Source organism: Narcine bancroftii, chromosome 1, assembly GCF_036971445.1.
Source record: "Narcine bancroftii isolate sNarBan1 chromosome 1, sNarBan1.hap1, whole genome shotgun sequence".
Taxonomy (NCBI): domain Eukaryota; kingdom Metazoa; phylum Chordata; class Chondrichthyes; order Torpediniformes; family Narcinidae; genus Narcine; species Narcine bancroftii.
This window is the reverse complement of record NC_091469.1, coordinates 17,530,766-17,674,944: the sequence shown is the minus strand read 5'-3', so window position 1 is coordinate 17,674,944 and position 144,179 is coordinate 17,530,766. Positions and strand designations below refer to the sequence as shown.

The 144,179-nt window shown below is 43.6% G+C and overlaps 1 long non-coding RNA gene across 1 annotated transcript; it reads right to left on the bottom strand.

Annotated features, from left to right (window-relative positions):
- Positions 1 to 31,261: 31,261 nt before the first annotated feature.
- On the bottom strand, positions 31,262 to 127,095 carry LOC138763626 (uncharacterized). Its single transcript, XR_011357694.1, has 4 exons — positions 126,983 to 127,095; positions 78,965 to 79,068; positions 53,705 to 53,812; positions 31,262 to 31,388 (listed from the first exon to the last, which is right to left on the bottom strand). It is a non-coding gene; the product is annotated as an uncharacterized lncRNA (long non-coding RNA).
- Positions 127,096 to 144,179: the final 17,084 nt, after the last annotated feature.

Sequence of the window (144,179 nt, the reverse complement as noted above, 5' to 3'; positions counted from 1 at the left end):
CAATTTTCTGATCTACTCTTCTGGAAGAGCCAGTGGATGCCTGAGCGTGAAATGTTTCAAGAACATCAGCCCCGAATGTAGACTCAGAGCAGAGAAAGGGCAGGATTGTCCAAAGCTTTGCATTGCTGCTAATGCCATGTGAGGAATAAGTTTGCAACTTCAAATATGAGAAGTTTACTGGGAAGTGGATAATCAGCAAGTAGTGAAACAAGTAGTTGGCAAGTCAAATGATATACTGCTGCTGCATTCTTGGGGATGTACTGTAAGCACTGATTTCTGCAATCAATTGCAAATGTTATTTCCTCAACAGCTAAATCAAAGGCCACTTATCTCTCTGCAGATAGATGTCCCTTCAAATGTCGTAAACATTTCAAAATTGATGATACTCACTATCTTTAAACTGAGAAAACTATTTGGCAGTCCAATCCATGTCAATCCCAATAGAGCAATTCCAATGTTCCTATGCCCTTATCTCTTTGAGTTTCGATAGCCATGAAATTGTTCTTTCTCACATTTCCCAGTGATTCCATTTCCACCCACCTCCACTGAGAAAAATTTTTACAGCAACCAATTAACATAGCAGCACACCTTTGGAATATGAGAAGAAACCAAGCCATCAGGCAAAATAAAAACTCACAGTCAGCAAAAGAACATACACCAAGGATCAGAATTGATGAAGAGTCCAGGAGCTTTAGGATATCCACATGTCATGCATATTACAAGTTGCATTGTATTGGCCCACAACCCACTCATGGGCCAATACAAGAAATGGCCGATGAACGCAGCAATCGAACAAGCAGCTCGTGGGATGGGAGACCCACGCCCATAGGCTGCAGTAATAGCTGTCGGTGTCGGCAGATTGCAGGTGCTTCAATCCGGGCTTGCTGATGTGAGGCAGCCAAGCAGCAGCCAGCTCCACTCAAGGCATGCCCCAGTGGTGACATGGCCAGCTACCTTTAAAAGACAGAGCTGCATCTCAGTAAACTCAGTGTCAACTACACTCCCTTCGTATGAGAGTCTCTTTCTTGTTATAACCACAAGCTATAACCACGCTATAACTGTAGCAACTCGCTATTGTTTAAATGGTGCTTTGGTCCCGATGATGGAAGATCAACCTACAGTCAACGCAGTATCATGAAGTGCTGGGCTTCTGGACATCGCAACAACGGGTGTGGTTCCAGCAGGCCGAGGCGCAGTTTGCCATTTGCTGGATGTACCACAGTCAGCACCCTCAATCAGGAGACCACAGCCTGCATCATCGACTAACTCCAGCAGCCTCCAGAGCAAGGGAAGTATGTAGCTGTCAAGGAGCTATTAACCCGCACTTTCAGGCTCTCAAAACGTGAGCGCATGGCCCGACTGCTCCACATAGATGGTTTGGGGCACAGGGCCCCTTCCACCCTCATGAGTGAAATGCTCACTCTCAACGATAGCCACACCTCCTTCCCGCTGTTCTAATAGATCTTCCTGGAGCAGCTGCCCGAAGAGATCTGGCTGCTCATCTCAGAAGAAGAATTCTATGACCCCAGGAAGGTGGCTACCTGAGCAGATGTGTTATGGGCATTGACGAGGGATGCCTATGCTATGATCAAACATGTGGCGGCACCTCATTAGCAACGCCCAGCCAGGAAGCCTGCTGATCAACCGACTGACCATCCAAGTGACGAAGCCCACTAGTGAACATTACTGTTTCTATCATAAACGGTGGGATTCTGAGGCCTTTTGATCCCACTCCCACTGTGTATTCCAGAGAAATGCCCAGGCCGGCCGTCATTGATGGCTGCGATGACTGGCCAACTGCACAGCCTCCTCCACATCCAAGACTCCCTGTCGGGCCATTTTATCTTGGTGGACACTGGGGCACAGTACAGCATCCTTCCCCCATCCAGCCTCGAGGCCTGCAGTGGGAAGGTGGGCTGAGAACTTGGAGCAGTAAACGGCTCCAACATTCGGATATTAGGCATCTGTACAACTCCCCTCAACTTTAGGGTCAGACAATTTACATGGAAGTTTGCAAGGGTGGACATACATCAACTGTTAATGGGTGCTCATTTCCTCAGCTGGTACGCGCCTGGAATTTGCAAACCCTCTTGCTCAAGGGCACTGAACTTACTGAACCCCACCTGCACTCGGTGAGTACTGCTGACAATTAATTCACTCAGGTCTTTGCAGATTTCCCCTCCATTACTACGCTTCATTTCAACTCAGCGGTGCCTAAACATGGGGTGAGACATCAGATCATTATAGAGGGTCCTCTCCTGCATGCCAGGGTATGGCATCTCCCCCCCCCCCCCCCCGAGAAACTCATCCTGGCTAGAGAAGAGTTTCGAAAGATGGAAGAATTCAGTATTGTGTGGCACTTTAATAGCCCAAGGGCCACCCCTGTCCATATGGTACAAAATGGAGTAGGAGGTTGGAGGCTGTGTGGAGACTACCGCCACATTAAAGAGGCCACCATGCCTGACAGTTATTCCCTGTCCCATATCCAGGACCTCACCGATAAACTGCAAGTGGCATGGATATTTTCTAAGGTGGACTCATCAGAGGTTATTATCAGATCCCAGTCCACCCTGGTGACATTCCCAAAACTGCCATCATAACCCCCTTTGGATTGTTTGAATTCCTCCACATGTCATTCAGGCTGAAAAACATAGCTCAGACTTTCCAGAGGTTGATGGACACAATGGGCAGGGATCTTCAGTTCGTCTATCTCTTTTTTTTTTAAACTTTATTTAAAACTTTTAAAACAATGTAAAATCAATAACAACAACAGAAAATTTTCTTAATATAATATAATTAACACCCCTCCCTCCCTTCCCCTCAGTCAGCCCCCATAAGGGGAGCCAAAAAAACATAAAACATGTACAATATTTTAAGATATTTCCAAACTCATATTCTAAATAGGATGACCACATTTTAACAAAAAAAGTAATTATCATGTAAATTGTATGTTATTTTCTCCATATATATATATATATATGGAAGTGTTCTAGAAGCCGTAGGTGATGCTGGTAGACCAGCATTGTCTTCACTCCATCCTCAACATTCATTGGAGCAACTTCATCACCAACATCGAAGTACTCGAGATGGCAGAGGCCGACAGCATCGAATCCACGCTGCTGAAGATCCAACTGCGCTGGGTAGGTCACGTCTCCAGAATGGAGGACCATCGCCTTCCCAAGATCGTGTTATATGGCAAGCTCTCCATTGGCCACCGAGACAGAGGTGCACCAAAGAAGAGGTACATGGACTGCCTAAAGAAATCTCTTGGTGCCTGCCACATTGACCACCGCCAGTGGGCTGATATCGCCTCAAACCACGCATCTTGGCACTTCACAGTCGGCGGGCAGCAACCTCCTTTGAAGAAGACCGCAGAGCCCACCTCACTGACAAAAAACAAAGGAGGAAAAACCCAACACCCAACCCCAACCAACCAATTTTCCCTTGCAACCACTGCAACCATGTCCGCCTGTCCCGCATCGGACTTGTCAGCCATAAACGAGCCTGCAGCTGACGTGGACATTACCCCTCCATTAATTTTCGTCCAAAGGCAAGCCAAAGAAAGAAAGAAAAAAAGAATATATATATATATATATATATATATATATATATATAAATATATATGTATATAAATATATATATATATATATATAAATATACATATAAATATATATATATATATATATACATATACATATATATAAATAAATATATATATATATATATATATATATAAATATACAAGATCTCTCTTCATTATGCCAGCATATTATATTAATCTCTACATGCCTTTCCAAGTAATTGCTACACATTTTCATGCCTCAGATAACACCAAATGAACAAATATAATTTGAAACTTATCCAACCCCAAACAAGTCAAAGAAACCGTGTAACCCAACAAAAAAAAAATCACTGGATCTAATGGTAATTTAATTTTAAATAATTTCTCCAAAATCAACCTAACCTTTTCCTAAAATGGTTGTACAAGACCAAACTGCATGCAAAAAGTTTCCAGTACTTAACCCACATCTAAAACAAGAATCCAAATTACTAAATTCATTTTTTTTCAATTTCTCAGGAGTCAAATATAACTGATGCAAAAAATTATAATTAACCAAACCATATCTTGCATTTGTCAATTTAGTTACGCCTTCATGACACATAACATCACAATTCTCTTGAGATATAACATAGGTTAAATCACTTTCCCATTTATTTTTAGATTTCATCAAATTCAGTTTTTCCATGCTTTCCTGTAACAATCGATACATATCTGAAATAAAACTTTTCTTTGATATAAAGGAAATCAAAGATTCAAATTTCATTAACTTACGTAAATTCATCTCTTTACCATAATTATCCCTTATCAAAGCTCTGAGTTGATAATACACAAATAAGGAATTTACCATTATATCAAATTTTTCCCTTAAATGATTAAAAGAAAGAAACTGCCCTTCCTCAAAACAGTCCTGAATCACTTTTATACCCTGAGAATACCATATATTTAAATGCTTATTAAACATTGAAATGGAATAAATTGATTTTGATATAATGGAGTTTGAATTGATAACTTACCCTTCATTCCTAGAACCTCAATTCTTTTAACCCATATCTTTAACAAATGTTTTAAAACTGGCAATATCATATCCCTGCAATAAATTCAAATTCCACTTATGTATAAACTGGTGAACATCAAATTCAGAAATACAAGCTAACTCCACCTTAGCCCAACTAGGGGGCTGATCAACATCCATCTTTCTACTAATAAACTTCAACTGTGCAGCTTTGTAGTAATTTTGAAAGTGAGGTAACTGAAGTACACCTAATGCATATTTCCATGTCAATTTCTATAAAGCTACTCAAGCTAATTTTCCCCTTCATAATAATTTCTTCACCACCTTATTCAAATCCTGAAAAAAAACCTTTGAAAGTGAACATGGTATTGACTGAAATAAATATTGAATACGATGAAAATTATTCATTTTAATACAATTTACTCGACCTATTAATGTTAATGGAAGATCTTTCCATTTAAACAAATAAATTTTAATCTTTTTCAATAAAGTTACATAATTTAACTTATATAAAGCTTAATAATTTTTACTCACAATTGCCCCATAATATTTAATTTTATCAGACCATCTTAATTTTATAATATTTTTACACTCTTTATAACCTCCTTCCAAAATTGGCAATATCTCACTCTTATCCCAATTTACTTTATGTCCAGATAACTCCCCAAATTGAACCAAACATTCTTGTAAATATTTCAAAGACTGTTTTGGATATTCTAAATAAACCAATACATCATCAGCAAATAAATTAATCTTAAATTCATCATCTGCAATTCTTATCCTTTTAATTTTATCATTCTGTTGAATTGTCTGAGCTAATAGTTCAATGGCCAATGCAAACAATGCTGGTGATAATGGACAACCTTGATGGGTTGATTGTGATAATTTAAATGGCAAGGAAGTTTGACCATTTGACACCACCCTAGCAACTGGATTTTTATATAATGCCTTAACCCAACCAATAAAAAAAGGCCTAAATTAAACTTCTCCAACATCTTAAATAGAAAATTCCATTCAGCCCTATCAAAATCTTTTTTCCGCATCAAGCACAACCACAATGGTTGGTTATGATGCTGTCTCAATGCATTGATCAATGTTATCAATCTAAGAATATTATCAGACACACTTCTATTCTTAATAAAACCTGTTTGAACTATATGTACCAACTGAGGTAAATATTTAGCAAGTCTATTCGCCAATACTTTAGCCACAATCTTATAATCCACATTTGCAACTTTTAATGTAGAGGGATTGAATAATGCAATTAAGCATAAACATGTATTGGCTTATATATAAAAAAAAATGAAAGTTGATATTGCTTTTTTGCAAGAAAGACATTTGACTGATAAAGAACATTTAAAATTGAAGAGAGAGTTGGTTGGACTCGTGCTTGCTTCTTCTTTTAATTCTAAGGCAAGGGGTGTAGTGATTTTAATCCATAAGAAATTACCATTTGAATTGGAATCATTTATGGAGATCGCTAGGAGGGTTTTGATGGTAAATTGTAAAATTTTTGCAGAACCATGGATATTGTTGAATACTTAAGCTCCTAATGTGGATGATGATCAATTTATATCTGAGGCTTATTTAACATTAAATTAGGCCAATGAAAATATTTTGATTGGAGGAGATTTGAATTGTGTTTTGGATTCTTTATTGGATAGATCCCCGAAAAGTATAAGGAAATCAAAGATGGCAACACATATGGGAGCTTTGTGGAAAGATTTGAATTTAGTTGATATTTGGAAGAGAATAAATCCAACAGAAAATGATTTTTTAAAAATTCATCGAGGCATGATTCATTTTCTAGAATAGATCTGCTTTTGATTTCGGCACATTTGCAAGGTAGAGTAGTGCAGGCTGAATATAAGAGTAGGGTCATATCTGATCTTTCTATGTTGTTTATTTCCTGTGCAAGTCCTGAAGTGAACTTAATGTAATATTATTGAAAAAACCAGAGTTTATTACTTTTGTTAAGGAACAGATTACTTTATTTTTGGCTGAGAATGTTAATTCAGTAAGTAGTAATTTTGTAAAAGCATATCTGCATGGTCAAATTATTAGTTACTCTACGAAAGTAAAAAAAAAACAGTATCTTGCAGAAAGTTTAGCGTTGGAGAAGCAAATCACTGAGTTGGAATAGGAATTTCAGAAAAAATGTTACAGAGATAAGAAAGCAGCATTAACTAAGTTAAAATTACATTATAATACTTTACAAACATATCAGTATGAGCGATTAATTCAAAGTTATTATGAGTTGGGTGAAAGGGCTCATAAGGTATAAGCTTGGCAATTAAAAATGGAACAAGTATTGAGAACTATTAATGCTGTTAAAAAGAATTCAATAGTTACTTATAAACCTCAGGAAATTAATGACCAATCTTATTCATTTTATCAGAAATTGTATACTTCTGAGGGGAAAACAGGATGTTGGTTCTATTGAATCCTTCTTATCTAAGTTAAATTTACTGGTTTTACAGGAAGAGGAGGAAAGGAACTAGAAGCTTCGTTTACAGATCTTGAGATTAAAGAAGCTATACAAGAGATATCGAATGGAAAGTCGCCAAGTGATGATGGATTTTCAGTGGAATTTTATAAAGTGCTTTATGAAGATTTATCTTCCGTATTTAGGGATGTATTGCAACAAATAACAGAGGATCAGTCATTACTGAAATCTTGTTCTAGTGGGGTAATTACATTGATTCCAAAGCAAGATAGAGATCTGTTGAATGTAGCTTCGTATCGACCAGTTCGGCTATCTCGATGACATTTTAATAGCCAGCCACACCTGCACTGAGCACACCATTCACTTAAGATTACTGTTCTCCAGGCTAAGGCCAGGCCATTGCCTGCAAAAGTAGATGCCATTTGATCCTTCCCAGACCATTGACTGTGAAGGGCCTGCAAGTGTTCGCAGGTATGGTCAATTTTTATCATTGTTTTATACCAGCAGTGGCCTTCATCATAAGCCCTTCATTCCTCCTCATGGAAGGCCACAGGAAGGACATTCAATGGACACAGGAGGCTACCAAGCAACCAAAGATGCCCTAGCTAATACCACCCTCCTTGTACACCGGAGGACAGCAGCCCCAACTGCCCTCATGGTAGACACTTCCAGCACAGAGGTTGGGGGTATACTTGAGCAAATGGTTAATGGACAGTGGTAACCGCTGGCCATTTTCAGCAAACACCTCAGGCCACCAGAGCTCAAGTACAGAGCTGTTAGTATTATACCTGGCAAATTGGCATTTCTGTTACTTACTGGAAGGCAGAAAGTTCAAAATCTACACAGACCACAAGCCATTCACTTTTACTTTCAGCAAGGTTTCAGACCCATGGTCAGCCAAGCAACAGCGTCACCTGTCCTATATAACTGAATTCTCAATAGACATTGAACTTATCGCAAGTCCAATGTGGTAGCCAATGCTCTATGTCGTCCGGTGCAAGCCCCTGCCCCAGGCATTGACTATGCAGCCCAGGCTGAAGCACAGGAAGTGGACTCTCACATACCACCATTCTGGAAGGCACTCACTGGCCTTCAATTAGAGGATGTCCAGATCGTTCCAGATAATCGTTTGCTGCTCAGTGGTGACGCGACCAGCTGTCTATAAAAGACAGAGCCGCATCTCAATAAACTCAGTGTCGACTATACTCCCTTTGTGTGAGAGTCCTCTTTCTTGATATAACCTCAAGCTATAACCACACCATACCTCGAGCTATAACCGTAGCGACCCGCTACAGCACCACTGATGAAAAAGTTACTCAAACATTTCACTCGCTGACTTCTTCTTGCAGTCAATATGCTGCTGCCTTTTGAGAGGAGCTTGTTTTCCAACTAATGCAAACCATGCAGGATATGAAGCTAAAAATCAGCTGGCAGCACCAATTGAAAAGGTTGCAGTGCAATAAATATATATGGGTTTTTTTAGTGGAATGTGGTTCCAAGCCAAATTCATATGTTGAACCTCTTCAATAATAATAAAAAATGCTGGAAATAGTCAGCAAATTGAGCAGTATCTATGAAGAGTGGATGAGAATTATTGTTTCATGCTAATGGACCTTGAACAGAATTCTCCATGGTTTGGTCTTTGTCATATTTTAGTTGCAGGAGATGACTGAGAAATCTGCTTTTGCTTAAACAGAAGTGGCAGGCTCATTGTGATAATTAATACCACCAAATCCTGAAATGAGTAAAACCATTAATTACAGTGACAGCATTTACTATCTCTGAGATGTGGGCGCAATAAATCATGGAATGGTATGGGTGACTCAATCCCAAAGCATTCAAAGCACATGAGATCATTTATCTTTGCAGCTCGTGAGAAGTTCAGCCATTTAAGGCAATCTCGCAATGGCTTATTTCAAAACTGCTTTTGGAATCTTATTTGTTTATCTGGCTTCTGAAATTGCCAAAAAAAAAGAATGGAAAGCCAGTAGCCAGCTGTCTCCACAGCAATGGCTTTCAAAGATTTATCATTCTTAAAACTAAAGCTGTTACCATTTCTAATACAAATCCAGATGGGAGAACATGAATGAAAGGAATACAATTATTTAAAGAGTCTTTCGTAATCTCAGGATGATGCATCGTCGTTCATTTATAGAGCTGAACCCTTCCATTACCATAAATGTATAGCTTCTCATATCACTTTCCACTGATTAGGTTTGAGTTCCTTCTTGCAGACATAGACACTAGGAAGGATGTAGGGCAATTCTCTCTAATGAGAAGGAGAATTTTAATGCCAACTTTTTCTTTATAACTTTTAAAGGGGAAGACGTGATTGAAAAAAAATGTTGATGTCCTTTTCAAAAACCAATTTTACGATATATTGTGAATGTTGATACTCTGTCATGAGTGCCACCACTTTTGGTTGAGTGTAATCTGTCTTTGTTTATTGCATTTGTTAGTTGCTCCATACTTGCTACCAATGAATCACAGCACAGAGCCTGTGGATGCAGTATTATTGAATGCATGTTTTATTGCAGCTATTTCCACTACAAATTAAAATTCAAGTTCAAGTTTATTTATCATCCCATTGTACCAGTACTACTCGATGCAATAACATTCTCCAGTACACAGTGTAAAAACAGTGCAAACACATTTACAGACATAACACACAAAGAGAAATGTGAGACGAAGCTATTCCTCAGCCGGGTGGATCTGCGTGGATTTCCTCTGGGTTCTCCAGTTTCCTCCCACCATTCAAAAATCATACTGAGAGTGTAGGTCAAACGGGTGTAATTGGCCAGCATGGGTTCCTGGGCCGAAAGGGCATGTTACTGTGCTGTATGTCTAAATTTAAATTTAATAGGAAATATCTGCAGGTTAGTTATTTTCAAATTCTTCTGAATGTTGATTTGATTTTATATATGTTTGGTGCTTTTGAAAATCACTTCAAGTTGTGGTAGTTGACAGAGTACAACACAAGGTATCAAAGGATGTTTTGCTGGCTTTCAGAGAATTACTGGAGAGCATGATGAGCATGGGTATAATATGTGCTGGAAGTGGCAGGAAAAACCAAGAGAACAAGGAAATGCATCAGATGGCAACACAAGATGACTACCCAATGGTAGTGGCACCATTTCATAGACTTGCAATTTTTCTTTTTAAAATATTTTTTTATTGATTTTCAGTATAATAAATTTGTACAGTACAATTATGGAATGTGCTATGGAATAAAAGAAGATAAAGAGAAACGCTATGAGAATAACCATACATGTGGGAATTCCCAAAGCACAACCATATAATAAATAATTTATATAATAAATTTAAATATATCAAAACATCTGACCCTAAGCAAGGTTGAAAGCTCATGTAAATGAAACAAAACAGCTTACACTAAAGTGGGATAACACAGGGCTAAAGTTATATAATAACACTGAACATAGAGATTATGGTAGTTGTCCATGAATGGGCCCCATAACATTTGGAATCTTATGTTTGAATCATTAATTGTGTATCTAATTTTTTTTCCAAATTTAAATGTGACATTTCATCCCTTAGCCATTGTTCATTAATAGGTGGGGTATTATTTTTCCACTTGATCAAAATAGCACTTCTGGCCAGCAGCAAAGTGAAAGATAAAGATTTAATGTACTGATGAGATTTTGTTCTCTCTCACCAGAGGCCAGAAGGCAGAAAAAGAATGAGGTTAAACAGGAAAGTCTGAAAATGCTGTGATTGTAATGCAATACATAAAAGTGCTGAAGAAACAGATGTTGCATGACCTGCTCAATTTATTCAACATTTTTGTGCATTGGAGAGAAAAAAGAATGAGATTTGGGAGAAATGCACACTGGTTTGCAATCAACACATTTTGTTGTCCAAAACTGGAAAATGAAGGGATTATTTTCCAACAATATACAGTACTACACAAAAGAGTCTGGAAAAACAACCAACTGAAAAACCTCACAAAGATAAGCGTATACAGAGCCGTTGTCATACCCACACTCCTGTTCGGCTCCGAATCATGGGTCCTCTACCGGCACCACCTACGGCTCCTAGAACGCTTCCACCAGCGTTGTCTCCGCTCCATCCTCAACATCCATTGGAGCGCTTACATCCCTAACGTCGAAGTACTCGAGATGGCAGAGGTCGACAGCATCGAGTCCACGCTGCTGAAGATCCAGCTGCGCTGGATGGGTCACGTCTCCAGAATGGAGGACCATCGCCTTCCCAAGATCGTGTTATATGGCGAGCTCTCCACTGGCCACCGTGACAGAGGTGCACCAAAGAAAAGGTACAAGGACTGCCTAAAGAAATCTCTTGGTGCCTGCCACATTGACCACCGCCAGTGGGCTGATATCACCTCAAACCGTGCATCTTGGCGCCTCACAGTTTGGCGGGCAGCAACCTCCTTTGAAGAAGACCGCAGAGCCTACCTCACTGACAAAAGGCAAAGGAGGAAAAACCCAACACCCATCCCCAACCAACCAATTTTCCCCTGCAACCGCTGCAATCGTGTCTGCCTGTCCGGCATCGGACTTGTCAGCCACAAACGAGTCTGCAGCTGACGTGGACTTTTTACCCCCTCCATAAATCTTCGTCCGCGAAGCCAAGCCAAAGAAGAGAGACAGTTGCCATAGCACCATAAGTTCTGAAGTATGAAGTTCAGAGTCTGATATTTTGGTTGCCTAATATATACTGTAAAAGATATAATAAACAATAAAACTATATGTGAACATCCATTGGAAAATGAAGAGGGGCTGTTGGAGCCTAAATCTATCCCACATAGCTGTCATGCATAACCTAACCGCAAGCAAGTTACACACATAAAATTAAAGTTAGATAACCACATATTTATACCATCTGGGCTGTGATTTGAAAAGGAGGTGGCAAACAAGAAAGGGAAATAGGAATAATACCATCATTTTTAATGCCTGGAGCCTTATCACTGACATGATAACCAACATCACCCTCTCGATGCAGATCCTTTGCAATAATAGACACTGGCTGAATGTATTTCATATCCAAGGTATACTCATGGACTTACACTGTGTGGGAACAGGCCCTTTGTCTAACATAAACTGGAAGAACTCAGCAGGTTAAGTGGCATCACTGGGAGAAAAAGAATGGTTGATATTTCATGCTGAAATTCTTCATCAAGACTGAGGAAAGTTAGTGCAGTGTAAAGAGCAGAGGAACAGGGTGGGAGCAATGAGGCAGCGACCCCACATGGAATTGGTGAACCAGGCAGAGGCGAAATATGACATACAGAGGCAGAAGCTTGAGAAGCGAGGCAGATGCCAGACAAAGAGAGATGGAGCCACATAAAACAAAGGGGTCAGGTGGAGGAAGATGCATCACACAGGGTGGAGTGGGTGATTAGATGACAAAGGCTGCTAGTGCTGGAATCTGATAAGAACAGAAGGTGAGAATGGTAAGAACTGAATGAACTGATGTGAAAGAGAGAAGAAAAATCCAATGAGGGGATGGGATGTCATGTGAAAGGGATGTTTGGGACCATGATGGTAGTGAGGGAGGATCAAATCGTTCATTCTGTCCAAGTTGTCTACCCAAGCTTGTCCCATTTGTTTTTTTTGGTGCAAATCCCTCAAAACTTTCCTATCCGTGCACCAGCCTTTTAAACATTGCTATTGTACAAAAAAAAATATTTTTTCCTTGATCATTCTAAGTGCACAAAAGACCTACACAAAACAATGTAGGTCTCACTGCTTTTAGAGGAGGCAAAGATATATTGCCAACATTTTGGACTTATGCTCTTCATCAAAGTATGAGTGTATTAAACTTGTACACAGGGAAAAAGCATCACATTATTAGCAAGGACTGTGAACCTGCATACACTCATTAAGAATGCCAAGAACTTCAACTCCGCATGGTGTTCAGTGGAATCGTCACCTCTTGGGGAATTTAGCCGTTAAAGCAATAGAGGGATCCAAATAATTTTTGTATGAAAACAAAGAATATTTATGCAAACTTTTGGAAATTTATCTCGTGAGTGGAAAAAAAGGCTTGAATATCAGCGTTTGTATATCTCTCAATGTTTGCTATCAATATGCATTGTTTGGATGCAAACTGCAGCAAATATTGTAGCAAGAGTGGTACAAAATTGTTTGTCCAATTGGAGGCCGGTGACTAGTGGAGTTCCTCAGGTTTCGGTCCTGGGTCCACTATTATTTGTTATATATATTAACGATCTGGATGTAGGGGTAGAAAATTGGATAAGCAAGTTTGCGGATGACACAAAGATTGGTGGTGTTGTGGACAGTGAGGTAGATTACCGTAGATTAAAAGGTGATTTAGGAAGGCTGGAGGTGTGGGCTGAGAAATGGCTGATGGAATTTAATACAGATAAATGTGAGGTGCTGCATTTTGGAAATACAAATTTAAATAGGTCATATACATTGAATGGTAGACAATTGAGGAGTGCAGAGCAACAAAGGGTTTTAGGAGTTATGGTAAATAGTACCCTCAAGGCTGATACTCAGGCAGATGGTGTGGTGAAGAAAGCATTTGGAATGTTGGCCTTCATAAATCGGAGTATTGAATTCAAGAGTAGGGAGGTTATGATGAAATTGTACAAGGCATTGGTGAGGCCAAATTTGGAGTACTGTGTACAGTTTTGGTCACCAAATTATAGGAAAGATATAAACAAAATAGAGAGAGTGCAGAGAAGGTTCACGAGAATGTTGACAGGATTTCAGGGTCTGAGTTACAGGGAAAGGTTGTGTAGACTGGGGCTTTTTTTAAAAGGGACAGACAGAGTAAATGTGGATAGGCTTTTTCAATTAAGAAAGGGGGAGATTCAAACTAGAGGACATGGTTTAAGATTGAAGGGGGGAAATTATAAGGGGAACATGAGGGGAAATTTCTTTACGCAGAGGGTGGTGGGGATGTGGAATGAGCTTCCGGCAGACGTGGTCAAGGCGGGATCATTGGTTACTTTTAAGGAAAGACTGGATCGTTACATGGATAGGAGGGGACTAGAGGGGTATGGACCGGGTGCTGGTCAGTGGGACTAGGAGGGTGGGGATTTGCTACGGCATGGACTAGTAGGGCCGAACTGGCCTGTTCTGTGCTGTAAGTGGTTATATGGTTATATGGTTAAGAGGTTCTATATGCAAAGTTACCAAGCACCAGCATTTTTTGGAGAGCAACATTATGTCTTCAGCCAGAGTGGAATTCTGAGTTGAAACCAGGTCCTAATTTCAATTTCGACATGTAGCAAGCTTAAGTTAGGTTTAAACAATTGTAGAGCAGAAAAATAGTGAGAAGAAGGTCCAAACAACCTATTTACAGCATTCGTGATCATCTGATCAGTTGGTGGATTTTCCTGATTGTCGGAACAATTGAATGAAGGAGTTCACATACTTTATGTAATTTGAATGTTCTAGTCTGGCTGGTGCTGAAGAATCTTTTTAAGTGCTGTAACTCCCTGTGCTTAAAGGAGTTGGAGTTTCCTTTGAATTCTGATCACAAAGTTTGTGGAAGTGAAATTAATGAATATGTCTGAAAAATAGATAAACAGATTTCTAAACAGGTTGGGTGGGATTAGAGGAAGTTAATCCTATATCAAGATTGAAGATGATTATATTAATTTAGGTGATGATTAAGATGGAAAATGACAACACGAATAATGGAAAAGATTCAAAAGGTTGAATGGCCTATTCTGCTTCTATCATTTTTGATTTTCTGATCTTAACTGAGAAGAGGGCATGCAAAACTGGACAAGATTGCTAAAGATTGGGGAGTAGGAATCTCAGGGAAAGAACTGATAGTGAACAATTCTTTTGCCTCAGTTTCAGCAGGGGGTCCATGCTTGATACATCTTTGATTTACTCAACAGATTCTGTCTAAAATCGGCAACTCACTGCCACCAATACTATTTTGTTAAAGTAGCACAAGGAGCCTTTGCTTATAACTTCTAACGTCACTGTGGCTATTTTTATGCATCCAGCATATTTTAGGTGTGACTCAGCGGGAGATAGACCGTATGGTAGACTGCCACAATCTAAGAGCAACCTTCCCGCACCTGGACAATGTCACCATCTGTAGCCATGACCAGCAGACCACAATGCCAACCTGGAGAGATATCTCAGATGGCTGAAGCACTGAACCTCACTTACAACAGGTGTGTTCAGCACCACCCGTCTCACCATCCTGAAGTGCATTGTGGTACATGGTGTCATCGGTCCCAACCCCTAACACATGCACCCTCTAATGGAACTGCCCCTCCCCCACGTGCTCATGGCCCTCCTCAAGTGCTAGGGCTCTTCTTTTATTATTCCCAGTGGGTCCCCCACTTCTCAGACAAGATCCGGCCAATGGCCCACACCATCACATTTCCCCACTCTGCTGAGGTGCAACCGGCCTTTGCCCACATCAGACAGGACATCACCAATGTCACGATGCATGCCATGGATGAGACCATCCCATTCTAGGTGGAGTGAGAAGCCTCTGATTTTGCCCTTGCTGCCATTTTCAACCAAGGGGGCAGATCCGTGGCCTTTTTCTCCATGACCCTCAGAGTTCAGACATTCCACCATCAAAAAGGAGGCCAAGGCGATCGTGGAAGCAGTCCACCATTGGCACCACTATCTGGCAGGCAGAAGGTTCACCTTTCTCACAGACCAGCGTGCAGTGGCATTCATGTTCAGCTCCACACATAAGGGCAAGATCAAAAACAATAAAATTTTGCGCTGGCAAGTTAAGTTGGCCACTTTCAGTTACCACGTCCAGTACAGGTTGGGGGAAGATCCATGACTCCCCTGATGCCCTGTCCCGGACCTGTGCCAGGGCACAGTTCAAACAATTTCAGGTGCTGCATGACACCCTATACCACCTAGATGTCATGCGCCTGTACCACTTCATTATATCCCGGAACCACTCCTTTACCATCCAAGAAGGATGACTGAGTTCTGCAGGGTCTGTGTGGAGTGCAAACTGTAATTCTTCCACCAACCAAAGACCCATGTAGTGAAGCCCTCAGCCCTTCGAGCGATTCTGCATCAACTTCAACGGTCCACTGCCTTCCACGAATAAGAACGTCTATTTCCTCTCAGTCATAGACGAATACTTCTATTTTCTCTTCGCCATCCCTTGCCCTGACACCCCCACTGCCTCCTTTATTAAGGCATTGGCGCAGATCTTCACCATGTTCGAATACCGGCATTCATCCACAGCGACCGAGGGTCCAGCTCCATAAGTGAGGAGCTGCACCAGTACCTGACGGCGTGTGGCATTGCGGCTAGTTGCACGTCTAGCTACAACCCCAGGGGCAACAGGCAGGTGGAATGTAAAAACAGGGTAATCTGGAAGGCAGTCCTCCTGGCCCTGAGGTTGAAAGGCTGGTCCATCAACTATTGGCAAGAGGCCCTCCGCAATGCACTCCATGCCATGCGGTTACTCTTGTGCATGAGTACTAATCAGACCCCTCACGAATGCCTTTTCTCCTTTCCTAGAAAATCAGTGACTGGCGTCTCCCTGACAATGGGGTTGACGTCTCTGGGACCAGTACTCCTGTGCAAATACATAAGGACCCACAAATCCAACTCCCTGGTCGAGCAGGTGAACCTCCTCCATTCAAACCCAAATTACGCCTAAGTCAGGTACCTCAATGGATGCGAGGACGCCATCTTGACCAGGGACTTGGCACTAGCAGGGACTCAGCCATCTCAACCCAGCACCCCTGGCCCATCCAGGATCTCCAGGAGCTGGCACCCTCTCTCTGCTTATCCAACGGCACCACTCCCTGTGGACCCACCCCACACTTACATACCCTTCCTGGCAGACACCATCCCGGTAACCCCAGATCCAGCTGACACTTAGGCGGCCCTGCCCATACTGACCATTGACCAGGAGCCTGCCCTGCAACTGTCCCAGAGGCACAGACGACCGCTAGAGCGCCAGAATTTGTAGATACTACCCGGTACCGAGGATACTGCCTCCCCCCAATCCAAGGACTCATTTTAAGAAGGGAGTGAATGTGGTGATACAACCACATTCTGGTCACACTCTGAGCAGTCCACTGCATGGGGAAACCACTGTACCTGCAGGTAGGCAACTTTGGAGGCTGGTCCCACCTACCCACTGTCAATCACCAGTCAGTATAAAGATTTTAGCTGACTTTGTGGCGTCATCAAAGATACTAAGACTGGTATGCACGTTTAAGCTAATTAAAGCCTGTTGTACAGTTTGTGGACTTTGCGTCAGAATTATTTGCTCAGCATCGCATACACATGGTATGTGTCCTCCCCTTTTTTGTCAGGTTATGTATCTGCCTCAGTGTCTCTTATGGCATTGGCTCCAGTGTTAGTCTCCTCCAGGCTCTCCATTTTCAAAATTTCCCAGGGGCTTTTCAATGCACCTATTTTGTCAAATGCACTCTCCCAAGTCAAATATTGCATCTGACTTCTTCACTGCAAAAATAGAACAACCCTAGCTTGGCACTTGCACAAATTTTCCCCATGCCTTGGGTTATATAGTCCCATGCCCACTACCTCATACTGTGTCAGTCCCTCCTCCAACCTGACATACAGAACCAGTCACATTGGCTTTTTCACTAATTATAAAGGCTCCAATTCCCTAACAAAGAGATAGTGTTGATAAGAGAGAATTAGAGAAGAACAATTAATGACATAATCTCCAATGATGGGAGAGAGACTGTGGGTAAAGTGAAACAAGCAAAGGAGTATTAAGCACAAAAAAACATGTTCCCGCTAGATATGTCAGTGATTATCTTTCTTTGGCTTGGCTTCGCGGACGAAGATTTATGGAGGGGGTAAAAAAAGTCCACGTCAGCTGCAGGCTCGTTTGTGGCTGACCAGTCCGATGCGGGACAGGCAGACACGATTGCAGCGGTTGCAAGGGAAAATTGGTTGGTTGGGGTTGGGTGTTGGGTTTTTCCTCCTTTGCCTTTTGTCAGTGAGGTGGGCTCTGCGGTCTTCTTCAAAGGAGGCTGCTGCCCGCCAAACTGTGAGGCGCCAAGATGCACGGTTTGAGGCGTTATCAGCCCACTGGCGGTGGTCAATGTGGCAGGCACCAAGAGATTTCTTTAGGCAGTCCTTGTACCTTTTCTTTGGTGCACCTCTGTCACGGTGGCCAGTGGAGAGCTCGCCATATAATACGATCTTGGGAAGGCGATGGTCCTCCATTCTGGAGACGTGACCCATCCAGCGCAGCTGGATCTTCAGCAGCGTGGACTCGATGCTGTCGACCTCTGCCATCTCGAGTACCTCGACGTTAGGGGTGTGAGCGCTCCAATGGATGTTGAGGATGGAGCGGAGACAACGCTGGTGGAAGCGTTCTAGGAGCCGTAGGTGGTGCCGGTAGAGGACCCATGATTCGGAGCCGAACAGGAGTGTGGGTATGACAACGGCTCTGTATACGCTTATCTTTGTGAGGTTTTTCAGTTGGTTGTTTTTCCAGACTCTTTTGTGTAGTCTTCCAAAGGCGCTATTTGCCTTGGCGAGTCTGTTGTCTATCTCATTGTCGATCCTTGCATCTGATGAAATGGTGCAGCCGAGATAGGTAAACTGGTTGACCGTTTTGAGTTTTGTGTGCCCGATGGAGATGTGGGGGGGCTGGTAGTCATGGTGGGGAGCTGGCTGATGGAGGACCTCAGTTTTCTTCAGGCTGACTTCCAGGCCAAACATTCTGGCAGTCTCCGCAAAGCAGGACGTCAAGCGCTGAAGAGCTGGCTCTGAATGGGCAACTAAAGCGGCATCATCTGCAAAGAGTAGTTCACGGACAAGTTTCTCTTGTGTCTTGGTGTGAGCTTGCAGGCGCCTCAGATTGAAGAGACTGCCATCCGTGCGGTACCGGATGTAAACAGCGTCTTCATTGTTGGGGTCTTTCATGGCTTGGTTCAGCATCATGCTGAAGAAGATTGAAAAGAGGGTTGGTGCGAGAACACAGCCTTGCTTCACGCCATTGTTAATGGAGAAGGGTTCAGAGAGCTCATTGCTGTATCTGACCCGACCTTGTTGGTTTTCGTGCAGTTGGATAATCATGTTGAGGAACTTTGGGGGACATCCGATAATACCTAGTGTCGCTGAGAATATTCTCCCAGAATCACAGTGCGGCTTTCGCGCAAACAGAGGAACCACTGACATGGTCTTTGCCCTCAGACAGCTCCAAGAAAAGTGCAGAGAACAAAACAAAGGACTCTACATCACCTTTGTTGACCTCACCAAAGCCTTCGACACCGTGAGCAGGAAAGGGCTTTGGCAAATACTAGATGTCAGTGATTATAACCTCATTGAAACTCCATATTATGAGGACAAACTTGCTGTCTCCTTGAAGTGATAATACATCACTTTCTCCTGTAAGAAACAGAAGAATGTATCAGCGAACTTCTAGCCATTTGTTTTAGTGATCTGTTTGTGAAGATTGAATGGTGGTCAATGTGTGCAAATTAAGAGTTTAATCTAAGATTCACAATGATGTTTAATGAGAAAAATCAATTTGAGGGTTTGAGTATTAAATGACTATGTTTGTTGGTGCATGATGCAGTTGCATGGAGTTGATTAGAGAATGAGATAATTGAAGATTAACTTATTTACTTTCACACCCCACATCAGAATGTTTGAGTGGATGCTGAAAATGGGTAGTCTCAAAACATTTAAGAAGAATTGAGACAAACAATTCAACGGCCATGTCTCAGAAAACTACAAATTACGTGTTGATAAATGGGAGCAGCAGAGAAATGTAGGTTGATTTGGTTAGTCAAAGGGCCTTTATCTGACCTATGTTGAGTTTATTTCTGCAATTTTCTTGAAGCAACACTGAACTCCATCACACATTTTTTCTGTTCCTGAGTATGTGGCTGGGGAGTTCCATGTTCCCTGTGCACATAAAACATCCCTTTTTTCCTCCAATTTTTCCACAAGAATCTAGTTTTTGCAAATGTTAGTGTTCCTGAACATCCATGTTCAGCTATTTTTTTTTTAAAGTATCACAGTTTGGACTGATTTTTTTTTTTCCCTTTTAGTTGCCTATTCTTTTTTTTTAATTTTTTATTTTTCACACCATAAATCACAATAGCCATGATATACACTTTTTCTTTTTCACACATTTACAGTGACTTTTTCCCCCACCCCCCCCTCTCATCCATTTTAGGTATACAATCTAGGTTGCATTAATTCAGTCAGACAATGTTGTCATTCAACAAAAATACACCAGAAATTCTACAGAGTCCATTCTTTTCTTTCCTTCTCCTTCCATCAACTTAGGTAATGTTTGTCCCCGGTAGGTTTTCGCTATTGTATTTAATGTAAGGCTCCCATACTTGTTCGAATATTTCAATATTATTTCTTAAACTATATGTTATTTTTTCTAATGGAATACATTTATTCATTTCTATATACCATTGTTGTATTTTCAAATTATCTTCCAATTTCCAGGTTGACATAATACATTTTTTTGCTACAGCTAGGGCTATCTTAACAAATCTTTTTTGTGCATCTTCCAAGTCAATTCCAAATTCTTTATTTTTTATGTTACTTAGGAGAAAGATCTCTGGATTCTTTGGTATATTGTTTTCTGTTATTTTATTTAATATCTGATTGAGATCATCCCAAAATTTTTCTACTCTCTCACATGTCCAGATTGAATGAATTGTTGTTCCCCTTTCTTTTTTACATCGAAAACATCTATCAGATACTGTTGGGTCCCATTTATTTAACTTTTGCGGTGTAATGTATAGTCTGTGTAACCAATTATATTGTATCATATGCAGCCTCGTATTTATTGTATTTCTCATCGTTCCAGAACATAATTTCTCCCATGTTTCCTTTTTTATCTTTATATTTTTGAAAGAGTTCTGACCACTTCCTAAAATCGTCATCTACCTCCTATGCCAAGGTGTGGATGACCTTGGGATGCTGATAAGCCATCAAGAACATCATGCACATTCTCTGAATTGTGTGGAAAACAAAGTGTGCATAGAAAACTAGACAGGTTAAGTTAGTGGGCAAGGGTCTGGCATATTTAGTATAATGTTAATAGGTAAGAATCTGCCAGATGTAGTAAATGTGAAAGGAAAAAAGAAAATTGTACTTGTTTAAATTATGAAAAATTGTAGCATGCAATTATGCAGAGTGACCTGGGAGTTCTTTTACATGAATTACAAAACATTATTTTACAAGTGCACCAGATAACCGTGAAGGCATGAGGCTTTCATTGCTAGAGGTGTTTAGTTTGAGAGCAATAACTTTAAAGGCCACTGGTAGTTCTGGTCTTTGTAGTTGAGCAAAGATGTACTGGCTTTGGAGACAGTGCAGAGGAGGTTCACCAGACTGATTCCAAAGATGAAAGGGTAATCTCTGAGGAGAGATTGAATAGCCTGGGACTTTACTCATTAGGCTTTGGAGCAGAGGTTTTCAAACTGCCCCCAAACTCACATTCCACCTTAAGCAATGCCTATGACATAAGTGCTCTGTGATTAGTAAGGGATTGCTTAAAGTAGTATGTGAGTGGGAAGGGAAGATTGAGAACCACTGCTCTAGACTCAATTGTTACTGAAATATTTTGCTTGAGAAAAATTGACATTGGCACATTTCCTTTGGAGTTATAAAACCATGCACATCACAAGTTAATTAGGTATGATTAAAACAATGGTTTTCAAATTTTTTCTTTCCACTTGCATACCACCTTAAGCAATCCCTTAATAATCACAGAGTACCTATGGCATAGGGTTTGATTAAGGTGAAATGTGAGTTTAGCACGCAGCTGGTTTAGAGGATAAGTGGTAATCTTATAGAAACTGGGTGGAATGGTTTAGCGTAATGGTTAGTAAAATGCTATTGCAGTGGCATCAACCCGAATTCAAATCCAATGCTGTCTGTAAGGAGTTTGTACATTCTCCCATGATTATGTGGGCATCCTTTCTGTGAACCAGTTTCCTCCTACCTTTCTTAAAATATGGGGATGTAGGTTAATTGGGATACTGGAGCGACACAGGTGGAATTAAAAAAATAAACAAATAAAATTATGAAATGAATAGATAATAAAAGCAGAGAGGATTTTTTTTTCCACTGGCATTTGATAATGGGACTAAGGGACATTACCTCAATATTCAAGGGAGCAGATTTAAGAGCGAGATGAGGAGGCGCTGATTATCCTCAAGTACAGTGAATCCATGGAATTCTCTGCCTATTTAAGCAGTGGAGGCTGCCTCATTTAATGTACTAAGGCACAGCGAGTTTTTAAAAAGAATAATAAGTGAATGATATGTAATTGGGAACAGACAGCTCAGTGGATCTGGGTCCGTGGCCAAATCAGCCACGATCTTATTGAATGGCGGAGAAGGCTTGACAGGCCAGATGGTCTACTGCTGCTCCTATTTCTTTTGATCTTGTGGGATATTAAGGATGTCTGCAGCTTGATTACGTACCACAGGATGGTTAATCTATAAAAGCAATAAATTCAGTTTGCTCAAGGGTTATGTGTAGATAGATCAAGTTATGATTGATTGACATTGGTTGAATCACGGAATGATGAATCATTAAAAACCTAATGTACAGCAGAAGCCCATTGGCGCTTTGTGTCCACATGGGCAAAAAATAAGATATCTAGCATAACCTCACTTCACACTTCATAAATCTAACCCTCCTAGTTTATGGCTCTTTTTGTGCATCCAAAGAGAATTTCTTTTCTTTTTAGCACTAGATTCCAATTCCCAGGACTCTCCAGATTTAAAAAAAAATGCATCTCCTCAAACTCTCCCCTAACTCTTCCAGCAAAATGCTTATTTCATACACTTTCGTAATTGATGACTGCAGTGAAGGATATCAATTCCTCATATCCACCCCATTGCAGATTCATTAAGTTTTTATCTTTTTTTCCATAAAATCTTCAACCAGATTTCTCATTTTGGAAGAGAAACTCTACCCAATCCAGTCATTTTTTTTTTTCTGGATAGATTTTTCCTGCATTTTAACTTGTTTTGAAGCTTTTAGCATTTTGTGCAAGTGCCTATCCTTCTATCCAGAATTCAAATGCCTATCCTTCTAACCAGAATTCCAATAACCTCCAACCTCAAAAACTGGCACTTTATTTGGAAGATGATGTGCTAATCAAAGATGGAGTTTGGCACGAAGCATGACCTCGCACGACCCTAGCTCAAGGCCCGTGCCACCCGTCGCAGTCAGTATTGCTAATTAGTGGCATAATTACTTTATAAGTACCCTACCTGTCGAGTATGACCCTCGTTCAACTCGCACTGGAATATCCCATGTCGTTCCACTACTTTATAAGCATCTCTGAATCGTCGTAAATTGATGTCTGTCGAGCATAGCTGTACTTTCCGTCGGCACAGCAGCAGTTCACTGGCCATCATCGCTACCCATAATCACCCATGTAGCTGAAACAGCTGTACCAGCACCAGTGCTAGGGAACCGAGAAGGGGGCCATTACACTGGTGCTGGTACATGGGTGTAGGTTGGGGGGAAGAGAAAGTTTGCAGCTCAACCCAAGCAGGCAGTCGAGGGAGGGAAGAGAGATGGCAGCACGACTCAGCAGGCAAGTGAAGGGGGGGAAGACAGCAACATGACTTAGGTGTGTGGGGGGAGAGATAGCAGTGTGACTTGGGCAGGGAAGGGGGAGAGAAGGCAGCATGACACGGATGGGCGAGGGATGAGGGAGCGACGGCAGTGTGACTCCGTCAGGTGGCATTAAAGGGACTGAAATCAAAATGATTCCAAAATCCAGAATATTCTAAACAACAGCAGGTGTCCAGTCCCAATGATCCTGAAAGGTTAGGCACCTGTACTTGAAAATTATGTATTTCATGTTTTCTGTTGACCTCCTTGCTTTTACAAAGGAGAGCATTATGTAAACTGCCTTAAATGTCCAATGTACTTGTGTAACTACTGGTGAGGCATTTGCAGACATAAAATTAGCAATAAATTGAGAAAATGCACCAAAATCTTTCGGTTCTTATTCTCCCATAATGTAATGCCTTACACTTTTTACTCTGAATTCTTTTCACTGACCAAACTTGGTCATGAATCTTTTCCTCGAGTGTGTTTTTTTTCCCCCTCAGTGCCAACCACATGGCTAATTTTTGTATTTTCTGCAAATGTCTTTATCATGGTTGCAATATTTGGTCTCAATATCAAAATATTTATAGTATTATAGAGACATACAGTGCTGAACAGGTCCATCAGCCCAACTTGTCCATGCTGACCAAGTTGGCATTCTGGGCTAGTCTGATTTGCCTGCATTTGGCCCAGATTCTTCTCAGCTAATCCTAAAAATGCATCTACAAGATTGATGATGAGCTGGAGATGGTGTGAATAAAGTGGAGTGGTTTCCTTTTGGAAGGGGTGAGGTCAGAATGTGTGAGGGATTATTCTTGCATGACCATCAACTCTTGCCCTGCCTCACTTATCTCCTCATATCCTGACTCCATCATCTCTCCCCTTGTCCAGTCCTTTTCTATCTCCATCTGGGAAACTTCCCATGTCCTTCACCACTTCAACAAATTTCAATTCCAAGTCCCCACTATCACATCTTCACAATAGGTTGTCCAGTCTCCATACATATCCAACCCTCATCAGGAAGGTCTCAGAGCCTTTACTTTCTCATGGAACAATGTTCTGACCACTTCCCTCTGCCAGCACTGCCTTCATCAATTCTCTTTCAATGCTTCTCATTTCCTTCAAATCAAAGGTGTAGCCATGGGCATTAGCATGTCCCAACTATTGCCAGTCTTTATTCTGAATCTACCCCATCACCACCCCCCAACTCTTCCTCCATTACATTGATGACTGCACTCTGGCTGCCTCATGCAGATGTACAGAAATCATCAATTTCATCAACTTTGCTACAAATCTTCACCCTACTCTGAAATTCATGGAGCCTTTCTGTCACTTCTCTCATTTCTAGGTCTTTCTCCATCTCAGGAGACAAGCTACATGCTAACATTTACTATAGACCCACTGACTCCCTCAGCTACTCTTCCTCTCATCATGTCCCCTGTAAGGATGCTATCCCTTCTTCCAGTTTCTCTTCATTTGCTGCATCTAGCACACAAGATGAGACCTTCAAATCCAGAACATCTGCCACATCTTTTATTTTAGGAAACTTGGCTTTCCATCCTCTTTGGTCAATCGAGCCATCTCCCACATGTTCTCTGTCTCTCAGAGTTAGAACAATAGAAAATCACAGCACAGAAACAGGCCCTTTCAGCCTTTCTAGTCTGTGCTGAACTATTTTTTTCTGCCTAGTCCCATTGACCTGAACCCAGTCCATAGCCATCCATAACTTTCCTATCCATATACCTGACCAAATTACTCTTAAATTTTAAAAATGAACCTGGATTCACCACGTCAGCTGGCAGCTCATACCACACTCCCACCATTCTGTGTGAAGTAGTTCCCCCTAAACTTTTCCCCTTTCACCCTTAACACGTCCTCTGGTTTATATCTCACTTACCTTCCCTCAGTGGAAAAAAATCCCCTATCTATATTTATTCTGTCTACGTCCCCTCGCCCCCCCACCCCCCTCACCCAATAATTTTAAATATCTCTGTCAAATCTCCCCTCATTCTTCTATGCTCCAGGGAATAAAGTCTTAACCTGTTTAACATTTTTCCTGAAACTCAGTTCCTGAATTCTGGGAAACATCCTAATAAATGTTCTCTGCATTCTTTCTATTTTATTGATAACTTTCCTGTGGTTAGGAGACCAACACTGCACATAATACTACAAATTAGGACTCACCAATGTCTTGTACAACTTTATCTTAATACTCCAAATCCTGACTTCAGCACTTTGATTTATGAAGGCCAATATGCCAAAAGCTCTATTTACAATCCTATCTACCTGTGACACCACTTTCAAGAAATTGTGTATCTGTATTCTGAGATCTCTATTCTCTATCACACTTCTCAGTGCCATACCATTTACCATTTATATCCTTTCTTGGTTTGTCCTTTCAAAATGCAACACCTCACACTTGTCTGCATTAAATTCCTTCTGCCTTTTCTCTGTCATTTTTCCAGCTGGTCCAGATACATCTGCAAGCTTTGAAAACCTTCTTTGCTGTCCTCAATGCCTCCAATCTTGGTGTCATCTACAAATTTGCTGATTCGAATTATCACATTATTATCCAGATCATTGATTATAGATGACAAACAACAATGGTCCCAGCACTGATCCCTGAGGCACACCACTAGTCACAGGCCTCTTGGCTAAGAAGCAATCATCTATCACAATACTCTGGCTTTTCCCATCCTGTCACTCTTGAATCCAGTTCACTATTTCATCATGAAAACCATGCATCCAAACCTTCTTGACTAACCTTCTTGACTAATCTCCCATGTTGGACCTTGTCAAAGGCCTTACTAAAGTCCACGTAGACAACTTTCTTGATAACCTCATTGAAAAACTCTGTAAGATTGGTTAAACACGACCTACCACACACACAGCCATGTTGATTATCCCTAATCAGTTCCTGGCTATCCATATAATTGTATATCCGATCCTTTAGAACACCTTCCAATAATTTACATACTACTGTCAACAGGTGCACTGGCCTATCATTTCCAGCCTTACTTTTGGATCCTTTTTTAAAAACAATGGAACAACATGAGCTACCCTCCAATCCTCCAGCACCTCACCTGTGACTAAAGAAATTTTAAATATTTCTGTAGCCTCCCTCAATGTCTAACGGAATAGCTTGTCAAGCCTTGGGGATCTATCCAACCTCATATGCTTTAAGAAGCAAGAACCTCCTCCTCTTTAATCTGTGCAGGTATTCCCTGACTTGCGACCTATGCGACATATGCAACTTACATCTGCATATACGATCCACTTTTTTTAAATAATAAAGAAAAAAAATATAAAATGTGTGATTATGATTTAAAAATTGGGCTATCTACGGTGGCCGCCTTATTGGCTGGTGTCCAATCTCTCACAAGAGCTAGTCTTCTTAGTGGTTGCCATGTTGAGATACTTCCCTGCATTTTAATTCCTTGTGTCACATTTTTTTCTGATTCTATTGATCATTATTCTGATGGTCAGACATTTATTAGAGGCCAGTAAATTCTGCAGGGTGTTTTGGGTCCACAGCAACAGAGAGAATGAGAAGGATTTGGAGATAAAGAATGGAAGGAAATCGATCATTTAACTCTTTAGTATCACAGGTAGGGCAATTCCCTAACATTCATCCATTTGGAGATATGACTGGCCATCCAGAATGGAACATGGAAGTATGTTGGGGAGTACCTCTATAGCTTACATGACCTCATTGCTTGTTTTCCTTACTTTCCATGACTCTGTTCCTGTTTTCTGAGTGAATACTGATGAATAAAAACCATTTAAGTTATCCACCATTTCTTTTGGTTCCATACATAACTGACCATTCTGATCTTCAAGGGGGCCAACTTTTTCTCCCTTACTATACTTTTGCTCTTAATATATCTGGAAAAAAACCTTGGGATTTTCCTTCACATTGTCTGTCAAGACAACCGTCTTCTTTTAACCTTCCTGATTTCTTTCTTGAAGTTTTTCTTCCATTTTTTATACTCCGCAAGAAACTCATTTGCTCTATTGTTTGTACCTGCTATACACCTCTCTCTTCTTCTGAACTAGATCCCCAATATCCCTCAAACCCAGGTTCCCTGTGCTTGCTAACATTGCCTTTGATCCTGACAGGAACATACAAACTCTGTATTCTCAGAATTTCACCTTTGAAGTTTCTCCATTTACCTCGCACATCCTTGCCAGAAAACAACCTATCCCAATGCACGCATTCTAGATCCTTTCTCATTTCCTCAGAATTAGTCTTTAGAATCTTAACCTGAGGACCAGACCTTTCTTTTATCTACTTTCTTGGTAACGTCCTCAAAAAAGCTATAAGATTTGTTAAACATGACCTACCATGCACAAACCCATGCTCACTATCCCTAATCAGCCCTTGGTTGTCCAAATACTTGTATATCCTATCTCTCAGAACACCATCCAATAATTCACCCGCTACTGACATCAGGCTCACTGGCCTGTAATTTCCTGGTTTACTTTTGGAACTGTGGTGAACCATTGTTAAGTATAATTGTCTGGTCAGTCATACCTATTGGCTGGTTGTACCTCTAGCTCCTCCCTGCAGGTTCCTTTGTAAAGATGATTGTTCCACAGCCCTCTGCAGGACAACTGAACAGTATAGATGTGCTTGTATTCTTAAGTGAAAATAAATCCTATTGGTTTCTCTACAATGGTCTTTTGAGTAATTGATGGTGCATCAGGAACAACATGAGTTACCCTTCAATTATCTAGCACCTCACCTGTGGCTAAGGACATTTTAAATATTTCTGCCAGGCCCACAGTAATTTGGAGAGCACAAGTGATGGTAATGAGGAATGGGGAGAAGAGCAGGATGGTCATTGACTACAGTCAGGCCATTAACAGGTTCACACAACTGGGCACATAGCTCCCTCCTCTGTATATCCAATATGGTGAACTTAGCATAACTGGGTTGTGCTTCCCTGACTCCTCCTGAAGTCCATCATCATCTCTTTGGTTTTGCTAATGTTGAGTGCACGATTGTGGCGCAACACCACTCAATGAGCTGATCTATCACTGTCCTGTATGTTTCTTCATTGCCGTTTGTGATTCTGCTGACAACTGTGGTGTCGTCGGCAAATTTGTAGATACCATCGGAATTGTGCCTGGCCACATAGTCAAAAGTGTTTAATAAATAGAGCAGTAGGCTAATCATGTATCCTTGAGATGTGCCTGTTGATAGTCAGTGAGGAGGAGACATTGTTTCCAATTCCTAGTGACTGTGATCTTCCGATGGGAAAGTTGCAGAAGGGGTTTCAAAGGCCCAGAGTTTGTAGCTTCTTGACCAGCACTGAGGGAATAATGGTGTTGTGGAGCAATTATGATGATAGGCAAATTGCAGTGGGTCCAGATCTTTACTTAGGTATGTATTAATTCTGGCCATGACCAGCCTCTCAAAGCATTCATCACAGTAGAAGTTAGTGCTACTGGGCAATAGTCGTTGAAGCAACTCACTCTGCTCTTCTTGGGCACCAGGATGATTGATGTCCTTTTGAAGCAGGTGGGAACCTCTGACTGCAGCAGTGAGAGGTTGAAAATGAAAGCCAAATGCAGTGAACACAGATTTTTCTAATTTCAGGGAATGTCCTCTTTCTTTTCTTCTGTACCTTTCTGCTTTTTCTCTTTCCCCTATTTTTGTTGTCCCATTTCCCACTTGCCTCTAGCCAGCCAACCATCCAACTTGTTTAGTTCCATCCCCTTCCTCTCCCATCTTCCCACTGGAGACTTCCACTCTCCTCTCCACCCAACCTTTGGCTCCACATGGTCTCTCTTCAACCACAATTTTTAAAATCTCTGGTCAGATTCCAACACTGGCTGCTTCAATATTTTAATCACTCACTCCATCTTATCTTCCTCCATTTAACCCCTTTGTTTATTTTATCTGGCATTTGCCAATCGACAGTCTCTCTCCATCATGTTTCACCTCTTCCTGGTTCACTAATCCCATGCTTTCACTTTATCCTCTACATTAGTTTCCCTTCTCCATCCCCAATCTCGATAAAGGGTTTTGGCTCAAAATGTTGACCATTTTTTGTCTCCTACTGATGCTGTTTGACTGGTTGAGTTCTGATGCCAGTGTTTGCAGTGTCCTGTGTGTCCAAAATGTTCCTTCCCTTCTTGTCTTAAGTTCTCCCCACATAATGCAATGAAAGAATCCCCAAGAACAACCACTCTAAATACTGTGGTTATGCCTTCTCTTAACAACAAGCCAAACCCACCCCTTTCTTACCTGCTGGTCTAGCACTGCTGTGGCATTGAAATTCTGGAACATAATGCTGCTCGTCTTGGCCTTCTCTCAGCCATGTTTCTGCAATGGCTATAATATCCCTGTCCCCAAAGCTGTTTCACACCCTGTGTTTGCTCCCTTATCAGTCCCAAACTTCTCTTCTGCTTCATTTCTACATTGGGCCCTAACCCGCCCCTCCCAATCAAGTTTAAACTTTCCCAAGCAGCACCTGAAAATCTCTGTCAGAATATTTATGCCAAATATACTCAAAATAATTGAAATACTTTGTGATCATTCAATGTGAAATGTTAAGAATAGGATTGAATTATATTACCCCTTTCTGGTTCCAGGTGAATCTAGGGAAGCCTGTTGCATAAAGCAAATTCAACCAATCTAGCATTTTTTTTTCAAACTGCATTTTGCCATGTGATTGTTCAGTTATGTATCTTGTTTTTGTGAATCTAATGTCTCTGGTCCTCACTCTTTGTAATTGTTTCCTAACTGTTCCATCCTATTTAAATGCTGAAGCACAAATACTATAATCAATCATCTGTATCTCATTCATGAGGATGTGCTGAATGAACTGTGGATTTGCCCATGGATTTATTGCTTGAAGCTCTCATAGATGGCAAGGTAGTGTGCAAACAAACCAGGGAGCAGGTATATCTGAAAATAACTTGCGTGTAATCATTGCAGATGAGGCATCTCATCATTGTAGAGGAAATCTGTCCTGAGATTGCATTTTTTTAAAAGATTCAAAGATATGGAAAGAGTTTATGTGAATGGAGCAAGTGCTTTTTTTTTTCAAATCCGAGTATTATCAGAGTATTATCAATTTGGATTTTTCTTTTGCTTCAGATTTTCAAGCTTTCCTCTGTTTATTGTCACCGATAATATTATGAAGATAACAGTTAGATTTCCTCAGGTGGCACTGGACAATTTTAAATCTGCCTTCCAAGCGTATATATCTTTAATTGTTTTTATTTAAAACTCTCCTCTGACTGCACTCCACTGATTGTGATATGGAGGCTGTCCTAAAGCAAGAAGAGTCCTTCCCCAAATCTGTAGATTGTTGCCAAATTTCAAGTCTGAAGGTATTACCAGAGCAAATTGAAACAAATTTAAAAAAAATCTGCAGCCTTTTACTGGTTAGTTGTCGTCATGAGAATAGCTCACTTGACACTGAATATAAATGTTCCTACCCACTCTGATCCAATAAGGCTTTGCCAGATTCATCAACTTTTATTTCCACTGGGGCTAAGGACATGTTAGACCTGTCACAATATAGTATTTACAGAAGAGAAATGGGCAATGAATCAATACAGCACTTGCTTCAAATGATAACAAATGAGTGAACACCAACCTCCATGCAAGAATATAACATGAAAACTATCTTCGTTTCTTGTATATTCCTGACATCAACTATAGCTTTATTTCAAATAACGTCTTTCGCTCCCAAGTGTGATTACTTTCCAGTGAGGTTCTTTCAATGGAAGCAAAATATTGTCTGCATGACTCTCATAGCCTCTATACCTCCAGGCTAAATGCTGACCCTTTCTTCATTTCTGATTGTGAATAAAGCATGAGAAAGAGATGGATAAATGGAAGATGTTTACTAGTGCACACATACAAAAGAAATCACAGGGCAATGCAGCTAGACAATAGTTTGGGTGGCAAAACAACAGGCAGAATGGAACTAATCTAATAAAATTCATAATTTCAGCTAATCATATTTTGGTTGGTTCCCTTTGGCATGTGTTTCAAGGCTTCTTCAGCCTCATGCACACTTCTGCTTCATATTATTTTAGTTGGTTTTATAACTTGTCATTGGTGACATTAAATACTTATAAATAACTATGGTCTCCAAATCATGATGTTTTCTTTATCCCTTAATTATTCTATGTATATACAAGATGATTGTTAACAATAGTGGCTTGCCAAGGTCCTGTTGGCTGCTTGGTTTAATGGATCCAGTCAATGCATTTACTTCTGTCAGTTCCCTGCAATGGAAACTCATGCAGCCAGCACAACTCCAATATTAAAACTAAAAGGAAGAGCATGTTAACCCAGTCAAAAAATTCAATCTAAATACATCTTGGAAGTAGTTAAACAATACCATAACACTATAAGCCTTAGGAGCTGGCTGTGTCAGTTACATCTGATTATGGGTAGAGATTAGGACGACAACAATGATTAAAAGACATATAGACTGGTACATAGATCAGAAAGGTGTCAAGAGAAAAGTGTCAAAAACCCTTTAACTCTCTAATAGCATTTTGAGTATATCCACCATCTCAACTGTGGTGGTCAAGAAGGCAATTCACCATGTCCTTCTCAAGGGCAATTCACACGAGTATTATTTGGTGGCTTCCAAGTCAAGCAACATTTCACTTGTGAATCTGCAGGGATCATCTACTGCATCCGGTGCTCCTATCGTGGTCTCCTCTACATGGAGAGACTGGATGCAGATTGGGAGAATGCTTTGCTGAACACCTTGTCTCTGTCTGCCGCAATAGCGTGGATCTCCTAGTAGCCTCCCATTTCAATTCTCCATCCCATTCCCTTGCTGACATGTCTCTCCATGGTCCTTATATTGTTTCTTCTATTATAGTTTTCCATTATATCCATCTTCTGAGCCAACAACTCCTGTGTTTCTTTAACATTTTTGTCAGTTTCTTCCAATTTTCTTTTGAAGTCGTCCACTTCCATTTCTACGGCTGTTTCTCGTTCTTCCACCTTGTCTACTCTTTTCCCTATTTCTATCATGACCATCTCTAATCTACTCACTTTTTCACTACCAGACTGAGACCCAGCTGCAAATTGGAGGAACGCCTCATCTTCCAACAAGGCACCCTCCAACTGGATGGCATTAATATCAACTTTTCTGGATTTTTAAAAATTCTGGATTCCGCCCACCCCCCCCCCCCCAGCTCTGTGTTTCTCTCTTTTCCCTGTCTCCTCTAGTACACATATAATCAATTCTCACCTCTCCCCTTATCATAACTATTTAACACCTTTTGTAGTTGTGGTGGCAGGGTCAGGGATATCTCTGATCGAGTACATAGCATTCTGCAAGGGGAAGGAGAACAGTCAGAAGTCGTGGTCCATGTGGGGACCAATGACTTAGTTAGAACTGGGGATGAGGTCCTGAAACAGGATTATGTAGAATTAGGTAGGAAGTTAAAAAACAGGACCTCCAAGGTAGTAATCTCTGGATTGCTGCCCGTGCCATGAGCTAGTGAGGGTAGAAATAGGAGGATGTGGAGGATGAATGCGTGGCTAAAGAGATGGTGCAGGGGGCAAGGGATAAGATTTCTGGATCATTGAGATCTCTTCTGGGGAAGGTCGGACCTGTACAAGAGGGACGGACTCCACTTGAACTGGAGGGGGACCAATGTGCTGGCAAGCAGATTTGTTAGAGCTGTGGGGGAAGGTTTAAACTAGTTTGGCAGGGAGGTGGGGAACAGAGTGTGAGAGCAGTGTCCAGGGAGTATGGCCACCTAGATACGAATAAAAAAGATAACAAAGGTAGGATGGAGAATAGGGTAGAAGGTAAAAAAGAGAATATATGTGAGGGTCATTCTCTGAGATGCATATATTTTAATGCAAGAAGCATAGTGAACAAGGTAGATGAGCTGAAAGCATGGACAGATACTTGGGGTCACGATATTGTGGCAATTAGTGAGACCTGGCTGCAGGAGGGGCAGGACTGGCAACTTAATATTCCAGGATACATTTGTTTTAGATGTGATAGATCAGGGGGTAAAAAAGGAGGAGGAGTTGCTCTGCTTGTTAAGGAGGACATTACTGCCGTGAGGTGGCAGGATGGTATGGAGGGATCGACCAGTGAGGCTGTTTGGGTGGAATTGAGGGGTGGAGGAGGCAAGAGGGTGCTAATAGGGGTGTATTACAGACCACCAAATGGGCCAAGGGAATTAGAGGAACAAATTTGTAGGGAGATAACGTATATGTGTGAAAATCATAAGGTAGAGATCATGGGAGATTTTAACTTCCCACACATTGATTGGGATACCCATACGGTTAGAGGGCTGGGTGAGCTGGAGTTCGTTAAATGTGTTCAGGATTGTTTTCTAAATCAGTTAGTAGAAGAACCAACCGGAATGGTGTAATACTGGATCTCCTGTTAGGGAACGAGCTAGGTCAGGTATCGGACATTAATGTTGGAGAAGCAATTGGGTCTAGTGATCATAATTTTGTTAATTTTAGGGTAGTTTTAGGGAAGAGCAATGAGAGGCCTAAAGTTGAGGTTCTGGATTGGAAAAGAGCAAATTTTGAAGGAATAAAAAGGGATTTGGGGAGTATTGAGTGGGCAGGATATTTTCAGGTAAGGATGTTAATGAAAAATGGAGGATATTCAAAAAAGAAATTTTGAGGGTACAGAGTAGTTATGTCCCAGTCTGGATCAAAGGAAAGGCTGGAAGTCATAGGGAGGCTTGGTTTTTGAGGAATATTGGAAATTTGGTTAGGAGAAAAAAGGAGGTGTACAAGAGATATAAAGAGCAGGGAGCTGAGAAGTTGAAGGAGGACTACAAGGTGTGTAGAAGGAATCTTAAGAAAGAAATTAGAAAGGCCAAAAAAAGGCATGAAGAGGCTTTGGCTGACAGAGTAAAAATAAATCCAAAGGGTTTCTATAAGTACATTAAAAGTAAAAGATTAGTGAGAGATAAAATTGGACCCCTTGTAGATAGCGAGGGTAGGCTAAGTGAGAAGTCTGAGGAAATGGGGGAAATTTTGAATGATTTCTTTGCCTCGGTATTCACTAGGGAAAAAAATGTGGAACCAGTTGAAGTAAAGTAAAATAGTATGGAGGTCATGAAGCATATAAGGATAACCGAGGAGGTAGTGATGGCTGTGTTAAAAAAGATAAAGGTGGATAAATCTCCCAGACCGGACAAAATATTCCCTAGGACACTCAGGAAGGCTAGTGGACAGATAGTGGGGCCATTAACAGAGATATTTAGGATGTCACTGGCCACGGGGGTAGTGCCAAAGGATTGGAGGATGGTGCATGTGGTTCCTGTGTTTAAGGAAGGGTCCAAATGCAAACCTGGGAATTATAGGCCTGTAAGTCTGACGTCTGTGGTGGGCAAGTTGATGGAAAGTGTTCTGAGGGATACTATTTACAAATTTTTGGAGGTACAGGGATTGATAGGGAGTAATCAGCATGGTTTTGTCAGGGGTAGATCATGCTTGACAAACCTGATTGAGTTCTTCGAGGGGGTTACAAAAAAGGTTGATGAAGGGAAAGCTGTGGATGTTGTCTATTTGGACTTTAGTTCCCCACAGGAGGTTAGGAAAAAAGGTGGAGGCATGAGGTATAAATAAAGAGGTAGTGAAATGGATTCAGCAGTGGTTGGATGGGAGGTGTCAGAGAGTAGTGGTAGAAAATTGTTTGCCCAATTGGAGGCCGGTGACTAGTGGAGTTCCTCAGGGTTCGGTCCTGGGTCCACTATTATTTGTTATATATATTAACGATCTGGATGTAGGGGTGGAGAACTGGATAAGCAAGTTTGCGGATGACACAAAGATTGGTGGTGTTGTGGACAGTGAGGTAGATTACCGTAGATTAAAAGGTGATTTAGAAAGGCTGGAGGTGTGGGCTTTGAAATGGCTGATGGAATTTAATACAAATAAATGTGAGGTGCTACATTTTGGAAAGGCAAATTTAAATAGGTCATATACATTGAATGCTAGACAATTGAGGAGTGCAGAGCAACGAAGGGATTTAGGAGTTATGGTAAATAGTACCCTCAAGGCTGATATTCAGGTAGATGGTATGGTGAAGAAGGCATTTGGAATGTTGGCCTTCATAAATCGGAGTATTTAATTCAAGAGTAGGGAGGTTATGATGAAATTGTACAAGGCATTGGTGAGGCCAAATTTGGAGTACTGTGTACAGTTTTGGTCACCAAATTATAGGAAAGATATAAACAAAATAGAGAGAGTGCGGAGAAGGTTCACGAGAATGTTGACAGGATTTCAGCGTCTGAGTTACAGTGAAAATTTGTGCAGACTGGGGCTTTTTTCTCTGGAGTGTTGAAGATTGAGAGGGGACTTGATAGAGGTGTTTAAGATTTTAAAAGGGACAGACAGAGTAAATGTGGATAGGCTTTTTCAATTAAGAAAGGTGGAGATTCAAACTAGAGGACATGGTTTAAGACTGAAGGGAGAAAATTATAAGGGGAACATGAGGGGAAATTTCTTTACGCAGAGGGTGGTGGGGATGTGGAATGAGCTTCCGGCAGACGTGGTCGAGGCAGGATCATTGGTTACATTTAAGGAAAGACTGGATCGTTACATGGATAGGAGGGGACTAGAGGGGTATGGACCGGGTGCTGGTCAGTTGGACTAGGAGGGTGGGGATTTGCTATGGCATGGACTAGTAGGGTCGAACTGGCCTGTTCTGTGCTGTAAGTGGTTATATGGATTCCTCCCCCAGCATTGTCTGTATTCTGAGAGTTCCTTTTTTTTTACTCATTCTGCTTATTCCTTGAGAAAGAATCAGGCCAGAAATGCTGGCAATATCTTCTATGGACATTTGAAGATCTGGTTAGTTTCTCTAGCATTTCTGTGTTTTTAATATAATTCTAACTGTCAAATCATTCCCCATAAGACAATCCACTGATTTCAGGGTATTGGTCCAATATTCTCCATCACTTTTTTTTTGTATTGCATGTTATATTAGAAACCCATAGCTTTTTCCAGCATCTTGGAGAACATTTTGTTTTTTGAATTTGCTAAAGGAATGCTTTGCAGTCAGAAGCACATGTCAGTAGACTCCCAGATACAAGTCAGATTACAGCCTGCAGGTATTTAAATGCACAGCAGCTTTTAAGTTAGCTCAAATAATGCCATACTTCATCTCAAATGCAACAATGTTGTTCTGTCATGTTTCAAAAATACCCACAGACAAATTTCCAAGCTGCACCCATTGCTTTAAATTGAGTGGCTATTTGAATATGGGAAGGAAAAGCATCCATTTCAACTTGACAGACCATGTTGATTACAAACCCGCTTTTATACAAGATCAAGTTATAAACATTTTATAAACATCCAAGAACACATCAAGTTGAGAGACAGAATAAAGGAGAGGGAGTGCCTGTTCCTCCAAATCCTGATATCTTTCTGGATTTAAATAAAAGAAATCAATTTTGAAATCCTCTCAGGCATATGGAAAGGATTTTACTGTTACTTATTTGTTGATAGTTTATGTAAATGACAGCTGAGAGACAAAGAGACAGGAAGACTATGAAAGAAAAGAGACAAAGCCAGGCAAGGATACAAAACACTTTCAGGACATGAAGACAGAAATACGCTTGTACAACCACCAATGTCTAATTTCAATATCTGTAAAAATCTACGAAATTACACTAACAATGGTATCAAAAATGAAATTCCAGCATCAAGATTCCAAGATTTATTTGTCATGTAATAATGCAAAAAAAAGTAACAAATACAAAATTCATCATCTGCTTGCCACAAACAGTATGCCCAATAACAAGAGAAAGACACGGAAAAGAGAGTCCTTTTAGAGGTGTGGCAGTGAACTGATATTCACTGGTGATGGATTGTGCAGATGGCCGGTTCCATCTCAAGGCTCCGCCCCACCTACCCATGTATAACCCAAATTACCTGCCTATACCCAGAGCCCCACTGAAGACCATTGTAAGATCCTACCCTTTGTTATAAGCTAATAAATGCATGTGTTCTTCCTCCAATCGTGAGAACCTTTATTCACACTACAATTTATAAGCTTATTAACAAGAAGATGGAGGTCCTGCTCAAGCCAAGCATGCTCCTGATTGACCCTCTGTCTCCAGATGCTGCTGAGGAGTTTGCTTACTGGCTGTACTGCTATCAGGTCTACCTGAACATGACCAGGGATGTGTTCAACACTGATGAACTTAAGAGGTCAGTCCTCATTTCCAGGGTAGGGACCAAGGATTCTGCCTGCTCCAGCTGTGGTAAAGAGGGGACACCGGGCAAGGGTCTGCCACGTGAAGGGAATGCCTGGGAAATCCACAGCCTGCATAGCTCCTGACTCAAATTCCAGCCCCAAGCCATCACCCTCAGCCTGGAACTCGCCAGAGGCTACCTACTGCACTACTCGCTGAAGGAGGGTGTCAGTGGGAAAGCGGTGCGAAAAGCATCTGCAGCCATCTTGCCCTGACTTGAATTTGGCACCATCATCAGAAGGAAGGGTGGCTATATAGCTGTGCCAAAAGGTTGATGCTACCTTGCCTGCTGGTGCATCAGGAAGGAGGGGCTGCTTGAGTGAGGAGGACAATAGAGTCTCTATGATCCTAGCATTGATGGTCTGGGCCAAGACAGACCATGTCAACTCAGCAACATTATAGTGATTGTCAAGGTAAACGGACAATCAACCAGATGCTTAATTGACACTGGCACTACAGAAAGTTTCACAGACTTTCAGACTGTTTGGAAGGATACAGTTTATTTCTAGTGTCTCATTTGCACTCTACCCGTATCCAAGAACATTGAACTGTACATTTGTCTTTTGAAGGGGGGAAATTTTGTAAACATCGGTTGTATGCGCTTAATGATTTGTGAGCTCTGGTGTTGTTGGGTCTTGACGTGTCGCCTTAAAAGTTGACCTTGGAGTATTCTGGTCCTCTCCTCTTATAACAGCTGAGAATGGAGGGCCATTAAAATTAGAACCCACATGCAGCCTCTCTACTCTTAATATTGACCCCCCCCCCCTTCCCAAACCTGTGTCCAGATTGCAAGCTGATTGCTACGAAGAGCAGGTGGGACCAATGCTGTTGATCGGGAGTTCATAAAATCAGTGCCTGAGAAAATCATTGAACCCAGTACTAGCCCATGAAGAACACAAGTGGTGGTAGTAAAAGGGGAAAATAAGTCCAGGCTAGTAATTGACTATAGCCAAACAATTAATCATTTCACATTTCTGGATGAATACCACCTTTTCTTGAATTTCGGACATGGTGAATGATATTGCACAGTATCAGGTCTATTTGACCATCAACCTATCACAGGTTGGTAATCCGTTCTGAGGACTGTCCCTATACCGCTTTTAAGGCCACCATCCCTTTCAGTATTACCAATGGGGTTTGTATCTTCCAGAAGCAGATAAACAGGATGGTGGATGAATATAGGCTGAAGGCTACCTTTTCCTACCTTAATAACGTTACCATCTGTGGCTATACCTTGGAGGATCATGATGCCAACCTTCAAAGGTTTCACCACAAGACAAAAGCCCTGAACCTCACTTATAACTCAAGCAAATGTGTGTTTAGGACTAAATGACTGGCTATCCTCAGCTACATGGTGGAGAATGGCACCACTGTCCCTGATCCCGATAGGATAAGCCCCCTGTTAGACCTCCCTGTTCCCAGGACCACAAAGGCTTTGAGGAGATGCCTGTGGTTTTTCTCATATTATACCCAATGGGTCCCTCATACGCTGACAAGGTTCACCCTCTCTTGAAATCCACTACTTTTCCCCTCTTGGCTGAAGCCCAAGCGGTTTTTGCCGCTTTGCGAAAGCCACCATGCACGTGGTGGAGGAGAATATACCTTTCCAAGTGGAAAATTATGCTTCGGACATGGCTCTGACTGCTACCCTTAACCAGGCAGGCAGGCTGGTTGCAATTTTCTCCCAGACCCTGCACGGTCATGAGCTCAGGATTCCTTCTGTGGTGAAAAAGGCTCAAGCCATTGTACAGGCTATCAGGCACTATCTGGCTGGTAGGAAATTTACGCTCCTCACTGACCAGCATTCTATCACATTTATGCTCAATAACGTCGAGGGGCAAAATCAAAAATGACAAGATTGCTAGGTGGAGAATTGAACTCTCCACCTACAATTATGACATTGCTTATCGACCAGGAGCTCTTAATGTCCCTCCAGATGCCTTATCCAGAGGAAGCTGTGTCTCAGCGCACCAGCCAACTGTGGTCTCTACATAAAAGCTTTGCCATTCAGGGGATACCCACATAGATCACTTTGTCAATGCATGCAATCTGCCCTACTCAATGGAAGACACAAGGGAAATGATTAGGTCCTGCCCGGTCTGCGCAAAGTGCAAGCTGCACTTCTATCACCCTGCAAAGCCACACCAGATAAAGTCAGCCCAGCCCTTAGATAGGCTCAATGTCGATTTTTAAAAAAATCTATTTATTTATTTATTTATTTATTTAAGGCACCTCTCCCCTCCACAAACAGGAACACATTCTTTCTCTCTATCATTGATGAGTAGTTCCAGTACCCGTTCCCATGTCCAGACACCTCCATCTCCTCGGTTACCAGGGCCCTAGATTCTATTTTCGTCCTGTTTGGGAATCCCAGCTATATCTATTGTGACCGGGGCTCATTATTTATGAGCAAGGAGCGACGTCAGTACCTGCTGGCAAAGGGTATTGTATCTAGCAGGACGAGTAGTTACAACCCCTGGGGGAATGGGCAGGTTGAAAAAGAAAATGCCATTGATCTGGAAAGTTGTCAAAAGGCCTTCCAGACTCATGCTGTCAGGATGTCCTGCCCATGGCATTCCACTCCATTCGGTCACTACTCTGTACAGCGACCAATGTGACTCCTCATGACTTTTTCCTTAATTTTGAATGGAGATCAGCATCAGGAACCACACTCCAATCCTAGCTCACCACACCAGGTCCGGTCCTCCTATGAGAAGCAAAATCGACACCCTGGTGGAAAGTGTGAGACTGCTCTATGCCAATCCCATTTACGCCTACATGGAATACCCGAATGGCAGGGAAGACCTGGCAACCAGGTCATGGACCTGGCAACCGCCGGAACAAATAATCCATTGCCTCAGGTGACCCACTAGTTGCAGAACCCTTTCTCACCATCTCCAGTCAGGGCCTCAGAAGATTCAGTTAAGGAGGAAGAGTCATCTCCCTTCGTTATAGAACTGGAGACCCTATCACCCACTGTGCCTTCCCTACAAGGGGACAAGAATACCCAAGGTGGTCAAGGCCCACCAGTGCTGAGGTGCTCCTCCAGGATTTCGAGACCCCCGGACCATTTAAATCAGTAAATAATTGTGTATATTCTGATTTTTTTTTGCTGAGTCTGTGTTCTGTCTTCATCCACAGGCCCGAGTTATGCAGGAAGGGGTGAATGCAGTGAATTGAAATTCACTGGTGATGGGTTGTGAAGATGGCTGGCCCCTCCCCAAGGCTCTGCCCCATCTACCCATAAATAACCCAGTTTTTCCACCTAAACCCAAAGCCCAACTAAAGACCCTTGTAAGGCCCTACCCTTTGTTATGTCAATAAAAGCGTGTGTTCTCCCTCCAGTTGTGAGAGCTTTTATTCACGCTACAGGGGTCTCGAAGAGTTTGGTGTCAGACAGTATGGCCCACCGCCCCACTCACTGTATGCTGGCTGACTCTTTCACCGCACTGCCTGAAACAAGGGTGTTACAGCACTGCCTAAACCTCTGCCATTAGTGAAACTCCCTCCCTCTAGGAAACTGCTCCCCCAGCAAACAAGTGCTTTTCGAAGTTTATAGTGATATTTCTATATTATTAAAAAAAGTCAGGGAAGAATCAAAAATGAGGGCTTTTGGCAAATTATAATATTTATGATGTGTATTGTAAGTTTAATTACTTATACTGTTATGGAATATAATTAATTGAATTTAAAATTATTTAAAAATTAAAAACAAATTGTTAAAAACAATCCAGTTGTCATAAAATAGATTCTTTGTTCTGCACATCTGGAGCAACCACTGTGACTACAACCACTGATACTGATCTCTCTCTACAGTGTCGTTCTCACAGCTTTTGACAAGAAATTGCAATAAGACAATTGAAAGTAAAACTCACCGTCTATAGTCACAGCTCTCAGTACAAGTGACATGGTGCAGAAAGGCATTATTAACAAGAAACTTACATAAACGTACATATCATTAATATCCTGCAATATTGTGGTGGTACACCACTGGGCTACTGCAGGGGGAAAACTCTGTACCTGCAGGAGTGTAAGGGGACAGGACAACACCTGGCCAGCTGTCAATCAGTCGGCCTGAATGGATCAAGCCCCACCCGGTTGGGTGTAAATCACCCTCAAGGATATAAGCCTGCGCCGGCCTCCCGAGGCCTCACTCGGAGTTGCTGCAGCCACAGCCAGCCTGGCTCTGTGGAAGTATTTGTGGATTAAAGCCTGTTGTACAGTCTTTATTTATCTTTGTGTGTGTGTCTGATTCTGGTTAACAGTGCACCACAAATATATTATTAATGACAACTACCACTGGATTTTCTGTTCCCATTGCCACCAGGAGAGCGATTGCATGGACGAATGGAGTTTCTGAAATGCTAGAGTTCAGGCAATGCTGCAATGCTGGGGTTGCTGGGCCAGCACCAAACTGTGGGCTCCAAAAAGTCTGAAGGGCTACAAAGGCTTTTTTTTACCAAAATGTCCGGTGCCAAACTGCAAGCCCCAAAATGTCCAGTGCCAAAATGTCCAATTCCACCTTCAGAGAAACTGAGCATCTCTACTGCAGCCCCACAGATTCTGGTTCAATCCATTGGCAACCCAAGCTCCAGATTCAAACCTCCGATACAATCAGGAAGCTTTCAGCATCTAAGGCCCTTCAGAAACCCTCAAGCATCCTTTTGAATCTGAGTTCCAATTCTTGGTTCCCATGAGATAGTCTCCAGTACCACACAGACTTGTGTGAGTGTGATAGTACAGATTCTATCACCAATGTGTATATGTACAGATTATAGTGCAGGATGACTGTGGTTGGCTGAGAGTGTAGCCACACCTACTGGCAGATCTTAAAGGATTGCTCCTAGCCAGACCAGGTCATTCTAGACTGGTCGACCTACTTGTGATATGTTCCAGTCTTTTAGTTATTAAAAGCCTTGGTTTGGATCAACAAGTCTTTGTTTCTTTCGACGCGCATTACACTAACATAATTAATTTTTCATGCTACTGCTTTAGTGATAGATGATCTGCCTAACCAGCCAATAGGATTATTGAGTGTTGGGAAACTTGTACTCTTTCATTGGACTCTTTTGGGGAGTTTATCAGTCTGGCACAGGCGACACTAGCTTGTGCAAGGAAAACAAATGAAACTGCAGGTACTAAGAATCTGAAACAAAAACAAAAATGCAAGAGAAACTGAGTTAATTGAACAGTGTATGTAGAAAGAGAATCCAGATAGCCTGCTATCTCTCCTGTGAACTTTCAGTCCTGGTGAAATGTCCACTTTCTCTTTCTCTGGGCAGATGCTGCCTGACCCTTTGCATTCCTCCAGCTGTCTGTTCTTTGGTCCAGATTTCAGCATCTTGTGCCACTGTTAACCAATATTGAGTTTCAAAACTTCTCTCTGACATAGGGTAATGTCTGGGTGGTAGATTTGGCCTGTTATGAAGTTTTATTAATACATCAAATTTGGAATGATGTTTAGGAACCTTTAACTCAAATAAACTTCATACCAGATTTAACATTTTACCTGCTATTTCCTAATGGTGGATTCTACTTGAAGTCAGTTCAAGCTTAATCCTTTCATTTGGTTTTCCCAAACTAACTTCTCAGATGACAATCTCATACCATCCTTGCTGTGACTGTAAATTAGTATCCTTTGATCATGTGAAGCTTTTAGTAGGGTCAAGATTCAATTGCAGAGTGAAAATCTCTGACCATTGTATGCGCTAAAAATCTGCATTTAACAAAGCAGAGGAAAGCAAACTCATATTTCAAGGTACCTTAATGGTCATGTACACCAATACATAAAACATATTTACTTTTGTTCCCCCATCAAGGCACACAAAAAGGCCACTACCAAGGACAAAAAGAGAAGCAAGAGAGAGTCTCTTCAGAGTCTTTGATTATCTGTGAATCTCCATAGCTGTGTGGCCTCCTGTCTGTACTGATGGTGAGATTGAACCATCCAAGTCACCCTCCTTGGCCTCTGGTTGCACAATCCCAAAATGATTTAGAAGCTGTTAGCACCAAAGACCCCTTCATTTACCATCTGCACCCTCACAAATCTCTGTACTGATATCTGGTTCCCACAAGCCAGTCTCAAGCATCCCATCGCCTGGAGTGAGACCTTTAGGCTCTGAGCCCCGCATAGTCCTTTTTCTCTCATTGTTGCGATATTCCACCATGGCTCTCTGCATCGGTCTGCTGTTCTCACAGAACCTGCATCCCTTATGTTATGTATTGCCAAGCATGGGCACCGCAATCTTAGTTCTCTAATGTACAGACAGTCCCCAGGTTACGAACATTCCATTACCTGTGTCTGACCATAAGCTGAGTTTGTATGCAAGTTGGAACAGGTACTTATTGTTCTAATTTAGTGTTCGTGAGATAACATTATGCAATTGTGCCATTTGGTGGCACAATGTTCATGTGCATTTTACTCATTTATGTGCACACACAAATTAGTGATCCTTTGATCTCGAGTCACTAGTAGCATGCAGCCTGTACGACTCCTTCACCCACAAGTTTTCAACAGCCTGCAGCCTGTGTGGGTTCTTCAGCCACTAAGCCCCTCGCTGGTCCAGTGCCATTGTCACTTTCCTGTAGGGTTTTTCATCTCAATGGGGAGTTTTATCCTGCGCCAGTCCACAGCTCTCCTGAAGTCTGCAATCCCTCGTAGTCTGCTGCCAAACTCAGGCACCACCATCTTAGACACAGATTTCCATGGTTATAGGATGTAAAGGTTGAAACCTTGTTTTTTTTAAATTCTTAATGAATTTTGTGCCTATCTATTTAGTGCAGTGTTTCCTTAGTGACTATGATGGAATATGCCAGAATATCCACCCTGATTAATGGCTTGCTTATTATTCTTCAGGATGTAGAGAAGGCATGAGCACAAGAGATTTTTCTATGAATTTTATTTATCTCTTTAAAGCTGGTTTATCTCTTTAAAAGTTTCTTGTATTTTATATCTCTATCATTATACAGTAAATTGTTATTCATCGTTATGAAAGTCTTAATGCAAAGTTATGCAAAATGTTCAATGAATTAAAGCTATATAAAGTAATAGCCACAGAGTTGGATTTATTGGATTATGGAGATTGAAACTGGGAATATTGTTAGCTAATGATTTTGGAGGATGATACTTTGAAATTAAGATATATTAGAATAAGGAAAGTGTTGCCTATATAGGATGTTTCATAAAAACCCCATTGGCTCTATTTAAAGCCTGTACGGAGCTGTCAGCACCACTGAATCCACACCAGCTGCTCTGGCAATGCTGCCATATTTTCTCCCTCAATGCTGCCATATTTTCTCCCTCAATGCTGCCATATTTTCTCCCTCAATGCTGCTGAAGTAGAACTACTTTATAAATTATAAATTAAATTTAAAATTTATAAATTTAGACATACAGCACAGTAACAGGCCACTTTGACTGACGAGTCCATGCTGCCCAATTTACACCCAATTGACCTACACACCCAATTCATTTCAAATGGTGGGAGGATAGTGGATCCCCCAGGAAAACCCACGAAGACACAGGGAGAATGTACAAACACCTTATAGACAGCGCGGGATTTGGACCCAGTCTCAGTCGCTGCCACTATCAAGGTGTTGCACTAGCTGCTACGCCAATTGTGCCACCCCACCACACTACTGACATGTGGCCTCAGGCATACACCATAAATAGTGGGTTGTTATTTAAAAATGAGATGCATTTGAAGTTCCCTTGGAAGAGGTTGTTGAATCTGTGGAATTCTCCACACAGGGGAGTTCTTCAAGCCTAGTTATTGAAACAATTTAAGAAGAAAGCAGATTTTTTTTCATAAGATATCAAAGTAACAGCTATGGAAAACTGGCATTGGAGAGAAGCTGAAGCCTTGACTGATAAGCCATGATTATATCAAATGGCAGGTCAGTTTAAAGGGTTGAGTGGCCTCCTCTTGCTCATGTATTCTTCTGTTCAATGGGGTAAATTCTCATTTAGCACAGACATCTGCCTGACCCACCAGTTCTTTTTGTTAATTGGGAAGGATTTTCCACTGAGGAGCTTGAACTCATTATTCACCTATCCTCAGAGCTGACATTTTTGTGCTGCACACTCTTCCCAAACTCTTCCACAGATAGGCTAGATCTATAGATTGGAGAGATAGCACAGCAAATGGACTCCGAACATGCGTTCCACCACCACAATGGTTTTGAATGCAGGTGAGCCCTTCATCTCAGTCTCACCAGCTACCAAAGCCATTGATTGAACTGAATGTCAAGTCAACTTCATTTGTCATTCATACCATAACTACTAAAGCAATGCACAGTAAAGATAATGTTTCTCCAGGACCATGGAGCAGATTTACATAAATAGGAGTTAAATGTTAAGTTATAATACAATTTTAAAAATCCATGATATACTAGTACACATGTTCTAGGAATTGAGGAGCCTGATGGCATGGGGGGAAAAAGCTGTTGCACAATCTGGATGTGCAGGTCTGAATGCTGCTGTACCTACTTCCAAATGGCAAAAGGGAGAAAATTTACAAGAGGGGTGTGAGAAGTCCTCCTTAATGTTATTTACCTTGCACAAGCATTGTGTTTTGTAGATGTCTGTCATCTCCGCTGACTCCATTATCCTTATGGTCTGAGGAGGTACAGCTTCCAAACCAGGTGGTGATGCAGTTGCATAGGATGATCTCAATACATTCTCTGTAGAATGTAGTGAGAATGAAGGGTGGGAGATGAACTTTCCTCAGCCTTCACAGGAAGTAGAGGTGCTGCTGGGCTTTCTTGGCTATGGAACTGGTGTTAAGGAATCAGATAGGTTCTCCACTAAGCAAACACCGAGAAACTTGACAATCTCAACAGTAGAGCCATCAATAATTAGCAGTGTAATTTCCCCCCAGGCCCTCCTGAAGTTGACAATCGTTGCTTTAGCTTTATTAGTATTCAGGTGCAGGTTGTTGGCTCTGCACCAGTGTTGTTAGCAACTGCATCTCATCTCTGTTCTTGCTGGTCAGGCCCATTATGGTCGTATCCTCAGAGAACTTTATGATGTAGTTTGAGCTGTGTTTTTCTGCACGGTCATGAATCATGAATGTGAATGTCCATGGCAAAACCACATGCTCAAATATTATTCAAAGAATAATTTAAATAATTATTTTTAAATTATGACTTAAAACATTAAAGATAACACAATTTAGAACAATAAATTTCATTGAAATTAACTGAATGAAATCAAATTAAAAATGTTACTTATCATTTTGTGGATGGCTATTTAACCCTGGTGATTTCAATGTCCAATTGATGCAGAGTTAGAAGCCATATTCCATGATAAAATGTGAGGCAATCTCAGGAAGACCGCAATGCAAAATTATATTCCATGATAAAATGTGAGGCAATCTCAGGAAGACCGCAATGCAAAATTATATTCCACGATAAAATGTGAGGCTATCTCAGGAAGACCGCAATGCAAAATTATATTCCATGATAAAATGTGAGGCAATCTCAGGAAGACCGCAATGCAAAATTATATTCCATGATAAAATGTGAGGCAATCTCAGGAAGACCGCAATGCAAAATTATATTCCATGATAAAATGTGAGGCAATCTCAGGAAGACCGCAATGCAAAATTATATTCCATGATAAAATGTGAGGCAATCTCAGGAAGACCGCAATGCAAAATTATATTCCATGATAAAATGTGAGGCAATCTCAGGAAGACCGCAATGCAAAATTATATTCCATGATAAAATGTGAGGCAATCTCAGGAAGACCGCAATGCAAAATTATATTCCATGATAAAATGTGAGGCAATCTCAGGAAGACCGCAATGCAAAATTATATTCCATGATAAAATGTGAGGCAATCTCAGGAAGAGCGCAATGCAAAATTATATTCCATGATAAAATGTGAGGCAATCTCAGGAAGTCCGCAATGCAAAATTATATTCCATGATAAAATGTGAGGCAATCTCAGGAAGACCGCAATGCAAAATTATATTCCATGATAAAATGTGAGGCAATCTCAGGAAGACCGCAATGCAAAATTATATTCCATGATAAAATGTGAGTCAATCTCAGGAAGACCGCAATGCAAAATTATATTCCATGATAAAATGTGAGGCAATCTCAGGAAGACCGCAATGCAAAATTATATTCCATGATAAAATGTGAGGCAATCTCAGGAAGACCGCAATGCAAAATTATATTCCATGATAAAATGTGAGGCAATCTTAGGAAGACTGCAATGCAAAATTATATTCCATGATAAAATGTGAGGCAATCTCAGGAAGACCGCAATGCAAAATTATATTCCATGATAAAATGTGAGGCTATCTCAGGAAGACCGCAATGCAAAATTATATTCCATGATAAAATGTGAGGCAATCTCAGGAAGACCGCAATGCAAAATTATATTCCATGATAAAATGTGAGGCAATCTCAGGAAGACTGCAATGCAAAATTGCATTACATGAAAATGTTACAGCACATCACATGTGTGTGTGCCAGGATTGTCTGTTAACTGACAGGAAAGGTGCACTTCAGCCACACTTGGTAATCTTAAACGATCATCTACTTAATTATGGAAAAAATAGCAGATTGGTAGCACAATATTATTCAAAGAATAATTTAAATAATTATTTTTAAATTATGACTTAAAACATTAAAGATAACACAATTTAGAACAATAAATTTCATTGAAATTAACTGAATGAAATCAAATTAAAAATGTTACTTATCATTTTGTGGATGGCTATTTAACCCTGGTGATTTCAATGTCCAATTGATGCAGAGTTAGAAGCCATATTCCATGATAAAATGTGAGGCAATCTCAGGAAGACCGCAATGCAAAATTATATTCCATGATAAAATGTGAGGCAATCTCAGGAAGACCGCAATGCAAACACAGTTAAAATAAATCCTTATTGCTCTTGGGGCAAGGGCAGCATGACAGTACTATTGTGGGGTTCATTCAGGATTCTGAAGGCTGCAGGCATGAAACTATCTTTAAGCCTTTTGGTGTGTGCTTTTATGCTTTTAAGTCTTTTCCCCTTTAGGTGGAGGTAGAAGAGGATGTGTCTGGAGATGATCCAGCCTTCATTATATGCTGTGAAGGGATGATGATTCTCCCATGCATTTCAAGTCAAGTTTATTGACATTTGATTGTACAATTACAACCCAACAAAACCGTGTTCTCAGGTCCTCAGTGCAAAGTGCAGACCCATAGCCAGACAACACTCATACAGACAAACAATACATATAGATAACGTGTTTCATAAATGAGAGTCTCAGATGGTTAGTGTGAGCAGTTCCTTTCACCATTCTCACTGCCCGTGGGAAGAAGCTGTTTCTTAGCCTGGTGCTCCTGGCTCTTGTACTCGTGGATCTCTTTCCTGATGGGAGCAGCTAAAAGATGCTGGGTGCTGGGTGGAATGAGTGTTCAATGATTTTGCACGCCCTCTTCAGACAACAATCCTGGTAAATCACAATGGGTTGGGAAGGGTGGGAGTGTGAGACTCCAGTGATTCTCTCTGCCGCTCTTATGTCATGTGGATTGACTTCCGATCCATTTCTCTGCAGTAATCATACTGCACTGTGATGCTGCCAGCCATGATGCTCTCAAAATAGCTCCAGTAGAAGTTTGACATGATGGCAGCTGGTAGCCTTGCCCTCTTCAGCATTCTCAGGAAGTACAGTCATTGTTGTATCTCTTGATAAGAGAGATGATGTTGTGTGTCTGAGGAACTCCAAGAAACTTGATGCTCTTTACTCTCTCCACTACAGAGTTATTGATGTGCAGTGGAGGGTAGTTGTTCCTGATTCTCCCCACGTCCATGATCTTTTGCCCCATCTTGTCCACGTTGAGACTCAGGTTGTTACTCTTGTACCATATCACAAGATTTTCCAACTCTCCTCCGAAATGCAGCTCATTGTTGATGCTGATGAGGCCAATTATTGTTGTGTCATCTGCAAACCTGATGACACTGGTGGATCTGGCAATCCAATTGCTGAGTTAGTAGCACACAGCCCTGAGTTGAGCCAGTGCTCCTTGCTCATCAAGGGTGAGCACAGATTAAAGAGGAGCCTGCTGAATTGCTGCAAAGTGTGGAGGGGAGTATTTGAGACTTGACATTTGAGTCACTTGTTATTCATACTTCCATATATTTCCCTATGAGCAGTGCCTCTGTGAGCAGTGAAGATTACAGATTTGGTGATGGGTGCCTTGGATTCATCATGCTTGTTACTTTCCTTTTATTCATCTTCCTCAATGCGTTCCTCATGACAAGATATTTGAGAGCAATATGTTTGTCCATTGCCTCCAATTGTCTCTGCCATAATAACCACTGCACTATATTTATTCCAAAGGCAAGCACAACCATTAAAATCAAAGTCCATCTCAAGATGACCATGATTATTGGGGAAATGTATATGCTTCAACATGGTTTACATCATAGGCAGGGATGTGGTGGCATTCATTTCTTTTCTGGGTTAACCTTAGAAAGCTACAATTTCTTGGCAGTTTTCCCACCTAACAACTAATCAGCCCTGATCTGCTTAGCTTTGGAGAAGAACAGGACCAGGCATTTCCACATCAGTACCAAGAACCAAAACTAAAGAACACTCAAGTCTATCAAGGCACTTAACACATATATTCATTCAACATGCTGGAGTCTTAAGATGTCTTACTCCACTGAGTAATCACCTAGATTTTGTTCCTGTATACTGGCATGTGGAATAGTTACTTGCTATCTCATAACAATATTCTCACAGTAGTAACCACTGTGGTTACCCATCTTTGATGTATAAATGGGGGGAAAAAAACCCTGGTTGATACACTGTCCTTGCACTGGTAACAAAAGAAGTAACTCTGAGTGTGCACTTCTCCGAGGAGTTGTTGTGGCTGAGGATTTTGGGACTCTGGGAACTCACCTTCTCACAGCAGGTCTAAAACATTTATGTATATCTGATAGAAATAACGATGAGATCTCCTGGAGGAAACTGAAGACTGATTCAAATTTATAGTCACTTACACAGTGAATGGGAAAACAGGAAACCATTCTTCCTGAAGCATGTGGAAAGTAACGGTGACCATGTGGTGCATTAGAAGAAGTACGTAGAGATATTGTTCTTTGGGAAGGTTAAGAAAACAGGCTCCCATTTCCAGGATTTCTTGAATATTTGTTAATTTTTACATATATTCTGAATTGGCAATTTAATTTGTTTACTATTGTCTCTCTTGATTGTTAACATCTAAACTAAGCTATAGCTGTCGCAATTAATCATGGTTCAGGTTACTTTGTACGAGAGATTCCTACAGAGCTTTTCACTGGGGCTATGTCTCCTCTAAACTTGGCATCTTGACTGCCTCCTTCTGTAAAATATTTGAGATCTCGAGAGCAGAGGTCACCTTTGAACAAAATGGTTACCTCAGTGTGAAGAAATAGGCGTTCAGTCCCAAAGTAGTGCGGCAAGAGATTTGTTTAGTCTCACCTGGACTTGAAAGAATAGTTTTCCAAACTAAGATGCAGAGCACCCCTTTGTTCAGCAAGATTATGAGAAATGGTTTTCAAGGTGAACACACCCACTTCTGGTAGCAAGTGCACCAGGATCTTTGTGAGTCAATCAGTTGATATTTATGTATCCAACAACTGAGCTACAGGAAGACAGATGGTGGAAGCCATAAACATTAATCATTGATTTCTCCATTGCCACCAACAGCTGAAGTCTTAGTAATACCTATCCCTGTGGTGTCCAAAGACTTCTCTTCCTGAGCTTAACATATGTTTTTCTCCTATTTTTTGCTACTGAAATATCCATTTTTGGCTGCAAGAAAGAAGCAAGTCAGTGAGTGTCACATACTGATGATCTGATTGTCATTCAAGAGTGTGTACCTACTAAAAAAGTTCTAGGCTTATGATGGTAGGGCTATGTATATGAAAGTTGGAGCTGCATTCTGATTGACAGAGATTCTGATCAATTTTTTACGATGATATGCATGGATTGTAGTCCAGATAGTACGATGTGACATTTGAAAACTGAATTTATTTGCCTTTAAAACATTCAAAATTTTGTTCCAGTGTGTCTGCGATGCTCCTGACATTTTCCTCCATTTTTATTTTCTCCCATTCCTGCCTCAGAAAATGCCAGGAGGACTTCCTGAACTGCACACATCTCCTCACTGCAGTCACAGGATGCTTCATGTCTCTACCCACAAGAATGAGCATCCGCATTAAACATTGCATGTTCTAGAACATAGAACACTACAGCACAGTACAGGTTCTTCAGTCCTCAATGTTATGCTGAGCCATATATTCCTTTAAAAAGTACTAAACCCACCCTACTCTGTAACCCTCTTTTTCTTTCATTCATGTGTCTGTCTAAGAGTCTTTTAAGTGCTTCTAATGTTTCAGCCTCCACCACCATCCTTGGCAAGGCATTCCAGGCACCAACAACTCTGTGTAGCCCTGATAACTCCCCTGAACTTCCCTCCCTTAACTTTGTACATATGTCCTCTGGTATTTGCTGTTCCTGCCCTGGGAAACAGGTGTTGACTGCCTCTCATTATCTTGTAAACAGACCACTATCAAGTCTTCTCATCGCTCCAAAGAGAAAACTCCCAACTCTGCTAACCTTGGCTCATAAGACTTGCTTTCCAATCCAGGCAACATCTTGGAAAATCTCCTTTCACTTGTTCAAACATCTGTTTACAATTTTAGAGCAATGCAATCTCATTGCCCTTCCCTTTTAAAAGTTCACCCACAGTGTTGGCAAGAAATATTGAGTTCCTTACTAATGTATGCAAACAGTGAGATGCAAGAATGATTTAAAATAGCCAAGAGTGCAAATTTGACACTTGTCAGTTGCACACAATAATCACCATGTCAGTTTTTAAGGTTTATAAAACTTAACTTCATTATCTTTCTGGTTGGAGAATATACAATACTGTAGTACAGTACTTACTAAAATAGTTCATTTATATGCAAAGAATGCCATGAACATTTTAATACAATATTATTCCACACATATTGTGCATAATGCCAGTCAATCACATGTTAAGTTTGGTTTTCATGTCTCATTTTGTGAAAAAAACATTGCACATTTCCTCACTGTGAATTGACTGAAAATCATGGAAAATCCCTCATTATGATTGATAAAGAGAAGCAATTTTGAGATGATCACAGACAAGTGTCTTACATCTTTTATTCAGAGATGACCATGTCAACATTCAGATTCTTTTATCAGGTGTTTAGTGTAGTGTTAATTTAAAAATGTGCTGAAACTGATTTGCTTCTACAGGTTTTGTGCTGGTCTTAACCCTTTTCAAAAGATCAAGTGCAAAGAAGCACAAGTATCTCATGCAAACTAATCTGAATCATGATTCACTGCTGCAGGCTTAGGTCAGATGTCAACAGTCAGAGGGGAAAATGTTAATTCTAAACAATCAAATAGGAACATCAACATATATGTAAGAATTGACAAACAATTTTTAAAAAATGGCATTGGCTAAGATGAAGGATAGAAAGAGGTGGGTGGGCTGGCATTTTAAAGGAAATAACCTTCCATCAGTTTTGACTGACAGCTGATAACTTCAGGATAGCAGTAAAGGATGTATAACGTGATGAATTACCTTCATGACAGAAACTTTGCTTAAAGAGTGGCAACACTAATCATGAATCTACTGATCCTGTATTATTGTTTAGCTGCAGATACAACATATGGCAGAGCCTGGCAATGGTTCATCTACTGATCCATGCTCGTAGAAAACAAATCCCAATTGTAATTGGTGAACAGTGGTAACACAACCACAGAATGGTCTGTGCCATTTTGGTGGCCTGCTGTCAATGAAGCAAATCTGGTTCTTGATGCACCTGCCAAATCTTTTCTAATGCAATGGCAAATTTAAAATGATGTGAACCTGAAGAACTGACCTTATTCATTTGAAGGTTGGCAGGAACATTGGTTGCAATTTCCTTTTCAAACTCATTCTAATCTCCAAGCAGCATCAGCTTCTGCTTGCAAAGACCAAAGAGGAAGGTCTAACAAAGTAAAAATAATCAACAGTCAATTCCTCCACTATTTTCTCTCTCTTACAAAGCTTGGTTGTGAGCTAATGTGAAGGTGAGTGGATGGGGAATTTCAACATGTGGGTGAGGTGGGAGTTGGGGTGATCTAACAAAAAATAGATAAAATGGAACCATAATACTGACCAAAATCATCTGGCAACATTCTCACCTTAAAATTGTCATGGATATAACATTCCATCTTGAATTTCATCTGAGATTGGCAAATCACTTCATAGAATAACTTTTTAAAATATTTCATACAGATCTCATCAATTTCAGAAATAAAATTTGGCACACTTTTGTCATTAAAACAGTGAGATCGTTTTTTTTAATGGATGGGTGACCTCACAACTCCAGAGACCCATGTCTTTCATTGGGACTCTCTGTGTAGTATTTGGACATTCTCCCTGCAACTGCATAGGTTTCCCTGGGTATTCGAGTTTCCTTACTCAACCCATAGGTTAACCAAGTTAATTGGAAGAACACCTAAAATTCCATCTGGGCATTCTCCGACCAGCCAGTATTTTACTCTGATTTCATTAGGCCCCTCCCCTGTCCAAATCCCTCTGACTCCTTTCCTCCATCTCCCAAACCATTTCCTTCTCCCTTCAAAAAGCTATTCCTTCCCCTTATTTTTTTTCTCATCCATCCTCCCATCGATATCCACCATGAACTCTTGCCTGTGGGTTTATATTCTTCCCCTGCCCTTCCCCCACCATTTAATTCAAGCCTCTTCCTGCTTCTTGCTCATCCTTTGATTTAGGGCTCAGTTCCAAAATGTGGGTCTGTATCATTGCTACATAAGGAATACCTGCTGAATTTCTCCAGCACTTTTGTGTACTAAACTGAGAGGTTAATTGGCCACTCTAAATTGCAAATTGTAAAGTGTAATTCTAGTTCTATCTTTCCTCTCTTCCCTTTTCCCTCTGTCTCCTTTCACAGAATCAAAATCAACAATCACATTTCCTCTTATCATATCCAATTAACACCTTTTGTTTGTTGGTCTGGACTCCTTCCCTCCTTTTCTCTCCCAGTCTTTATTCAGATGCCTGCCTGCTTTTTGCTTATGCCTAGAAGAAACAGTCAGGTCTGAAACATCAGTAATATATTTTTATCTCTTATGGATTCTGCAAGACCAGCTAAATTCCTCCAGCTGTGAGCTTTTAACTACAATCACAGCATCTGCACACTTCTGTGTTTCACTGTAAAATGGTACTACAGGAAAGTAAAAAAAATGATCAAGCAGGAGTTGATAGTTTCAGGGTCAAGAGAGAATATATTTCAGGGACATAGGAAAATAATAAGTTGGGGACTGATTAGATTGCTCTGTTAACAGCTAGCATCTTCTGTGTACAACAAGTTGAAAGTTAGGATTGAGCACAACAAAAGTGAGCTTATATTGTCCTCAGAAGACACCCAGACATTCCCAATGCTGGTTGGGTGGTGGGACCAGAAGATTTTGTGGATGAGAACAGAAATGCAGGACAGCAGATGCAAGAAGAGAGCTTTCCTCTGATTTTCCCTTCTGTAGACCAAGGATGGTGAAGTGATGAAGTGGCACTGTCATGCAATCATCCCAGTGGGATCAACGACCAAATCCTTCCAATTATTTGCTCACTAAATCAAATAAAACCCGGAGAACCAAAACCAGAAAATTCAATTTTGCTCTTTCTCTCTCTCACACATATACTTGAGCAGCAAACCTTTCAACAAATATAAACCAGGATGTTAAAACCTCTGAGATCCAAACACGGCAAAGTTCAACTATTTTTATGTTGATATTATTTGAATTATGCAAGGTACTAAATAGAGCATTCTGCAATTTTATAACAAGGATCTTTAACCTTCAGAAAACCAAGGTTAGATTCTCAATATTGCTTTATTGCATTATATTATGTTGTACCAGAATCATATGTCTCCTATGGCTACGGCTATAGTTTGTTCCATTTTTACCCTGAAAGTATATAAAGATATTTTGTCCATGTCAATAGCACTGCATGAATCCCATGACTGTAACTGAATAAACGGGGAATACTTCACTCTTTAGAACATAGAACAATACTGCAACAGGTACTTCAGCCCTCGATGTTGTGCTGACCCTTATATTCCTTCTTTGAAAAACGGTACTAAACCCACCCTACCCCATAACTCTCTATTTTTCTTTCATCCATGTGCCTGTATAAGAGTCTCTTAAATGACCCTAATGTTTCAATCTCCACCACTATCCCTGGCAAGGCATTCCAAGTCCCCACAACTCTGTGGGTTTTTAAAAAAAAAACTGTCCCCTGATGTCTCCCCTAAACATTCCTCCATTCACTTTGTACATGTCCTCTGGTGTTTGCTATTCCTTCCCTGGGAAACAGATGCTGGCTGTCCACCCTATCTATGCCTCTCATAATCTTGACACCTCCATTAAGTCTCCTCTCATCCTACTATGCTCCGAAGAGGAAAGTTTCCACTCTGCCAACTTTGACTTGTTTTCCAATCCAGGCAGCATCCTGGTAAATATCCTCTTCACCCTCTCCAGAGCTTCCACATCCTTCCTATAATGATGTGACCAGAAATGAACACAATACTCTAAGTATGGTCTTAACTGAGATTTGTGGAGTTGCAAAATGATCTCTCAACTCCTGAACCCAATCTCCCTATTGATGAATCCCAGCATCCCTTTGGCCTTCTTAACTATCCTATCAACCTGCGTGGCGACCTTTAGGAATGCATGGATTTGAACCCCAAGGTCTCTCTTACAATCATAAGTAACCAACCATTAACCTTTATTCAGCCTTCTGGTTTGTCTTTCCAAAATGCATCACCCAGATTGAACTCCATCTGCCACTTTTCTACCCAACTCTGCATCCTGTCTATATTCTCTTTAATATTCAACAACCTTCAGCTCCATCCACAACTCCTCCAGCCTTCATGTCATCCACAAACTTACTCACCCATTCTTCCGCCTCGTTATCCAGCTCATCTATAAAAATCACAAAGAGCAGCAGTCCGAGAACAGATCCTTGCAGCACTCTACTAGTCACTAACATCCAGGCAGAACACTTTCCTTCCACTACTACTCTCTGCTCTCTCCCTGCAAGTTAATTTTTTAATCCACACAGCCAAAGTTCCACTGATCCTCATGACTTTCTGGATGAGCCTCACGTGGGGAACATTGTCAAATGCCTTGCTAAAAACCATGTAGACCACATCTACCACTCAGCCTTCATCAATTTATTTTGTTACATCTTTAAAAAGCTCAATTAGGCTCGAGGCACGACCTTGCCCTCACAAAGCCATGTTGCCTATCATTGAGTAGACTGTACTTCTCCAAATGCTCATAGATCCTACCCTTAAGAAAATTCTCCAATAGTTTACACACCATTGACATAAGACTCGCTGGTCTATAATTCCCAGGATTCTTCCTGTTACCTTTTTTATATAAGGTGACTACATTTGCCACTCTCCAATCCTCTGGCACCTTCCTTGTGGCCTGAGAGGACACAAATATCATAGCTACTGTGCCAGCTATCTCTTCTCTCACTTCCCACAGAAAACTAGGGTATATCATGTCTGGCCCTGAGGACTTATCAATCTTGATGTTTTAAAGAAGATCCAACACTTCTTCTTCCTTAATATCCACATTGTCCTGCACACAGGCCTGTTCTATTCCAACTTCACCTTGATAAAAGCTCCTTTTCTCTTGTGAATACTGAAGCAAAGTTTTCATTTTGAAACCATTCTGTAAGCCATACTTTTATTGATCCAAAACTACTGTGAGAAACAATTATCAAAAACTGGCTCAGTCCATAACTTACACTCTGATATCAGGGTCTTCTGAATTAATGCAGTGCCTGCATTGGAGATGAATCCAATGATAGACATTGTCAGATTTATCTGTAAGACAAGCTAGCAAATATACAGATGTATTAAATTTGGGCTGTAGGCTATAATTTAATACACGTTCAATCAGGAAATTGATTTAAGATGTTGTTCCTATTCCCAGTACTGACTATTGTTCAATAAATTTTTTTGAAGCTGTTAAAGTTCACCAGGAGAGGAATACCAAATAGTTTGAGCATATAATTGCTTGTTCAGTAAAACATAAAAGATATATGTAATATCTTTGAAAACAAACTCTTTGTTTAATAGATATCTCTAATTGCTCTCAAAGAGGACAATTGCCTCAATTCTTGTGTTGAAGATATTTCCACAGAGCTGTCAGATAAGGAATGCAATGATTAAGAAATAACAAAATGGTTCCAACCCAGGATGATCCATGATTCAGAGGGATGTTGACAGCTGCAAGATTCCTATCCTGGACTTTCAGGTGATAGTAATTGAAGAGATTTCCCCAAGTTTTGTTTTCAGACTATCTTGCAATTTGTATAGAATTCAACTGCAGTTCACTGGAAAAACAGGGGAGCAAATGTAGATGGTGGTAAATAGGTTCTCTGTACTGGATGGTACTGGGTTTCTTACTATCTCTTAGCCTTGCAAAACATGATTATTTCATTACACCAAATCTTTGGCTTGCAGATGACAGCAAGGATTTGAAGAGTCAAGAAGTGGAATGTCGATAATAGAATAACCTATGAGTGTCTTTTTGGTCATGGTGTATCTGTGTGCAGTCCATTTGGGTTTCTGGAACCCACAGGATTTTGTTATGGAGGATATGTTGATGTTAATATATCATTCACTCCAGGGAGTTAATGCTCATGACATTTTCAGTGACTGCCACTGATGAATTTAACTGTTACCTGCCACTTTGGAGCCCATGTCTTGTCATTGATGAGATCAAATGCTTGAACAAAAACTCACACTGTCTGTGGATTGACATTAAAACTCCCAGTAGCCAACCATACAAATCTCCTCACAGACATGCTTGTCCTCAGCCTCATCCATTGGCAAGAATAAACTTGAAGGACAACACATCATAAGCTTCCTGGACAGCCCTAAACACTATGGCACAAACAATAGATTTTTCTAATTTTATGTAACAATGACCTCTATTTGATTCCACTGTTTTCCCCTTTTCTTTATTTATTCCCATTCTTACTTTTCTCTCCAACTTCCAGCCCACCCCAATTTCTGTTGCTCTTTCCTACCTTACCTGTTCCTCCACCTCTCCCACATTCAATACACTAGTACCTCTTAGCCCCCTCATCACCCATCCAATTTCTTTCTTCCTTGATATACTTCATTTCAAGCCTTCCTACTTTGGTCTCATAAAAGGGCCTCATCCCAAACATTGACTGATCATTTCTTCCATTGATCTTGCCTGACCTGTTGAGTTCCTACAGCTACTCATTATTTACTTATGATTCAGCATATATCGCCTGCAACCGTGCATCTTGGTGCCTCACAGTTCGACGGCCAGCAACCTCCTTTGAAGAAGACCGCAGAGCCCACTACACTGACAAAAGACAAAGGAGGAAACACCCAACACCCAACCCCAACCCACCAATTTTCCCTTGCAACCGCTGCAACCGTGTCTGCCTGTCCCCCGTCGGACTTGTCAGCCACCAATGAACCTGCAGCTGACGTGGACATACCCCTCCATAAATCTTTGTCCGCGAAGCCAAGCCAAAGAAAGATGTTGTTCCTGCTGTACACATCATAGACATGTAATTTAAAGAGGGTGCTTTGAAAGGAACTAAGCACTGTCAATCACCAATGAACATCCTGACTTAAGAAGGATGGAAGATCATTGATGAGACAGCGGAGGTTTATCTCTTGGCCATCGCTCTGAGGAACTTCTGCCATGATGTTCTGAAACCGAGATTAAAGCCCCAACCAGTGATTATTTGGTCAAATGCTCTCTTGATAAGTGTGGTCACTCTTATTGCCTCTGGAATGTAGTCCTTTTGTTCATTTGAATATAGGCAGATGTATTGCAAGTGATTATTATGTGCTGTGTAAGAAATGAATTATGTGTGAATGCATGTGCACTGTGGTCCAGAGAAACACTGTTTCATTTGATTGTATATGTACAGTCAGATGATAATAAAATGAACCTGAATAAGGTTTAGAGCCAAGTACTCTGGTAGAATCCAAAGCAATCAGCAGTGTGCAAGTTATTGATAAGTTCCATAGAGTGAGCTGAGTTCTTAAGTAAATTGAAGAGAGCAATGGATTAGTTTTATGATGAGAAGTGAAGTAAAAGCTCATTGGATTGGGCAGAAAGGCGATGGTAGCAAATATCCCTGATCATACTGAATGAAAGAGAAGACTTAGCTGATTCCTGTTGTGATTCTTTAGTTCATGTTCCCGAATGATGTTTCTGTGCACTCAAAATCATTGAAATTACCACAGATGTTTTGGAAACACTATCACACTTCTTTCAGTTTAATTTTCTTATCAAAGTCTTTCTGACCATTCTGCTATGATATTATCTGAAAATCTAACAATTGAAATTGAATCGTAGTAAACACATCGTACTTGGTTTTCTGATAACCTAAAAAAATAAATGAAATTAAGAAACCTAGTAAGACAGTATTGTTTCAATATCATTAATAATGGTTGTAAAAGCCCTAAAATCAAAACCAAAAGAATTGATAACATAATGGCTAATGAAATGTACAATAATCTAGATTTTGCATGTCATTGCCAACACTATATTCCAGTTTCTTTCCTTTCATGCGGAAGTACCAAATTTGCAAATCTGTGTTCTCCCAATTGTACTCTGCTGCTGGATTCTTCATGGATTCAGTAGCAGAATTCAAGACTGTGACAATTTCCCAGCACTAATGCTGGAAATCTACCCAACACCCTGTAGAAGGCTGCACCCCGTTTTTAACATCTGTACAGAAAGCTGCAAAAGGCCAACTGGTTTCATTTTACACATGTTTTAGATTTTTCAAAATTTTTACAATAACCTATCTGCAAATGAACTTCACACCATGGGATTATTTTCAGGGTCACAGAAGTAAATGTAGCAGTTTTATTGAAGTTAATCAGGACCATGGTTAGATTTTACTTCAGAATGTTTTACTGTTTCCAAACAAGGGCATCATGGTGCAATGATTCTGACAAGGGAGCACTTTAGAATCTGAAAAAAAAAGCCAGATTAATAGCAAAAATGAGAAATTACAGTTCCCGGAAAAAGATTGATTGGTTCAGTACTTCCTCCTTTGTCAGGAAAGAAGTGCAGGGATGTCCCAAAAAAAGACATTTAAGAGATGTGTGTATGAGTACATGAGCGTGCACCAGTGTAGACGTGTGTATCATTTTTTTGGGAAACCTGGAAGTGAGTTCAGTGTGGCTGTCGGTGTTATTTTAGCACATTCACCTCATTATCATATTGCTTTTGGGTTTATTCAACAGCAGGCATGATGAGAACACAAACTCAATTCCAGGATTTAAAGAGCAAATTTGCAGGTGAAATTTGAAGCTGGAAGCTGGAAGCAAGACAAATGTAAAGTCAAACTGGATTTAGAATGTTAAGTCTGTATTTTGTCATCCCAGTGCTAGAAGCAATAAAGGACCTGATAGAGATGTTCTTCCCAGAAATTATATTGCCACATAAAAGAAATAATAAAATATGTCCCTGGAAATCAGCAGTAAGCGCATGGGGCAAAATTTCCCAATTCAGTAGAGGAAGCATTTTAATGACTTGGCTGTGTCAGGAGAAACATGAGACATAAGTGCAGGAGGAGCTCAGCAGTTCTCACAGCATCCATAGGAGATAAAAATATATAAATGACATTTTGGGCCTGAGCCCTTTTGTAATGTATGAGTATAAAGCAGACAGGCATCTGAATTAAAAGAAAGGACAGTGGAAGGAATATAGACCAACAGTCAAAAGGTAATAATTGGAGGAGGCCAGGAAACAGGCAAGGTGAGAATTGAGTGGGGGAGGGTGGGGGTGTTGGCTCTGTGAATGCAGAGCTGAGGTACTGGAGATGGAGATGAAAGGGAAGAGAAAGAGAGTCCGAGAATAGAGGAAAGGAGACATAGGGAAATATAGGGGTGGCTAATGGAAATTGGAGATGTCAATGTTAATGCCATCCAATTGGAGGGAGATGGAAAAAGAGGTTTAGTTCTTCATCCCACTTACTCCATGTCAAAGGGGTAGCCATGGATACCTGCATTGGCCCCAGCCTTGCTTGACTTTTTTTTGGTTGTGAAGAGGTCCATGCTACAAGCCTACACAGGACCCTCAACCATTCCTCTACTACATCAATGACTACATTTGGTGCTGTCTCATGCACCCATGATGAGCTCATTGACTTCTTCGACTTTGCCAACTTGCATCCCGACCTCAAATTCATTTGGTCCTTCTCTAGTAACACTCTCCCTTTTCTTGATCTCTCTGTCTCTATCTCTATCTCTGGAGACAAACTTTCAATAGATATTTCTATAAACTCACCAACTCCCGTAACTACCTTGATAACCCTTCTTCACACCCTGTTCTCGGTAAGGATTCCATTCCTTTCTCTCAATTCCACTATTTCCATCACATCTGCTCCCAGAGCAAGATCTTGTTTGTCAGATCATCAGAGATGTCCTCCTTCAAACAATATGTCTCCCCTCTACCACTATCAACTCAGCCCTTACCAATATATCTTCCATGACCTACACATCTGCCCTGCCCCATTCTACTCCCTTGTCCTAACCTACCACCCTACCAGCCTCAACAATCAGATTCAGATTTACATATAGATTTGTCAGAGTACAGGCATGACATCACCAACAAACCTGAAATTCTTTTTTCCTGCAGACGAGACATAATTACCACTTCTTGGCAGTGGAAAAAAAAATATCATCCTCTGCCATTTCCACCACCGACTACATGTCCCACTGGACACATATTCCCTGTTCTTCCCCCTCTCCATCTTCCACAGGGACTGGTTCCTTGATTCCTCCCTTTGCATGAATCGCCCCTTTGGCAACTACCCCTGTGACTGCAGGAGGAACACCACTTGTGCCCACCTCTTCCCTCAACATTATTTGGGGCTCCAAGTGGTTCTTTCAAGTGAAGCAACACTTCATCTGTGCATTTGTAAAGGTTATCTCTTGCATCTGAAGCTTCTGTAACAGTCTCCTGTACATTGGACAGATTGGGAGATTGTTTTGTTGAGCTCCTCACCTTTGTCGGCTGCATTGGTGAGCATCTCCCAGTGGGCACCCATTTCAATTCCCCGCCCCATTCCCTTGCTGATATGTCTGTCTATGGTCTCATTCACTGCTAGACTGAGGCTATCCACAAATTGGAGGAACAACATCACATATTCTGTCTGCCATTAATATTAACTTCTCCAGTTTCGATTAGCTCCCCCTCCACCCCATCTCCTGCCATCTTTCTCTATGTCTCTTTTCCTCTCACTCTGTCTCCTCCCTCCCTTTTCTCCTCTGTCTCTTTTACACCAGCTCTGCATTCACAGAACCAACCAACACCCCCTCCCTCCCAATCTTTCCTATTTTCTGGCCTCCTCTCCATATACAATTAATACCTTTTGTCTGTGGGTCTGTACTCCACCCCCTGTTTTTAAAAAAAATTCAGATGCCTGCCTGCTTTTTACTCATACCTTGATGAAGGCCTCAGGCCCAAAATGTCAGTAATATACCTTTACCTCCTATGGATGCTGTGAGACCTGTTTAGTTCTTCAAGTTTTTTTTGTGTGCTTTGATTACCATCACAGGGCCTGCGGACTTTCATGTTTCATATAGAACAGTGCAGCACAGGGGCAATCCATTTGGCGCATGATACCTGCACTGATTGTGATACCACAATTAAATTGAAATGCTGCTGTTTGCACATGATAGATATTCTTCTGTCCTTGCACCTTCAGGTGCCTGTCTAAAAATACTCTTATATGCTACAACCATATCTGCTTCCATCACTACCTGTTCCAGGCAGTGAACGCTGTCTGTGTAAAAAAAAACTTCCCCTAGTCATCTTTAAATTCAGCCCCTTCACCACCCCTACTTTAAATGCATGACCAATAGTACGTGACATTTTTTTTCACCTGGCAAAAAAAAAAATTCTCTACCCAATCCATGGTTAGAGTTTATAAACTTCAGTCAGTTCTCCCTTCAACCTCTGATGCACCAAATAACCTACGTTTGTTAAGTCTCTCCCCATAGTTCCTTATCCTCTAATCCAGGCAGCATCCTGGTAACTCTCTTCTATTTATTCTTTTCCCAATCCATGGGTTCCCATAAGTTTATAAACTTCAGTCATTTCTCCCTTCAACCTCTGATGCACCAAAGAAAACAACCTATGTTTGTTGAGTCTCTCCCCATAGTTCCTTACCCTCTAATCCAGGCAGCGTCCTGGTAATTCTCTTCTATTCCCTTTCCTAAGTCTCCATATCCTTCCTGTAATGGGGTGATTAGAGTTACATATCCATCAATGTCCTGTTCGACTAACTGTTGTAACCTATCACTCATTCCACAATATGTTTGCTGAATTGAAATGTTAGATACATATACATTTCCTCAAAAAGGTGGTTATTTATTCATCATGTCTGCCTGTCCCGCATCGGACTTGACAGCCACAAATGAGCCTGCAGCTGACGTGGACATTTACCCCCTCCATAAATCTTCGTCCGCGAAGCCAAGCCAAATATATAAATGTAGAAGAGGTCTGGACAAGAAAAAACTTCCTGGATAGATATTTAAAGTCATTTAATCTTCAGTGTTGTCTTGGACAAGTTTCACTATTGACCAGAAATTTCCACAAAAGGTGAAGCACACTTGTGGATTTTAGAAGGTGGTTCTCTTCAGATGCAATCTACAGTCTGGCCGAATTGGGGCATCTGACTATGCTAATCATACCTCCTTCCGTGTGCGACTTCTAATCATTAGGGGAGATGCAGGAACTACCAGGGATTCAGGATAGTGAAGGAGACCACCGGGGTTCCGGCTGAAGAAAATTATTTTCTCACTATCCGAGGATGGTTTGTCTGACTTTAACAGAAACTGCTAAGTGGCACCCAGGGCATGTTCCATACTTAGCATACAGCTCTGGGCCTTGTAGGAGGATATTGTTGATATAATGGGCAATTGACACCTCTGGAATGAATGTTTGTAAATTGCAGGAGATTAAACCATGACAAAGAGCAGGGCTATTGTCTCCCATCCCAAGTAAATGCAAATTGATCCTGGGTGTCAGGATGGAGGGGTATGGAAAAGAAAGCATTAGCTAAATCCACCACAGCCCCGCAATATACTCCAATAGCATGACTACATCAGGCACGGTGGCAGAGAGGGGAAGGGCCAAACTTGCTAAGGTGTTTGTAGTCCACCATTATGCGTTACGTCTCACTTTTTTTGCAGACGGCCAGACGGGATTGTTGAAGGGAGAGGCTGCGAATTTAATGATGCTCTCCCGCAGTAAGGCCTGGATGGCCTCAGTGATATCCTTGCGTCTCCTTGGTACTCTGAACTGCCTGCTACAGATGACCTGAGAAGGAGGGGGGGGTACAATGTCTGGTTCCCATTTGGCTGCCCCAACTATGACTGTTGCCCATGCAACACCGAATGTGAACTTGCCCATTTGTATATAGAGACTGTCCCTTTCAGACATTGATCCCCAGAATATATTTATGCGATGCTGCTATTAAAACTTTTACAGTTTGGGGAGATTGGTTCCCGATGGCCATGCAAAGCGTGACTTCCTTTGCAGGTAAAAGAGAACCACCTAACCCTTCTATATCATTTTGAGATTCTTTCCACCCATCAGGGTTGCCCAGGATGATGGTATGTTGGGAGAGTGCCATCCATCTCTGTATGTTCTCCTTTCCCCAATGTACAGCTATGGGTATATGTGGCCTCAGGCCCCCTGGGCAGGAAAGGGCAATGGAACTGAATCCCTGGCCTTTATCCTATGTGAGGGGGGAGGTAAGATCTGCTACCCCAAGGTTGAAGTTTCCTGCCAGTGAAGATGGGTAATTTTCTCTCTCGACAAGTTTCTAAGCTCAGCTTTGAGGGTAGGAGGGACTGTTTTGAATGGGGGAGGGGCAGAGGCAGTGTCAGTGTTGGCAGAGTCAGCCCTCGCGGTCCTGAGGTTGGGGCGCCTTCTTTGTCAGGCTTGATCCCAGGGTGGATGAAGGTTTACTCTTGGCAAGGTTTCCCCTTGCAATGTTCCTTCCACAACACGTAAATGGTGGAGGTCGAGATCCCATCGATACTGGTATGGTCTACTCCTGCATGCAGCAGGTCTAGGTTTAACTGTTTACTTGTAAAACATGAGGTGACTCTCCAACCTTTGTCTCCGCCCTATTGATCTAAGGACCTGGGTGGGTCCACCCCCCATGAATTCTTGCCCTTCCAGGAGGATGATGGCATCCCGCACGGTCTTCCCATTAGCCAGCCCCATAAGGGGCATGACCACTGACTTCAAATCAGGGCATGCAGCAGTGACCAAATATCCCATCAGCACACTGGTCACCCTGGTTTTCTCTGTTAGGATCACAGGTTCGCTCATAAATGTTGTTCACCAGTATCCACTCCTTAATGTCCCTGGTTCCCTCATTGACCGTGTTCCATTGAGGCTGCCCATGTAAATCCTTCTCAAGAAGGGGAGGGTACTAAATCTGTACAGAGGCACCACCTGATACCATAGGGTAGTGCCGCCCCAGATCCCCTCATGCGACACCCATTGTACATTGTTAACACTCTGCTGGTCAGGCAGGCTACCGAGGGCACTCACTACCCGGTGAGAAATACTTATGTTGGAACCCCTCCCCCCATCCCACAGTCAGAGCAGCCATGCAGCCAGGTTTTCTCACGGTTGTTGGCAGTACCGATCTGCCAATTGGGTCAGTTCTTTGGCTGAGAAATTTGTCACTCAGAGTGACCATTGGCAGTTTCCTTTGCAGCCTCCTCATCCTCAACCCCCTCCCCATTATGGAGGATGGGCACGATGTCCTGGTCTTGGACTGCGTGTTGAGCATGCAGGGGTTTGAGTGTACCCTCATGGTGGGTCCAGGAATGTGTGACGACAAGTCAAGCTTGCAGGCGTTTGAGTGCGTAGGGGCAAGGGCGTGTGTAATAGGTCTTGGGGTTTGCAGGGACCTTCTCCTCGAAACTATCCATCCTCGTATCCCTATCCCCCAGCCATCTATCCAGCTTGTCTCCACGCTGGACCTGGGTTCATATTTTGAGTGTATCCAGCTGCTAGCCAGGCTGTCTGCGTCTACTGCATTTTGACCAACTTGCAGCCAATATTGTTACCTCAGACTTCGAGGTCATTGGCTTGGGTTTGGGCAGCCTGGACTGCCTCCTGCAGACTGCCTCCTGCAATGTTCAGCAGCAATGCTGGAGTGCCTTTACCTCCCTATCCTTTTGGTCGCACACATATAGTATTTGACTGATAATCCGGACCTGGCATCTCATTAGGGATTAAAACTGCCAGAAGGCATCCCTTTGACTCTAACCTCGGTGCCTGCACTGGCTTTCTTGACCCTGTTCAAAATATCTGTGTTCAGCCAAGGTCTTTGAAACCCTGCTTGTAGCGCAATTATCATGAGCAAGGAAACAGATTCAATGGGTCTCAAAATCAAAGAGTTTGAACACAGTCTCACAGTAACTGAGCATGAGAAGATCACACTAGGGATAAGGTGTGCACACACTCAAAACAATGAACTAGAATACCCAGTGCTGTTACATACAATCAAGGAAAAGAACCAATACCATACCCACCACCCCTTGATTCAATGCAAGCATTGCTCTATGCTACTCAGGACACTAAGATGCTCCCTATCCTTTACTCATGCACACTTTACTCAGCGGCTTCTTCAGCACCATTTCATAGTGCACGGCTTGAAGCAAAGCAGGGTGGTCCTTCAGAAGTGGCAAAAGAGGAAGAGGCAAACATACATAGTACTGGAGGGCTGAGGTAATCTACAGCAAAAAAAATGGCTTGGTGCCAGCAAGGACCAATTGATTACAAAGCCAAGTACAAAGGTATTTAAAGGGGCCAATGGTCAGGTGTTCACTGATGAGTAGGGTGGAGCCAAACCTTGATTGGCAGGATGTGTGTCCTCTGATGAGGTAATGGGTAATACAGGTAATACCCTCCATGTATTTTGGAGGGTCATGTGTCCTCTGATGAGGTCATGGGCAGTGATGCCACATGACCCTCCAAAATACATGGAGGAATTTAGTTCATTGAGCAGCTTATGTGGAAGAAAATGAATTCTTGCTGTCTCTGACCTGTACCTTTCATTAAGACTGAGTCAGCAGAGTGTGCCAGAATAATGATGGCAGGGTGGGAAGGGTCAGACAGGGGCCAATGGAGGATTGTGAAGCAGGAATGGGTGAAGCTGTGGGGTGGAGTTGGGAGACAGAACTGTTGATTGGCAGATGACAGACAAAGGGAGAGAATGCCAATGGAATAAAGAGGTCAGATGAAGGAAGATGAAGTTAGAGGCAGCTAATAGAGTGTGATAAGTGGGAACAAAGGCGACTACCAACAGTATTGTAAACTGATAAGAAGTTGTTAGGGTGATATAATGCATAAAATTAATACAATTTTCCTGGATCATCGAGAGCAGTGGTTTACAAACATTTTATTTCCCTATTAATAGGCACTCCCAACTCACATACCACTTTAAGTATTTCCTATGTCATAGGTGCTTTGTGATTAGTAAGGGATTGCTTAAGGTGGTACGTGTGGAAAAAAAATGAAAACCACTTTTAACTGTACCTAATTAACTCGTTAGGTGGACGGTTTCATATCTCCAAAGGAAATGGACCAATGACAATTTTTATTAAGCAAAATATTTCAGAAACAATCACGGTCTAGAGCAGTGATTCTTAACCCTTTTCCCCCAATCATATACCAATTTAACAGAGCACCTATGGCATAGGGATGATTAAGGTGTTAAGTGAGTGGAAAGAAAAAGTTTGAAAACCACTGATCTAGAGTGACAAGGTGGATAGAGAGATGTTAACACTCAGATTGACCAAGAGAAAAAAAAACAAAAATCTATGGCTGCTATGAAACCTATGGAGTTCTTCCAGCATTTCTGTTTTTACCACAATCACAGTGTCTGCAGTCTCTGCATGCAAAAGCCTGTTGGCTTTCTGAATCCTGCAATATGCATCCAGATCTCAAAGCATGCAAGAAATCAGAGCTCACTTTTGCCCAACAGATCTTGTGCCAGGTCTTGATCATCACATACTCTCTTCTTCAATGGCTAGATTCAGAATATCCAGGAAACCAATGGACAGAAGAATAAATTTAAATGAGCTGAAATGGATTGTTTACATATATTAACAGGCAACTGTGTCACTCAAGATGAGTGTGCCTAAATCAGTCACATGCGTGCAGGTCAAATAATGTCAGCTTTCGAGCTGATGCCTTTTTGCCAAATTTAACCTCACCTATTTTCTACCCACAAACACTTAAAAAAATCCTCCCAGTTAAAATCCATCCCAATTCTTTTAGTTCAGGAAGAATCCAAAAACTCAGGAGCCATGAGTGCTCAGTGACATTAGATTTATAAACTAGCTGGTGTTTAATGACTGCAGAAAAACGTTTTTATAGAGGATAAAAAGACAGCCACACAAATGAAAAAGGATTAGGAAAATAGATTAAAAGGCTATGAATAAGCTTTGTCTCGCGCTACCATCAGATTCTTGAATGACACTGCCTTACTTTCCGTGTGCTATTACTTTTATTCTTTTTATATATTATTGTGGTAAGATAATAATATTATGAATGTTTGCCCCGAGATGCGGCCACAAAACACTGAATTTTGTGACGTTCATGATGATAAAATCTGATTCTGAAATAAGGTGGGGGAAAAAAAAGGAAGATTTACGGGTAATATGAAGACCTAATTTGTTTGAATTATATGTTTCTCTGTTGTATCTACACTGTAATTATAAATTTACTGATCAATCAATAAACCACAGTTTAAAAAAAATGTTAAATTATGAAGAATAACTCTACAGGTTGGATATCTGAAGTATAAACAGGCATCTTGGAATTTTGTATCTGATCAATGTCTCAGAAAAAGGGAAGATTAATTGCACCGACTTTTTGACAGCTTTCTCCTAAACTAGACCAGTTCTCACAGGGAAACAGAGAGAGAAGCGCAATAGGCTGCAGATGATGTAATTGTAGCAAAAACACCAAAATGCTGGAGGAACTTGGCCGGTCTATTCAGTATCTACAGGAGTCAAAGATATATTGCCAACATTTTGGGCCTGAAGCCTTCATAAAAGAAAAATCAGAAAATGCAAGATATATCAGAGGCTACACTTGGGCACTTGCTACAAGTAAGATCGGGCATTAAGCTGGCTTTGGTCATTTACACTGAACTAAACAAAGGCAGCATAATGCCGGGTCAGTGTTTCATTTTATACAGCAACTTGGCATTGTAGGAGCAAAAGAAGTGGGGAGTGTAATTCAACAGCATTGGCATTCAGTGTGATGTATAACATACGCATCTGACATAGCTGCACAAAAATAGCAGTAGATCTTGATGTGCTTATGATACTAGTCATGAACATGTATACCACTCTTCGAACACAAGCAAATTTCCTGCACATCATGCGCAGCTTTATGACGTGCAGATGGATGCAGAATTCATGTGAGGCAGAAAAGCACTGAGACCTTAGATGCCATAGTCAGAGGCGTGTCTTTCTTGTGAGTCAATTCATTCTGGTCTCGGATAGAATGATGTGGAGGAGAGAGAAACCACAGGAGTCCATGTTCTGGTCCAATATCCTCAACAATTTTGATGAATTTAATTGATGGAGTCATTTTCATGTCTCAGAGCACTTTTGACTTTTAATTTGAACTCTTCGAGCCACACGACACCAAACTGGCGACAATCTCTGGAACCTCGGCTTAGACTTGCCGTTGCTTTGTGGTAATATGCTACCCCATGTGAATATCGATCAATAGGTTGTATTTTTGGTGTCATTGTGGCCACTGTGTGTGTATTGGTATGCCACATTACTAGAGGATTGAAGAGGGTCCTTTTTAAACGTCTTGTTGACCTTCCAAGTGATGCTCATCTTCAGGAGATGATGGACAGATTTGCAGAAGAGGGGTATCCAATGTGTGCTGGTTCCATTAATGGCACATATATTCCCATCAGAGCCTCCCATGAGGATGCACTAGCCTATGACAATCAGAAAGGGTGGCACTCCATTGTCTTCAAGCTGTTGTAGACCACAACTACTGGTAAGGATCCTGCCCTGAGTTACAATTATATACCTTTATCAATTATCATGTTTCATAAGTCAATCTAAACATAGACTTTTTGTTGTTCCAGATTAACAGGTATGTATGTGGGTTGGCCTCATCACAGCATGATGCTCGAGTTTTAGCCAACTCACTCATCTACAGAAAGATGGAAGATCAAGGCGGGTATCTCTTCCCACATGAAGTTTATATACCCCACTGTACAGTAATGTATGTGTGGATCAATCAATCATGTTTTCTTGTCACATGTAACCATATAGGATACAATGACAGTTATATGACTACTTCAAATGAAACAGAAAGTACAAGGGTCAGGTTCAATCCTGTTATTGTGAAATGACCACGAGAAAACATTAGTGAACTGATTGTTAGTGATCTCAGAGGTTACATGAAGTACTTATAAATCTAAATTGCTCCACCCACAGAAGTCCAAAACTGTTAATGGAGTGGAAATCCCTGTGCACTTAATCGGAGACCCAGCTTGCCCTCCCAGGAAGTGGCTGATGAAGGAGTTCACTCACCACCATGAACTCAATCAACATTAGCAAAGCTTTAACTACTGTTTGAACTTGGCAAGGATGGTGGTAGAAAATGCTTTTGGACATCTCGAAGGACACTGAAGGTGCTGAAGATTTGTCCCAAGCAAAGCCGTGGTCACTAAGATTTTGTGCAAGCCTCTCCAATGTCAGGCCACCGTGACAGAGGTGCACCAAAGAAAAGGTACAAGGACTGCCTAAAGAAATCTCTTGGTGCCTGCCAAATTGACCACCGCCAGTGGGCTGATATCACCTCAAACCGTGCATCTTGGCACCTCACAGTTTGGCGGGCAGCAACCTCCTTTGAGGAAGACCGCAGAGCCCACCTCACTGACAAAAGGCAAAGGAGGAAAAACCCAACCCCAACCAACCAATTTTTCCCCTGCAACCATGTCTGCCTGTCCCGCATCGGACTTGTCAGCCACAAACGAGCCTGCAGCTGACGTGGACATTTACCCCCTCCATAACTCTTCGTCCGCGAAGCCAAGCCAAAGAAGAAGAAGAATATGAAACCTAATTTTGTCTTCAGAGCGGAGGGCAAGGAGCTCACTGATCTCCCCATTTTTCCCACCCCCCCCACCAAATTAGCAGACATAGTGATCAATAGATGCTGAATCCTGCCTTATGCTTTCAAATTTAAAAATTTCCCACTGAAAGGTTGCACAAATTAAGCATAATCAGTGATATGCTCTTTACCCGAGTTGGTCCCAGAATATTGAATTGCCCTTTTACACAGATGGCATTCCGGCTCTGTTACTACCTCGGCTGGTGGAAAAAAAGCCAGGGGTGGAATGACTCCACATTCCAAGATGGTGCTTTTTACACAGCAGGTGTAAAGTAAAAAAACTACTAATATCCCAGAATGAAGTGGGTGTGTAAAAAGCAGTAGAGAGTCTCAGAATTCAAACAGTGGGGGAGGAATCCAACCCAACAAAAGGGACCACTGCTTCTGTGACTTCCTTGTCCACTTCTCCCTCCCCACCAATCCCTCCCCTTAGGACCAACATTGTGACCACAGGTGCTCCACTTGTGTCCACACAACCTCCCTCAGTACCATTCAGGACCCAAACTGTCCTTCCAAACGAACCAACATTTCAGTTGTGATCCAGTGTGCTTAACATGTCTGTCCATGGTTTCATGTTCTGCCAGAGTGACACCAGCCATAAATTGGAGGGAAAACACCTCATTTTCTGAATGGGACCCTCCAATCAGATGGCATTAATATTGACTTCTCTGACTTTCATTAAACACTCTCCCCACCCCACCCCACGTCCTGTCGTCTCTCCATTCCCTGTCTCTTTTCACACGGTCATGATAAATTCTGCCTAGTTCCTATCACATCCAATTAACACCTTTTGTTGGTCTGGATTCCTCCCCCATTGTTTGAATTCTGAGACTTTCTGATATGTCCTGCTTTTGCCTTTTTATTATTTTTCCTTGAAGAATGTCTCTGGTCCAAAATGTCAGCAATATATCTTTGTCTCCTATAGATGCTGAATAGACCAGCTGCGTTCCTCCAGCATTTTGGTGTTTTTACTCACAGGGAAACAGTTTGGAGAGGCAGAAATCAGGCATCACATCACCTTTATTTCCTTTTTTACAGCATGGTTCCCGTGAAAAAAAACAATCAGCTTCAATAATTCAGTCATGCTGAAAAATCATGTGTAAAGCCTCCCCGTTTTCAGGCATTTATCAACCTACAGCACATTTCCAGATTTCTCTGTTAATAAAGCTAGAAAAGGTTACACTGTCAACGTGGGAGATGAGGTCAGGTCTAATTTAGCAGAAACCAGCTGAGGATGCAAGAGTCGGATAAATGTAATGCTTGGCAGCTGTGTAAATGTGGTAAATTACAAGCATCAGTTAAAGGTTTTATAACCTACTATAAGCACATTCCTATTAAAAATAATTGAGTCCCAAAATAGTCAATAAACATCCAGACTGACCAACCAGCTGTCGTGCTCAGCAGCCTCTGAGTTGGCTGTCAGAGCAGCAATTCTGGAGCAAGCAATGAAACAAAACTATTATAGCACACGCCACATTTACACAAGGAGGTAAAAATATATATACTCCAGGGAATATCTACAAACATTGTTCACTCATGTCATGGTCTTCTTTGATTTATTTTAAACACCTGCATTTATTCATATTTACCTTGTGAATTTGATGTAATTTAGTAATTTCAAAGCAAAATAAAATGGACAAATAGTAAGGAACATACTGCAAGGAATATTTGCCAGTAGCAAAGCTCCTAAAAGTTTTCACAGGCTGATTGTGACATTAGGTTGTACCTGATTTTTTTTGGACAGAAACAAAACAGCTACATTTATTCTGTTAAACTGAGGGGAATATTTCTGACCATTGCTAATTTTGAGGAAGGTAGAAAGTAGCAGAAGTTATGAGTTTCTGTAAAACTCAAAACGTGTGTGTGTGTGGATTTTTTCAAGTTTATTTATCATTCCATTGCATGAGTACAATCCAACAAAAAGTGATTGCTGGTCCTCAGTACATCACACTGCAATTACACACATACAGTACATATGCTCTGTACCTAAATACATATATTAAAATAAATAAATATTATTGTTAAGTCACAGAGGATTTGTATGAGCAATTCATCAGTCATTCACCAGTCTCACTGCCCATGGGAAGAAGCTGTTTCTCAGCCTGATGGTTCTGGATCTGATACTATTGACTGATGGGAGTAGCTAAAGGATGTTGCACTGTATATGGGGTGCCAAGGCTCCTCACTGATTTTGCAAATGCTCCTTAGACAACAATCCTAATAAATATCATCGATTGGGAGCGGGGGTTTCAGAGGATAGCTAGACCCCAGAGAGAGAGAGAGAGAGAGAGAGAGAGAGAGAGAGAGAGCGCTCCTGTGGCAAGTTGACTGAATGGCAGCCGGTAGCCTTGCCCTCCTCAATCTTCTTCAGGAATTGAAGTCACTGTTGTGCCTTCCTGACAAGTGAGGTGATGTGATCACAAGTGGATGCCAAGGAACTTCATGCTTTCTACCCTCTCCATTACCAAGTTTTTAATGTTTATTGGAGGTAATCAACCATTGTCCCCCCGAAATCTACAGTCATCTTTGTCTTATCCACATTCAAACTTTGGTTGTTATTCTCACATTATTTCATGAGATTTTCTACCTCTTCTCTGTCATGCGACTGATCGTTGTTGAGGCCAAATGCTTCCATGTCATTTGCAAACAATTACTCCATTGGACCTGGATATGGTGATGCAGTTGAGCATCAGCAATGTGAGCAAGAATGGGCTGAGCACACATCGCTGAGGTGCACCAGTGCCCAGCACGATCGTACTAGACATTCTGTTGCCAACCCAGACATACTGTAGACTTTTCATTAGAAAGTCCAGAATCCAGTGGTGATGGTGGAGAAAGATTTGAGACCAGTATTGTGTCAATTTTGTGGGCAGCAATATTTTTGAACGAGTCCGAAACCATTGTGTTTGGTGAAACAAGCATCAAAGTCTCCAAACAACAGTACCAAGCAAGCATGGCGGAAATAACTGGGCAAGGAATTAGGAGTGAGGGGGAAGATAACTGGGGTTAAATGAGCTGTTGGATGAAGAGTATAATCTAAGATGGAGGGAGGGTATTGATCAGGAAGATGATCAAGTTAGGGTGAATCAGCCAGACAAAGCAAGGCAATTGGTCAAGGGGTAAAATTAGTGGGATTAAGATTATTACAGGGAAGCAAGGAAATTCACCAACAAATGGCTGAAAGGGCAATAAGTAAACAAAAACAACAAAAGAACACATCTGCTGAGAAAATGGTGGATGCTTCTGACTGACTGGAACACAAGTTGGAGATTTCTCTTTAATGTAATAGCTGGCTTTGACTCTGAGGTTCAATGTTCAAAGAATTGCTGTTTATAGACTCAACTATAAGAATTATTTTGAGCAAGTGACATTAAAACAAATGTTCCCTGCTGCTTAACATTATTGCTTGGCACTGCAGCTGTCTTGTAAGTTCTTGTCATGTATGTAGTGCACCAACATCTAATGTCCAAAAGTCAAATGAATTATCAGCACGTTATTTTAAATATAATCCATCACTTAGCACACAAAAACCTTGCATGATACAGGATTTTTTTGGTAGATTCCTCATCACTTTTTAGCAAATCGCATTTCCAGTAGTTTTCTACAATTGCCTCTTCTTAATATTGATGGAGAATATATTTGAGGAGATTCGATATATCACCAAAGACTTGCAAATTTCTACAGGGGTACAGTGGAGAGCATTCTGACTGGTTGCATCAATGTCTGGTATGGATGTGTCAATGCACAGGATCTTTAACTGGAAAGCCCTACGTGAGAATGGTTGGCAGATACTAAGGGGATGCTAGCAGGAGATTAATTGGTGTTTGCTTGTTTTAATCTTAGCTGAATGAACAAATTTTTTCTGGAAAGTTTTAGTGAAGCCAGACGCACAATAATTTTGGTTCAGTCAATAGTAAGCATATCAGGGAAGATGGGTTGTCCAACAATATTCATAAATCACTAAAGATGGAAAGCACCACTTACTGTTCTTTCTTCTCCTTTTCAGCTGTCATTAGCAAGCAGTATATTTGCATAAATATGAAGTGGTCAAGGATCTAAAAATCAGTGATGAGGTTAGAGACTGTTTGAATTTTTTATCCTACCAGCGCTGTCAAGTAATGACACATTCCTCAAGGACTCCAATGGCTGACTCTATGCTAGTCCAGATGCAGCTTGGTTGTCCTTAATTGAGCATTGCCCTTTTCACAAGATCACAAGATAAAGGAACAGAAGTAGGCCATTCAGCCCATCAAGTCTGCTTCACAACTCCACCCTGTGCTAAACTGTTCTCACACATAGTTCCAAATTTCAGCCTTTTCCCCATATCCCTGGATAACCTGAATAATTAGATACCTATCAATCTCCCCCTTAAACTCCCCAAATGATCGGGCCACCACAGCTGTATGTTTTATGTTTGTGGAACCCAGTTAGCACCCCAGTTATGCAGCAGTTAGAAAGGGTCCAACCTAGTCAACTTAGTCAGAGGTAATCAGGGAACCCAGTTAAACATACCTCGGTAGCATTCACAGGCAATATGAACATAAAAATGGCTGACCCGCTTATTTCAGTGACATCAGCGCTTGCATGGATGCATCACCGGGCAGCCAGTATCTGAACATCTAGCAGTACTTCCAATGAGTGCGTGATGAGTCATTTCTGGGGTGGGATCTCTCTTAAATTGCCAAGTTGGTGATTTAATGGGACGATCCCCCTACGATATGAAAAGTGTTTCAAGCACCTTTGGCCCAGTAATCACATCCAGATCCCAGGAGGGATACCCAGGTGCTGCAGTTTAAAAGGGGCTAACGTGAATCACACACAACATGTGTGTATTTGCAGAAATTCCCAGGCAAACAGTGATCATCACATATCAGCCCAATTTGACCACCAAAGTCCCAATTTCAATGACAGACTAGAAAAACAAATTGTCCAGTGGGAGGAGAAGCACAGTGACAAGAAATTTGCTACAGATTCATTTTGCTTGTACAGTAAAACTTCCAGTATATGGCACTTATGGGAATTGGTAGATGCCAGATAAATTAATTTTCCATTTGCTTGTGATTGGGTGTTCCATGATTCAAGCTTCAAGATTGTCACCATCATGCCAATGCCAAAGCATTCCACTGCCTGAATGACTTCTGTCCAGTTGCCCTCATCCCCATCATTGCAAAGTGCTTTGAGAGACTGGTTCTATCACATTTGAAGAACTGTTTGCCCACCTCCCTGGGCTCTCATCAATTTGCCTATTGTATCAACAGGTTGACTGAGGATGCCATCTCCACAGCACTTCACTCTGCCCTGACCCACTTGGACAGCCACAACTCTTACGTCATAATGCTGTTCATTGACTTTCGTTTGGCCTTCAATACTGTGATTCCCTCCAAGATGATCGCCAAACTTCACCAGCTTGGTATCAGCTCAACCCTCTGGAATTAGACCTTGGACTTTCTAACTAACAGATCCCAATCTGTTAAGTTAAACAACTTTTCCTCCTTCTTTCTCACCCTGAGCACCAGCATGCCTCAAGACTACGTGCGGAGCCCTCTTCTCCACTCGCTTTTCAACTGTGACTGTGTTCTTGTACGTGGTTATAATTCCACAATCAAGTTCACAGATGACAGCATGGTGGTTGGCCTGATCAGAGGGAACAATGAGACGCTCTACAGGGATAAGGTCCAACATCTGGCAGCGTGGGGTGCTGACAATAACCTGGCCCTTATCGCCTAGAAGACAGAGGAGATGACTGTGTGCTTCAGGAGTGCTGGGAGCCACACTCATGGCCCTATCCACATCAATGGAACTGGAGTGGATGTGTACCAAGTTTCATATTCCTTGGTGTCAACACTTCCAATGATCTCACCTGGCCCCTGAACTCCTCCATACTGATTAAAAAAAAGCTGCAACAGCACTTTTATTTCCTGCAGAGCATTAAGAATGATGCTCTGTCCCAGGACACTGATAGATTTTTACTGCTGTACCAATGAGAGCACCTCAGTGTAGTATGGTAATTATACCATATCAGACCATAAAGCACTCCAGCGGGTGGTGAAACCTTCTTAGTGGATTAGCAGCACCCAATTGTCCAGCATTGAGAACATCTATCAGAAATGCTGCCTTGGCAGAGTGAAAAGCATTATCAAGGATGCATTTTAACCCTAATTATGGATGTTATTCTCCTTCCATTTGGTAAGTGCTACAGGAGCCTCTGCTCCCGAACCAGCAGGCTCAGGAAGAAGTTCTTTCCTGAGGCTGTGACCCTGCTGAACTTAGATTACAGCACTGAGCAGAATTGTATCCATATTGTATTGTCAGTATTTTTATACTTGTTTGTTTGCTGGTGTGCTTGCTTTTATTCGCAGTTACTTGTAAACAGCATGAATCTTTGGACTTCTGGTTAGATGCTAATTGAATTTCTTTGGCTTTATATCTGTACTTGGACACAATAACAATAAAGTTGAATCTAATCCAATCTAACCTAATTGGTGAACTGTCCACTAGGGGCACCCATTTTAAACTTTCATTTTTTTCCACCTATTTATTTTCTGCAATTTTTTTTGCCAGTTGCTTGAATTCCATATAAAATGGTGATTTTACTGTATTGACATGTGATTAAAACCATACTCAGAGAATAAAAAGCCAGAAGTATTACTTTGGTAACAAGGTAAATGATAGAAGATAATCAGCGCATGCTATTTCCTCCGGAGGGAATGGGGTAAATGCCCAGGTTTTCATAATGAGTTTTCATGATTGAGGACATTCTCAACTGACAGGGTATCAATGATTAAAGGATAAGTTAGTTTATTCAATCGGCAGCAATGTAGAACTTTTGTTTTATAAAAACTGAACTTTTCAGAAGCATTTCTTACCTCAAAGCTTATCTTAGATCTGGAGATGACTCTCTAGACTTTTGACAGGAATTCTTATCATTTCGGAGATCAAGTACATTAATGTGGGTATTTTTCTTTTTACACTGAAAATAAAGCAAAAAGGACAAGAGTGAGCAAGGTCATTAACCTATTTTTTATCCATACTGGAATATCCATCACCACGGGAACTCCAGTGAAGAAAGTTCACAGAGAATAGTCTATAGATTCTGTGGGTGAAGTTGTTCTGTGAGGGGTGGGGAGGCCTTCAGTTCCAATGAATAATAGACCTGGCTGAGCTTCTCATTCTTGCGTACAGATGGAAACAGAAGAGCATGGAACCAGTGTGCAGAGATGGACTGGCTAGGCAGTGTAGCTTTGTGATTGTCTGGAATCAGTGGACTGTGCCATGTACTTTTATAACCATATAACCATTTATGGAGCGGAACAGGCCATGTTGGCCTTTCGCGTCTGCACTGGTTCACTGATTTTATGCGCCATCTTCAGGCATTGGTCCCGGTAGATCTTCATTCAATAACGATGGGTGAATTCAATGCAGGTGGAATCAGATAATAGCAAAACTATGAGCAAACAGATTGGCTGTCTGTATACCAAAAATAGTAAAACTTGATGAAACTGGATTTATTAAGAATAGACAAACAATGGGCAATATCTCTAAGTTCATTAACTTAATCCATGCAGTAAAAAAAACTATTTATTTGAAAAGTCATTAGTAATAATACAACATACATTCCATAAAGACAATTTTATACGTTATATAAGTGTGTGTGTATATATATATATATATATATATATATAAAAAAATAAACTTTAAAAAAATTAAATCCCCACCCACCCTCCCACCAGCTCACTTAAAAGCCAAAAACAAAAAGAAACTAAGAATATATAATAAATCAAAGTACATCTAAATGCATATATTCCAAATATGGTAACCACTTATTAACAAAAATAATATTTTCATGCAAATTATATGTAATTTTTTCCATAACAATACAAGCTTTCAGTTCATTAGGCCATCGCATTATATTAATCACTATATTATCTTTCCATGTACTTGTAACACATTTTTGAGCAACAGACAATGCTAAGCATACAAATGCAATTTGAAATTTATCCAACCCTAAACCCTTTAAAGAAACCATATAACAACCCCATTTAAAAATAGATGGATCTAATGGTAAATTAATATCATACAATTTTTCCAAAATTAACCTAATTTCTTCCCAAAATTGTTGTACATGAACACAAGACTAAACAGTATATAAAGTACCAATACACACACCACATTTAAAACAAGAGTCCGAATTACTAAAGCCACATTTTTTCAACTTCTCTGAAGTTAAATACAGCTGATGTAAAAAAAATATAATTAACCATTCCATTCTAAATTCATCAATTTAATAACACTATCATAATACATATCCACCCAATAATCCTCTGGAAAAACAGAAGCTAAATCATTTTCCCATTTAAGCTTAGACTTGTCCCATTCTGGTTTATCCATATTATCTTGTAACACTTACTACATAATTGAAATATAACCCTTTTTTGGTATAGAAGAAATCAAAGACTCAAATTCCGTCAATTCAGGTAAAATCATCTCTCTACCATACATATCTTTCACCAAAGATTGAAGTTGATAATAAACAAAGAATTTTCAGCAATATCAAAATGCTCTTTCAATTGATTAAAAGAAAGAAACTGTCCTTCTACAAAACAATCCTGTAATGTTTTTATACCCTTAGAATCCCAACTCTTTAAATGATTATTTAATATTGAATAAGGAATAACCTGATTACTAAATAAGTGGGTTAAGATTGACAATTTATCTTTTGATCCTAAAATCTTATTTTCCTTTATCCATATCTTTAATAGATTAGATGTTTTAACTTCAGCATATTATATTCCCGCAACATATTTACATTCCATCGAAATATAAATTGATGCACTTCGACTTCAGAAATGCAAGCCATCTCAACTTTAGCCCAACTCAGCAGTTGGTCCAAATCCATTAATCTACTAATATACTTCAGCTTGGCTGCTTCATAATAATTTTGAAAATGGGGTAATTGAAGCCCACCTAATGCATACTTCCAGGTAAGTTTATATAACACTACCCATGGTCATTTACCTCTCCATAAAAATTATCTCACAGCCTTATTTAGATCCTGAAAAAAATCCCTTTGAAAGAGAGCACGGTAATGATTGAAATAAATATTAAATATGGGAGAAAATATTCATCTTTATACAATTAACTCGACCAATTAAAGTTAACAGAATATCTTTCCACTTAATTAAATCTGCTTTAATCTTTTTAAATAAAGGAACATAATTTAACTTGTATAAAGATTGATACTCAGCATTTGCAATTATGCCAACATATTTAATTTTGTCAGACCATTTCAGAATATTTTTATATTCTTAATAGTCTCCTTCACCAACTGGCAAAATTTCACTCTTGTCCCAATTATCCTTATATCCAGATAATGTTCCATATTGTAATAAACATTCCCACAAATGTGGCAATGATTGTTCTGGATTTGTTAAATATATCAAAACATCATCTGAAATAAATTAATCTTGTACTCTTCATCCATAACTCTCATCCCTCTTATCTGTTCATTCTGTCTTATTGTTTGACCTAATGGTTCAATAGTCAATGCAAACACAGCTGGTGACAATGGACAGCCTTGTCGGGTTGAATGCGTCAATTTAAACAATAATGAAACTTGACCATTTGTCACCACCTGAGCAATTGGGTTCATATATAAAGCTTTATCCAACCAATTAAAAAAGGGCCAAATTTAAATTTCTCCAATACATTAAATAAAAAAGCCCATTCGACCCTATCAAAGTCTGTTTCCCGTGTCAAGCGCAACCTGTCGATATGCTTTGACCAAACTAATCAATCAAAGTATATTATCTGATGCATTTCTATTTTTAATAAACCTGTTTGATCAACATGTATCAATTTAGGTAAATACTTAGCAAGTTGGTTTCTTAACACTTTTGCTATAATTTTATAGTCTGCATTCAATAAAGAAATAGGTCAATACAAAGACACTTTCAGTGGATCTCTATCTTTTTTTGGATTACAGTAATTAAAGCAACTCTTGCTCTTCAGTCACTTCTTGTAATACCTCCTCAAACACAGAAGATTAATTTTCATAAAATGTTTTATAAAATTCCACCGAGAATCCGTCATCACCTGGTGACTTCCCAGTGGGCATTTCCAACATAGCCACCTTAATCTCTAATTCTGTAAATGGAGCTTCCAGATCCATAACATCCTCCTCTTCTAATGCTGATAATGTTAGCTTAGATAAATAAGAATCAATAGAACCATTATCCTGTTTCCGCTCAGAAGTATATAATTTTTATAAAATTGATCATTAATTTCCTGAGCTTGATAGGTAACTGTTGAATTTTTTTTTTTAAATAGCATTAATAGCCCATGAAGCCTGTTCTGTCTTTAACTACCTTATGTGCCCTCTCACACAACTCATAATAACGCTGCTTAAATTGATTAATTAAACATTCAAATTGATGTCTGAAACGTATTATAACACAATTTCAAATTAGCCAAAACCACTTTTAAAAAAAAAAAATCTGTCACTTCCTTCTGAAATTCCTTCTCCAATTCATCAATTTGCTTTTCTAATTTTAAACTTTCTGCCATATACTGCTTCTTAACTCCAATAGTGTAACTAATAATCTGTCCTCTTAAGTAAGCTTTTAATGCATCCCATAACACAAAACAACTTTCTACCAAATTAGCATTTTCAGTCAAGAACAATGTAATCTGTTCGTTAACAAAGATAACAAACTCTGTTTTTTTTCAACAACATTGTGTTAATTCTCCATCTGCAAGATGAACGTACCATTTCTGGACTTGCGCAAGAAAAAAATGATAAAGAATGATCTGATATAACCCTGCTTTTATATTTTGCCTGTAATACTCTTCCTTGTAAATGTGCCGATACTAAAAAATAATCTATTCTAGAAAATGAATCATGTCTAGATGAATAAAAAGAGAAATCCTTCTCTGTTGGATTGACCCTTCTCCAAATATCCATCAAATTTAAATCCTTCATCAAGGCCTCAATTTGTGTCACCATCTTTGATTTATTTGTACTTTTTGGAGATCAATCCAGCAAAGGGTCCAAGACACAATTAAAATCTCTCCCAACTAAGATATTTTCATTAGCTTGATTTAACAACAAGGCATCCAAAATAAAACATTAGAAAAACATCCACATTAGGTGCGTAAACATTGAGCAAATTCCAAGATTCAGCAATTGTTTTTACAATTCACCCTTCCAGCATTTCCTTCCATAGTTTGCAATTCAAAAGGCAAATTCTTATGAATTAAAATTGCTACACATCTTGCCTTAGAATTAAATGAAGAAAAAAAACATGTCCAACCTCTCTTCAATTTCAAATGTTCTTTTTCAGTCAAATGTGTTTCTTTTAAAAAGGCAATATCAATTTTCATTTTCTTGATACAAGCCAAAACTCGCTTTCGTTTAATTGGATTATTTAACCCCTGAACATTAAAAGTTGCAAATTTCAAATTAGACATCCTTGCAAACTACTAATATAGTCACTTACTACAGAATATCACTCCCCTTATAGTAACTTAAGACCACTAAACCCTCCCCTAAATATTTTTAGAAAAAAAATGTAATTTTTTTTGATTATCCCGAAAAACATTATCCAAGGTAGTAACATCCTAAAAAACTGGGTGTGGTAAATCCCACTAGTGGTGGATGACTATCAAAGATTTCAGTGATATCCACCCTCCCCAGCCAGAAATAAATTATTCACATCAACCCAATGATTCCATTCCCAATGATTGTTCCAGTTCTTCAATGTCAATAAGACTTTGTGCTAAAACTTCTTTATTTCCATTCTTTCCATTTTTCCCCTTCTTCGCATTCCCATTCCCCTTCTTTTTCGGCAACAATGGCGAAGACCTTCCATATCCCCATAAATCTGGTTAATGAATTAGCAAAAATTAATGCATCATGATCATTCTCAAAAAATTGAGATTGAAAGTTACCATAAAAGACTTTGAACACGGCAGGGTATCGAAAAGCAAATTTGTAACCCTTCCGCCACAGTACTTCTTTAGTTGAATTAAATTCCCATCGACGCCTAATAATCTTCTGACTCAGATCTGCATTAAAAAAATACTCTTATTTTGGATCTTCATTGGAGATTGACTTTGTTGTGCCTTCTGTACGGCCAACCATAATATCATTTCTCTGTCCTGGTAGTTCAGACAACGAACTAAAACCGTCTGTGGTGGTTGTCCCGGTAACAGTTTATTTCATAACGCTCTATGTGTCCTCTCCAGCACTAAGCCTTCCAAAAAAAACACCAAACACCTCGGGAATCCAATTCTTGAAAAATTTTATTGAATCAGACCCTTCAATGTCTTCTGGGAGACCCACAATTTTCATATTATTTCTCAGAGTTTGATTTTCCAATGAATCAATTTTTTGCAGCAAGTCTTTCTTCTGGATTCCCCAATCCACAAAGGAATCTTCCAATTTTTTCCATTCTGTTGGTAGTATGTTCAACTTGATTTTTACATTCAAGAAAAGCTGTTTTAAATGTTTTGCACTGTATCCACTGATTTAATACATTTATTAACATCATTCTTAACTATAGATACATCTTCAGACATATTAGATATTTTGGTTGTCACATCCAGAAATCCTTGAGTTATTTGTTTAAACATCTTGTCTATTTGATAAGCAATCCCTTCCAGGACTTTACAAACAGACTCCATTCCAGATTCCAGTTCCATATTTTGAGGCCTACCTTCTCTAATCTCCATCTCCAATTGTCCCTGTGAGCTGATCGTTAAAGGTAGGTCTTTTTCTTCTTCCAGTGTTGTCGACCCCTCCTGGTGCAGCTGCATTTCTGTACACCCACACAGCCCACACCCGATCCAGTAACTCGCGGACCTTTGGAGCACCGCACATGCCCGGTAAGGCCAGGGACTGTGCAGAGGTGACTTCAGATGCCATTATGCACATCCCCAGCCCACCTGATGGCACCTGACATCGCGGACACGCAGTTCAACCCCGGCCGAGCTAGTCAACATGCCAGCGCCATCTTGTGGAGGCAAGCTTGGCGTAATACCTAGCCTGGCAGGAGTTCGCGGTGCCTTGGAGGCTCCTAACATCAAGTCCGTGGCTTCAGTTGAACAGATTGGCCTCAAGTCTTCAGCATTTTTAAAAGGTACTTTCTTCTGTTGTTTAGTTTTTTTGTTTACATTAGCAGCCATTATGACCCACTAATGTTCCCAAAAGTAAAAATACAACTTTTAATCACTTTTATAAACTTTAAAGACAGATGCTTAAAAAACTGGCTGAGGAAGGGTGGGATCGCACATCTGCCCTCTACGCCATCCCCCGACTATGCCATGTTCAAGGACTCAGTGGTACATCTGAATAATATGCCATGATAGTTGCTAACATCATAAAATATGTTAACAAAAGTATTCTTACCACAACCATCTGGGTTTATCCGAATCAGAAGCCACAGTTAAGCAAAAGTTCCTTAATCTAGTGAAGACCAGATCTGCAGCTTTCAGTTCAGGTGATTTCTTTGGCTTGGCTTCGCGGACGAAGATTTATGAAGGGGGTAAAAAGTCCACGTCAGCTGCAGGCTCATTTGTGGCTGACAAGTCCGATGCGGGACAGGCAGACACGATTGCAGCGGTTGCAGGGGAAAATTGGTTGGTTGGGGTTGGGTGTTGGGTTTTTCCTCCTTTGCCTTTTGTCAGTGAGGTGGGCTCTGCGGTCTTCTTCAAAGGAGGTTGCTGCCCGCCAAACTGTGAGGCGCCAAGATGCACGGTTTGAGGCGTTATCAGCCCACCGGCGGTGGTCAATGTGGCAGGCACCAAGAGATTTCTTTAGGCAATCCTTGTACCTTTTCTTTGGTGCACCTCTGTCACGGTGGCCAGTGGAGAGCTCGCCATATAACACGATCTTGGGAAGGCGATGGTCCTCCATTCTGGAGACGTGACCCATCCAGCGCAGCTGGATCTTCAGCAGCGTGGACTCGATGCTGTCGACCTCTGCCATCTCGAGTACTTCGACGTTAGGGATGTAAGCGCTCCAATGGATGTTGAGGATGGAGCGGAGACAACGCTGGTGGAAGCGTTCTAGGAGCCGTAGGTGGTGCCGGTAGAAGACCCATGATTCGGAGCCGAACAGGAGTGTGGGTATGACAACGGCTCTGTATACGCTTATCTTTGTGAGGTTTTTCAGTTGGTTGTTTTTCCAGACTCTTTTGTGTAGTCTTCCAAAGGCGCTATTTGCCTTGGCGAGTCTGTTGTCTATCTCATTGTCGATCCTTGCATCTGATGAAATGGTGCATCCGAGATAGGTAAACTGGTTGACCATTTTGAGTTTTGTGTGCCCGATGGAGATGTGGGGGGGCTGGTAGTCATGGTGGGGAGCTGGCTGATGGAGGACCTCCGTTTTCTTCAGGCTGACTTCCAGGCCAAACATTTTGGCAGTTTCCGCAAAGCAGGACGTCAAGCGCTGAAGAGCTGGCTCTGAATGGGCAACTAAAGCGGCATCGTCTGCAAAGAGTAGTTCACGGACAAGTTTCTCTTGTGTCTTGGTGTGAGCTTGCAGGCGCCTCAGATTGAAGAGACTGCCATCCGTGCGGTACCGGATGTAAACAGCATCTTCATTGTTGGGGTCTTTCATGGCTTGGTTCAGCATCATGCTGAAGAAGATTGAAAAGAGGGTTGGTGCGAGAACACAGCCTTGCTTCACGCCATTGTTAATGGAGAAGGGTTCAGAGAGCTCATTGCTGTATCTGACCCGACCTTGTTGGTTTTCGTGCAGTTGGATAATCATGTTGAGGAACTTTGGGGGACATCCGATGCGCTCTAGTATTTGCCAAAGCCCTTTCCTGCTCACGGTGTCGAAGGCTTTGGTGAGGTCAACAAAGGTGATGTAGAGTCCTTTGTTTTGTTCTCTGCACTTTTCTTGGAGCTGTCTGAGGGCAAAGACCATGTCAGTAGTTCCTCTGTTTGCGCGAAAGCCGCACTGTGATTCTGGGAGAATATTCTCGGCGACACTAGGTATTATTCTATTTAGTAGAATCCTAGTGAAGATTTTGCCTGCAATGGAGAGCAACGTGATTCCCCTGTAGTTCAGTTCAGGTAATTTAGAAATACACAGAAAGACAAAGTACAATCTCTGCAAGGCCACTACCAATATAAAAAAAGACAATATGGAGCAAAGTGCAGTTTCACACCGATACCCAACACATGTGGCAGGGCTTGCACGCTATCACATCCTACAAGAAGAAAAAAGGCAGTATCATTAACAGAGATATATCTTGTTCAGATGAGTTCAATGCCTCTCTACTCACTTTGAAAAGGAAACAAAAGATGCACCCTTTTGAGCCCCCAAACCACCTGGTGAATCTGTGCTCTGGTTTCTGAGGTTGGTGAGAAGAAAATATTCAGGAGCTTCAATATTTGGAGAACATCAGGTCCAGACAGTGCACCTGGCTGTGTTCTTAAAACTTGTGTGAACCAACTGGCTAGAGTTTGGCAGATATTTTCAACATTGTGCTGCAGCGGTCAAAGGTCCCCACCTGCTTCAAAAGGAACAGATCAACTTCTGCCTCAGGAAGGACCTGGATCCACTGCAATTCACCAATCTTTGCAACAAGTTAATGACAGATACCATCTTGTTGGCCTTCCACTTAGATCACCTGGACCATAAGAACACCTAAATTGGGCTGTTGTTCATTTACTGCAGCTTAGGGTGGTTGAAGGATCATACACCTGTCCATCTTGATGGGGAAGAGGTAAAAGAATGATTTCAATTTCCTGGGAGTTGATCGATCGAAGAGCCAGCACAAAGAAAACTGCAAAGAATGCACAGCAATACCTATAATTTCAAAGAAGTCTGAAGAGATTTGACATGTGTCAAATAATTTATCAAAATTCCACAGATGCACTATGGAAAATATACCGACTACTGCAACACAGCCTGGTTTGTTTATCTGAGTGCCCAGGAACTCAGAAAGCAAAAGATAAAACAAAGTCACATCCACAAGAGGCTCCGACATCCCATCCAAAGAAGACATCTATGTGAGGTGCTGACTCAAGAAGACAGCCAACGACATTAAGGACCCACATCACTCATTTTACAACCTCTTCTCACTGCAACCTTTGGGAAGCCTAAAGTCCAGTACTTCAAGGTCAAAGAGCAGTTTCTTTCCAATTGCTATCAGGCTCTTGAACCTCCCCCAGTACACTAATCACAGACTACTCCAACATAACAAAAGGTCTGACTGTAATGCCACTTTCTTTCGTTGCACAATGCTAACTGATTATCTTATGCAACATCTTTTGATATGCAATATCTTTTGTGTTTATCTCTTTTTAATTTAATGCAATCTATTGTCATTAATTTCTACACCCCCCCCCCCCCATGAAGTACCTGCTCAGCTGCAGCAAGCAAAAATTCCAAAATCATGCATATATTGTACAACGAATTTATCAATAAACTCATTCTTGCTTGATATAAACAGGCACTCCAGATGATCCATTTTCTCTTTGTTTAAAAATTATAACTTGGTGTATATCTAGTTTGTTTGATATTTTGAGTTTTTGCTGTCTTCTGAATTAAGATTAATCAGCAAACTGTATCACAGAGGGTGCCATGTTTGCTCGGGTCAAGGCCAACAGCTCTTTGAGTTTGTATCTGTTTTTCCATCCACTTTTACAGCTACATTACAATGAGATAGACAACAGACTCGCCAAGGCAAATAGCGCCTTTGGAAGACTACACAAAAGAGTCTGGAAAAACAACCAACTGAAAAACCACACAAAGATAAGCGTATACAGAGCCATTGTCATACCCACACTCCTGTTCGGCTCCGAATCATGGGTCCTCTACCGGCACCACCTACGGCTCCTAGAACGCTTCCACCAGCGTTGTCTCCGCTCCATCCTCAACATCCATTGGAGCGCTCACACCCCTAACGTCGAGGTACTCGAGATGGCAGAGGTCGACAGCATCGAGTCCACGCTGCTGAAGATCCAGCTGCGCTGGATGGGTCACGTCTCCAGAATGGAGGACCATCGCCTTCCCAAGATCGTGTTATATGGCGAGCTCTCCACTGGCCACCGTGACAGAGGTGCACCAAAGAAAAGGTACAAGGACTGCCTAAAGAAATCTCTTGGTGCCTGCCACATTGACCACCGCCAGTGGGCTGATAACGCCTCAAACCGTGCATCTTGGCGCCTCACAGTTTGGCGGGCAGCAGCCTCCTTTGAAGAAGACCGCAGAGCCCACCTCACTGACAAAAGGCAAAGGAGAAAAAACCCAACACCCAACCCCAACCAACCAATTTTCCCCTGCAACCGTGTCTGCCTGTCCCGCATCGGACTTATCAGCCACAAACGAGCCTGCAGCTGACGTGGACTTTTTACCCCCTCCATAAATCTTCGTCCGCGAAGCCAAGCCAAAGAAGAAGAGAACATTGATCATTGTTGACATTGAGTTGTTCGGTTCATGGGCTCAATGGACAGGATGGCCTCCTTCTGTGCTGTATCAATTCCACGAAGTGATCATTTTCAATTGATAGCACTTTCCAGAAAGAACTCAACTGGTTTGAGGAAACATGCCAATAATTTTCATAACGCAGAGCTTTAATATCTGGCATCCTCCATGTGATTCTTATCTTTCACACCTAATCCCACGATATTCATTAAATACAAGATCAACTTTGCCAATGTCATCACTGACTGGCAATGGAGAAAAGCTGGTTTTACTTCCCAGCAGAAACAGATGATGATTCTAGATCAAATACATCCATTAGTTCCTTGGCCACATTGAATGATAACCCTATACTGCTTATTAGTGTTTTACCAGTGGCAGGAGTAAATCAGATTACTAGTTTCTGGCCATCTACAGGCAAACCATGGCTTCCTCTGGGTGCTTGGGATTCCTCCCATATCCCAAAGGCATGCTGATTGTGAGTTAAGTGGCCACTGCAAATTTCCCCTGGTGTATCAATGAGTGATGGAATCTGGGGGAACTTGATAAGAATACGAGAAGAATAAAATAGTGGGATTAATGCAGGATTAGTGTAATTGGGTCAGCGATGGTCGATTGATGGAACAAATGGCCTGTTTCCATGCAATTTGCCTCAATTACTCTGCATTGTCCCCATAGTGTCAAGTCACAATGGCCTGAATCTGGTGTAACTGTGCTCACTTTTGCTATGTAAGCACAATTCTCCTCATTATCAGTTCATTGGACTATCAAGCTATCTATTGCCCTCAGTAGCAGCAGTTTCATTCAGCATTGATCAATTGATCAGCAAACTCCAAGACCTGGGACTCAACACCTAACTCAGTAATTGGATCCTTGATTTCCTCATCTCCAGACCATAATCACTAAGGATTGGCAAGAACATCTCCTCCACAATTTCCAGGAGTACCAGAGCACCACAGAGTTGCATTCCTAGCACCCTGTTCTATTTGCTATATACCTATGACTGTGTGACTTGGTACAACAACGAACATATACAAATGTGCTGATGATACCACAGTAGTGGGTAGTATAAAAAGAGGAAACGAGTCAGCAGACAGGAAGTTAAAACTTGGCTGAATGATGCACCAACAACAAACTGTCACCAAAACCAAGGAGCTGATCATTGACTTCAGGAAGGGAAAACCAGAGGTGTGCAATCCAATGATCATTGGGGGATCAGAGGTGGAGAGGGTGAGCAAATTTAAGTTCTTAGGAGTCACCATCTTTCAGGATCTTTCCTGGACCCAATAGTCAATAGCATCATGAAGAAAGCACATCAGACCCTCTTCTCTCAGGAGTTTGCAGAGTTTCATGTGGAGGTTTAGCATGAACATCAGAAACCCTTGCAAATTTCTACAGATATAAGATAGAAAGTGAGCTACATCACCATCTGATATGGGGACACCAATACACTTGAGCATATACCCCTGCAAGTGTAGTGGACGCAGCTCAGGACATCACACGTTAACCCTTTCCCACCACCAAGAACATTAATAGGGAATACTGGTGTCAGAGAGCAGCAGCAATCATTAAATATACACATCATCCAGCACACACTCTGTTCTCACTGCTATCAGCAGGAAAGAGGGATAGGTGGACAAGACACACACCACCAGGTTCAGGAACAGCTTCTACCCTCCACCATCAGACTTCTCAACAACAAACCAATCAGAGACTTATTTAACATCTCTCTCTCTCTCTCTCTCTCTCTATGGCTCAGTCAGTTTGTTTGCAGTACTTTATTTGTTCACATGTTTATATACAGGTTTGATGTCTGATACAGTTTTGGTGCAGGTGTCATGGGGAGGCATCAAATGTGACCTATACCCAAGAAATATTTGGTTGAAATTTTCCTAATGTCCTAAAATGATCCAGAACTGGATCATGTTTCTTGTGTTTCACTCTATGGGATAAAAAAATGATTTTATGCACAATACCATATCCAACTGAAGTTCCACGTCAATATTGTTTAAATGATTATGGTTTAAAATGCCACTCATTTGAATGAGATCAGATAAGGATTTGCATGAGATGACATCCAATTCAGAATAAGGAGAAATCTGAAAGTACCCATTAAAATTAGTTCAATTTTGTGGAAATTTGCACCAAAATTGTTGATGATACACTCTGTATCAGGTCATTTTGAGATCTCCCCTCGGTTTCTGCTCCTACCACGAATTTTTAGAGCTGACAGTGGATGATTTTGTTTAAATATTTTATCTCTTTGTTTAATTTATATGCCTTCTGATTTTTTTTTCTTTGTCCATTCCTCATTTCCAAAAATAGCACCACTTCAGTGAACAGACCACAGATCCTGTTTTCTATTGCGGGGGGGGGGGGGTTTCTCAAATATAATGCCATTGCTCTAGAGCTCAGCAAGGGCCTTGTAAATTATCGACAAAATAACTCCATCTTCACAATTGAAGGATTTCCTATGACTTATCTCATTACTTTATCTTCACAAACACACTGCTCTGCAATACCATGATTCAGTGCTCAACAGCAAGAGAAGCAGATTGTGTTGAAATACAAGCTAATATTATTCAGATTTACATAGATCGAGTGTGAAATATAACAGGAACAAAACAAAAGTAGGAAAGGTCTGAGGTGCCAAAAGCTGCTTCACCAGCACCACATGTAGGGAGGTGATATTGTTCGTCATGATATCCCAGAGTCTCAGGATTTTTATAAAGATTATTTGCAAATATATGCAGAACATATGAATCATTATCAATCATCACATATTGAAGTTGATGATCACTTAATCACAGAATGACATTGCACAGCAGGTGATCTTCCAGCCCATAATCTCTCTTTCTTTGAAAGAGCAATCCATATATATTAATTTCACTGATCTTTCTCCTTTGACCAGAAATAATTTCCCTTTTAGTTTATCCAATTTAATTTTGAAAGGTAATATCTTATGTGCCACCACATTTTCAGGCGGTGCCTTTCAGTTAAAGGCAACTTTTGGAACATTAATCTTTGTGTCACTTCTGATGCAAATCACCTGAAATCTGCATCTTCCGAACACAGAGTCTTTTGCCATTGCAAATAGTTCAAGTATTATGACATGTACAAGATGCAGTGATAGTGCTTTGTGAACAGACAAGTCCATCAACTGGGTCGCACAGACATTCAGCACCGGACTAGATGAGTTTTCTGGACCGGTTGCATTGTGTGGATTCACCCTAGATAGGATCACCCTCACCTGAGCCACAGCTGCTTAAGGGGAGACAAGGCTTTCTTTGATGTTGTCTTGCTTTCCTCATCAAACTGTGCCCATAAAGTATTTAAATGCATGTTTGAAAACATACTGCTAGATGCATCACAGCATTATGCAGGAGCTGCTCTGCTCAAGATCATAAGCTGCTGCAGAGGTAGTAAATGTAGTTAAGAATATAATGCAACTTTCCCTTCTGTGCATGGACTCAATCTACCTCTCTCACTCCATGGAGAAGGCAGCCAACATACTGAAAGATACCTCTTGTCCCCACACCAGACCCATACTCTGCTTCTTCATAAGGTTGGGAAGAAGACTTGAGTTTGAAAGCATACATCAACAGGTGTATCAAGACAATTTCTTCCCTACAGCATCAGGCTCCTGACAAACCCCACATCATGCTATATGAATGTTCAAGATAACCTGTTAGTCTGCTCACAAAGGAACCCTTCTTACTGTATCAGGCATTTAGTGATAAATAAATTTAATCTGGTTTACTGTTTTAAATCCATTTATTTTAACTTAAGGTCTAATTTAAATTTAGACATAAAGCACGGTAACAGGCTAATTTACGTCCCATTAACCTACACCCCCAGTATGTTTTTGAATGGTGGGACCAAGACATAGGGAGAACATACAGACAGCATGGGACTTGAACCCCAGACAGTCCCAATCACTGGAGCTGTAAAGGCATTACACTAACTGCTACACCAACTATGCTGCCCAGGTATGCTAGTTCAGTTAATTCTCAAATTATTTTGAGAAATTATGACTCAATCTAATCTCAGGCTGCATTTTTGACTGTGTCAAATTTGTTTTCTGTGCAATATCATAGAGAAACTCATCACATTTTCGATCCAAATTGGAAGCACAGTTTAACATGAACGTCGTCATTTAAGGTTGAAAGATCAGAGTGCAGGAAGGAAGGACATTTCTTCTGACATTTTCTAATATTGCATTCCCACTAATTATTGTAAAAGTAATCCAATGACACTTCTGCATGAATACTAATATTTCGCTCCACAAACTGTCCCATTATAATTATTTGACTAAAATATAGGAATGAGCAGCTTGCCAAAAATTTAAGACCATGAGAAAAAAAAAATGCATACTGATGAAATGGTTGATAAACATTACATGCATATGCTCAGTTTCTCAATACATTAAATATTGGAAAATATTTTTGACATAGGCTTCTCATTTAAAAAAATATATATATAAACAATGATAAATGGTACAATTACATTGAACATCCAAGCAATGAGTACAATTGTTTAATTCCAAAGCACTCTTTTCACAAGAGAAAAAATAATAATTTTGCCAAAAATAAAATGATAATAACTTGCATTCATTATTTTGCTTTTGCATAGTGTCAACAATATTCTTCTCTTTGGTAATGTTAATCTTAAAGTACCATATAAATCATAATTAAATTAAATAGTTTTGGAGAAGAACAGAAAAAGCTCTTCACTCCAACTTATCCATACCAACCAAAGTGCCTTCCTGAGCTTGTTCCACCTATTTGCATTCGGCCTGGACCCCTCCAAAATTCCTTCTCCATGAATCCTTTCAAATGCTTTATAAATGTGGTAATTGCTCCTGCCTCAACTTGTAGCTCTTTCCACACACCGACCACCTTCTCTGTGGAAAACTTACCTTTTAGGTCACCATTAAATCATTCCCCTCTCGACTTAAATCAGTGTCCTTTGCTTTTAGATTTCCCCATCCAGGAAAAAGACAGATGATCTACCTTAACAGTGCCCCTCATAACTTTTCAAACCTCAAGGTTCCTGACTGAAGTGCTTGAGTGAAAAAAACAAGCTGGGACAATTTTCCCTGAAGTGCAGAGGGGTGATGTATAGACAGATACAAAATCAAGAGGGACACAGTTAAGGTAAAGATTCATGGTCTTTTCTGCAGGATGGGGGAGTTTAAAATTGAGTGGGCATTAATTTAAGATGAGGAAGGACTTAAATGGGACTCGAGGGCAATTTTTAAAATAAAAAAGTGATGAATATGTAGACCGAGCTACCAGTGTAAGGAGCAGAGGCAGAAACAATTGTTACATTTGAAAGACATTACTCTCCTCCTCCCTTAATTCTCTTCCTTCCATAATCTTTTCCATGGTAAATACAGCCAGGAAGCAATGTTCCCTCTTTTTTTTTAAATATAAAAGTAGTCAGTGGGCACAAAAATCTTACCTTGTGCAATTTTGTTCCTGTGGCAAAAGTATGTGCACACTGAATGCTTGTGCAAATATAAACTTGAAATTGTTCCAAGAAAATTTTGGCACAGCCTCTCTTAATGGCTAATAAAACTGTATTGACAAGTTTTAATCTAACACAGTATGATTGCATTCTATGAAGTAATATAAATTAAAGGTTTTGTTGGCTGGGCTTTTGTACACTTGCCAAATGATGTTTCAAAAAGTCAAATTTCCAAATGTCATCCCACTTATTTCCACTAACAAATTCTCCAGCAACTTTCCCACCACTAAATTACAAACAGATAACTCTAGTTTCAGAATCATACACAAATATTTCTCGCAACTTAACAATCAAGACCACATCAGCTTTTGATGTTACATTTTCTACTATTTTGTTAAGCCATTCAACTTTAAACAAACTTGCAGTTCTTTCGCATTTCATACTCTTCACTTCTTTGTGAATTCGATGGAGTGAAAATACTATTTTCAATAAAAACTCAGTAAGCTATCTACAGAATTTGAAACAGATCTTTGTAAACCTTCTGATATAAACACACATGGCTGCAGCCGTACATACCAGAAATGGAAAGGTGAGATGCTGTAAATTAGTGATGTGCAAATTTGGGATTTGAAAAAAACAACAAGTAAATAGTTAAAAGTAACAGTTAGGTCAGAGTTTATTTTCAATAAGTATAATTATTTATTATTACATTTTGTGCACACATGAATTTCCTTTGTGCGCTGGTTGCAAAACATGTGCACACACATGCACAGCTTTGAGGGAACAGTGACAGAAAGTATTCATTAAAGAGCTTGCCCATACATAGAAGATCATTATGATACTTAAGGAGACCTATTCGCTCTCTGGTTACCCTATTGATCTTAATATACAGTTCAAAGTTCAAATTTATTGTCAGACTACATACATGGCATCACATACAGCCCTGAGATTCTTTTCCCTCAGGCCAGGCAGGGTTTATGCTCATCAGTAACTGTAAACTGCACTCAAGAAGAAAATTATGTATACAAAAGAGAGAAATGTAAGCAATATGCTTAATTTAAAGAATCTCTGAGGATTACCTTACCTGCCAGTGATACCTCATGACCCCCTCTTGCTTTCCTGATTTCTTTCTTAAATTAATGTTCATTTAAATGAATCCCTCACCAAGGGATTTACTTGATACCACTGTCTCAACCAAACATATGCTTCCTCTTTTTACCTAATCAGAACTTCAATATCCCTTGCAGTCATGGTTTCATCATCCTACTGGACTGGCCCTTCACTCTAACAGGAATATTGTAGCCCTGTGTTCTCCTGTCTCACTTTTGAAAGCCTCCCTCTTGCCAGACATCCCTTTACTTGCTGACATCCTCTCCCAATCAATCTTTACAAGTTCCTGTCAAATGTCATCAAACCTAGCTTGCTCCAATGTTGACTTGTGGACCAATTTTATCTATTTCCACAAAAAAAAATTAAAATTGAAAGAGCAATAGTTGCTCTGATTGTTCTCAGTGTGACACTTCAGTCACACTCATTTTATTAGTTCCCATCTCACTCAGTTCCCATCTCATTTCCCAAGAGGAAGTCAAGTGTTGTCCGCTCTCTGCTTGTGCTATCTCTATTCAAAATTCTTTCATCGACATGTAATAAAATAGATATAATGTTGCATGCAAGGCAGACAAAGGTTCAGCAGAAATTGCCCGGCACCCCTGACAGTCAGAGATATAGAAGCAAATGAGAGTCCCTTCAAGTCACTGAAGGGCCCTGGATTCACCTCCTGCTCTCCAGGAGCCTCTGCACCCACACAGGGTTCAGTCTTACCATGTGCAACTCAAACTCCAGATCCAAACCACCAACATGCTCTGGAAGCCTTCAGCACTCCTTCTCACTTCCCATTTCTGATACCCCTTCAGACAGCTGCCAGCAGCCCACAGCCTGTGTGGACTCCTCAACTCGCTTCACCAACAGCACACTACCTGCATGCTCTTCAGCCATAGAGTCTCTCATTGGTTCATCTCCCTGGTCCCCATCCCATAGAGTCATCTCCTCTGCATCTCCTTCTCAGAAAGGATGTTGTCACCCCACTTTCTATTGCCCTGAACCAGTCCTCTGTTGGTCTGGAGTCTGTAACCCCTTGAGGCCACTGCCGAACACAGGGACCATCATCTTGCGCTTAAAACCAATGGTAGCAGGATTTTAAAATAAACCACTGTGGATACTTTAACAGATCATTTAAAGCCTGTATGGAGTTGTCAGTAGTTGGACTAGGGGAGCAGAAATGTGCAGAGGAGGGCTGTGTCTCCGCTAATAAATCTTGACCCATCTAATCTTTCAGCAAGAACTACAGCAGACCCAGTCAATATTATGGAACTTAAAAACATTAAATCTATTATTCCTGCAGCTATCTACCATCTCCCTACATATTTTCCTCTCTAATTCCTTCGGACTATTTAGCATCATGTGGTACAAACCCATCAAAGTGTTCACCCCCTTCTTATTTTGAATTTGTATCCATATGACCTTATTGGACAATTTCCCAGGAATATCTTCTCAAAGAGCAGCCAAGATGTTTAACCTGTCTAAACAGCAACTCTCCCTCCTCTCTTATCTCAACCTCAAGCACAATCGTCCATGCATTACACCTATATTAAATTAGATAGAAAATATAACCTCCTTAGTGGTCAAACAATGATATCCTGCTTGGAGCTTGGCTCCATAGACACTGGAGTTATTTTGCCTCATTCATTCCTCAGGATTTGGGAATGGGTGACATGAACTAGCTCAGGTAAACAACTTAGTTGGTATGCACAAGTTGGGCTGAAGGACCTGTTTCTTTGCTGCATTGCTCTATGGCTCTCCAACTGGCACTGAGTCACAGCCTTGATTTGCTGCAATCCTTCTGGTGAAAATACTCATGCAAGCTGTTGGTTTGGTGTGGTGAATGTCTGCCAAGCTGCCTGTCTCCCCTCTGGTGAGCCTTGCTGTACTAACATTGGTTGTGCATTATCTCTACTGTTAAAGACACTCCCCTTGGGTATAACAGTGTAGGCACCTATTGTATTTCATTATTGTACCATGAGTTTCTGCTAATAAAAGCCATGATTATTCTTTGACCACATTGTCTTTGTTTACTTCATCAACTTGCACTTCAATTTTATTAGCAGAAATGGATGCAGAGAGTGGCTGATAATCGACCAGTCAGCACAGAGGGCCGGAGAAATTTTCAACCACTGGATTGCTTGTTTCAATTACTACATGGCTCGAAACAACGTGGGGCCAACTGGACTCTCTGCTGGGTGAGATCCCTTTCACTGTAACGCAAGGAGCTACCACTCTGGCTATAGCCTGGGAACGTGTGATTGCTTACTATGTAGTGCCACGGAATGTGGTGCTTGCTCGACACCAGTTGCTGACGAGACGCCAGAAACCCAGGGAAAGTGATGCTGCCTATGCACTGGCCGGCGACTCACTAGCAAATGAATGTGATGTCAGGGCAGTTAATGTGCAACAAACCCGCAATGCCTTGAAGCTGGATGCTTTAGTCAACAGAATTGACTCCAGTTACATCAGACAGAGGCTGCTGGAGACGGAGCCCTTAACCTACGACCGGGCAGTCACTCTAGACAAAACACTGAAAAGTGCCATGCGGTACAGTAAAATGCTAGAAACCGAAAAGGAAACATCCAGGAGTGCTGGAATCCCAAAGGAAAGAAAAGGGTGAACTCCTGAAAAATGCTACTTCTGTGATAAGAGCTGGCACGCCAGACAGAAGAACCCGGTTCAGTGATTTATCCCAAGTGTCAGCCAATTGCCACGAAGAGCCATTCTTACAGCAAAGAGAATCGTGAGTTTATCAAAGCAGAGACCCAGAGACTGCTTAAAGAGGGAGTAATTGAACCTAGTAAGAGTCCGTTGCGGGCCCAAGTGGTAGTCGTGAAAAATCACACCAAGAGGTGACTGGCTATTGACTCCAGCCAGACAATCAACTGTTACATGAACCATGATGCCTGTCCCTGCCACACATCAATGAAATGATTAATCAGATAGCGCAATGCAAAGTATACTCCACTATCGACCTCAAAGCAGCTTATCACCAAATCCCCATTGAGAAAAGGGAATGGCCCTATCCAGGTTTTCAGGCTAATGGGGGATGTTGGTGCACTGTTAGCCAGAGTCAGACACACACAAAGATGAAGACTGTACAACAGGCTTTAATCCACAAAGACTTCAACACAGCCAGGCTGGCTATGGTTGCAGAAACTCTGAGTGAGGTCTCGGGAGGCCAGTGCAAGCTTATATCCCAGAGGGTGATTGACACCCGACCAGGTGGTGCTTGATCCCTTCAGGCCGACTGATTGACAGCCAGCCAGTTGTTGTCCTGTCCTCTTACACTCCTGCAGGTACAGAGGTTGCCCCTGCAGTAGGATGGTGGTGTACCACCACAGGGGTTATATCAGCTTAAAAGGGTACCTTTTGGGGTAACTAGTGGTGTGTCCGTGTTTCAGAGTGAAATGGATAAGATTGTTATGATGTATAATTTACAGGGTACGTTTCCCTATTTGGATAATGTCTCTATCTGTGGGAAAACATTGGCTGAGCACGACAACAACTTAAAGAAATTTTTATTAACAGCTAAAGAACTCAACCTTACATTTAACAAGGGGCAAATGTGTGTTCAACGCGACAGAGCTACCCATTCTGGGTTACAGAAATCTGCACTGACCCGGAAATAATGGCCCCCCTTAAGAAGTTACCACTCCCAAACTCAGCAAAAGCCCTTAAAAGGTGTATGGGATTCTTTTCCTACGACTGCAAATGGGTTGGGGACTACGCCATGAAGGCACGCCCTCTGTTTGATACTAAATCTTTTCCTCTCTCTCCAATGGCCTTGAAAGCTTGAGAGAATTAAAACTGATATTGCCAAAGCTGCACTCTCGTCCATTGATGAGGATGTCCCATTCCAAGTGAAAACTGATGCCTCAGTTTGTGCCTTGGCAGGAACCCTTAATCAAAAGGGCAGACCTGTAACATTCTTCTCCCGCACGTTATGCGGACCTGAACTTAAACATCCTGCCATTGAAAAAGAAGCCCAGGCTATTATTGAAGCTGTTCGCTACTGGAGACACTTTCTAGCTCGCAGAAAATTTACTCTTGTCACTGATCAGAAATCTGTAGCCTTCATGTTCAGTACTAAACACAAAAGCAAAATCAAGAACGATAAGATGGCACGCTGGTGAATAGAACTCTCAACTTATAATAATGAGATCCAGCACAGACCGTGTACTGATTATTGATTAAATGATCCCGCTGATTCATTGTTACGAGCTGCTGCTGGTGCTCAGCTGGAGGGCCTAAAAGAGATCCATAGCAGACTGTGCCACTGAGAAGTCACTAGGTTCTTCCACTACATAAGAGCTAACAACCTTCCTTACTCTCTGGAAGAAGTCAGGAAACTGACTAAAAGCTGTCCCGTTTGCGCAGAATGCAAACTGCAATACTTCAAAGCTCCAGAGGCCACTATCATCAAGGCAACCCAACATTATGAGAGGATTAGCTTAGATTTTAAAGGACCGTTACCTTCCAACAGCAAAAATGTATATTTCCCTACAGTAATTGATGAATATTCCAGGTTTCCCTTTGCGATACCCTGACATCTCGTCAGCGTCAGTCATCAAGTCACTTGAAAGAATTTTCAGCATTTTTGGTTTTCCCAATTACGTTCATACCGATAGGGGCTCAGCATTCATGAGCGCTGAACTGTGGTGAGCCCTGCTATGGAAGGGGATTGCCACCAGCCATACCATGAGCTACAACCCGCAGGGCAATGGGCAGGTCAAAAGGGCTAATGCCACTGTCTGGAAGACTGTTAAGCTTGCTTTAAAAACACATGGGTACCCTGTTACCCAGTGGCAGGAGGTGCTATATTCTATTTGGTCATTATTGTGTACTGCAACAAATCAAACACCTCATGAACGTATGTTTGCCTTTCCTAGGAAATCAGAAATTGTGAAGGACTGGCCAGCCTGTTTATCTGAGCCTGGAACCATGCTGCTGAAGAGCCATAAAACAGACCCTCTAGTCCAACCAGTTCAGCTACTGCATACCAAGCCCAACTTCTTCTTTGGCTTGGCTTCGCGGACGAAGATTTATGGAGGGGGTAGAAGTCCACGTCAGCTGCAGGCTCGATTGTGGCTGACAAGTCCGATGCGGGACAGGCAGACACGGTTGCAGCGGTTGCAGGGGAAAATTGGTGGGTTGGGGTTGGGTGTTGGGTTTTTCCTCCTTTGTCTTTTGTCAGTGAGGTGGGCTCTGCAGTCTTCTTCAAAGGAGGTTGCTGCCCGCCGAACTGTGAGGCGCCAAGATGCAAGGTTTTAGGCGATATCAGCCCACTGCCGGTGGTCAATGTGGCAGGCACCAAGAGATTTCTTTAGGCAGTCCTTGTACCTCTTCTTTGGTGCACCTCTGTCACGGTGGCCAGTGGAGAGCTCGCCATATAACACGATCTTGGGAAGGCGATGATCCTCCATTCTGGAGACGTGACCCACCCAGCGCAGCTGGATCTTCAGCAGCGTGGACTCGATGCTGTTGGCCTCTGCCATCTCGAGTACTTCGATGTTAGGGATGAAGTCGCTCCAATGAATTTTGAGGATGGAGCGGAGACAACGCTGGTGGAAGCGTTCTAGGAGCCGTAGATGATGCCGGTAGAGGACCCATGATTCGGAGCCGAACAGGAGTGTGGGTATGACAACGGCTCTGTATACGCTAATCTTTGTGAGGTTTTTCAGTTGGTTGTTTTTCCAGACTCTTTTGTGTAGTCTTCCAAAGGCGTTATTTGCCTTAGAGAGTCTGTTGTCTATCTCGTTGTCGATCCTTGCATCTGATGAAATGGTGCATCCGAGATAGGTAAACTGGTTGACCATTTTGAGTTTTGTGTGCCCGATGGAGATGTGGGGGGGCTGGTAGTCATGGTGGGGAGCTGGCTGATGGAGGACCTCCGTTTTCTTCAGGCTGACTTCCAGGCCAAACATTTTGGCAGTTTCCGCAAAACAGGACGTCAAGCGCTGAAGAGCTGGCTCTGAATGGGCAACTAAAGTGGCATCGTCTGCAAAGAGTAGTTCACGGACAAGTTTCTCTTGTGTCTTGGTGTGAGCTTGCAGGCGCCTCATGTTAAATTCCCAGATGGGAGTACTGACACTGTACCTCTAAGAGATCTGGCTTCACCTGGTTCGTCCCTTCCTCACACCCAGACTCAGAGTGAGCCTGAGAAATTGGGCTCAACCCCCCCAGCCTGTGACCCGTAGTAAGCTTTCAGATGATCATGCTGAGGCTCCACTGCCTCACGCTGGTGATTCTGGAGTGGGTCCAGAAGTCAGTCCTTTTCACACTACAGACCCAGGAACTGTACCAGTTCCCAAGGTTGCAAAGGAGCCACCTGTTTTGAGAAGCAGCACCAGAATTTGTAAACAACCTGATAGGCTGACATATTCATAAAACATCTAATTATATTTCGATTGCTTGCCAGATACTGGCATATATTGGCTGTTAGAGTATTCTCAATGCCAAACATGGTATCCATGTATCGCTTGCTTCAGTCTTTCCTAGAAGCTGTCCTTTTGATTTTAACCCTTCTTCTGCTGGGGGGAGACTGTGGTGAATGTCTGCCAAGCTGCCTGTCTCCACTCTGGTGAGCCTTGCTGTACTAACATTGGCTGTGCATTATCTCTACTGTTAAGGACACTCCCCTTGGATATAACTGTATATGCACCTATTATCTTTCATTATTGTACCATGAGTTTCTGCTAATAAAAGCCATGATTATTGTTTGACCACATTGTCTTTGTCTACTTCATCAACTGGCACTTCAGTTGGAATCTCCAGGATTTAGGCCCTCTGACAAAGGAACAGAAATATTTTTCCAAGTCAGATTTGATGTGCATCTTGAAAGGAAGTACACAGGTAGCTGCATTGCCAGATGGGGACTGCCCTTGTCCTGCCAGATGGGTGGGGTCACAATAAAGGTGTCAATAAGTACTGAGTATTTTGAACTGTGCAGCAGTGATCGGGGGAATAAATGTTTAGGGTCATTGGTTAAATGTTAAGCAACAGAGTTGTTTTTTTGCCTGCCTGGATATGAAACTGTTTCATTCCTGCCCTGAAATTCCTTTATTTTTTGGTCCATTTCTGGAGTTGAGACATCTTGGCAAAGCACAAACTGGGCATCAGTGAGCAGGTTATTAGTGTTTGAATGCACTCATGACAACAGCTTTCAACCCCTTGCAGAAAACTGAGAATGGACTCTTAGCAGTAATGAGCCAAACAGTAGGTGTCCTGCCTTCTGTGAACAAGGTACATCTGCCCAATTTTCCACATTGTCTATAGTGGAACAAATAGAGGGAGAGCGAATTCTGGACTCCAATCTTCAGATCTATACAGTAGTTTGATGCATGAGAACTTAACAGAGGAGCGGTGGGTTAATTTGTTTCTCAAGCTTTCCCCTCTATTCAATAGGATCATGACTAATTTGTCCAGGTTACATCTCCTCTACTTTGCCAGTTCCCCATCACCCTCAATTCCTCATTCTTCAAATAATTTATCCTCTATGGTCACACTCCATATTATTATAGCCTTCACAACCCTCTGAAATGTAATTTTCCAGAGATTCTCCAACATTTGCAAAAAGAATTTACTTCACACCACACATTTCAATGACCTCGCAATAACCCTGGTTTGAAATTCTCCCAATTAATGGATACATATCGACATTAGCCCTGTCATGTCCTCATCAGGATATACATTTCAATTTGATTACACTCTCATTCTTCTAAACTCCAAAGAATGTGGATCTAATTTCTGTTGTTGCTTGTTATTGAATCATTCTCTCATCCTATCAATGTCTTTTGAGTTCCATCCAATGCAAGGATATAGTTTCTCAAATAAGAAGGCTAAAACTGTGCTGTGCATTACAGATGTGTCCTAACCAGTAGTCTATGCAATTGTAATAATACTTCCTTATTTCAAAACAGCTCTTGAAGTAAAGGCTCCCACTGAAAGTATTAAGAGGATGAAATATTAAAGAGAATCTCTGCAGAGAGATTCTAAGGACAGAAAATGAATAAAGATATTGCAAGACAAAATAGTTTTCAACTCTTTCCTTCACTCAATCTGAAACTTGACCTTGTTTAATCTAAATATTGACTGGGTCAATTCCTGATGAGCCATTATCATCTCAATAAATACACATGATCTTTCATTATTCCATGCTGTCAGTGAAGTAAATGAAAGAACTTGTCTCCAGCTCAGTCACTAGTTCATATTCACAAAGAGGTAATGAAAATACTGTGGAAACTATTCCCTTTGAATGAAGCCTCAGATTGACCAAAGTTTATTTATCATCCATCTATTTTTTGTTTACTTTTTCTTTTCAATTTAATTTAATGCATTTATTATAGTTTTTTTTAAATCAAGTACCTGTTCAACTGCAGCAAGTAAAAATTTTATGACAATAACTCAATCATTCTTATTATATGGACAATAGGACCTCTTGAATAAGGTTTACTGGTAAATATTTTTGAGATAATCTTGACCTCTGTCTGCTTCACCAATTTTCCTTGCTTCCACACTTAATCAAATGCCAAAGGAACTCACTTTCAAAACATCAAAACTGCTTTGCTGGAGAGATAGTTTTAGAGCTGTAGTGAACTGTAATTCACTGTCTACAGTTCAGATGGCTGGCTCCTCCCTTGGATCCACCCTTACCAAACCCAAAATAAACCCTGGGTTTCCCACCTTACCTCAGATTAACCTAAAGGCTTTTGTTTCTACCGGCCATTGATTATAAGCTATTAAAAGTATGTTTGTACTCCACGCTGGCCTCTGAGTGCAATCAGTCACATTACAATTTGAATAGCTTAAATTTGATGGAAGCTTTGTTGAAGCCAGGCATGCTCCAGGTTGACACTCTGAGGCCCCAGAGGAATTAGCCTCTGGACTGGAGTGCTTCCAGTCTGACCTGACAGCGACAGAAGACGTCATCAACTCAGACAGTCTCCGGAGATCAGCATTTCTCTTTCATCAACTGCAAAGGGTTCGCTGTCATCAGAGACTGTGCTACCCTACAAGTTGGCCAGAGAAGGTTTGAAGGCCCACTACAGGAGGCCACAGAACGATGTGTTGGCGAAGCACTGACTCTCTCAATTTCAGCAAGGTCTAGGTGAATCACTGGAATACTATGTTCTTGAACTGTGGGCCCTAACCAGAAAATGCCACTATGAAGCGGCCACGGCTCAGATGAAAGAGGAGGAACAAATTTTGGACAGCCTCGTGGCAGGAGTTAGGTCAAGGTACATGAAACAGCAACTGCTAGTGTTGGGGAAGAAAGACTTAACCAATACCCTGAAGCTGGCAAAAGCACTTAAGCAGGCCCATCTAGAAGCTTACAACCTCATGGGTGAAAGTGGCATCTTTTTAGCGGACCAGGTCATTGGGTCACCAGTGAACCCCACAGCCCCAGCACCAACCACTGTGTTCATACACAACCAGGGATGCCACTTCTGTGGGCAGGCACAACACCATTGCACCCAATGCCCCGCAAATAACTCCATCTGCTCAGGATGTAGTAAGTAAAGGCACTGAATGAAGGTCTGCTGGGCTAAAGGGAACAAAAGAGGGTGTCAATTTGTGCAACCATGGAATCATTGCTCAACCCATGCCAAGTCCTGATGTGCCAGCCTCAGCCTCTCCATGCTGCTCACCACCAGTGTCTTGCTGTGCCTCATGGTGGGACCTGCCACTGGAAGTGAAGCATTGCAGGAAGCTATTTTGCTGCACCTAGAGTTCAATGCCACCAAGACCTTCATCAGATCAAGATAGATGGTGATTATTTTACGACGTCTCGTAATCAACACCATCTTGTCTGCACGCAAGCCAATAGGAGAGTCAACATCAGAATGGGGAGCAATGAGGTTCCAAGGCAGAGGCATTAGTTGTCCTGGATCAGGCAATAATTCACCAATTGAATACCTTGATGATGGAAGTGAGGGTAAATGGACATTTGACTGATTGCTCAGTAGATACAAACTCCTCTGAGACCTTCACAAACTCTGCGCTACAGAGTGTACCTGACGAACTATCACATTTTCTTAGTTTTGCACCCTGCGATGATACAAGGGTATTGTATAGTATGTTACAGATAAATATGTCTTTAAAAAGAAATAGATTGTGGGGGGTCTAATATAGGTCATTTCTCCGCGGGGGGGCCGAGCGCGGGGGCCGAGCGCGGGGGGCCGAGCGCGGGGGGGCCGAGCGCGGGGGGCCGAGCGCGGGGGGCCGAGCGCGGGGGGCCGAGCGCGGGGGGCCGAGCGCGGGGGGCCGAGCGCGGGGGGCCGAGCGCGGGGGGCCGAGCGCGGGGGGCCGAGCGCGGGGGGCCGAGCGCGGGGGGCCGAGCGCGGGGGGCCGAGCGCGGGGGGCCGAGCGCGGGGGGCCGAGCGCGGGGGGCCGAGCGCGGGGGGCCCGAGCGCGGGGGGCCGAGCGCGGGGGGGCCGAGCGCGGGGGGCCGAGCGCGGGGGGCCGAGCGCGGGGGGGCCGAGCGCGGGGGGCCGAGCGCGGGGGGGCCGAGCGCGGGGGGCCGAGCGCGGGGGGCCGAGCGCGGGGGGCCGAGCGCGGGGGGCCGAGCGCGGGGGGCCGAGCGCGGGGGGCCGAGCGCGGGGGGCCGAGCGCGGGGGGCCGAGCGCGGGGGGCCGAGCGCGGGGGGCCGAGCGCGGGGGGCCCGAGCGCGGGGGGCCGAGCGCGGGGGGCCGAGCGCGGGGGGGCCGAGCGCGGGGGGCCGAGCGCGGGGGGCCGAGCGCGGGGGGCCGAGCGCGGGGGGCCGAGCGCGGGGGGCCGAGCGCGGGGGGCCGAGCGCGGGGGGCCGAGCGCGGGGGGCCGAGCGCGGGGGGCCGAGCGCGGGGGGCCGAGCGCGGGGGGCCGAGCGCGGGGGCCGAGCGCGGGGGCCGAGCGCGGGGGGCCGAGCGCGGGGGGCCGAGCGCGGGGGGGCCGAGCGCGGGGGGCCGAGCGCGGGGGGCCGAGCGCGGGGGGCCGAGCGCGGGGGGCCGAGCGCGGGGGCCGAGCGCGGGGGGCCGAGCGCGGGGGGGCCCGAGCGCGGGGGGCCGAGCGCGGGGGGCCGAGCGCGGGGGGGGCCGAGCGCGGGGGGGCCGAGCGCGGCGGGGCCGAGCGCGGGTGGGGCCGAGCGCGGGGGGCCGAGCGCGGGGGCCGAGCGCGGGGGGCCGAGCGCGGGGGGCCGAGCGCGGGGGGGCCGAGCGCGGGGGGGCCGAGCGCGGGGTGGCCGAGCGCGGGGGGGCCGAGCGCGGGGGGGCCGAGCGCGGGGGGGCCGAGCGCGGGGGGCCGAGCGCGGGGGGGCCGAGGCGCGGGGGGCCGAGCGCGGGGGGCCGAGCGCGGGGGGGCCGAGCGCGGGGGGGCCGAGCGCGGGGGGCCGAGCGCGGGGGGCCGAGCGCGGGGGGGCCGAGCGCGGGGGGCCGAGCGCGGAGGGGCCGCGGGGGGCCGAGCGCGGGGGGGCCGAGCGCGGGGGGGCCGAGCGCGGGGGGCCGAGCGCGGGGGGCCGAGCGCGGGGGGGCCGAGCGCTGGGGCCGAGCGCGGGGGGCCGAGCGCGGGGGGCCGAGCGCGGGGGCCGAGCGCGGGGGGGGCCCGAGCGCGGGGGGGGCCGATAGCGCGGGGGGCCGAGCGCGGGGGGGCCGAGCGCGGGGGGCCGAGCGCGGGGGGACCGAGCGCGCGGGGGCCGAGCGCGGGGGGCCGAGCGCGGGGGCCGAGCGCGGGGGGCCGAGCGCGGTGGGGCCGAGCGCGGGGGGCCGAGCGCGGAGGGGCCGAGCGCGGGGGCGAGCGGGGGCCGAGCGCGGGGGGGCCGAGCGCGGGGTGGCCGAGCGCGGGGGGGCCGAGCGCGGGGGCACGAGCGCGGGGGGGCCGAGCGCGGGGGGCCGAGCGCGGGGGCCGAGCGCGGGGGGCCGAGCGCGGGAGGTGCCGAGCGCGGGGGGCCGAGCGCGGGGGGGGCCGAGCGCGGGGGCCGAGCGCGGGGGGCCCGAGCGCGGGGGGCCGAGCGCGGGGGGGCCGAGCGCGGGGGCCGAGCGCGGGGGGCCGAGCGCGGGGGGCCGAGCGCGGGGGGGCTCGAGCGCGGGGCCGAGCGCGGGGGGCCGAGCGCGGGGGGCCGAGCGCGGGGGGCCGAGCGCGGGGGGCCGAGCGCGGGGGGCCGAGCGCGGGGGGCCGAGCGCGGGGGGCCGAGCGGCGGGGGGGCCGAGCGCGGGGGGGGCCGAGCGCGGGGGGGCCCGAGCGCGGGGGGGCCGAGCGCGGGGGGGCCGAGCGCGGGGGGCCGAGCGCGGGGGGGCCGAGCGCGGGGGCCGAGCGCGGGGGGCCCGAGCGCGGGGGGGCCGAGCGCGGGGGGCCGAGCGCGGGGGGGGCCGAGAGCGCGGGGGGCCGAGCGCGGGGGGCCGAGCGCGGGGGGGCCGAGCGCGGGGGGGCCGAGCGCGGGGGGGCCGAGCGCGGGGGGGCCGAAGCGCGGGGGGGCCGAGCGCGGGGGGCCGAGCGCGGGGGGCCGAGCGCGGGGGGCCGAGCGCGGGGGGCCGAGCGCGGGGGGCCGAGCGCGGGGGCCGAGCGCGGGGGCCGAGCGCGGGGGGGCCGAGCGCGGGGGGCCGAGCGCGAGGCGGGGGGCCGAGCGCGGGGGGCCGAGCGCGGGGGGCCGAGCGCGGGGGCCGAGCGCGGGGGGCCGAGCGCGGGGGGCCGAGCGCGGGGGGCCGAGCGCGGGGGGGCCGAGCGCGGGGGGCCGACGCGGGGCCGAGCGCGGGGGCCGAGCGCGGGGGGCCGAGCGCGGGGGGGCCGAGCGCGGGGGGCCGAGCGCGGGGGGGCCGGAGCGCGGGGGGCCGAGCGCGGGGGGCCGAGCGCGGGGGGGCCGAGCGCGGGGGGCCGAGCGCGGAGGGGCCGAGCGCGGGGGGCCGAGCGCGGGGGGGCCGAGCGCGGGGCCGCGCGGGGCAAGAGCGCGGGGGGCCGAGCGCGGGGCCGTGCGCGGGGGCCGAGCGCGGGGGGGCCGAGCGCGGGGGGCCGAGCGCGGGAGGGGCCGAGCGCGGGGGGCCGAGCGCGGGGGGCCGAGCGCGGGGGGGCCGAGCGCGGGGGGGCCGAGCGCGGGGGGCCGAGCGCGGGGGGCCGAGCGCGGGGGGCCGAGCGCGGGGGGGCCGAGCGCGGGGGGGCCGAGCGCGGGGGGCCGAGCGCGGTGGGCCGAGCGCGGGGGCCGAGCGCGGTGGGGCCGAGCGCGGGGGGCCGAGCGCGGGGGGGGCCGAGCGCGGGGGGGCCGAGCGCGGGGGGGCCGAGCGCGGGGGGGCCGAGCGCGGGGGGCCGACGCGGGGCCGAGCGCGGGGGGGCCGAGCGCGGGGGGGCCGAGCGCGGGGGGCCGAGCGCGGGGGGGCCGAGCGCGGGGGGCCGAGGCGCGGGGGGGCCGAGCGCGGGGGGCCGAGCGCGGGGGGCCGAGCGCGGGGGGCCGAGCGCGGGGGGCCGAGCGCGGGGGGCCGAGCGCGGGGGGCCGAGCGCGGGGGGCCGAGCGCGGGGGGGCCGAGCGCGGGGGGCCGAGCGCGGGGGGGCCGAGCGCGGGGGGCGAGCGCGGGGGCCGAGCGCGGGGGGGCCGAGCGCGGGGGCCGAGCGCGGGGGGGCCGAGCGCGGGGGGCCGAGCGCGGGGGGGCCGAGCGCGGGGGGGCCGAGCGCGGGGGGGCCGAGCGCGGGGGGCCGAGCGCGGGGGGCCGAGCGCGGGGGGGCCGAGCGCGGGGGGGCCGAGCGCGGGGGGGCCGAGCGCGGGGGGCCGAGCGCGGTGGGGCCGAGCGCGGGGGGGCCGAGCGCGGGGGGGCCGAGCGCGGGGGGGCCGAGCGCGGGGGGGCCGAGCGCGGGGGGCCGAGCGCGGGGGGCCGAGCGCGGGGGCCGAGCGCGGGGGGCCGAGCGCGGGGGGCCGAGCGCGGGGGGCCGAGCGCGGGGGGCCGAGCGCGGGGGGCCGAGCGCGGGGGGCCGAGCGCGGGGGGGCCGAGCGCGGGGGGCCGAGCGCGGGGGGCCGAGCGCGGGGGGCCGAGCGCGGGGGGGCCCGAGCGCGGGGGGCCGAGCGCAGCGCGGGGGGCCGAGCGCGGGGGGGCCGAGCGCGGGGGGCCGAGCGCGGGGGGCCGAGCGCGGGGGGCCGAGCGCGGGGGGCGAGCCGAGCGCGGGGGGCCGAGCGCGGGGGGGCCGAGCGCGGGGGGCCGAGCGCGGGGGGCCGAGCGCGGGGGGCCGAGCGCGGGGGGCCGAGCGCGGGGGGCCGAGCGCGGGGGGCCGAGCGCGGGGGGCCGAGCGCGGGGGGCCGAGCGCGCGGGGGTGCCGAGCGCGGGGGGCCGAGCGCGGGGGGCCAGAGCGCGGGGGGGCCGAGCGCGGGTGGGCGCCGAGCGCGGGTGGGCCGAGCGCGGGGGGCCGAGCGCGGGGGGCCGAGCGCGGGGGGCCGAGCGCGGGGGGGCCCGAGCGCGGGGGGCCGAGCGCGGGGGGCCGAGCGCGGGGGGCCGAGCGCGGGGGGGCCGAGCGCGGGGGGCCGAGCGCGGGGGGCCGAGCGCGGGGGGGCCGAGCGCGGGGGGCCGAGCGCGAGCGCGGGGGGCCGAGCGCGGGGGGGCCGCGAGCGCGGCGGGGGCCGAGCGCGGGGGGGCCGAGCGCGGGGGGGCCGAGCGCGGGGGGCCGAGCGCGGGGGGCCGAGCGCGGGGGGCCGAGCGCGGGGGGCCGAGCGCGGGGGGGCCGAGCGCGGAGGGGGGCCGAGCGCGGGGGGCCGAGCGCAGGGGGGGGCCGAGCGCGGGGGGCCGAGCGCGGGGGGGCCGAGCGCGGGGGGGCCGAGCGCGGGGGGCCGAGCGCGGGGGGGGCCGAGCGCGGGGGGCCGAGCGCGGGGCGGCGGGGGCCGAGCGCGGGGGGCCGAGCGCGGGGGGCCGAGCGCGGTGGGGCCGAGCGCGGGGGGGCCGAGCGCGGGGGGGCCGAGCGCGGGGGGCCGAGCGCGGGGGGCCGAGCGCGGGGGGCCGAGCGCGGGGGGACGAGCGCGGGGGGCCGAGCGCGGGGGGGCCGAGCGCGGGGGGGCCGAGCGCGGGGGGCCGAGCGCGGGTGGGCCGAGCGCGGGGGGGCCGAGCGCGGGGGCGGGGCCGAGCGCGGGGGGCCGAGCGCGGGGGGGCCGAGCGCGGGGGGACCGAGCGCCGAGCGCGGGGGGGACGCGCGGGGGCGAGCGCGGGGGGCCGAGCGCGGGGGGCCCGAGCGCGGGGGGGCCGAGCGCGGGGGGGCCGAGCGCGGGGGGCCGAGCGCGGGGGGGCCGAGCGCGGGGGGGCCGAGCGCGGGGGGCCGAGCGCGGGGGGCCGAGCGCGGGGGGCCGAGCGCGGGGGGCCGAGCGCGGGGGCCGAGCGCGGGGGGCCGAGCGCGGGGGGCCGAGCGGGGCGGGGCCCGAGCGCGGGGGGGCCGGAGCGCGGGGGGGCCGAGCGCGGGGGGCCCGAGCGCGGGGGGGCCGAGCGCGGGGGGCCGAGCGCGGGGGGGCCGAGCGCGGGGGGGCCGAGCGCGGGGGGGCCGAGCGCGGGGGGGCCGAGCGCGGGGGGCCGAGCGCGGGGGGGCCGAGCGCGGGGGCCGAGCCCCGCGGGGGGCCGAGCGCGGAGGGGCCGAGCGCGCGCGGGGGCCGAGCGCGGGGGGCCGAGCGCGGGGGGGCCGAGCGCGGGGGGGCTCGAGCGCGGGGGGCCGAAGCGCGGGGGGCCGAGCGCGGGGGGGCGACGAGCGCGAGGGGGGCCGAGCGCGGGGGGGCCGAGCGCGGGGGGGCCGAGCGCGGAGGGGCCGAGCGCGGGGGGCCGAGCGCGGGTGGGGGCCGAGCGCGGGGGGGCCGAGCGCGGGGGGGGCCGAGCGCGAGGGGGCCGAGCGCGGCGGAGGCCGAGCGGCGGGGGCGACCGATCGGGGTGGGCCCGAGCGCGGGGGGGCCGAGCGCGGGGGGCCGAGCGCGGGGGGGCCGAGCGCGGGGGGGCCGAGCGCGGGGGGGCCGAGCGCGGGGGGCCGAGCGCGGGGGGGCCGAGCGCGGGGGGCCGAGCGCGGGGGGCCGAGCGCGGGGGGGCCGAGCGCGGGGGGCCGAGCGAGGGGGCCGAGCGCGGGGGGCCGAGCGCGGGGGGGCCGAGCGCTGGGGGGGCCGAGCGCGGGGGGCCGAGCGCGGGGGGCCGAGCGCGGGGGGGGCCGAGCGCGGGGGGCCGAGCGCGGGGGCCGAGCGCGGGGGGCCCGAGCGCGGGGGGCCGAGCGCGGGGGGCCGAGCGCGGGGGGCCGAGCGCGGGGGGCCGAGCGCGGGGGGCCGAGCAGCGGGGGGCCGAGCGCGGGGGGGCCCGAGCGCGGGGGGGCCGAGAGCGCGTGGGGGGCCGAGCGCGCGGGTGGGGCCGAGCGCGGGGGGCCGAGCGCGGGGGGCCGAGCGCGGGGGGCCGAGCGCGGGGGGGCCGAGCGCGGGGGGCCGAGCGCGGGGGGCCGAGCGCGGGTGGGGCCGAGCGCGGGGGGGCTCGGGCAGACTTCTGTGAACAGTGCAAGAATTGTCTCGATCACAGTCCAATCTCAGTGGTTGCAAAGAACTTTTCTAATCTCAAATACACATTACACACTCCTGTGCTTAAATTAAAGTTTAATTCTGGGTTTCTTGTTCAAATATAATTAAAAACTACTTTTTGTTTAAATAACCCTTAGTTTGAAGGGCATATCTGCTGGTTTTGGGGGTCCCTCTGGACTCCGTAACACGGCATCTGTAGTGATGTGGTTCAGTTTACCCAAACTGTGAATATAGGGGAGTAATATTCTGTGGACTACAAGATAGTCCTTCCATTGAAATTTGAATAGTGTCAGCGCCTACCCTCTGGTAAGTTCTGTATAGTGCTGGGTGTGGCTTTAGTGGTTCTGTAGGTTTGCTTGCTTGATATTTCCAGCATATCAAACAGTTTGACACTTCATTAGTTACATCATTGCTCATTCTCGGACAGTTCATCACCTCTTGTGCTCTTTTCTTACACTTTTAGATTCTGAGATGGCCTCATGGATTCTTTTCGCATCACTTTTCTCAGACTCTTTGGGAATAAGGATTTTCCTTCCTTTGTAGATGATGTCTTCAACCACTGATGTTTCAGAGTAATGAAACTGCAGGGTGGAACTATCAGGTGAGTAGTCCTACTTGATGTTGGGCCATCCATCCAATATGTTTTTTCCTCAGTTATCTCAGTGTTTAATCTTTGTTTGTCTCTGAATTTATGAACTCCATTTTTGCATCTGTAATGGGGAGTGCACTTGTGATCATGTCCTCAAAATCATTCACGTCTTCATCCATTTTGGTGTTTGCGGGCTCTCATGTCAACAGCTATAGACAATGTATTTGCTGTGAACATTAGCTTACCCAGAGTCAATATTATATTCAGTGTATCGTGTTGCAGCCTAATATCATTCCTTATATTCCAAATGATCATTCATTTAATGGCTTTTAGAATAATGTAATTGGGAGGAGTCACATGATGGAGAAGTGGCCGGCAGGAGAATACCAATCCTCTCCAGGAAAGAAGAAATAAAGTGAAGAAAATACAAAGTTCAAGAAACACAAAAACAAATAAAAGATAAAGTTGTGGAGAAAAAGAAAATGGCACCCAAGAAGAAAAAAGTTTAAAAAATGGGTAAAAAAAGATGACGCCGGAAGAGAAAGGAGAAGACTTTACCTGCATGAAAAAACATGGAGCCATCATGGAGAAAAGAGCCCACTCCCCAAGGTTGATGACGACCCCGCTGGACATGCAACAGTGCACGAGTGACTCCTCACACATGCGCAAAGCGCACACTAAGGAAAAAATCATCGACGGGAGGGGGACCCAACTGAGGAGTGAACTAACACAGCGTGACCAGCTGAGGGATGCCCGACATCAGGGCTCTCAGCTGGAAGAAGAGGAAAGTGACAGGAAAGGGTGATAGGAAAAAAGAACAGAAATAGGAGGCCCAACAGATGATTAGCCGCGAAAAAGATGGCCAATAGCAAGAAGACGCCCAGCAAAGTGAAGCAAGCAGCTCAACAAGAAAGTCAGAAGAGACACAGATACAAGAAAAGTAGAAGACACACAGGTGCAGACACAGAAGAAGAGGAAGAAGAAGACCAAGCTCTGCACAGAGAAATAGATGGTAAAATAGATGGGCAGTATATAGATTTTAAAAATTTTCAAGAACAAATGAGAGCATTAAAAGAATGGTTGACATTAGAATTTAATGAAATGAAAAGAAAAAATAAAAGTAAAGAAGAAAAAGTGAGTAGAATAGAGCTGCAAAAATAGGGAAAAGATTAGGAAATGTGGAAGAAAGAGAAACTGCTGTAGAAATGGAAGTGAATGACTCAAGAAGAAAATTGGAAGACAGTGACAAAAAAGTTAAAGAAACACAGGAGTTGTTAGCTTAGAAGATTGATATAATGGAAAACTATAGTAGGCAAAACATAAAGATAGTGGGCCGAAAGGAAGATGAAGAAGGCACAAATATGAGAGAATTTATAAATTTATAAAATTTATAATTAAGAATTAAGAATTTATAAAAGAATGGATCCCAAAGGTCCTGGGAATGCCAGAAATACAGGAACGATTAGAGATTGGGTGGGAGAGAATAAGTCACTGAGAAATCAGTTAACGCTTGGAAATAGAAAGGGCACACAGAACTCGAGCCCTGAAACCACAGCCACAACAAAAAACAAGATCCGTTTTAGTAAAATTTCTGAGATACACAACAAGAGAAAATATACAGGAGAGGGCAAGGAATAAAATTAGAGAAGACAAAAAAACAATTGGAATACAAGGGTCAAAAAATATTTTTTTACCCAGACACAAGTTTTGAAGAGGTAGGAGTTTAACACAGCAAAATCGATCCTATGAAAAAAAGGGTATAAATTTATGTTAAGATATTTAGCTGTGCTTAAAATATTTATCCTGGGGGAGCAAAACAGACTGTTCTCAGATCCAGAGAAAACACGAGAATTTGCAGAATGCCTGCAGGACAGAAAGAGAGATGTAACAAGAAGAAACACAAACTACATATAAAGATGTAAAAATAATATACAAGTACTAAAGAAGGGAAAGAAAAGGGAAGAAAGGAAGTAAGGGGGGGGGGAAGAGGGTGAGCTTTGTTATATGTGAAGATAAAAGTCTTTTCAGGAGGGGGTTGGGTGGGAGAGAATTCAGAATTCACTGAGAAATCAGTTAACGCTTGTAAGCGGGTGCAGAATCCAAATGGAGAAGGGAGTTGTGGTTGCCCAGCAAGGGGAAACTCAGAGAGGGGGGGAAATTTGGGGTTAAGGGAATTTTAGATGTGGGAGTTGTTGAAGTATTTTAGGTTTTAAAAGTGTTGTCATGCATAGAGTTCAAAAAGGGAAAACAGATGAAAATGGGAATGATGGAGGTGAGGAAGCAGAAATGAGGTGTAAACAGAATATGAGATGGCCAGGTTGAACTATAAGACTATAAATATTAATGGAATACAAAACCAAATTAAATGAAAAGGCTATTAAATTTCCTCAAAAAAGTAAAAAGACATAGAATTTGTGCTGGAAATGCATCTATCTGAAGTGGAATATAATAAATTAAGGAGAGACTGGAAGGGCACGTAGTAGCAGCATCATATAATTCAAAAGCCAGAGGTGTAACTATATTAATATATAAAAATGTACCAATCAAAATAGAGGAGGAAATAATAGATCCAGCAGGGAGGTATGTAATGATAAAGTGTCAGATATATTCAGAATTCTGGAATTTGCACCTAATGAAGATGATCAAAAGTTTATGCAAGATTTCTTTTGAAGATTATAGATATGCAGGGGAATATATTGATAGGAGGGGAATTTTAACCTTAATTTGGAACCAATATTGGATAAAACTGGACAAAAGACTAGCAAAAGGAATAAAGTGGCCAATTTTATGGTTAAATCCATGCAGGAAATGAAACTTATGGATATATGGAGGAGGCAGTACCCAAAGGAGAAGGAATACTCATTATTCGAGTCGGCATAAAACATTCAAGGATTGATATGTTTTTGTTGTCAGCCCATATTCAAGGGAGAATTAAGAAAATTAAATATAAAGCTAGATTGCTATCTGATCACTCACCCCTGTTATTAGCAATAGAACTGGAGGACATCGAACCAAGAACATACAGATGGAGATTAAACTCCATGCTATTTAAAAGACAGGAATTTAGATAATTTATTGAACTCCAAATTAAAGTGTACTTTGAAATAAATACGGAATCAGTGAAAGACAAATTTATATTTTGGAATGCAATGAAAGCCTTCATCAGAGGGCAGATAATAAGTTATACAACCAAGATGAAAAAGGACTACAATTGGGAAATGAAACAATTGGAAAGGGAAATAGTAAGTCCAGAAAAAGAACTAGCAGCAAGGGAAGATATAACAAAAAGAAAATTGGCGGACAAAAAAAAAAACGAAACATTACAAACATACAAGGTGGAGAAGAACATAATAAAGCAAAAGTATTATGAGCTCGCAGAAAAAAAAACACAAAATATTAGCCTGGCAGCTTAAAACAGAACAAGCTAAAAGAACTGTATTAGCATCAAGGAAAAAGGACAAACAAATTACATATAATCCAACAGAGATTAATGAGAACTTTAAGGAATTTTATGAACAATTATACCGAACTGAGAATTAAGGGAAAGAAGACAAAATAGAAGAGTTTTTAGCTAAAATTGATCTGCCAAAATTGCAAGAAGAGGAGCAAAACAAGCTGATAAAACCTTTTGAAATAGAGGAAATACAATATATATTAAAAAAGCTGCCAAACAATAAAATGCCTAGAGAATTCTATAAAACATATTAAGAGTTATTAATTCCTCCTCTCCTGGAAGTAATAAACCAGATAGAAGAAACCCAAAACTTGCCAGATTCATGCAAGACAGCAATAATTACAGTAATACCAAAGATGGGGAAGGATCCACTAACACCAGCATCATATAGACCAATATCTTTACTTAATTCAGATTCTAAGATAATAGCAAAATTATTAGAAAATAAATTGGCCGACTGTGTACCAAAAATAGTAAAACAAGATCAAACTGGATTTATTAAGAAAAGGCAAACGGCGGATAATGTCTGTAAATTTATTAATTTAATTCATGCAGTTCAAGGAAATAAGATGCCAACAGTGGCTGTTGCTTTAGATGCAGAAAAAGCCTTTCACAGGGTAGAATGGAATTATTTATTCAAAGTATTACAGAGGTACAACCTACCAGAACAATATATTAATTGGATTAAAGCATTATATAATGGAGCATTGGTGAAGGTGACAGTAAATGGATATGTATCAAACCAATTTAAATTAAGTAGGTCAACTAAGCAGCAATGTCCACTATCTCCCTCACTGTTCGCTTTAGCAATAGAACCATTGGCAGAACTAATAACAGAAAATAAAATAAAAGGATAAAAATAAAGGAAAATGAGTATAAAATCAGTTTATTTGCAGATTTCATCATAGTATACTTAACAGAACCCGAAATATCAATAAAAGAACTACATAAGAAATTGAAGGAATATGAAGAAATATTGGGGTACAAGATCAACGCAAATAAGTGAAGCAATGCCAATGAAGAATGTGAATAATACAGAATTTTTTTTAAAAATTACCATTTAAATGGCAAACATAAGCAATCCGATACCTAGGTATTAGATTAGATAATAATTTAAGCCACCTGTACAATTATCAGCCATTAATGAAGAAATTACAAGAAGATTTAGAACATTGGAAAGAATTACCACTAACATTGATAGGGATGGTAAATTGCATTAAAATGAATGTCTTCCCAAGGATACAATACTTATTTCAATCATTACCAATTCCCTTAACAGAGAAATTCTTCAATGAAGTAAAGAGAATAACAAGGAAATTCTTATGGAAAAGGGGGAAACGGAGGATAGCGTTAGATAAATTAACAGAGTGGTACAAGCAAGGTGGTTTGCACTTACCAAACTTTAAAAGTTATTATAGAGCAGCACAATGAAGATAATTATCAGATTTTTAATCAGACAAGGGAAAAACCAGATTGGACTAAAGTAGAACTAGATAAAATAGGGGAGAAGGTACCGGAACATATACTTTATAAGTGGGATGAAAAGCTGGTGCAATATAAAAGCTCAACAATACTGCATCATTTATATGGAAGAAGATTCACTTAGAAAGGAAAAAAAAACAAATTACCAATTATCAAAATTATTATTGACACAAAATCAACTAATCCCTTTCACAATAGATAACCTTTCCTTTAGCAAATAGGAGAGAAAAGGAATTAAAAGAATAGAAAATTGTTTTTTGGGAAATAATTTATTAACATTTGAACACTTAAAGTACAAATATGGAACAACTCATGGTACAATGTTTGCATACCATCATCTGAAAGCCTACTTAAAGGATAAATTGGGAAACAGACTGAACATGGAAGCAGCTTTGAAGATGTGATTACAGACACAATGCTAATTAAAAGATTTATAACGAACATGTACATCAAGCTGCAAGAGAAGGAAAATGATGAAATAAGCTATAAACCCAAACAAAAGTGGGAAAAAGATTTAAACATAAAGATAAAAAATGAACATGAGAAAAGTTATATTCTGGAACTATGAAGAATATAACACAAGGTTACGCATGATACAGTATAATTGGTTACACAGGTCATCTATCATGCCCCAAAAGTTTTTTTAAAAAAATGGGATCCAACATTATCAGATAGATGTTTTCGCTGTAAGAGGGAAATGGGAACAACAGTACATGCAATTTGGGCATGTGAGAAAGTGAAAAATTTTGTGAATGTCGAAATCAGATATTAAATAAAATCACAAAAAGCAACATACCAAAAAAATCCAAAGATCTTTCTTCTAAGTAATACAAGAAGTAAAGAATTAGGCCTCAAAATGGATGAAGTGCACAAAAAGATTTATTATGATAGCCTTAGCTGTAGCAAAAAATGTATAACGTCAACTTGGAAATCAGGAGAGCCTGAGAGTACAACAATGTTACATGGAAATGAATAAATGTATTCCATTGGAAAAAATATCATATAATTTAAAAAATAAAGTCACATTATTTGAACAAATTTGGGAACCGTACATTGATAACAGAGAGGGCTTGCCTTGGACCTCCAACCCCTAAAATGATAAGATGACAAAATGACTTGATCCAGTGTGTAAGTAGATGACACAGTTTTCTTGCTTATTTTCATTGTGTGATCACATTGTTAATGGTTTTATTGTATTGTTTACTTTGAACGTTTAATGGGTTTGGATGGAGGAGAGAAGGGAGGGGAAAAAAGGGGGAAAAAAGGGGAGAAAATGCCACTGTGTAAATTCAAGAGGGAAATGTTTGTATGTATTTTGATTGATATGGTTCACAGTGTGAAAAATTAAGAATAATGCAATCAAGGGCTTATGGTCAGTCTCTACACTGATTGCTTGTCCTGACACAAACTGTGATGCTGAGTAGCTCTTTTTAAATTTTAAAATTGTATTTATTTATTCTTTTTAAAATAGAGTATTGCGTCTTCACATCTCTCATTGAGCGTGATGCATATGCAATAGGTTGCCAGTCATCATATTTTTGCAGAAGATCTGCACCGAGCCCACTATTTGATGCATCGGATGATATCTTTATGCTGGGTTATTAAACTTCAGAACTGGTTCCATTGTGTGATGATGTAATGGATGGGGGGCGTATTATACTGGGAAGATCAGCCCAGACCCAGAGAAAATGAGACCACTCATGGATCTACCCCCACCTGCGACACAAAAGTCCCTCAAAACCTGCCTGGGCGTTTTCTCCTATTATTCTCATTCGGTGCCCAATTACGCAGATAAAGCACAGCCACTGTTCAAAACAACTAGTTTTCCCCTGTCTGAAGAAGCCCTCCGTGCTTTTGAAAACATCAAACAGGATATAGCCAAGGCTACAATGTCAGCTAAATGAGGTTTTACCATTCCAAGTGGAATCTGATGTGTCAGATTGGGCCTTAGCAGCTATACTAAATCAAGCTGGTAGACCTGTGGCCTTTTCCTCTCGGACATTACATGGGCCGGTGGTCAGGCAATCCTCTGTCGAAAAGGAAGTGTGAGCTATTGTAGAATCCATTCGCTATTGGAGACAGCTTTTAGCCAGAAGAAAATTCACTTTACTGACTGATCAAAAATCTATTGCCGACATGTTCAACACTAAATTGAAGAGCAACATTAAACATGATAAGATCATTGTTGGTGAATTGAGCTTTCTACTTATGATTACAAGATACTATCACCCAGGAAAATTCAATGCCCCCCACCCAGACGTGCTTTCTCGCATGACATGTGCAAGTCTGCAGCTAGACCATTTGAAATGTCTTCACGATGAATTATGTCACCCAGGGGTCACTAGATTTTATTATTATGTGAAGTCCCTCAATTTGCCGCACTCACTAGAAGACATCAACAAACTGACTAACAAATGTTCAGTCTGTGCGGAATGTAAACCTTGCTATTACAAACGATTAAGGCGTCTAGACCATTTAAATGCTTCAGCATTGATTTTAAAGGACCACTACTCTCAAATAAGAATTCCTACTTCCTTAACATGATTCAATTTTCTCGTTTTCATTTCACTATACCATGTGCTGACATTTCTGCTATTTCTGTTAATAAATGTCTTGATATGATTTTTAGTACTTTCTAATTTCCTAACTTCATTCATAGTGACAGAGGGTCAGCTTTCATGAGTTCTGAACTTAGGCAATTCCTTCTTGATAGGGGCAGAGCTACTTGTCATACTACAAGCTATAACCCACAGGGTAATGGTCAAGTGGAGCGCAGTAATGATACACTCTGGAAAGCTATCACTCTTGCGCTAAAATTGAAAGGTCTCCCCACCAGCCGCTGGCAAGATGTGCTGCCAGAAGCATTAAACTCTATCTGTACATGTCTTCGTCCAGCTCCCAATGAGACCCCTCACCAGCGTCTTTTTGTTTTCCCTCGAAAAATCAAAAACTGGATCGACCTTGCCGACTTGGCTATCTAAGTCCGGAGAAGTTTCATTAAGAAAACATGTTAGACCCAGCAAAGCTGACCCACTTGTAGAGCGTGTTCAGCTGCTTTATGGTAATCCGCCATATGCTCATATTATTTTTCCTGATTGAAGGACACGGTTTCCCTTCGGATCTAGCCCCGCCTGGTCTACATCCTGCTAGCCCTTCCACTGACCAGACTGCTCTACACTCCCTGTCACAAGATAAATTCCCTAGACGAACAATACCCTCTTCATGAGAGTGTTTCCTCACATTCTCCATTCCCTCCACAGCTGGCAACAGAAGTGCTTTGGTTAGAGATAAATCTCCTTCATCTGTGCCCTTACAAAGATCAACAAGAATCTCAAAGCCTCCACAGAGGCTCTGTTATGACCATTTCAAAACTTAACCATAATTGCAGTGAGTGGAGTCACCCTGTATTATTTCAAGCTTGTAGCCTGTTTTATTAAAAAAAATTCTGCTATGTGTTCTCATTAATTCTATTTGTAACCATTGATCTTCAGTGATTTTTTTTGTTTTGCCGTTATTGTATTTTAATAAAATTGGTCAATTTTTGTGGGGGGGTGAATGTGATGATGTAAAGGGGAGGGGGCATATTATACAGATTGCTTGCTATTGGCTATGGCTGAAGAGATATTCCATTCTACTCGTATAATAGATGGTGGTTGTAGTCTGTTAATAAGAGCCCTGTATTAGTATAACACTTGTCTGGACCATGTCTATGGCATATCACACAGAGTGTTTCTTTCGTTCGCTCCATGACCTTTCATGCTCATGATTCCACTCTCATTTAATATTCTTTTCTGTAGTCTTCTCAATTGAGCCATCTTTTCTCAATGGTTGCATACGAATTTACCATATAATTGACCATTCCATTAAATTTCTGCATGTCCTTTTTGCATTGTGGCCTTGGCATGTTCCCAATAGTGGGCATCTTTCTAGGATCTAGTCTGATGCCCTCATGACCAATAATATCTCCTACAAATGTTAGTTCTGTCACCCCAAGCTGGCATTTCTCTCTATTCAGGTTCAGGTTTGCTTTCCTTGTTGCTTCCAGCATTTTCTTTAGTCTCTCATTCTCGTGGTTCCCCATACTATGATATCATCAACACCATCCAGGTGCTCATAGACCATATGGATAGTTTTGTGATACACATCAGGAGCTGAGGGAATTCCGAATGGTAACCTTAGGAATCTGCATCTGCCAAATGGACTATTGAAAGTGTATAGTTTTGAACTTGCTTCATCCAATTTGAACAGCCAAAATCCTGATGATGCATCTAAATTGCTGAGAAATTTTGCATTTTCAAACTGTGACATGATTACTTCACATGTCTATAATGCGCGTCAAAAGAAGCAAAGACTTGTTGATCCAAACCATGGCTTTTATTAACTAAAAGACTGGCATATCACAAGTTGGACGACCAGTCCAGAATGACCTGGTCTGACTAGGAGCAATCCTTTAAGACCTGCCAGTAGGTGTGACTACACTCTCAGCCAATCACAGCCATCCTACACTACCATCTGTACATATACACATTGGTGATAGAATCTGTACTATCACAATGTCAGAAGCTGAAAGTGTTCTCTTTATTGCTCTGTTTAGATCTCTTGGATCCAGGCAAATTCTAAGCTTTCTATTCTTTTTGACAACAATGACAAGTGAACTCATCCATTCCGTTGTCTCATCTATTTTCTGAATCATGTTCAGGCTTTCTATTTGGTCCAACTCTACCTTTAAGTTGCTTTTGAAGCACAAATGGAACTTTTCTGCATGGATGAATTATCGGTGGCACACGTATATCCACTCTAATTGTTTGTTCTCCTGGAAGGCAGCCTTGACCCTGAAATAGGTCATTGTACTCTTTCATGAGTTCATCATTGACTGTCTCTCCTTGGTTTTGCACAACGAGGACTCTTTTTACCAGGTTCAATTTCTCTCAGGCTGCCAAATCTGATATGGCCTATACATCCTTTGTACCACGATGAATGCTAGCATATGCTGTTGTCCCTGTGTTTCACTTTGACCATGCATTCTCCTTGCACTGGTATAGCAGTACCTGAATATCCTGTCACCTTCACTTTTGTTCCATACATCTTTGTTCTGGGTCTAATCTTAAAATCAGTCTCTGATATTACATTAATTTGCGTTCCAGTATCCAATTTAACTGAAATGTATATGTCATTCACTTTTAATCTCAACATCCAGTTTCCATTTTCTTTCTTGTTATCAGTCACAACACCTACATAGTACTCCTCCATCTCCCTTTCATCTACTACATGAACCTTACTTTGTTGCACTTAGTTCCTACAGCAACGGGCATAATGGTTGCTTTTGTTGCACATATTGCATGTTTTACCATATGCTGGACAAGCTTTCGGTAGGTGTCGAGTACTGCATCGACGACATGGCTTTCGATTGTCCCTTTCATTTTTGTTTACTGGCCACACCTCTCTTTCCACTTTGGCATGCTTTTAGATAAACTGTTTATGTTTGTTCTTGCTCTCTGCATCCACATTGCAGCTAATTTCATTAAACAGCTCTTTTGGCTGTGCTTTTACAGTTTCTGTAGCCCAACAGAGTGCTATGACTTTTTCAAGGTCTGGATTTTGCTCTCTTAGAAGTCTTTACCTTACACTATTATCTGGAATACCATACACCAGCCTGTCTTTTATCAGCAAGTTGGTCAGTCCACTAAATTCACACGCTTTGCATCTGTTTCTCAATTCAGTCACATAGTGATCAATACTTTCTTCCGTTTTCTGTACGCGTGAAAAATCTGTGCCTCTCAAACATGAAGTATGCCCGTAATGGTTCCATTTTCCCCTCAATTTCATTGCGTCTCCTTCAGAAGCAAATGTGAAGTTATTATACACCTCCAGGGCTTCATCACCCATGACATGCAAGAAAACTGACACTTTCACTTCATCATTTTTTCTCATCAGCTCCGACTGCTAAATACAATCCAAAATGCTGTTTAAATCTGTTCCAATTTTAAGCTGCATTATCTGCCAGCTGAAGTTTCACTGGTAGGTGTAATCCTTCCATTTTTCACTGTGTTAGCTCCTCTTCAATGATCAGTTGCTGTCTTCAGATTTTACCTTTTGAAGTATTGGCTTTGATGCATGTCTGGTGCTCCTCCATTGACAGAGACATTGAAACAACAGTAATGGAATGCAAAGTAAGTCAGATAATGCAGCCAAAAATGTTGCAAGCCAAAGCTAACCCATGGAAATGGCCATACAAACTCTGGCATCTGATGAATGTCGACTTCACTGGACCATTCATGGGTGAGACTTTCCTTATAGCTGTGGATGCACACTCCAAATGGCCAGTTGTTTCACAGTTGAAAAACACCAAAGCAGATCCCACGATTGACCATCTTTCCCACTTAAGAATTGTGTCATGAATTAGTTACAGACAATGGACACCAATTTACATCAGAGCATTCTAAAAAATTTGTGCGACAACAATATCTGACATATTTTGTCGACAGTCTATCACCCAAGTACTAATGGGGAGGAAGAACATTAAGAACAAACATTCAAAAAAAAAATCAATGAAAATCATGAAACCAGAATGCCTCCCAGACAAACAAAAAACACAGATTTGCTATTGGGGTACAGAAATATGCCACATTCCACCACAAAAAAAAACCCAGGAGAACTAATGTTTGGCCGCAACTTGTGGACCAGGCTGTTCACAGTTCACCCAGATCTGGGTCTCGCATTGCATAAAGAGCATCACCACAGCCTTCGCCTGGAACATTGGAAGTGGGCGAGTAAGTTCTGGTGCAAGATTATAGACAATATAAAAACCTATGGGTGGTAGGAATAATCTCAATAAAATAAAATTGAGCACCAGCTCATACTCTAGTGGGGGTCAGATTATGGAAGTGACACATTGACCAATTAAGAGCATTGACAGACACCAAGGTCCATCAACAGCCTCATGAAATGGAGGAGGTGGAACCAGACCTTCCGTGGCCTGCCCGGAAAATCCCACCCCTCAGGCAGAGTGTGGGGGGGGGGTGGGCAGAGACAGTTGCAGAGCCGAGCAGTCCAGTGAGGAGTCCAGGAACAAAGACACACAGCCAGGATGACAGTGAAGACAGGCAGGTGGAGCTGAAGGTTAGCGAAGGTGGGCAATCGACATCAACTCGACCCCCGACCCAACTATCTATGTGTCCTGAGCAAAGACCAGCACAGCAAACCACACCAAGGCGGTCTAGAAGAGAAAGAAGACCACCTGAAGACTTTAAGGATGATGTGCCCTGATTATTATTAAATAGCCCACATCATGATGTCACCCTTCCACATATATAACTGTGTCGCAGTAGCCAGCTTAGTCTAATAGAAGGATGAGAAAGCATCACGTCTCTGAGTCTTAATTGTGTGAGCGCATACTGCTCAATGAGGCATCGCTTTCGTGGCTCGTTTCATCAGACACTCAACCTGCCCTACTCCGTTGAGGACATCAGGGAAATGATCATGTCCTGCCAGGTCTGCGCAGAGTGCAAGCAGCACTTCTACTGCCCCAACAAAGTACACCTGATAAAAGCATCCCATCCCTTCGAATGAATCAGTGTTGATTTCAAGAGTCCCCTTCCTTCCACCAACGCAAATATGTACTTTCTCCACATCGAGGAGAATTCTAGCTTTCGGTTCGCCATCCCCTGCCCAGAAATGACCACCACCACGGTCATCAGGGCCTTGCACTCTATTTTCACCCTGTTCAGGTATCACAGCTATATTCATAGCAATTGGGGCTCATCATTTATGAGTGAAGAGCTATGCCAGTACCTGCTATTAAGGGGGATTGCCTCAATCAGGACAACCAGTTACAATCCCCAGGGGAATGGACAAGTTGAAAAAGAATGCAACTGTATGGAAAGCCATAAAATTAGCTGTCCGGTCTAAAATCCTTCCAGACTCACACTGGCAAGAAGTCCTACCCATGGTGCTCAACTCCACAAGGCCACTCCTCTGCACAGTTACCAATGCAACTCCTCAGGAGCTTATGTTTACATTCCAAAGGAAATCCACATCTGGGACTATTTTCCCAGCTTGGCTAATGGCACAATCCTGCTGAGAAAGCATGCGAGGAAGAGCAAGACAGACTCCCCCCCCCCCCCAGATCGAGAGAGTGCAGCTGCTGCACATCAACCCAACGTATGCCTAAGGGCAAACCCTGTTGGCAGGGAGGACACCATCTCAATTAGAGACCTGGCACCCACCGGAACTGAGGATCCGATCCCTCAAGTTAACCAGAAACTACCAAGTACCCCACTCAGGGTCCTGGAGGACATGGCTCAGGATGTAGTCCAATCCATTCCACAACCTGAGCCAGAGCTCTCAAGTCTCACTGACCTTATACAACAGAGGGTCCAGGAGGTTTGGGAAGTCCAAAGTCCTCCAGTACTGCAGCGCTCAACCAAATTTACCAGAGCCCCTGACAGACCTAACTTATAATATTTGTAAAGTATTAGTTTTTATTAAATGAATTGTCTGTGTTTTTCACCCACAGGCTCAATTCTGAAGGGAGGTGTGAATGCAGTGAACTGGAATTCACTGTCTGTATGTTCCAATGGCTGGCTCCTCCCTCACTTACCCCAACATAGACCGTGGTTTTCCTGCCTTACCTCAGATTCACCCGAGGACTGTTGTGTCTACTGGCCATTGATTGTAAGAGCACAAGTCATGAAGTCATATTCCACAAAAAAAGGCTTTCGGCCCAACAACAGTGAAAATTTGTTCTACACTGATTTGATGCCATCTTTCTCTAATTAATCTCAACCCATCAATTCCACCACAAGGACATTGACAATAGATATGGTAACAGGTCCCTCTGTCCCATGAGCTTGTGCTCCCAATACACCAATTAATCTTCAATTACCTTGAAGGGTGGAAGGAAGCAGAAGTTCTTGGAGGAAACCCACACATACATGGAGAAAGTGTACAAACAGAGCTGGATTCAAATGTGAGTCACTGGTGCTGTAATAGTGTTGCATTAACCGCTGCAATAACTGTGCCACTTAACCAAACAACCTGCTCACCTTTGGATGACATCACAGGGAGATCAATGAACCTCCATTCTGACAGCAGCAGAGTTCAGGATCAACTCCAATTGGCTGGATCTGTAAGGCAGTAAGTTAGCCAACTGACTGTTCCAGAGTGCTACCCCTTCAGTAACCATTTTCTATACAGTACAAATCCAATTATCAAAAATGATCAGGACCAGGCCTATTTTGGATAAACCTTTTTTGAGAACTGGTCTTTTTGTCCCAAAAAAGAGAAAAAAATGCTGGCCTTGCTGATTTCTGACACCTTCACTTCAAGGCTCCACTCATACTAGGATCCCAAGAGTCCCATTCCTGCCTGGAAGTTTGAGATCCTTGCTGCTGTAAGGAGCCTGAGGTCCCCGGTCAGTTTGGCTCAAAAAAGTTTTTGAATAAATTAGGATTTCTGATTTGTTTCGGATATCCTCATTTATCAGAAATATTTAAAACATTTTTGGATAACTAAGTATTTCAGAGAACACAATTTTGGATAATCAGAATTGTACTGTATTTGATTTTGGTGCTCTCAGCAGACTTTCAGTTCACTACCATTTAGAACTATGTTTGATGAAGAATACAAAAAAGGTTCTGCTGGAGCTGATGCGGCCCCGGGAGAGCGGGCAGTGGAAACACTGTGCTGCTGTGCAGGGTCCTCGTGCCTGGCCCAAACGCCAATTTCTCAATGCAGGCTTTATTAAAAAGACCCCGTTGTAGTTTTATTTTCAATTCTGCAACTCAGGGTCTCTGTCCAAAATGATGGCACATGTGCTGGGCAGCATACCACAAGGGATTACAGACTTTGGGCCAGCAGCCAACTGGTGGAGGGCATCAAAATGGGGAGAAAACCCCTGTTGCGAACGACAAGCATAGGAGATAACCCTTGGGGGAGTGGGACTATGGCAGTAGACTAGTGAGGAGCTCAATAGTTGAGGGACCCACACAGGCTGTGGTTGTTGCTGACTTGCGATTGAGGGATTCATCGAGGCTGTGGTTTGCTGGAGACTGGCTCATAGGAACCAGGTATCTGAACTGGGATTATAGAGGGGACAGAGACCAAGGGCTCCAGAAGGGCCCAGGGCACTGAAGGCTTCCTGATCGTATCAGAGGTTTGGGTATGGAGCTCGAGTTTCCCATAATTTGAACTGGAGTCTGTCTGGCTGCAGAAGCTACGGGAATGCTGGAGACAAATCTAGGGGCACTCAGTGTCTCTGAACATATTCCTCTTAAAAATGTCATAATCTATCAAATTCCAGTAAATAAAATTATACATAGACATCCTGGCAGGGTATCAGTTTGTGCAAAGCAAATTCCTTACCCTATAAATTGCTTCCAGTAGTTAAAGGTATACTTACTTCCATTCATCATCTTGCATCAGATGTTTGCAAGTGTAATCAGAAATTTTTGTTTTGTGCTTAGGTTGAAATCTATTTCTATCATTGTGAATAGAGAGGAATATATTCCTCTCTTTCTGAGGGCACCATCAATATTCTTTGTAAGTAATACTTATATTTCATTATTCCAACAACCACACATTCTCCATGTAGGAAATAAGTTTGCCATTTTTGCTGATTGAAATGTAAATAAATATTTAACAAAAAGAGCAAGTCTAATATTTGAGAATTCAGCTTTTGATTGTTCCACAGACCAAACACAATGCATTTTCAGTGTAATTTCACAAATATAACCCTGCAATCACAAGCCTGAAGTTCAATTTTATTTCAGGATGCAAGTATGCAGACAATCAATAGGAAAGTGAGAAATGGGCCACACTTTGATTGCTCTTGGGTTACAAGAGTTCCGTGCAACAGTATATGGTCACTTAAGATGCATTTACATCACAGCTACCAGTCTGACACTGATCACTGCATTATCTGGCTCCTACTTGGCTGGAACATTAACTGATGTCAGAGTATTATAGAACTGCACGCATGTCTTTGACCATACGAGTGTGAATCTTCCTTCCCAAATGTCAGATGTTGAAATAGTTAGATAACCATTCTCAATAGGGGCTATACACCCCCCCCCCCCCACCCCCAACACACACAGTCTTGGTGAGACAGCACATTTTGGGAGGGACACAGACTGAAATCAATTTTTTTTTTCATTTAAAAAAAATGTAGATGGTAGGAGAGAAATGTGGAAGAAACCAACTACATTTGACTGCTTCACAGGGAAGGGAGCTCATAAACTTTGACCAGAATCCTGTAGGGAGGGGGATGGGACCAAAACACATTGAGAATGGCTGAGTTAGAGAGAATATTTCAACTATGCGTGGCCAATTCGATCTCTGATGCTTTGCTTCTCTTGCCTCTCTCTCCCTTTTTCTGGCATCTGCCACTGATCTGCCTCTGTCACATTTCACCTCAGCCTGTTTTGCCAATTCTGTGAGGAGCCCCTGTCTCACTCCATCCCACCTTGTCCTCTTTACTCTGCTTCTGTGCTCCCTTCCCCCTTTGCAGATGAAGAGCTCTGGCATGAAGACCTTTTTCTCCTGATGTGGCTTGACCCATTGAATTTCTGCAGCAGATTGTGTTTGGCCTCAGATTCCAGCATCTGCAGTTTCCTGCGTGTATTCATTTTGCTTTCCTCTTTCACTCATGCATGTGCATTTATTCTCCTTCGATGGCTGGAAACTTTTCAATATACATCAACTTAGAAATATCTGGCCCAAGCAAGGAAAGCAGGAAGTACCCTGGGCTAGTGTCTGGTTAATTATGAAGGATACGGTCAGGCAATGAAGGCAGAAAACAGTTCTCTACAACTAATTCAATCTAACAAATGATCCATGTAAAGTGGAGAAATTTGTCAAAGCTAGATAGCAGCTTTCAATCCTTGATATACAGCTTTGGGAACTGGTAGATCTGGAAATGGCACTCATTATATTTACACAGTGCATTTGAATGTTATTCTCAGTTGGAAACTAACTATGACTGCGTGTGTCTGAAACAAATACGGAGCAGCCAGCCCATCAGTGGGATTTTACAAAACAAGGTATTTGAAGCTTATAGTTTTAATGTGCCCGTGTTTAGAAATAGATGCAGAAAATCTTAGAAAAATAAACACTAGTCCAGATCTGTATGTACAACATTCAGGAACTTCATATAACATACATGATATTGACTGGCGCTGCTTGGAGAACTGTATATTCTGATTTCCGTTCTCGGTGTAAGCAGTATAACAATGTTCAGGTGAGAAGGGTCCAGAAAAACCTGTGTTTCTGGGTAGAGACTGTTTGCCATTGTGGTGATATGTAATTACACCACTAGGTTCCCCTCCAGGGGTCATCCCAGTGACCTTGCATATAAAGCACAATTACGGCACAAACTTTTACTCACATCTCAGGTTGTTTTTTTTTTAAAGAAGGAGGGATGTTATATACAATGGATACTTGGGACTATTTTATGCTGGAGCATGAACAGTGTTGTGATATGTAATTACACCACTAGGTCACTAGGGGTCATCCCAGTGACCTTGTATATAAAGCAGTCCAAAGCTAAAGTCTAGCCTTCCAGGTTTGTCTTCCAGAGACAAGACCTCTTAGCGTACATATTAGTTTATTAAAGCTGTCTTATACTCGCACTGCTGTTGTGGTTACTGTCAGTACAATTTAATAAACTAAATTAACCAGGGGTTAGTCAACCACCTTGTCCTCCCCACATGCCCGAGTGAGCACCAGATCCTGTTAGCAGCCAGCAGCCTTGCGGCTCAGGTAAAACAGTTTTGCAGGGTTACTCTAGAAATCTAGGGCACAAAATACAAAGGGTTCAAATTACTAGTATTCCCTCACCTCTGTGCCCCAGTACTATTGGGGTTATATTTTCAGTGCCAGTTAGAAAGTATTACAATAGTGCACAATGGGCCTCCCCCCCACCCCCCCACTACGCCTTACGAAGAAACAACACTGCAGCCTGTCTGTCCTGAACATAAAATCCCCTCTGCTGTTCACACACCTGACCCCAGAATGCACACCAATAACCACAAAGAGCAGGAGGTACAGCCCGAGGGATAGAGCCTTCATTAAGACAGAGGTCCACAGGCTACTACAGGAGGGCATCATAGAGCAGAGCACCAGCCCCTGGAGAGCCCAGGTGGCTGTAGTAAAGTCAGGAGAAAAACTGCACATGGTAGTGGATTACAGCCAATCAACAAATTTACACAACTAGATGCCAACCCCCTGCCACGCATAGCAGACATGGTCAACAACATTACACGGTACAAGGCCTGAACGCAGCACACCACCAACTTCCCATTAGAAACAGTGATTGTATTTACATGGCATTTGAAGCAGACGGTAAGCTGTATCAATTTCTGCCACTTCCTTTTGGTGTCCCCAATGGAATGTCCCTGTTTCAGAGAGAAATGGACCGAATAGTCGATGAGTTCGAACTGAAAGCGGTGTTCCTCTACTTAGATAATGTGACGATCTGTGGCCACACTCAGGAGGATCATGACACGAATTTAAAATGGTTCTTCCAGGCAGCCGTGGAAAGGGACCTAACGTGCAATAGGGTCAAATGCGTTTTTAGCCAGGAAGTTGCCAATCCTGGGCTGCATAGTGCAGAACGGGGATAAACCTCCCAGTACCAATCATGCTGAAAGCACTAAAAAGGTTTTTGGGGCTGTTCGTTTACTACGCCCAATGGGACCCCAACTACACCGACAGGGCTCACCTGCTTATAAAAGCCTCAGTTTTTCCACTGTGCCCAGCAGCCACCAGAGCATTCAGGGACATTAGGGACCATATCGCTAAAGCTACCATGAGTCTATCCAGTTTCAAGTAGAAACGGATGCATCTAATGTGGCTCTGGCAGCCACCCTCAACTAAGACGGATGACCGGTGGCATTTTTCTCGCAAATCCTACAGCAGTAGAGAAGGAGATCCTAGTCATTGTGGAAGCAGTAAGGCATTGGCAACATTATCTGGTGTGCAAACACTTCACCTTCGTCACGGACCAATGGTCTGTGGCTTGTATGTTTGATAACCTGAAAAGGGGGAGAATTAAGAATGACAAAATCCTGCGCTGGCGGATAGAATTGTCCACATTTCACTACAACATTCTATACCACCCCGGGAGACTCGACAAGCCACCAGACGCACTGTCCAGAGGCACTTGTGCCATCCTTAACCACACGTCCCAGTTGCAGAACTTGCAAAATGAGCTGGGCCACCCAGGGGTCGCTAGATTGTTTCACTTCATTAAAACTCAAAACCTCCCATTTTCAGTCGAGGAAGTGAGGTCAGTGAACAAGAGCTGCCCATCTGTGCGGAATGCAAACCGCAATTTTACCGGCCAGACAAAGCCACCCTGATAAAAGCTACCAAACCTTTTGAGTGCCTCAGCCTAAATTTTAAAGGCCCGCTTCCGTCCAATAATAGAAATGTCTAGTTCCTAAACATAATAGATGAATATTCCCATTTCCCCTTCGCAATCCCGTGTTCTGATGTATCAGCAGCCACTGTTATAAAATACCTCCAACCCATCTTCAGCATATTTGGGTACCCGAACTACATACACACAGACAGGGGTGCTGCATTCATGAGCGCAGAAGTACAGCAGTACCTGCATGAGAGAGGGATTGCTACCAGCCGCACTACAAGTTACAATGCCAGGGGGAATGGATGTCAAAAGGGAAAATGCCACTATCTGGAAAATGGTCCTCTTGACTTTAAAAGCAAAAGACCTGCCTGTTACTAGATGAAAAAGAGTGTTACAAGAGGCCCTACACTCTATACATTCTTTGTTGTGTACTGCCACTAACATGACCCCACATGACCGTATCTTTTCTTTCACAAGGAAAGCCACGACGGGCCCAGTGCTGCCTAAATGGATGATGATACTGGGACCTGTTTTCTCCTCTGGAAGCACTGCAGACCCCACAAAGTGGACCCGCTGGTGGATCAAGTGGAGTTGAGGCACGCGAATCCTTAGTACACCTTCGTCACATTCCCAGATGGAAGAGAAGACTCGGTGGGCACCAGGGATCTTGCACTGGCCAGATGTGCGAACAACACGGAGGAAACACCGATGTCCACGGATCAACAAGGAGCGCAGCAGCAGTCACTAGAACAGTCGTCCATCGAGTCACCCCAGAGGACTATACCACCCACCCCAGAAATCAGGACCCTGGGTATGCCCGCCCCACAAAACATCACCATCCTAGACTTGATGGCAGGACCTCATCCCATACAAGAGGATCCCCAGCCCACACGGCCACATGGCCATCTAGTACTTCCCACTCCCACACCTCCACCAAGAAAGGCCAAAAGGCAGACCGCACTCCCCACCCCTATACCACCACTGAGGAGGTCCAGAAGGCAACGGAAGCCAGGAAAAAATGTGGACTTTTGAACTTACAAACAAAGGAAGGAAGGAGGACAGTGGGGGGGGGGGGTGAGAAAAAACATTTTTTTAAGGGGAGGGGGTGAATATGGTGATATGTAATTGCACCACTAAGTCACCAGGGGCCATCCTGGTGACCTTGTCTATAAAGCAGTCCAGAGCTACAGTCTAGCCTTCCAAGTTAGTCTTGCAGAGAGAGAAGACCTCTTAGTGTACATATTACTTTATTAAAGCTGTTCTTATACTGGCACTGCTGGTGCGGTTATTGTCAGTACAGCTATGTTATTGAGGGCACAGCAGTACAATGCTGCTTCCTTCCGCGTGCCTTTGTTAATAAAATGCTTTGGTGGTTCCCAAGCATCTCAGTGAGTGGATGGCAGAGAATGCCATTTATGCTGCAGATGCTAGTTCAAAACACAAAAGTGCTGGAGACACTTAGCAGGTCACACAGCATCTTTCAGAAGAGATCATAGATGATACAGGTGGGAGAGTAGAAAAGGCAGAGAAGTGATAGGAGAGGGGCAGCGCTCTAAAAGGAGAAGGGAAGGGGTGGGGAGTGGAAGGAAAGGAGACAGAGGAATAGCTAAAGATAGAGACTTGAGGGGTTTAAACGGAAACTGAAGTCAATGTCAATACTTGCCTGCTTGGAGAGTACCCAGATGTACTTCAGTTGTGTTTTTTTTTTGTAAAAACAGTGAGAGATAAAACAGAATGTTTGGGCAGCATGGTTGGCATCGTGGTTAGTGAAACGCCTTTGCAGCGTCAGTGATTGGGACCAGGTGTTCCAATCCCATGCTATCTGTATGTTCTCCCCATTTCTGCATGGGTTTTCTCTGGGAGATCCAGTTTCCAACTGCGGTAAACCATTGTATGTATATTTAATGGACTGGACACACCCCTTGGCTGATTTTACTGTGGTTCCTCCCACAGACTCCAAAATAATGGTGACTGTTCCACAGCCCCCTCCCCAGTTCAGGACAAGCTCTCACACAGGACTGTGACAGCTGTGGTGAATGTGGAGAACCAGATCAGAGATGCTCATGTCATGGGCATCAGGTCCAACTCCATCCAGAAGACTGTCAGAGCAAGGTGAGCTCAACTCGCAGAGGGCAGTAAAACTGGTGGGCACACTAGAAGTTGTCCCCCAGAATATGGAAGCCTACTTGGCTGCCATGGGCACTGCCATCTTGGGACGTGGAAGGGCCACAACACTGTGAACACCACCACCTTCAAATCCTGCCAATGATCTGACCATGGCCACTGTACTCCGTGAGCACCCAAAATGCTACCTCTACAGCCTGAGGAAGCACCAGAGGAAATGCTGCCTGGTGAAAGTCATGGTTTGCTCTAACTGCAGGAAGAAAGAACATTACACGAAAGAGTGCAAGTCCAAGCCATCCCAACCCAGCAGCACTGCTTGCAGGCCGTGGAGGCTGCCATTCTGGACACCGCCATCTTGAAAATCCTGCAGCACCGCGTGAGAGCTGTGGGGCCCACCATCTTGGGACTGCACCGCATCTGCAGACAGTGATCCAATACTGGTCTCCATCACCTTGGATCAAGAAGCCATCACCATATCAATGATGGACATCCAGGTAAACAGCCATGTGATGAGCTGCCTGTTCGATAGTGGAAGCTCAAAGAGCTTAATTCACCATAACATAGTACAGCTTTACTCCCTCACTATTAGGCCAGTAAGCCACAAAGTCTCTTTGGTCTTGAAGTCCCATATGGTTGATATCTGTTGCTACCGTGTAGAGACTGACTGTGCAGAGCACAAACTACAAATACTTTAAACTCCTGGTGATACCACAGCTCTGTGCTGCTATGCCACTGGACCTGGACTTCCAATGCCACCTTAAAAGTGTGACAACAAAGTATGATGGGCCCCATTTAACCCCTCACTGTCGGTAAACAGCAGTTTTTAAAAACACCCACTGTGCTCTACCAGAAAAAATTCCTTGCCTCTTTCCCCACTCTTTCTGGCCAGCAACCCGAAGATTGCCCACTAAACATGACCTGCAGACTCTCAAGATCACCACTCCATTGTTCGCCAACCTCACCCCGACTGTAAACTCGTTGCCACCAAAAGTAGGCGGTACAGTGCTGGGCACAGGACTTTTATTAGGTTGGAGGTGCAGCAGCTACTAAGTGAGGGGATCATTGAACTCAGCACCAATCCTTGGAGAGCCCAAGTGGTAATGGTGAAGAATGGGGAGAAAAACAGAATGGTCATTGACTACAGTCCGACCTTTAACAGATTTATGCAGCAGTACGTGTACCCTCTTCCCCGCATATCCGATATGGTCAACCAAATCATTCAATATCAGATATTCGCCACCATTGATCGAAAGTCATCATACCACCACCTCCCCATTCACCCATGGAACCACCAATATACTGGTTTTGAGGCAGATAGCTGCCTCTTCCATTTCCTGAGGGTTCCCTTTGGTGTCACCAATGGGGTCTCTGTTTTCCAGCGAGAGATGGACTGAATGGTAGACCAGTACAAGCTGCAGGCCACATTCTCATATCTGGACAACATCACCATTTACAGCCATGTCTTGCAGGACTGACTCCACCTCCAAAAATTCTTCCAGACCACCAAACGCCTTAATGTTACACAAGGCTAAATGTGCATTTCGAACAACACACCTTGCCATCCTTGGCTGCGTCGTGGAGAATGGAGTCATTGGCCCCGGCCCTGATTGCATGCACATTCCTTTGGAACTCTCCCTTCCCCACAGCCTCATAGCCCCAAAAAGGTGCCTAGACTTCTCCTACTATACTCAGTGGGTCCACAATTATGCAGACAAGGCCCACCCCCTCATTAAATCTACCTCCTTTCACCTGATGTCAGAGACCCATGCAGCTTTCAATCACATCAAGGCAGACATTTCCAAGGCTACGATGCAAGCCATGGATTAATCCACCCATTCCAGGTGGAGAGCAATGCATTAGTCTTCGCTCTGGCTGCCACCCTTAACCAGGCGGGGAGACCCGTAGCCTTCTTTTCTCGCACCCTTCAGGGCCCCTGAAATTCAACACTCCTGTCAAGGAGGTGGCCAAAGCCATTGTTGATGTCGTTCAACACTGGAGACACTACCTCACTGGTATATGGTTTAGCTTGCTGACTAACCAACGTGCAGATGTTTTCATCTTCAACAATCAGCAACAAGGTAAAATCAAAAACAATAAGAAATTGAGGTGGAGATTTTAACTTTCCAACTACAATTTTGACATCTTGTACAGTCCCAGAAAACTCAATGAGCCAAAAGATGCTGTATCCTTCAGAGCATGTGCCAGTGCATGAACAGACTGATTGCAAATCCTCCACAACAATCTCTACCACCCTGCAGTCACCAGGTTCTTCCACATTAAAGCCCACAATCTGCCTTACTCCATTACGGAGATCAGGACTATGACCAGAAACTGCCAAGACTGTGCAGAGTGCAAACCACATTTCTATCAACCAGACAAAGTGCAACTCACCCCTTTGAACGCCTGACCATTGATTTCAAAGGACCCCTCCTCTCCTATGTCCGCAATGTGTATTTCCTAAAAATCATCGATGAGTACTCATGATTCCTGTTTGCCATTCCCTACTTGGATATAACAGCACCCGGTCATCAAGGTTCTACACACTCTCTTCACCCTCTTTGGGTGCCCCTGCTATATCCATAGCAACCAGGGTCCTCTTACAAGTGAGGAGGTGCGCCTGTCCCTGCTGGCCAAAGGCATCACCACGAGCAGGATCACCAGTTACAAACCCCGAAGGAATGGGCAGATGCAAAGTGAGAACACAACTGTCTGAAAGGCCACCCTCCTTGCCCTGTGGTCTCCTAGTCTTCCACTGGCATGATGCCCTCAGAGATGCTCCACTCAATCAAATCAATCCAATGTACAGCCACCAATGCCACTCCATGTGAAAGAATGTTTTCATTCCCTAGGAAGTCTGCTTCAGGGACCACGCTGCCAATCTGGCTGACATCCCCAGGGACAGTCCTATTCTGGAAGCAATGTGAGGAGCCACAGGCCTGACCCACTGGTCGAAAGGGTACATCTCCTCCACTCCAACCCCCAATACGCCTATAAGGTGTATTCAGATCAGCACGAGGACATGGTCTCTGTTAGGGACCTGGCATCCTCAGGGGTTACGGAGTCCATTACCCTTTATCTATTGTTATCCATGATGCACCAGATCCATGGTGTGTTACTCCAGCCCCTATGGATGGCATGCCAGACTCATCACCACACACTCACCAAGCTGACGACTACATACAGGCGTTCCAGATGGTCCAGGACTCCAAGGCTGTGCTTCAACCATCACTATGACAATCACAGCAGCAGACCAGACCACCTGAAAGACTTAATTTGCAATAACACCTAATTCATGCCACACACCCCTAGCCCCTGACTCCTTCAACAAGGGGTGAATGTGGTAAACCACTGTGTGTTTTGCTTTCTGACTGTACCTGTAGCTCTTCCAGACTCCTAAATAAAGGTGACTGTCCCACAGAGCTGCCTCCATTCTATTACTAATGAAAGCCTATCATTTTTTTAAAAAAACATAACTTCTAGTCTTTTGGAGTTATTGATGGAGCATCACCTCCCACCCTTCAAAACATACTGAGGGTGTAAGTTAATTGGGTATAAATTAGACAGCACAAACTTGTGAGCTTAAGTGGTCTGTTACCATGCTGTATGTCTACATTTAAAACCATTGATGTAAGGTGGGTCTAGAAATACTTTGTTTTGAGGTTCCACCTGTGGAAAATTCATTGTACAAAAGCCCAAGATTAGCTATTACATCAGTCCTCTACTGCACATGGGCACTGGACACTCCTTGATGAGGGCAAGACACTCATCTGTATTCTTCAGCAACTTATTCCTTGTGCTGGCACTTTCAAGGATCTATGGACATAATCTAAGGCCCCTCTGTTTATCATCACTCATGAGCATCCTGCCATTTATTGTGCATGCTTAACCTATATACATTAATTTCTGCTTGTCAGGGTTAAATTCTATGAACTATTGCCCTGCTCAGGGTTCCATCTGATGGTGTGGCTCGAAATGATCCATTTCTCAATCTGCCACACAACTATTTTTTGTTTAATCGCCAACATTCTACTTTATCCTCCTACATTCACATGCAAGTTGTTCATGTTTAATTACAAAGATCAAGAATCCCAGTGCAAGCCCTTTTGCTACACCAGCAGTCACAGACTTTTACTTGGAAAAGCAACCCTCCACAACCACCCTCACCCCCCTCCACCTCCTATTATCATCCATTTTAAATCAAATTTCCCAGCTTGAAGTGGAGTTCATGGGTTCTAATCTTTTGGACAAGATCACCATGAATTACCTTATCAAAGGCCAGCGTGTCTCTTGTCAACATGTTCAATTACATTTTCAAAACACTCAATGGGACAGGATTTCCCACAAATAAAACTATGCTTGTCTATCCCAAGCTGCCTTTCCAACTGTGAATAAATCCTGTTCTAAATTCACCCCCCCCCCATTGTTTTTCCTTATCATTCATGTAGGAGTCAGTGGTCTATAATTTCCTCACATATTCCTGAGAGATTTTTTGAAAAAGGAACTATATTTACCATCCACATCCAAAGTGGCATAGTGAGGTAACTGCAGCAAATTTTCTGAAGGATAATCACAGTCCATTAAAAAACAATATCTTGGACGAAGGAGTGCGTAACTCGAAGCCAACGTTCAATCCAGGAATGTCCAGAGTCTGCTTAGTGTAACCAAGAGAGTGCAGAAGTCGCAATCTAACTTGGCATTCTGAACTTCCTACCAGTGAACTAAGCATCTTTCAATTTCACAAGTAGTTTTATTCCTTTTGAAATATCATTTGGAGGCAGTGAGAAATATCAATAAATGAAGCAATCTACCACAGAGGCATCTTTCAAATCAATTGATTTGTAAATTTACAAATATAATCACAAGTAATTTCTTGTTTGACATCAATGGGACACAAGGTTATTAATGATATGATCCTGGAAAAGGAAAGAAAGGATGCTCGTGTGCTGGTTTGCTGACGATCTATCACATCGGTCAGCAAAGCTCAAATTGTTGACATGCCATTGAGGAAATGTGCTTTAGTAAGATTATTGTCCTGTAAAGTGACTATTAATTCTAATTGGATCCTCTCAATGTTATCTGATGCAAAATAAAATCACACACGTGTCCGTGTATTAAACTGTGATACACATATATGCATATAAAATGTTGGCTGGCATTACAGTCAGAAAAGTTACAAATGAGACTTGACCAAATCCTAGTTTAAATGTACAAATTTATCATTGAGTCATTGATCTTTAGCTTATTTTCTTTTTCCTCAGGAAATACCCCACTATGCAACGGTCACTGCATTAAAAGTGTTTTTAAAAACTCCAGAAACAGCAAAATGTTGCTGGTGGAAAATGTGAACATGCAGTTGAAATTGGTGGCTGAAAGAAGTGATCAAGAAGAGTTCAAAAGACAGACTAAGCAAATATCATTACACTTTCTTTACAATCAAATGGAGTAAAATCAATTGCATATCATAAATTAAAAGAAGTGTCAGAGGATATTTTTATCTGGTTGTTGTAATATGGTTTTGTGGGCAATTGAACAAGTTTTGAAATTCTCACCAAATACACAATGCTGTGCAAATGCAAAACACCGTAAACAAGGGGTCTATTTGAATTAGAAAGAGGAAACCATGGGCATTCTAAGAACACAAGAACTAGTAGTAGGAATAGGCCATTCGGCTTGTTGAGCCTCCACCACCATTCAACATGATCACAGATGATCTGATGATAGATTCATCTCCATAATCCCTTCGTTCCCTTACTCTGTAAAAATGTCTAGTCTTAAATGCATTTACTGAATTTGCCTCCACTGCTTCAGTGGGAAGCAAATTCCAGATTCACCACCCTTTGAGAAAAGCAGTTCCTCATCATCTCCATCCTAAATCTACTACCATAGAACACGACAGTACAGAAAATAGGCCCTTCAGCCTTTCTATTCTATGCCGACTATTGTTCAGCTAGTCCTGATTACCTGCTCCCATTCCATAACCCTTCAGACCTCTCCCATCCATGTATCTATTCAATTTATTCTTAAAACTCAAGATCAAGTTCACACCCACATTGGATGGCAGCCCATTCCACACCCATCACTGAGTGAAGAAGTTCCCCCTAAACCTTTCCCCTTTCACCCTAAAGCCATGTCCTCTTGCATTTATCTCTTCTAATCTTAGTGGAAAGAGCCTACTTTCATTTACTTTGTTGATTACCTCACAATTTTGTAAACATCTAACAATATCCCCTTATTCTTCTTTGTTTCAAGGAAGAAGTTGTAACCTATTTAATCTTTGCCTGCAACTCAACTCCTGAAGATGTGGCAACATCCTAGTAAATCTTTTCTGCATTCTTTCAATCTTATCGATATCCTTTCTGTAGTGAGGCCACCAGAACTGCACACAATATTCCAAATTTCACCTCACCAATGTCTTATGCAACCTCACCATAACATCACATCTTCTATACTCAATACCTTGATTTATGAAGGCCAAGATGCCAAAAGCTTTCTTTGCAACCCTCTCCACCTTCAGGGAACAAGGTACTTGTATCCCCAGGTCTCTCTGCTCTTCTTAGAGTCCTACCATTTACAGTGTATGTCCTTCCTCGATTTGCTCTTCCAAAATGCAACATCCAACACTTATCTCCATTAAACTCCATCATCCATTTATTGGCCCATTCTCCCAGTTAATCCAGATCCCTCTGCAAGCTTTTAAAATCTTCCTTACTGTCCATTACACTTCCTATCTGTATCATCACCAAACTTGCTGATCTAACTTACCACATTATCATCCAGATCATTGATATCGAGAACGAACAACAATGGTCACAACACAGATCCCTGAGGCACACCACTCATTACATGGCTCCAGTGTGAGAAGCAACCATTCACTACCATTCTGCTTTCTCCCACAAGACCGATTTTGTATTCAGTTTACAACCCCTTTATGTACACCTAGTGTCTTAACCTTATGAACTAGCTTCCCATGTGGGACCTTGTCCAAGGCCTTATTAAAATCCATGAAGACAACATCTACAGCCTTTCCTTCATCTATCTTCTTGATAACTTCCTCAAAATATTCTACAAGATTTGTTAAACACAATCTACCACATACAAAGCTATGCTGACTGTCCTTATTCAGCCCACGGCTGTCCAAATATCGATACATCTTGTCTCTCAGAACACTTTCCTATAATTCACCTATTACTGATGTCAGGCCCTCTGCCCTATAGTTATCTGGTTTACTTTTGGAGCCTTTTTTAAGCAGTAGGACAATGTGAGCTACTCTCCAGTTCTTCGGCACCTCTCCTGTGGCCGAGGGCATTTTGAATACATCAGCCAGGGCCCCTGAAACTTCAACACTTGTCTCCCTCAAGGTCCGAGGGAATATTATATCTAGCCCAGGGGATTTGTCTAACTTTACACACTGAAAGGCAGCAATCACTTCCTCCTCAATCTCCATACATTCCATGACACTTCCATTGGTTTCCCTTCCACCCATACACAGTAGCCAATTTCTTGAGTAAATACTGATGCAAAAAAACTGTTGAAGATCTCCCCCATTTGAGTCTCCATACATAGTTGCCACTGATCCTCTAGGAGACCAATTTTGTCCCTTGTTATCCTCCTACTCATAATATACTTGTAGAAACCCTCCAGATTTACTTTCACATTATCTACCAAAGCACCCTCATGCCTTCTTTTGATTTCCTTCTTTATTATTCTCTTGCATTTTCTATACTCTGCAAATACCTCGTTGCCTATTCTGGTTTATACACCCCTCTCTTCATCTTACTCATATCACCAATATCCCTTGAAAACCAAGGTTCCCGATGCCTGTTAATTTTGCCTTTAATCCTGGTAGGAAAATGCAGACTCTGCGCCCTCAAAATCTCACCTTTGATGCCTTCCAATTGCCAGACATATATTTGCTCGAAAAACACTTTATTCTAATTGACTCTTCTAATTTCCACAAAATTGGCCTTCCTCCAATTTAGAACCTCAACTTAAGAATCAGACCTATCCTTATCACTGGACCCCAAATGCTCACCTACACAGACTTGTGTCACCAAACCTGCCTGGATGCCTAATTGGAGATCAAATATGGCATCCTCTCTCATTGGAAACTCTACATATTGACTTAGAAAACTTTCTTGCACACATTTGACAAACTCCAAGCCATCCAGTCCTTTTACAGTATGGGAATCCCATTTAATATACCGAAAGTCAAAATCTCCCACAACCACAATTTTCTGTTTCTTACAATGCTCCGCTATCTCCTGGCAGATTTGCACCACCAATTCTCTCGAATGATCAGGCAGTCTATAATACAAGCCTATTAGTGTGCTCACACCTTAGGTCTCTGTAGGCAAATCCACAGTGCTGTCCTGTCTCAGCACAGCTGTGATATTTTCACTGACTAACAATGTCATTCCTCCCCTTTTCATCCCTCCCCCTCTATCACATGTGAAACATCAGAACCCCGGAACATTAAGCTATCAGTCCGACCCCTCCTACAACCAAGTCTCACTAATAGAAATAATATCATAATCCCACATGCAAATCCATGTCCCAAGCTCATCTGCCTTACTGACAATTCTCCTCGCATTGAAATAGAAATGATCTCAGATGTACAAACCTCTGCTGTCTTTACATGCACTCCTCACATGACCCCTACCTTCCTCCTCCTCACTATCTGCTTTATCACTCTAGTTCCCCTCTCCCTGCAAATCTAGTTCACCTCCCTCCTCCTCTCTCTCTTCCCCCCCCCCCCAAAAGAACAGCACTAGCAAACCTAGCCACAAGGACACTAGTTCCTCCTCCAATTCAGGTGCAAACAGTCCCATTGGAACAGGTCCCACCTTCCCTCGAACAAGGCCCAATTATCCAGAAACATGAAGCCCTTCCTCCTGCACCATCTCTTTAGCCACAAATATAGCTGTATTATCTTCCCAGTTCTAAATCTCACAAGCATAAGGTACAGGTAGCAATCCTGAGATTATCACACTGGAGCTCCTGTACTTCAACTTTGCACCATACTCCCTAAACTCTCCGAGCAGAACTTCTTCACATCATTGGACCCTACATGGACCACAACATCTGGCTGCTCCTTAGAATTAGAAGAACTCAATCCAAGATATCTCAGACCCCGGCATCAGGGAAGAAACATACTATCCAAGATACTTGATTGCTCCCACAGAACCCTCCCATTTGTCCCCCTATCACTACTGCACTCCTCTCCTCTCTCCTTCCCTTGTGATCCAAGGGTGCAGTCTTAGTGCCAGAGACATGACTACGACAATAGATCATCCCCACCAATAATATCCAAAGCAGTATACCCATTGTTGATGGGAACAGTCACAGGGGTGCTCTACCTATGCCCCCTTGCCTCCACTCACAGTCACCTAGCTGCCTGTCTCCTAACTCTCAGGGGTGACTGCCTGCCTCCCTAAAACTCCTCTCTATCACTGCCTCTGCCTCCCAAATGAAACAAAGTTCATCCAGCTCCAGTTCCTGTTCCCAAACTTAGTCCATCAGGAGCTGCAACTTGGTGCACCTCTTGCAAGTGTAGTCATCAGCAATAAATGTGTTATTCCAGACTTCCCACATC